At 35.5% G+C, this 144179-nt stretch overlaps 4 protein-coding genes and 3 long non-coding RNA genes across 9 annotated transcripts; 3 read left to right on the top strand and 4 right to left on the bottom strand.

Moving 5' to 3' along the window:
- Positions 1-249: 249 nt before the first annotated feature.
- LOC109178654 (receptor-interacting serine/threonine-protein kinase 4-like) lies at positions 250-3227 on the bottom strand. The gene is made up of 3 exons (XM_019328192.1): positions 2606-3227; positions 1144-1691; positions 250-813 (listed from the first exon to the last, which is right to left on the bottom strand). The coding sequence occupies exons 1-3, from the start codon at positions 3225-3227 to the stop codon at positions 397-399; spliced, it is 1587 nt and encodes a 528-aa protein (XP_019183737.1). The 3' UTR covers positions 250-396.
- An 8243-nt stretch (positions 3228-11470) lies between these two features.
- Positions 11471-17667, top strand: LOC109178653 (ankyrin repeat-containing protein ITN1-like). The gene is made up of 4 exons (XM_019328191.1): positions 11471-11760; positions 14653-15232; positions 16219-16662; positions 17062-17667. The coding sequence occupies exons 1-4, from the start codon at positions 11471-11473 to the stop codon at positions 17665-17667; spliced, it is 1920 nt and encodes a 639-aa protein (XP_019183736.1).
- Positions 17668-24281: 6614 nt separating this feature from the next.
- LOC109178708 lies at positions 24282-73042 on the bottom strand. Its single transcript, XR_002053757.1, has 3 exons — positions 73010-73042; positions 49080-49083; positions 24282-24506 (listed from the first exon to the last, which is right to left on the bottom strand). It is a non-coding gene; the product is annotated as an uncharacterized LOC109178708 (long non-coding RNA).
- LOC109178704 (protein ACCELERATED CELL DEATH 6-like) lies at positions 64390-71567 on the top strand. The gene is made up of 3 exons (XM_019328242.1): positions 64390-65058; positions 69363-69979; positions 70949-71567. The coding sequence occupies exons 1-3, from the start codon at positions 64800-64802 to the stop codon at positions 71468-71470; spliced, it is 1398 nt and encodes a 465-aa protein (XP_019183787.1). The 5' UTR covers positions 64390-64799; the 3' UTR covers positions 71471-71567.
- A 2596-nt stretch (positions 73043-75638) lies between the features above and the next one.
- Positions 75639-102460, top strand: LOC109178705 (ankyrin repeat-containing protein At5g02620-like). 3 transcript variants are annotated; one of them, XM_019328245.1, is made up of 4 exons: positions 99634-100447; positions 101301-101313; positions 101359-101969; positions 102083-102460. In XM_019328245.1, the coding sequence occupies exons 1-3, from the start codon at positions 99817-99819 to the stop codon at positions 101711-101713; spliced, it is 999 nt and encodes a 332-aa protein (XP_019183790.1). In that variant the 5' UTR covers positions 99634-99816; the 3' UTR covers positions 101714-101969; positions 102083-102460. The 3 variants fall into 3 exon arrangements, with proteins under 3 accessions (XP_019183789.1, XP_019183790.1, XP_019183788.1); XM_019328244.1 differs by lacking the exon at positions 99634-100447 and adding an exon at positions 75639-76254 and having other exon boundaries at positions 101301-101969; XM_019328243.1 differs by having other exon boundaries at positions 101301-101969.
- Positions 102461-121659: 19199 nt separating this feature from the next.
- Positions 121660-122731, bottom strand: LOC109178706. The gene is made up of 2 exons (XR_002053755.1): positions 121857-122731; positions 121660-121740 (listed from the first exon to the last, which is right to left on the bottom strand). It is a non-coding gene; the product is annotated as an uncharacterized LOC109178706 (long non-coding RNA).
- A 380-nt stretch (positions 122732-123111) lies between these two features.
- Positions 123112-124006, bottom strand: LOC109178707. Its single transcript, XR_002053756.1, has 2 exons — positions 123663-124006; positions 123112-123560 (listed from the first exon to the last, which is right to left on the bottom strand). It is a non-coding gene; the product is annotated as an uncharacterized LOC109178707 (long non-coding RNA).
- Between the last annotated feature and the right edge of the window lie 20173 nt (positions 124007-144179).

The raw sequence follows: 144179 nt of genomic DNA, 5'->3' as shown, positions 1-144179 counted from the left end.
ACATGATTTGTCTTTAACATAGTTTGTAGTTAATATGTTATGTGTCCGTAGTTTATTTACAGACACATAATTAAGCTCTTAATTGCAGGCAGAATATATATACAATTGCAAACATATAAAAAATTATGAACTCTGATTCGTGAATCGTGATACAACAATGGGTCCCATGCATAGTATTTTACATACTCTCTTATCTAAGAGGAGTAAAAGCTAGCTAGTATTTTTTATTTTTTTTGTTGGATAGGAAGTGTTGACCTCTAACTCCCAGAAGAAAGATGAGGATATAGCTCCACCCGCCCAAGGCTACAACAATATAGGAGACAATACGTAAAGTTGCTAAGATGGCGTACATCCCACTGCAGAATGCCAAGACGGCAGTAAAGGTAGCGCTAAAGATCATGTGCGCGCTAAGATCATAAAGTTACTTGATAAAGAAGTAGTTTGGGGCAGATGATGAGCTTCTGCAACAATCGCATTATGGAGCCATAATGACAAAATAGAGAAAATGAAAGCAAAAGCATTCGCAACAACAAATATCTTAAATGCTGTATTCTGTGCAAGTATTGGCATTCCTTGTGTTTTCCCAGAATTGCTGTCGAATCCTCCTGGGACTGCAAAACCGGCCGCGAAGGTTACCGTTAATAACAATGTAGCCACGATTATGTTTGCTTTACTTGTTTCTAGCATGAGAGTAATATCCTTTGCTTCTTTTGCATCTTTAATTTTCCTCTCATCATCATCTTTTGGTTTTTCTGTGAGATCACCTCGGCCTCCGCCACCAGTTTTACCACCCTTCCTAACAAGTTTCCAGCCCTGTGGCAACGTAATTCATAGAATATGCTTTAATTAATTAGTTTTACTTTCATATACGCTGTGTTATGATCAGCAGCAACTTCATTTCTTTGCAGGATATTGGACTTTGGCTCTTTAGGCCTACGCTCAACAATTCATTTTAGACACTTGGTCTTGGACTTGACTTTCAAGACAGGGTATTTGACTTGGTCTTCAGACTTCGGTCAACAATCTCAGCTACCTGGTGGTGCTGGATTTAACCCTTTAGACCCCGTCCAACAGTCCAACTATGATGGTAATTTGAATTAAATATGACATAAAATGATATGGTAGTAAAGTACGTGTACTTACTAAGAAATACTTAGAAAATGCCCACTTTCTGTTTTCCAAGGCGGTCATGGCAAAAGAAGTTTGTTGTTGTTTATTAAAGACCAAATGCTTCCACATAAGACCTTGCATAGCAACACGTTTCAAAGGGTTGCAACTAGAAACGGAAAGCAAGTCAAACGGTGTGTTCCCATCTTCGTCTTTCTCTTCAATAAGGTTGTCTGCTTGGGGATGCTTCAAAACATATTTTATCACATTCAATCTATGTTCCAAAACTGCTTGGTGAAGGACATTTTGGCATTTGCTATTAACCATCATCCAACTATCTGGGCAGATATTTGATATGTATTTCATTGTTGTAACCCTTCCAAGCATTGCTGCTATATGAAATACTGTTGTCCATTCATCACCTTTGCCTGCGTAAATGTAAGCTGCAGATTTTTTTTGATCAAGAATCATACGGGCAGTTCTTGAACTAATATTTTTTATGGCGTAGTGCAGTGGTGTCCAACCTGAATCATCAGTCATCTCGCACAGAGAAATCTCCCTCCTCAATAGTAATTTTGTGCATTCTGAAATATAATAGTAATATAGTATATAATACAAATTTGTGTATGAGGTGTGGCAAATAAAAAGAAAAATGTTTTTAATACCCCATGAATGTTATCATGCACCATAGTCTACCTTGTAAAATGACCACTGACATTATCATTTTTAGAAGATATATTATAATATTTGAATACTGACCTTCAGTACACAAATAATATACATATTAAAAATAAATATTTATAAATGGTTTACGTACATTGCAATATAATGTGGACCATGGTTCTATGTATATAAAGTAATATTGGCAAATTATACCATGCACCAGGGTCTACCTAGCTTGCATTGTGGATCCTGGTTCAAAAATAACATCAAGATTTTGTATGCACAAAACTATCTAAAGACTATGAACAGACTAAAGAGTATGAATTTTCACCAAATATTTATTTATTCATATTTAACCAAATATGGACAATAAGAACTAAAATCACAATTTAAAGAACTAAATGAATTATGGAATTAATTGCAATAGTCAATTTCCTAGCAAATATGTTTTTCTAAAATAACTAAATTGATTCAAAAAATCATTCTCCATAACCTAGTTAACGAAATCGTTTTTGGATGGTTTCTGTACATGTAAACAAATTTAAAGACAATTATAGACACATAATATGATAACTATATACACATAAATTCTTAACTGCAGAAACATAATATGTAAACGGTGGATGGTTTCTGTACATGTAAACAAATTTAAAGACAATTATAGACACATAATATGATAACTATATACACATAAATTCTTAAGTGCAGAAACATAATATGTTAACGGTAGACACACAGTAATATGTTAACTGCAGACATATAATAATATGTTAAATGCAGGCAGATAACATATTAGAGTGAGTAGAAATAGGGAGTACATGTAATAGAAGTGTACCTGTAGATCCAAATAATGTTGATGCATGAAGTGCATTTTGACCCAACGGCCCACCATAAGTAGGATGCTTGCATATCTGGAGGAGTTCCTCCAAACAGTCACGGAATTGTGATTTTGCTGCTATATAAATGGGTGTCTCCCCAACATCATTGGCAGGATACACAAATTCAGTATCCGCTTCAGCCAATAATTTGACCACATCCAAATGTCCCAGTCGCACGGCCTTGTGTAAGGCCGTGTCCGTGACATTATCTGCCATTTGTATCATCCTCCTCGTTGCTCCAGTACCAGATTCTACATCCTTGGACTTCTGGATGAGGATAGAGACTATATTGGCATTGCCTTTCTCCGCAGCACAATGTAACGCAGTTTGATTTTTCTTATTTTGGGCAAATAACAAAGACGAGGAGGTTGAGTGGTCTTTCCCTTCTAGTATCTTTTCCACAAAATGTTGTCGGCCGTGTAGCGCTGCAACATGTAGCACAGTATTCCCATTTGGCATGACCTGAAGGCCATCGTCTTCAACAGCTGTCGCGGTCTGCTGTAGAGCCTTATAATAATTTTGAGGTTTACCCTCCACTGCTGCATTGTATAAAGCCAGCGTCATCCGATCAATTCCCATAGCCGGTTCCATTTCACCACTCTAGCAAGTTAACAGGCCAGGTGATGTTGACCTGAGTGACTAGCTAGCTCAATTGATTCGATCGACCACCTAAGATCTCATTCCAGCGGCAATATTAAAATTTGAATACCACTTGAGAACGTTAATTGAAGACCTTGATTGATCAGGGGTGATGAAGATTTCTTGTGCCTAGAGTGTACAGGTACCAGCGGCTACAAGAGAGGTGATGTTGTAAGAGTGTTGCTCCTAGTCCTAGAAATGTGCAATTAATTGCAGAAGTACGTGAAGTGTGCAGAGGGTGCGGTGGTGGATATGATCGATGATCATAGATTCAGAGAGGAGAGAGGAAAGCTTGGAATTTTCAAGATTATATTGTTTCTACAATGGAAGTTTTGATTCAGTTTATATTAAGTATTTAGAGGGTAGGTATAGAGTTGGTGTCATCTTCTTCTTATTTCTTTTTTTTTTTTTTTAATATTAATGTTTCCATTGCTTTTTTTTTTTTTTTTGAAAAAATGTTTCCATTGCTTGGTTGTTGAGTAATTAAATAGTAATTTCTACCTGGCATTAAGATGTTAACAATTCATTAACTAATATGGGAACAATGCATTAGATCAGAATCTATCCTACATTTTATGCTTAGCTCGGTTCAGTAGAAAGTATTTAAAAGAAGATATCAAGGTTCAAACCTCGACAGCGGGTGTACAGATTCCTTATGCGCATTGGCATTTGACTAATGAATAGTAAATGAGATTTATAATCTATGGATTGGAGTACATATTTATTAGTGATTTAAAAAAAAAAATGTAAATGAGTTACATTAAGGTTTATTCACTACTTGCATTGACGTGCAGTATTTTGATTATTACACAAACTCTTTATAAACATATGATTGAATCATCAAGCAATCAAAATTTAATTAATAAAAAAATTATAATGAATTTTTCATTTTTTATTAAATTAATCACATGCAATAGTGAATATTGTGTAGTGATTTTAGTGGGATAAGAAACAATTATCATGAAATGCTACTCAATGCCAACATAATAAAGGTTTTTTTTTTTCCTTTTCAAAAGTAATCCAAAATTAAGAAAAATTGAATAGAAGCGACTGAATTCAAAACCTTAACAACAGTTGTTTTTCCCAAAAAAAAACAAAAACAAAAACAAGCGTTGTCTGATCCAGCGAGATAAGTTTACAAAACTTCTTTAACTGACACTAAGATATGATGCATGTTGGTCAACGTTTGAAGTGATTCTTTAAATAATGATTTTCACCAGTTGTTGCTTAGATGTCAACAATTTATTACTGGTATGATAAAATCTTTTATGAGACCGTCTTATGGATCATTATCTATTAAAAAAAATTATATCTGTAAAATGGGTTGTGTTCTTTATAAGTATTACATTTTTTATTGTTTTATACTTTTTTCTCATGAGTAACTCTTCATCCTCTAGTGTTACATTTTGATTTTAAACTAGAGTGAATTCCATTTTTGGTCCTACTGTTATAGGGGTCATTCCAATTTTAGTCCACTATAATTATTTTTGTCATATTACGTCCACTATTATTACAAGTGTTCCAATTTTAGTCCACGTTAAAATTTCTGTCAATTGGCCGTGAATTTAAGGGGTATTTTTGTCTTTCTCTCTTTGTCTTCTACTTTACCCTTTCTTCCATCTGTGATGATGTCTGACTAAGGAAAGCAGGAAATGAAACCTAAAACCTAAAATCGAAAGTGAATCAAGCATAATAGGAAGCATCTATTCGAATCGCGAGAGATCGTAGATGGTCGCCGATCTTCCGTCTGTTGTTGAGATGATCCCCAAACGGTTTGGCGAAGGCTTCTGACACTCGTGGGAGACAATTGATGGCCTAGGGTCGCTTGATCGCCGATCGGGAAAGAGTGTAGCCCCTGCGACGCAATTCTGCCAGTATGTTGCGAATTCCACGAACCAAGAACAACCTGCTCCACCGATTCTGGTGGTTCTGGAGGCGGACGACCTACCTCCACGAAAACCTACTCCACAGATGCTGGAAAAAGTGGCCGAAGGAATTTACGAAGGAACAAGAGGCGACACAATTTCGGCCTCGACAAGCTCGATTTCGTCTTCTCCACTCTCTGGGCTTAATTTAATTTAATCTTGGCAGGGAACCTTGGATGGCAACTCACACTTACAACCTTGGATTTCATAGCCATGGCGTGGTTGGTCTTCTTCTTACCCAAGTAGCTTCAAGATCCTAGCCACCCATTCTGGTATTGAACCCTATTATTTCAACTTTTGTTTGATAATTTGGTAAGCCCAAAGAGAAGTTGGTGGGAACCGCCATCTCCAACAGGCTGGTAAAGATGAGGAAGAAGATTCGCCGAACAAGCTGCCTCCTACGGTTCTCAACGCCGCTACCTACTTTTGGGCAATTCAGATGGGGATCAACAGTAATTTGAGCTACCAAGCATTAAACAGGGTCTAATTCTGGATGGCGAAGGCGCTTCCACCATTGGTATTTAGGAGCTCCCTGGTTATACAATTATAGTCAACAGAAGAAGAAGAACATAACATCAAATGACAAAAATACCCCTAGATTAGACAGTCAACAAACAGTCAATATAACGGAGGACTAAAAGTGGAACGATAATAATAACAGTGGGCGTAATATGGCAAAAATAATTACAGGGCGTTTGGTTGGAGGGATTTTAAATTCCCTTCCCACTTAATTCCCACCTAATTCCAAAGGCCATTAAATTCCGTAGTTTGGTTGGAGGGAATTGCAATTCCATGGAATTGCAATTCCCCAATTTTCATGGAATTAAAATCCCATGTCCCCCCTGGTATTTTAATTCCTGGGAAAAAAAGATAGTGATGAGTCAACATTACCCCTTCCTTTTTTAACTTAAAATTAATGTCTAACAACAATAATGGACATTTTTGACTTTATACTACTTATTCCCTTTCAATTCCCATGTATACCAAACATTGGAATTGAAATTCTCAGTAATTCTATTCCTGTCAACCAAACACTGGAATTTAAATTCCACTTTATTCCCAGTAATTCAACTCCCATGGAATTACAATTCCCTTCCCACATAATTCCCCCTCTCCAACCAAACGCCCTGTTATGGTGGACTAAAACTGGAATCACCCCTATAACAGTAGGACCAAAAATAGAATTCACTCTTTAAACTATTACCTTTTTCATCAATCAATTTATTTTTAATTAGCATTATAGTTTCTCTTAAGTAATAAACAATCAATTTATTCCTTATTAGCATTACACTTTTTTCTCATAATTAACTTTCAACCCCTAAATATTACATTTTGATTTCAAAGTATTAGATTTTTTTCAAAAGTATTATTACATTTTTCTTAATAAATAACAATCAATTTATTTGTGATTAATATTACATTTTTCATCATAAGTATTACATTTTTATCTTAATCTGACTCGTCTCACAAATAAGAATATGTAAAATATTTCACAAGAGAGTCACCCTTAATATGAATTAATGAATATATACTTTAACTTGTAATATTCTACCAATTAAAGGTCCAGTACACACATAGCTTAACCAGGCCCGGCCCTGGACAAGGGCACTTGAAAGGGGCCCATCACTTTAGCTCACTACCTTTTATATATAACTATATAGATTTTAGTATAAGTATATTCAATATACATTCAAATTAAATAAAGTTAATTTAGTTTAGTTGGTGGGACTTGTGAACCTCTAAGTAAAGGTTAGGGGGATCAAACTCCCGTGACCTTATATATTTATTTACTCTAAATTTTTTTCTCTCAAGACGAATTTAGGGATATTATATTATATATAGTATATTAAAATTATAAATTATGAAATTTAATTTCCCCCTACTCTTTAGAAGATGAATTTAGGAATCTTATATAGTATGTATATAATTGAGTTAATGCCACATGGGGTTCTCCGAGTATAGTGATTTTGCTACGTTTAGTCCTAAACTTTCAAATTGACCATTTATGGTCCTTCGATTTTTTAATTTAACCATTCGTGGTCCAAGTTAACCACCCATGGTCCTTCAACTTTCAAAATTTAACCACTTGTGGTCCTCTTGAAAGGATCATGGTTGGTTAAATTTTGAAAGTTGGAGGACCATGGGTGGTTAACTTGGACCACGAATGGTTAAATTTGAAAGTCGAAGGACCACAAATGATCAATTTGAAAGTTTAGGACTAAACGTGGCAAAACCACTATACTCGGAGGACCTCAGATGGTAATAACTCGTATATAATTTATTTCTATTTTTTGGGTTGTAACTATGTGATTTTTTTTTTCATTTCTATTAATTCTAGTGAGATTTATAATATAGATTGATTTATAATTCATATCAATTTTTTAATCTATTTCTAATTGAATAATTTACTAATATTTAGAACATGTCTTAATTTGTGAACTTTATAATGTTTTATGTATATATAATATATTTTGTGATCTAATTATGAAATTATTTTAAAGGATAATATTTTTTATTTTAAATTATCTAATCAATGAAGTTTAGAAGTTCTATTATGCGTCATTCTATTCAAATTAATCTAAAAAAGATTTGAAATTGATCTAACTAAAAGAAATATTATTTATAAATATGATATCAATAGAAAATATGGGTGATTTATAATGTGTTTTCTATTCGAACTATTTTATCTCATTAATCATGTTTCATATTTTCTTATGAATATCAATTCTCACGTTTTAAAGTGTTTTGATTTATTGCTTCAATAATTAAGATTCCATGCTCTGCTCTTATTTGTAAGTTGTATTTTATAATTTTTATTAATAATTGCTTTATTATTTTTTTTTTTGAAAATAATTGCTTTATTATTTATTATAATAACAATGTGATTGTTTATAAATTTATTTGGTTTTAAATTGTTTATCCGCTTTTATAAACTATAATTCTTTATTTATGAAGTCACATATGCAATTATTGAATATTTTGCAATTTATTTAAGCCAACAAAGACAAATTCATTTATAGCTAACGAAAACATCTAGAGTTGTTTTCATTATTATTACTGTGTATGTAAATTGTTAAAAACTTGTATATCTTATTTCAAGTTATTTGTAATTAACATATTTTTCATGTAGTTATGCAAATATATATTAATTTCATGTAGGGCCCATGTTTGATGCTACGCCCCGAGCCTATAAAATGGGCAATTTATATCCTGCACCAGGGCGCGCATTGCATTGTGCGCCCTGATGTAAAACGACGTCGTTTCAGTTTTTTTTTTTTTTTTTTTTAATTTCGCTACTCTGTGTGGGCGGTTAATTTTCTTTTTAAAAAAATCTCATGTTAAAAAATGTACATAATTTTATACAGGAATACACATAATTGTATACATGAGTGTACATAATTGTATAACAAAATACACATACTTTTTTTAAAAAAAGATAATACATATAATCTAACATAATACATAAACTTTTAACATAATAAACATCAACTCTTAACATAATACACATTTCGGATGTACATAATTGTATAAAAAAGATGTACATTCTTCCAAAAGGTTGAACCCCAACCCTAAGGGCCCCCCACACCCCGGCCCGACAAAACGGGACCGGTGCTCACTGCGCACAAGGAGCCCCCTCACTGCCGCTGGTGAGACTCGATCCCTGGTCATTCTTCCAAAGTTTCACCTCTATGACCAGTTGAGCTACCCATGCGAGCATAAAAAAGATGTACATAATTGTATAAAAAAATGTACATAATTGTATAAAAAATGTACATAATTCTATAATACACATAATTGTATAAACAAATACACATAATCACGTCAACTCCCTACATAACTTACCAAAACGATGTCGTTTTGGAAGGCGCGGAACGCACAGTGCTCCGCGCGCCGTAGTGCAGGGTATAACGATTGTATAAAATGATAGGATTGGCCCTAAGCTTACCAAGTGAGTATTAGATTTTTCATGGGTGAATATAATGTCCACAGTGATCTATCAGTTACTAAATAATGATTTCTATGATTGTAGGGATCAAAACACTCAAGTAATTAAAACAGTGTAAGATTTTAAGAAAATAATAGGCGTAATCGTTCTTCCAAAAGGTCCTGGCAATGGCAAAATGTCCCCCACACTACCACCACCAAGGTTCAAACCCTGGTCTCTTCTCCCAAATACTATCTACTAAACCTTTGAGTTAATTTAACTCGTGCGGGCAATAATAAGGGTAATATTATTTGTGTAAGATCTAACAACACATCTGAACACAGAGGCTAGACCTTTGCTTACTGTGTGCTCCCACACTGCCACTGATGAGACTCGATCCCGGATCATTGTTCCCAAACTTTACCACTATGACCAACTGAGCTGCCCATACAGGTTAAAATTTGTTTAAGTGACATTAAGATGTGAAGTTGGTCAATGTTGGAAGTGAGTCTTTAAATAATGATTTTCACCAGCTATTCACATGTCAACAATTCATTAATATGGGAATTATTCTCTAAAATACTACAATTGGTTGTTGAGACAATGTGCTCATTAATATGAGAAAATAATTAAACTAAGTTAGTAAAACTAGTTTAAGTAACATTAAGATATGATGTTGGTCAATGTTGGAAGTGAGTCTTTAAATAATAATTTTCACTAGCTATTCACATGTCAACAATTCATTAATATGGAATTATTCCCTAAAATACTACAATTGGTTGTTGAGACAATAATTATCCGTTAAAATACTAGAGAACTTGTAGTAGACGAAGTACATAGTTTAACAAGTGCCTAAGCTACTAGATTTTTCATTGGTCCATTTTCACACTGATATATCAATTATTAAATAATGATTTCCATGGTTGTTAGATTTTTAGAAAATAATTGTTTGTCTTGAACAAGCAAAAGAGAGTAGGGTCTTAAGAATAAATTATCAAAGCATGATTTAGAATTTTATTGCGTGTAGATGTGTGCTTCAGATTAGAATTTTGTGACTCCAATTATTATTATTATTATTTTTTTTTGGTTGTAAAATATGAATCAAAATAACAAAGTATCAATAATAGGTAAGAGTATCATCATCATAATTTTTTTTATTTTTTTTTTTTTTGTGGGCTCAAGGTTGAGGTGAAGGAAAAAGAGAAGAGGATAGAGAAATGTGAGGAGTTCCTGTGTTATTAAGGAATGTAATGTATTTATTTTAGCAAATATATTTTTTACCTTCATTTAGTCTTGTATTCTTGGCTCATTAGTATTCTCATTGATTTTGTTTCCTTTCTTTATCTTATAGTTTGTATACATAGGAGTATATCCTCTGTAATGAAAGGAGAGAGAAAGATACACAGTTAGAAAGATACACAGTTCATATTTTCCTAACATGGTATCAGAGCCCTGATCCTTGATTCTAGCCCCTTTGTTCGACATATGCCACCGCTACTTCTACTATTCTAACTGCCATCCTCCACCCTCGCAATCTGCCTATCTTGTGCCGCTGCCGCCATGACAGACAAGGAGGTCACCGACGCCGGCAAGAAGGACGCTCACCACGAAGACGACGATGTCACGGTGCCACGATGTCGTCGTATCTCTCCATATGATCTCTCTCCTAGTGATAACCCGGATATGCTTCTAACCCAAGTTGTTTTGAAGGGAGATAATTACGATGAGTGTAAAACCCCTGATTTTTAAAACATTTTTAAAGCTTAATTTCTCTCTAGCGAAATTTCTCTTTAGCGCTTGGTTTTTTGAGCGATACCGAAAAAAAAAACGTGTCCTTTTCCCTGCAATCACTGGTGTTCTAGGGCGTTTCTGATTAGAATTCTAGTCTCCCTAGGAGCGCTGCCGTGAATTGATACGCAGAAGATAGGTGCGCCCGTCGTTCCTCCCACGCGGCTTGCCTCATGAGCGGCAGGCTGCCGGACGCTGTCGTCAATCAGGCTCGACAGCTCTCGGCAGCGCTGCGACAAGAGGGGTATGGCCTCTCCCCAACGGCAGTCAAGTGTCTTCAGGCTGGAGATTCGCTTCCACGCTCCGCGTTTATAAAAATTGATAAAAAAAAAAAAACGTGATCGCCCAGCCACGATACGTGTTGGGACGGCTAGGGCCGCCATGCCAGGAGCGTGTGATGATGGGGGGTGTCTAGGAAGCCCGGTCCGCATCATTCGGCGGCACATGCGATATCCCAGCCCGTCTAGATCGCTGAAGCGAAGGTTGGCGCTGATGCGGTGCCTATTTCATCGAACGCTATCCCTCTGCCCCAGGTTTCTGCCGAGATGATAGCCGGCGAGGGTGGGGAGTTAGCGCCTTCGGTTGGCGCTGAAGCTGGAGGATCTGCTGCTGAGACCCCGACACAAAAAATCGGGCAGCCGACGACCGCGCCACCTCTGAAGACCACCCACACGGCCACAGACAAGCAAGCTGGCCAAGGTCCAACAACGGCCGGGCGGGAATCACTTGTGGCAGCCATGGCCAAGCTGGCCATGGTCGGAGGTGACCTGGAGGCTGCAAAGTGTCTCATAAAGCCGGAAGACCTTTTGGACCTTCTACGTGCTGATCACAAAGGGTTGGTTGCGATCAACTCCCCTCGTACCACGGTACTGAGGTAGGGTGCTGCGGGGGCCGTGTTAGTGCTATAAGCATTAACCCTCATGTTCGGGGCATGCGATTGGTCCCGTGGCGCCATCAACGATTATGTGATATGAATGATGATTGAATGATGATGTGTTTGAATTGAAAAGTGTTCTGTGACCTTAGATGCGTATTCCTTATGATGTTATCTCTACTTAACTGTTTATCATTGTTTGATGTGCTTGTCCCTACTTGCTGAGTCTATTCCCGGTTTTAAAACTAGTGTCTCTTAAGTATATATCTTCCTGCTTCAAAATGATTTTCGTATATCTATATATATCTATCTATAATGTATTTCAACGCGTTGGAGTGGGTTACCGACATCATTCGCTGAACAGATATATTTGGCTTTCAGGCACAACTGATTAGTTCCCAGAGCGCGCTAGAAGAGCTTGGAGTAGATAGATAGTTTTCCTTTTTGGCCTGCGTGCCTCAATGATGTATCGAGGATAATTAGTTAGTTTAGCCTGTGCATCTGAGTTCTTCAGCTCAGATGTGGCATAGCACCCCGCACCCTTATGTTTAATAATACTTTATTTTGGGATTTACTGAGAATTTACCTTTATTATATAAGTTTTAAAAGTTTCAAAATTTCGGGGTGTTACACTTCTTGTGAGTCGTTGTTCTTCCTTGTAGTCTTGGGATGTGTTCCAGTGTTCTTGTTTAGAGTGTTTGAGTCTTGTGTTGACTACTTCTCTTGGTTTTGAACTTATATATATGTATTCCGTTTCGAAAATGGCTTTACAAACGTATATCTTATCTATGTATGATATTTCACATGTATTGGTGGGTTACCAGCATTATTCGCTGACCGGGCGTCGTCCCATGTTTTATGTGTTTCTTTCAAGGATGTTTAGACGAGTGCGCGGTTTAGTGCCAGCTAGTGTAGCTCCTCCCTTATGTTTTGTGGCCTGTGAGCCAATTTAGACTTAGTACTTTGTGATGTTGTTTTTAGATATTGAACAATGTAGATGTTAGCCTGTGCGTTCACCCCTGGGTGAGCGTGGCATAGCACCCCTTTACTTCCAGTTTATATATTTCTCTTTTAGTCTTCCGCTGTGTTTGATGTTTGGGTTTAGATATCTGCATGTTTAAGGCTTTAAATACCATAGAAATTCGGGGGTGTTACAAACGAACCCCGAAATCCTGAAGATTATGCCTTGAAGGCTTATGGTTATACTCTTTTTCCCTTAACTAAGTTTTTCCCACAGGATTTTCTTAAGTTAAGGTTTTTAATGAGGCAACCAATACAATATATGATTTTTACAAATATTATGTACTCTTTTCTTCAACTAGGTTTTTCCCACGTAGTTTTCCTAGTAAAGTTTTTAATGAGGCATTAATATATTCAAATATTCTATCCATATACCTTGTACTTGTTTAGGTTTTTTTCCATAGGGTTTTCCTAACAAGTTTGCAAGTTTCTTTTTCTAATGAGGCAAGATCATGGTCAAATAATGTCCACGGGGGAGTGTTATAAATATTTATTGTGGTCATTATTTGTATTGATTATGTAACGAATAGTGATTAATGACTACATTATGTCTTCCGTTACATTTGTATATTATATATATGTATTGTGGTTGTATGCTATGTAAGACATGAATAAGAAAGAGCTTCCTTGTCTCTCCACTCTCTTTGTACTTATTTTTATGTGTATTCTGATCTACAACTTTGAGTATATCACTGCAAGTTCACGGGTTAGGAGTTGATAGGCTAACGGGTATAATTATATGTAACATCAACAACCAATTGTAGGATTTTAGAAAATAATTCTCATATTAATGAAATTGTTGAGATGTGGATAACCGGTGAAAATCATTATTTAAAGATTCATCATTTTGCATTGCAGGAACTCCCCACATTACTCTCTCAGCTCCTTTCTTCTTTTTCCTCCACCTCAAAGTTGACCCAAAAAAAACTCTAAAAAAAAACTTCTGATGGTGATGTTCTTAGCTTATGGATTCTTTGTTATTTTGAAGATGCTTTTTATTTTATATTTTCCAAAAAAAAAAAAAAAAATTGGAGTCAAAATTCTAATTTGAATTACACATCTACACACAATAAAATTCTAAATCATGCTTTAAAAATTTATTCCGACACCCTACTCACTTTTGCTTGTACAAGACAAACAATTATTTTCTAAAAATCTAACAAGCAATGGTTTACTTAAAGAATTTTGATCCTAACAACCATGGAAATCATTATTTAATAATTGATAGATCAGTGTGAAAATGGACCCATGAATAATTGATAGATCACTTCTTAAACTATTCGTATACTACAAGTTGTAGTATTTTAACGGATAATTATTTTGTTATATTAATGACCACATTGTCTCAACAACCAATTGTATTATTTTAGGGAATAATTCACATATTAATAAATTGTTGACATGTGAATAGCGGGTGAAAATCATTATTTAAACAGTCACTTCCAACATTGACCAGCATCTATCTTTTTTTTTTTGGGTTGCTTAAAGGTATCCCTTCCGCCACAAGACTAATCCTTCGTCCCAACGGTCAGCACACTAAGTGGTTGGGGACTAACCAAATGGACCAACATCATATCTTAATGTCACTAAAACAAATTTTGCTAATTATTTAATTACTCAACAATCAAAACATTAATATTAAAAATATAATTTACAAAAAAAAAAAAAAAAAAAAAAAAAGAGACGCCACCCACTCTATACTACCCTCTAAATACTTAATATAAACTGAATCAAAACTTCCATTGTAACAACAATCTTAAAAATTCCAAGCTTTCCTCTCTCCTCTATGAATTTCTATACACTCTGTCAACATCACCTGTTAACTTGCTACAGTGGTGAAATGGAAACCGCTATGAGAATGGATGGGATGAGGCTGGCTTTATACAATGCAGCATTGGAGGGTAAACCTCAAGATTATTATAAGGTTCTACAGCAGACCACGACAGCTATGAAAGACGATGGCATTCAGGTGATGCCAAATGGGAATACTGTGCTTCATGTTGCAGCGCTCCACGGCCGACAACATCTTGTGGAAAAGGTACTAGAAGGGAAAGACCACACAACCTCCTCGTCTTTGTTATTTGCCCAGAATAAGAAAAATCAAACTGCATTACATTGTGCTGCGGAGAATGGCTATGTCGACATAGTCTCTATGCTCATCCAGAAGTCCAACGATGTGGAATCTGGGACTGGAGCAGCGGCGAGGAGGATGATACAAATGACAGATAATGTCACGGACACGGCCTTACACAAGGCCGTGCGAATGGGGCATTTGGACGTGGTCAAATTATTGGCTGAAAAGGATACTGAATTTAAATATCCTGTCAATAATGCTGGGGAGACACCCATTTACATAGCAGCAAAATCACAATTGCCTGACTGTCTGGAGAATTGGAGAAACTCCTCCAAATATGTAAACATCCTACTTATGAGGGGCGTTGGGTCAAAATGCACTTCATGCATCAGTATTATTTGGATCTACAGGTAAATTTCTATTACATGTACTCCATATGTTACTCACTAACTTTTTACTCTATAATGTAACAATTGATGATTAGTTATTTTCATCATGTGGGTTCCAATGAAAATGGCAACGTCACAATTTTGTGAGAGTGAGTAAAGTTGACAGTTGGAGTAGTATTTTCCCTACAGGCTAGGTATTATCTACACTAGTATTACTCAATTGTTATATCATGGACTAATGTTCATATTACATTGTGAACCTGGTCCAAAAATCATGTGTATACAATTAATATATTATGTACCTACAGTTAACAATTTTTGCACCTTAAAACAAATCAATGTTGAAAAAATCGTTAGGCGCCTGAGGACCGTCTAGGGCGTCTAGACCGCCTAGGCCGCCTAGGAGGCCGGACGCCCAGCGCCTAGGCGCCAATTAATCGGTGCCTAGGCGCGATTTTTGTAACATTGAAACAAATGGAAGACACATAATATGGTAATGACAATCACATAATATGATAAGTACAAACACATAAATTGTTAACTTCAAGTAGAAAATATGTTAACTGCAAACACATCAGATGTTGGTTAACATGTTATGTGTCTGTAGTTAACATATTTATGTACCCGCAGTTAACAATTTATATGTCTGTAGTTATCATGTGTGTAATTGAAATTAATTTGTTTACATATATAGAAACAATTAACTGCAGGTACAAAATATGAAAGTTATTTTTGAAGTAGGGTCCACAATACAAGATAGACCATTATTTTAGTTGTAATTTTATAAGGTGGACCACGGTCTATGATATACAGAACCTAACATTATTCTTGATTTTTGTTTGCCACACCTCATGCATACACAAATTTGTATATATTATATATATTATATTATATTACTTGTTGTATATTTCAGAATGCGCAGAATTACTATTGAAGAGGGAGATTTCTCTGTGCGAGATGACTGATGATTCAGGTTGGACGGCACTGCACTACGGCATAAAAAAACTCAATTCAAGAACTGTCCGTATGATTCTCGCTCAAAATAAGTCTGCAGCTTACATTTCGGTAGGCAAAGGTGATGAATGGACGACAGCATTTCATTTAGCAGCAATGCATGGAGACGTTACCAGGATGGAATACATATCAAATAGCTGCCCAGATAGTTGGATGATGGTTAATAGCAAATGCCAAAATGTCCTTCACAAAACCGTACTAGAACATAAATTGAATGTGGTAAAATATGTTCTGAAGCATCCCCAAGCCAACAGCCTTATTGAAGGGAAAGATGAGGATGGGAACACACCGTTTGACTTGCTTTCCGTTTCTAGTTGCAACCCTTTGAAACGTTTTGCTATGCAGTGTCTTATGTGGAAGCAGTTGGTCTTTAATAAACAACAACACCAAACTCTATTTGCCAAGACTGCCTTGGAAAACAGAAAGTGGGCATTTTCTAAGTATTCCTTAGTAAGTATACTTTACTACCATATTATTTTATGTCATATTTAATTCAAATTACCATCATAGTGTTTGACTGTTGTACGGGGTCTAAAAGGCCAAGTCCAGCGCCACCAGGTGGCTGAGATTGTTGACGGAAGTCTGAAGTACTAAGTCAAGCACACTGCCCTGAAACTTGAAACTAGGCTAAGTCCGACACCAGGTGAATGGTCGTAGGCCTAATTAGAGAGCCAAAGTTCAGTACCCATAATCGTAATACAGCGTATATGAAAGTAAAATAAACTAATTAAAGCATATTATATTCTATGAATTACTTCGCCACAGGGCTGGAAACTTGTTAGGAAGGGTGGTAAAACTGGTGGCAGAGGCCGAGGTTATCTCACAGAAAAACCAAAAGTTGATGATGAGAAGAAAATTAAAGATGCAGAAGAAGCAAAGGAGGATATTAAACTTATGCTAGAAACAAGTAAAGCAAACATAATCGTGTCTACATTGTTATTAACGGTAACCTTTGCGGCCGGTTTTGCAGTCCCAGGAGGATTCGACAGCAATTCTGGGAAAACACAAGGAATGCCAATACTGGCACAGAATACAGCATTTAAGATATTTGTTATTGCGAATGCTATTTCTTTCATTTTCTCTATTTCGTCGATATGGAACCATAATATGTTGGTTGCAGAAGCCTCATCATCTGCCCCAAACTACATCACTGTCAAGGAACTTTATGGTCTTAGTGGGTGCATGATCTATGGCGCTACCTTGGCTGCAATCATGGCATTCTGCAGTGGGATGTACGCCATCTTAGCAACTTTACGTACTGTCTCCTATATTGTTGTAGGCTTAGGCGGGTGGAGCTATATCGTCATCATTCTTATCAGAGTTAGAGCTTACACCCCGGATCCGTACCCAAAAAAAAAGAAAGAAAATTAACTAGCTAGCTTTTACTCCTCTTAGTACCAACTTTCAGTTTTTTTTTTTTTTTTTCCTCCTTTCTCAATAAGTGTGTTTTGATTGTTAATTTGTTTGTTAGATTAGATAAGAGAGTATGTAAAATACTATGCATTGGAGCAATTGTTGTATCACAGTCCAGGGTTCATAATCGTCTGAAAATTATATCTTTGCAGTTGCATATTCTACCTGGCCTGCAGTTAATTAAGAGCTTATATGTCCTACAAACAATGTTAATGTCAGTCTACAGACACATAATATAGTAACAACATAATATGTGTCATTAGTTACAATGTTATGTATATTGTAGTTTATTTATAGGCACATAAACCGTTAACTGCACATACAAAATACGTTAACTAGAGACATATAATTTGAAGGTTATTTTGGACCAGGATCCACAATACAAAAAAAACCTAGACCATGGTATATTTTACATTATTGTTCAATTCTTATACCATGGACCAAGGTTCATATTGCATTGTGAACATGATCCAAAAATTATGTGTATGCCGTTAACATATTCTGTACATGGAGTTAACAATTGTTGCACATGTTAAAAGATTGAAGGCATATAACATGGTAATTATAAACACTTAACATGATAAATACAGACACATAATAAATTGTTAATTACATGTACAAAATATGTTAACTGCAAATATAAGATATTGGTTAACATTTTATGTGTCTGCAATTAACATATTATGTGCATAGCAGTTAATAGTTTATGTTTATGTAGTTATCGTGCTGTCTATGTAATTACCATGTGATTTGCCTTCAATTTGTTTACATGTATAGAAATGGATAACTGCAGTTACAGAATCTGAATGTTATTTTTGAACCATGGTCCACAATAGAAGGTAGACCTTGGTGCATGGTACTCGTATAATTTGTCAATATTACTTTACATGAGTCGATTCTATATTTTTGTTCTAAATTTATAGGCGGTAGTCCACTTTTAGTATTTCTTTGCAATGGATCTTATAAGCTTAGAATTAAACTGGGGTAATTAGGATTCATTTGTCTATAGTACAGTGAGGCCGAGTGGGTTGTCTCCTACAAAAAATCTGGATCGGAGTGAAAAAGGTCTAGAGGTTTGGAGGTCTCATCCGATGGGAGATGTTTTTTTATCCTCTCTGTTTTGTTCATCTGTTCTTTTATATTTAATTATTCTGTTGTTTTTCTATTTTTTTAGTTTTTCCATGTACCTTATGTCTTTCTTTCTTTGTAGTTTGTACTGTGTATGTTCTCTGTTCTGAGTTTGCATTTTCACGAGTATTATTTATTATGAAATAAAATCTCTATTCAAGACATGAATCAAGTTCACTTTTTTACATTTTTTTTATTAATCCTTTATAAAAAGGATAATTAAGAAATTAAGAAATAGAAAATAATAAATTATTTCATATTCATGAAACGAAGAAATGGTTTTATGAATGGATATTTAGGCTTGATTTTTTGAAGAGGTTCAATATTTCAATTTGCAAAAGAGACTTGCATTTTGATTCATGAGTATAATATTTCAATGCATAACAGCATAACCCAACTATATAATCCCAACATATAGATCTACTTCTGTATGAAAAGAACTTAACAATTACACAAGATAAACTCCAAATACAAACCACATAACTATAAACAAACATCAAAATAAAGTGGTTCCACGACGTCCAAAAGCTCAATAAAGGCACTGGATAGCGAGGGGGTGTAAATATTAAATTCATAATGTGGAATGGACAGAGGTTTTGCTTGGGATAATTTTGGGAGGAGATTTCCCAAAGGAATTGGGTGGAGGTTTGCTTAAGGGACTTGGATGGAGATTTGCCTAAGGGACTTCGGTGGAGGTTTGCCTAAGGGACTTGGGTGGAGATTTGCCTAAGGGACTTGGGAGGAGGTTTCCTAAGGGGCTAGATTTGCTTTGGGGAAATTTGCAGGAGAAGTTTTTCTTGCATACAAGTTCTAGGCATTTAATATTATATTAAATGCTTAAGAATTCTCTAGACCTTCCTGGTGTTATAAATAGGCAGCATCCTTCATCAGATTATCCCATCCCATTCTTTCTCATCTCATACGAAATATACAGAGAGTATAGCAAAATTCTGTAGAGAAAAATAGAGAGTTATATTTGTAATTCCTATTGTTTTATCCTTTTGCCAATACAGAAAAAATTCTTCTTCAATTTTCTTTGCTCTGTGTATGATTTATTTTAAATCTTACACTAGAATTTATTCTCAATATTTCCGGTTCAAGTTGCTATTATAAATTTGGTGTTGTGAACCAGTTTCGATCCTAACAAGTGGTATCAGAGCCTCAGGTTGGTTCATAGATATATCTTTTTGTATTGTTTATGTTAGAATAAATACTGGTAAATTCTCAAGGCCGGTATTATTCTATTATACAATACTATTTAGATATATTGTTAAGGATTTGAATCAAGAACACCACTTACAATGGTGGCCAAGTACGAGATTGAAAAGTTCAAAGGGAACAATTTCTCTTTGTGGAAAATGAGAATGAAAGCAGTTCTCAGGATAGATAACTGCGTAGCAGCAATTGAAGAAAGACCGGCCGATTTCACTAACGATGCGAAGTGGACAGAAATGGATAGCAACGCTATTGCCAATCTGCACTTAGCACTTGCTGATGAAGTTTTGTCAAGTGTGGTGGAAAAAGGTACGGCAAAAGAGGTATGGGATACTCTCGTAAATTTGTATGAGGCCAAATCACTGCACAACAAGATCTTCTTGAAGAGAAAATTATACACTCTTCGGATGATGGAGACATCCTCAGTAACTGAGCACATCAACACTCTCAACACTCTATTTTCACAACTCTCGGCTTTGAGTTATAAAATAGAAGTGACTGAATGTGCTGAAATCTTGCTCCAAAGTCTACCGGATTCATATGATCAACTCATTATCAATTTGGTCAACAACAAGGAGGTACTTGTCTTCGATGGTATTGCAGCTGCGGTTCTTGAAGAGGAAAGTCGACGCAAAAACAAAGAAGACAAAGTTGGAATTTCACAACAATCTCAAGCGTTGACAGTGATGAGAGGAAGATCAATGGAGTCTGGCTCTAGTGGGAGTCACAACCGAGGTAGATCAAAGTCAAGGGGCAAGAAGAATGTCAAGTGTTTTCACTGTGGCAAAAAGTGGCACTACAAGAATGAGTGTTGGCAACTCAAGAAGGATGAGACCAAAGGCAAAAATCCCGAGACATCAAATGCTCAGGGATGTGTTGTGAGTACATCGGATGAATGCGAAGTTTTATTTGGTGAAGCAGCAACAATTGTTGAAGGCAGGAAAAGTCTAGCTGATGTTTGGCTAATGGACTCGGGAGCAACATGGCATATGACCTCACGGAAAGAATGGTTTCATGAATATGAACCTGTCTCTGGAGGATCTGTGTTCATGGGAGACGACCATGCCTTAGAGATTGCTGGCTTAGGTACTATTAAACTAAAAATGTTTGATGGTACGGTTCGCACTATCCAAGAGGTACGACATGTGAAGGGCCTGAAGAAAAATCTATTGTCTCTAGGACAATTAGATAGCCGTGAATGTAAAATTCACATTCAGGATGGGATCATCAAAGTAATCAAGGGCGCGCTTGTTGTGATGAAAGCTGAGAAGATAGCAGCCAATCTATACATGCTTAAAGGAGAAACACAACTACAAGGAGAAGCAGCCGTTGCAGCAGACAATCTTATAGAGGAATCAACGATGATGTGGCATCAGAAACTTGGCCACATGTCGGAACGAGGTCTAAAGATTCTTGCTGATCAACATCTTCTTCCGGGGCTAACAAAGGTATCATTACCCTTTTGTGAGCATTGTGTTACAAGTAAGCAGCATAGATTGAAGTTCGAGAGCTCTAAAGCAAGGAGCAAGGCTATCTTGGAGCTGATCCACTCTGATGTTTGGCAAGCACCAGTTATATCCCTGGGAGGTGCAAAATATTTTGTATCCTTCATCGACGACTACTCGAGGAGATGTTGGGTGTATCCAATCAAACAGAAGGCGGATGTATTTGAAGTTTTCAAATTCTTCAAAGCGTGTGTGGAACTTGAATCCGAGAAACGGATCAAGTGTTTGAGGTCGGACAATGGAGGAGAATATACTAGTGATGAATTTGGTAAATTCTGTTTGCAAGAAGGTATCAAACGACAGTTCACGGTGGCGTATACTCCACAACAAAATGGAGTGGCAGAGCGGATGAACAGAACCTTGTTGGAAAGAACAAGAGCAATGTTGAGGACTGAAAATTTGGCAAATTCATTTTGGGCTGAAGTAGTCAAGACCGCCTGTTATGTGATCAATCGGTCACCATCAACCGCAATTGATCTGAAAACGCCAATGGAGATGTGGACGGGTAAGCCATCTAGTTATTCTCACTTACATACATTTGGGAGTCCGGCATATGTGATATACAACGCCCAAGAAACATCAAAACTTGATCCAAAATCAAGAAGATGTGTTTTCTTGGGGTATGCTGATGGAGTGAAGGGATATCGCCTGTGGGATCCCACTACCCACAAGGTTATCATCAGCAGGGATGTTCTATTTGTAGAAGACAGGGTATAAGAAAGGGAAAGCACTGGGAAGGAGAAACCAATGACAATTACAGTACAAGTTGAGGGAAGGAAGGAAGAAGAAATTCTAGTTTCCCCTGAGTGTGCTGTGTATGACTTGTATCTTGAGCAGTTGGATGTGAAAACTGCATCACTACATGGAGAACTTGAAGAAGAAATTTGTATGCTCCAACCGGGAGGTTTTGAAGAGAGAAAAGGGAACTTGGTTTGCAGGTTGACCAAATCTCTATACGGTCTCAAACAGGCGCCGAGATGTTGGTATAAGAGATTTGATTCATTCATTCTGAGCCTTGTATACAACAGGTTTAATTCCGATCCTTGCGCGTATTGCAAGAGATTTGATGATAATCAGTTTATCATCTTGCTGTTGTATGTTGACGACATGTTGGTAGTAGGCCCCAACAATGATCGTATCACGGAGATGAAGGCTCAACTGGCTAGGGAATTTGAAATGAAGGACTTGGGACCAGCAAACAAGATTCTAGGGATGCAAATTCACCGAGACAGAAATAATAGGAAGATTTGGCTTTCTCAGCAGAATTATCTGAAGAAAATCTTGCGGCGCTTCAACATGCAAGATTGTAAGCCAATTTCTACCCCTCATTCTATTAATTTCAAGTTATCCTCAAGTATGAGTCCTAGCAACGAAGCAGAGAGGATGGAGATGTCTCGAGTACCGTATGCATCAGCAGTGGGGAGTTTAATGTTTGTTATGATCTGCACTAGGCCAGACATTGCACAGGCAGTGGGAGCGGTCAGTCGATACATGGCGAATCCTGGTAGAGAGCATTGGAGTGCTGTGAAGAGGATCCTTAGATATGTCAAGGGTACCTCAGATATTGCATTGTGTTATGGAGGATCAGACTTTGTCATTGAAGGCTATGTTGATTCAGATTATGCAGGTAATCTTGATTGTAGTAAATCCACCACGGGTTATGTGTTTACTCTTGCTGGCGGAGCAGTAAGCTGGGTCTCGAAGTTGCAGTCGGTTGTTGCAACTTCAACGACGGAAGCAGAATATATTGCGGCTACTCAAGCTAGTAAAGAGGCAATATGGTTGCAAATGTTATTGGAGGAGCTCGGGCACAAATTAGAGAAAATGACTCTATTTTGTGACAGTCAGAGCGCTTTGTACCTGACAAAGAATCCAGCATTTCATTCCAAGACGAAACACATACGAGTTCAGTATCACTTTGTTCGTGAAAAGGTGGAAGAGGGAAGTGTGGATATACAGAAAATCCATACTAAAGATAACCTAGCAGATATGTTAACAACGCCTGTTACCAACGATAAATTCGTATGGTGTAGATCCTCAATTGGCCTAACAGGAATGCAAGCAGCAGGGGATTGGCAAAAAGGATGAAGACCCACATTATGAATTTAAGTGGGAGATTTGTAAATATTAAATTCATAATGTGGAATGGGCAGAGGTTTTGCTTGGGATAATTTTGGGAGGAGATTTCCCAAAGGAATTGGGTGGAGGTTTGCCTAAGGGACTTGGGTGGATATTTGCCTAAGGGACTTGGGTGGAGGTTTGCCTAAGGGACTTGGGTGGAGATTTGCCTAAGGGACTTGGGAGGAGGTTTCCTAAGGGGCTAGATTTGCTTTGGGGAAATTTGCAGGAGAAGTTTTCTTGTATGACAAGTTCTAGGCATTTAATATTATATTAAATGCTTAAGAATTCTCTAGATCTTCCTGGTGTTATAAATAGGCAGCATCCTCCATCAGATTATCCCATCCCATTCTTTCTCATCTCATACGAAATATACAGAGAGTATAGCAAAATTCTGTAGAGAAAAATAGAGAGTTATATTTGTAATTCCTATTGTTTTATCCTTTTGCCAATACAGAAAAAATTCTTCTTCAATTTTCTTTGCTCTGTGTATGATTTATTTTAAATCTTACACTAGAATTTATTCTCAATATTTCCGGTTCAAGTTGCTATTATAAATTTGGTGTTGTGAACCAGTTTCGATCCTAACAGGGGGAACATCATCTAGCTTTGCTCAGTGCAGTTTTGCAATAAACAACAAAGCGCAAACTGTGAAAACAACAGATTCAAAGCCAGCCATGATAAGAAACATTAATTTGCAATTAACAAAACTCCATAAAAAATATCGAGTGTGAAGAACTCAGTCCCTTAGATGTTCATAAAGTGGTGCGATCATCCTCACAAATCATTACAGGTCTGTAGAGATCATCAATGTTCGACACATCCACCATTCTCACAAAGAATAATCACATCATGCATGTGAAACAATCTAAATCGATTCAGACAAATTAAATCATCAAGAGAAAGTAATGTAGATGCACCAGTGTAGTCCAACACTTGGAGAAGCAATGAAGGACTGGAAGTAGAAAGAACATCACACCCATTTTCGCTTCAAGGGAACGAGTTGCGCAAAAACTTGAAAAATTTCACCAACCAGATAACAAAGCTTCAATTAACTATACAAAAATTAATTGAACATCTTGTAAGATTTTCCCTTTATATATTAGGGCCTTAATTAAGTGGTGCAAGTTCACTAGGCTTATTAGGTGGTCTGGTTGGATTGAATAACTAGAAGTTGTTATTCAATCGGACTCTGTGTCTAATATAAACCTGGATAAACAATGGTCGTATAAAATTTTGAAAACTTAATAAAATTTAAAGTCCGAAAAACATTAATGTCAAAAAAATTATTTTTTGTACTAGAATATTGTCACATAAATTTATTTCGAACATATGAGTTTTAAGTTTGATTTTATGCATACTTGTCCCGCGCATAATATTACGTTTTTTAAATTATGCAATTTTAATATGCCTTTAGCAATGTATACTGAAAAAGTGCCGTGAATCTTGAATGCAAGAATTAACTTAAAACTTCTACATGATTTTTAATTTCAAACAAATTTCGACCGATTAATTTTTGTTATTTAGTAATAATAAAGAGTTAATCAACGATTTTGTCCCTCAATTATTAGCAAACTGTCAATGTAGTCCCTCAATTGCTTATGTTAGGAAATAATAATTTGTGGCTCAAAATCCATGAGACACTTCCTTCCACATTGCATGCATCATGGTCCCTCTTCTTGCATGTTCACCTAGCTTTGTGGAGGTTCATGCATTTCCCTTATTTCTCTCTAAATTTCATTGTATAAATAGATTAGGTTTGCTAGTTTGTAAATCACTCATCATTACATCAATTTAGAATTGATTATTCTTCTTTCTTTTGTCTTCACGTAGCATACGTGTGTATATATATATATATATATATATATATATATATATATATATATATTTTATATTTCTCACTTTATTAATTCTTTTTGTCATTTATATAATTTTCTTCGTTTACATATTTTTCCTATTATTTAACTTCTATAATTCTCAATTTTCGATTCTTCGCTTCCGCATTATTCCGCTATATTCCTAACAAGTGGTATCAGAGCGGTTTAATTGAGAGTTATTTTCAAAGATGTCAACTGTTACCAAGTTCGATATCGAGAAGTTCGACGGGAAAATTAGCTTTTCTATCTGGAAGGTTCAGATGGAAGACGTTCTAACCCAGAACGGTTTGAAGAAAGCGCTAGCTGGGAAGAAGAAGAAACCGGCTACAATGACAGATGTAGATTGGGAAGATCTGGATGACAAGGCATGTTCAACCATTCTTTTGTGCCTGTCTAAAGAGGTTCTACGTGAGTTATTAAGTGAGACGACTGCGTCAGATTTATGGTCCAAGCTGGATACGCTTTACATGGCCAAAACTCTGGCGAACACGCTACGCCTGAAAGAGCGTCTGTACACAATCCGTATGACGGAAGGTACTTCTATTAAATCTCACTTAGATGAATTCAATTCTATTTTATTGGACTTGGAAAATATTGATGTCATAATTGAAGATGAGGATCGTGCTGTTTTATTGCTTGTCTCTCTCCCTAATTCATACAAGCATTTCAAAGAAATTATGCTGGTAATAGAAGTGATATCCTTACTTTCGACAATGTTAAGTCGAACCTATTGTCCAAAGAAAAGTTTGACTTTGAAATTAAGTCTGAGGACAAAGGTGAAGGCTTGACTGTAAGGGGTCGTTCACTTGAATCAGGGAGTAGCACTAAAAATTCTAGATCCAAGTCCAAAGGACATAAGTCCAACAAATCCTGCAAGTACTGCAAGAAGCATGGTCATGATGTGACTGAATGCTTCAAGTTGAAAAACAAGCAAGAGAGAGAAAAGAAGTCCGCCGAAGCTAGTGTTGTTGAAAGTGATTCAGAAGGCGATGTTTTGTTATCTGTTAGCTCCGGTTGCAAACGGAGCGAAACTGAGTGGATTCTGGACTCTGGTTGTACATTCCACATGTGTCCTCACAAAGACTGGTTCGTCTCTCTGGAACCGGTTGATGGTGGAGTTGTCTTGATGGGTAATGATACCCAATGCAAGGTTAGTGGAATTGGAAGTGTGCAGATTAAAACTCATGATAACGTTATCAGGGCTCTTACCTATGTTCGGTATATTCCTAATTTGAAACGCAATCTGATATCGTTGGGCACCTTGGAATCTCTGGGGTACAAGTACATAGCTGAAGGTGGAGTTTTGAAGGTCATAAAAGGCTATGTTGTTCTCATGAAAGCTTCTCGTTCTGGAAGCGTGTACGTCTTGCATGGCAGTACTGCGACGGGTTCAGTAGCGGTATCCTCATCGATGTCTGATGCGGATCTCACTCAATTATGGCATATGCGTCTGGGGCATATGAGTGAGAAAGGCATGCATCTCCTGAGCGAAAAAAGGCCTCCTTGGTGGTTCAGGTATGGGTAAATTACAATTTTGTGACCATTGTATTTTTGGGAAACAAAAGAGGGTTAGTTTCTCTACTGCTACACACCGTACCAAAGATGTATTGGAATATATACATTCCGATTTATGGGGACTGACTAAATTCCAGTCTATGGGAGGTTGTAGATATTTTATGTCTATTATTGATGACTTTTCTCGTAAAGTCTGGGTCTATTTCCTGAAACATAAAAATTAGGCATTTTCTATTTTCAAGAAGTGGAAAATACTTGTTGAGACTCAGACAGGTAAAAAAGTCAAGATGCTCAGGACAGACAATGGCTTGGAGTTCTGTGAGTTAAATTTCAATGACTTTTGTGCGGCAAATGGAATTGCTAGGCACAAGACCTTGCCTGGTAAACCCCAGCAGAATGGTGTTGCCGAACGTTTGAACAGGACTCTATTGGAAAGAGCTCGTTGTATGCTCTCTAATGCTGGGTTATGGAAACGGCGTGATTTTTGGGCCGGGGCCGTTTCTACTACTTGCTATTTGGTAAATAGATCTCCACATTCATCCCTTGATTTCAAAATTCCAGAGGAAGTTTGGTCAGGTAATCCTGTTGATTACTCTATCTTAAGAGTTTTTGGATGTCCTGCTTATGCTCATTCCAGTACGGGTAAATTAAACCCGAGAGCTGTCAGATGCATTTTCCTTGGTTATGCCTTTGAGTCAAAAGGGTATCGTCTATGGTCTCCTGATTTTCAAAAAATCATTCTGAGTCGAGATATCACTTTTGACGAAAATGCACTACTTTCTTCTTGAAAAGTTCCCAGTACAAGTGAGACGCAGAGTACTGGTGAAAAGGTGGAGTTTGAGTTCAGGCTTATTGATAGTGTTACTACTGCTGATAGTAATACTAAAGATGATGCATCTACTAGCACAACATCTCTCGTCGAGCCACAACGAGAGTATTCCATTGCTATGGATCGTCTTAGGAGGACAATTAAAAAACCTGCTTGGTATGCTAGTGATGATGAAACCAACATGGTTGCTTATGCTCTTTCAGTCACAAAGGAAGTTGATAGTGATCCATCCTGCTATTCTAAGGTTCTTCCTGTTGCTAAGTTCAAGCAGTGCTTGAGTTTAGTCGGCTGTTCCAGTTGTTAATTCCACAATGGATTTGATCCAAGGTGGAGATTGTTAGGAAATAATAATTTGTGGCTCAAAATCCATGAGACCACTTCCTTCCACATTGCATGCATCATGGTCCCTCTTCTTGCATGTTCAACTAGCTTTGTGGAGGTTCATGCATTTCCCTTATTTCTCTCTAAATTTCATTGTATAAATAGATTAGGTTTGCTACTTTGTAAATCACTCATCATTACATCAATATAGAATTGATTATTCTTCTTTCTTTTGTCTTCACGTAGCATACGTGTATATATATATATATATATATATATATATATATATATATATATATATATATATAATATTCATCCTTGATAGTAATATATATATATATTTTATATTTCTCACTTTATTAATTCTTTTTGTCATTTATATAATTTTCTTCGTTTACATATTTTCCCTATTATTTAACTTCTATAATTCTCAATTTTCGATTCTTTGCTTCCCCATTATTCTGCTATATTCCTAACAGCTTATTCATTGATTTGGTCCCCAAAAACAATTATTTTTAGTCAATTTAGTTCCTTCGATCGTCGATTTGGTCCCGAAAACAATTATTTTTTGTCGGTTTAGTCCCTCCGGCCATGTACGGAAGACGGTCTGAGGGACTAAATCGACTAAAAATAATTGTTTTCGGGGATCAAATCGATGAATATGCAATTGAGGGACTATATTGACAGTTCGCTAATAATTGAGGGACCAAATCGTTGATTAACTCAATAATAAATAACAAAAATAAATGCAGTAATTAAATCAAGTACATAGTAATTTGTTACGCAGTTCGGAGCGCTTCTCCTACGTCTGCCCAATCCACTATAGATGTTCACCCAGGAGTTTTACAATAGAACAGTACCTTAGGCTCACAGCCTTAGTTACCACACTACAAACAACCTTCCTAACATCTAACTTGGACCGAGACGTGCATGCCGTGATGACCTTCGAGCGATACTTCAGCTGACTCAGGTGCAGACGTGTAACTCAGCAGAATTCTGAAATATAATAAGAATAATTTTCAAATTAATATTATAGCAGCAATTTGGATTTCTCTTCTCAATTAATATTGTGATCAAATCGGCAAGTTTCCACAATGAGCAATCTTCCCTTTTATAGTAATAATCCCTTCACCAAATTAAGCCACGTGAATAGCTTCATCAAATGCTCAAATCATTCCCTGCCACTCATTTATAAACTAAATCCTTATAATTAGCTTGAACCACAATTTGATGCCACAACTCAGACTCATTTATGTTAGACCTGCAACAAAGGATATCGTTTGTTAGAATATAGTCGTTATCTGTTGGTCGCTTACCTTCCATAACACATTGCTTTTCATTATCCATAATTCTGCAGTTGTCTTTGGTGAAGCTGACATTCTAGTTTTGGTCGCAAAGCTGACAGATACTTATAAGATTGGCATGAAGGCCGTTCACAAATAACACTTTCTCTAGCTTGGGTAAGCCATTCACGTTTAGAGTACCTACTCTAGTGAGTTGACCTTTAACACCATCACCAAAGGTGACTTCACCTTTGCTAGCATTCACGTTACTTAGGAATTTTGCATTTCCTGTCATGTGATGTGAACACCCGCTATCGAAATACCACTTTGAATATTAAGTTTATACTTTGAAATCTCATATTGTAAATTGCTTTAAGTTATGCAATTTATTTGGAATATACGATTTTAATGTTTAATTTTATGCATACTTGTCCAGCGCATAATATTATGTTTTTTAAATTATGCAATTTTATTATGCCTTTAGCAATGCATACTTTGGGATGGAATTATATTAGTTCCGCATTAAGTTGGACTTATACATAAACTTTAGTTGCGGTAGTGCTTGAATTTAAGCACGTTTAAGCCGTTAGTTTAGTTCACCAATTTAATCTTTAATCATAGGTGAACCATACAGTTTTTTGGATTATACCCTACAGTTTTTTTTTTTTTTTTTAGTTTATAGCCCAGACAGTTATACATTAAGTGTATATGAATCGATGAGGCATACTAGTTTTAATGGCCATGACTTAAGAACATCTTGTGACTAGTCTCCTTAAATTGATACTCTATCTAAGGAATTGGTTTTCACTGAGACTTAGTCTCTAACCGTTTTTCTAGGAGTATATTTAGTTTTTCCCATCACAATTTGGTATAATTTGCCAAAGCATCTTTAATTTACTGAAGTCTCTTAAGTTTTCAATCTTGGTTAATTAAGGAATAGCTACATCATATTCAACAACCTAAGATTATTAATTTACGATTTTATAATTTTTTAATATTGTTAGGGGGTAGCCACATCATCCTTAATCGGTTAAAATTATATAGGTTATGCAAGGAATTGATAATTGTCCAGTGATCTTATAATTTTAATTTGGTTTTAGAGTAGCCACAACATCCTTAATCTGTTAAAATTATATATTAAGCGGTTTATTTTGATCACACAAAGTTTTGGACATATCATTTGTGATTAATTGTATGTAATATGAAGGAATTTAGCCTACAGGTGTGAGCATATAGCCATCAATGTGCAATTCAACTATCAGCTTAGGCTTTTAGTTTAGATGGAGCGCATGCATGCTTCAATTTGATATCAGAGCCAGACCAAAGGTCATGGGTTCGAATCTCAGCGCCACTCGTAAGTGACTACGATTTACCGATCCACGTGTTGCTTGGAACTCACCGCACACGTGAGAGGGCGTGTGAGTATATAGCCATCAATGTGCAATTCAACTATCAGATTTAGCTCACATGCAATTATGTATCGGAATCTAGTTTAGAAGTTTTATCAGTGATGATAGAAATAGATCAATTTTATGATGTAAACTTTAGATCATATTTCTTAATTTGCCCACAGGGATTAAGAAAATGCACATAATTTCTTAAGTTTTATCATAATGGTTGTAATGAATCTTATCAAATAAAACTTTAGCCCACACGCAAGTTTTATATATGTCACTTGATTCTTCAATTCATTTGATAATTGTTTCATCATAAATAAATTTTTTCAGTTGGATCTAATTGAGTACAACTTTAGCCCACATGCAAGTTTTATGTCACTGGATTCTTCTGTCTATTTAGTAATTGTGAAAAATATTATCATAAGGGATTAATTGGATTTAATAGAATTAAAACTTTAGCCCACATGCAAGTTTTATGTCAATAAATTCCTCAACCCGTTAGATAATAATTTTATCACAATTCATAGAATTTATAAATTTAGCTCATAATTCTAAGTTTCATGGTTTGCATGGGCAAAACATGTATTCAGTCACTTCCCAAAATTTAGCACTTTTATTAATTGATTCACGAATCTTGCTCGGTTCTTCGGACTAACTGTAGTAAGTTATGTGGTTTGACATACATCTCTTGGATTCCATTAATAATAAAATGTATCTTTTGAGCCAAATTCTAACTTGGTTTTGGAAGGTGTATTTTGTTTTTTTAGTATGTCCAATTATAGTGGGGAATTATATCTTCATTATTTAGTCGGACTTTAATTAGAACCAAAAATTGATTATTTAGTATGCCCAACTAATGGTGGGAATTATATCTTCATTATTTAGTTGGTAAAATCAATTATGAGTGTGTATATTATTAAGTTCATTTTATTAATTTCGCTGAAGAATATCTTAACCAATGGGAGTGATCATTTAGAAAAAGATCATTAAGATGCCCCACTAGAGATTATGGATTTAAATGGCTTCATACATCTTAAATTGGATTGTATGTCAAACAATAAGTCCAAATAATTCTGCCAGTATTAATATTGTATTTGTTCTTATAAATTCATAAGTTCGAATTAATTGAACATTTGGTTGTGCAACATATTTATGAAAATGTTGCAACAATATTAAGCAATTTATTAGAACAAAACATTTAACTTGTGGTGCACTGTCATTTAATAAATTCTTCAGTGAGTAATAGTCTTTAGTTTCTTCAAAATTGATCCTGGACCATTTTGGTTTGTAAGGCTCAAGACAATTTTGCGAGACATATAAGTAAGACTCATTATTTTTAGTTCATTTATAGTGGATATCGGAGTTATTTAGAAAGTTATGCTGTATGATTAAGATTCCAAATTTATGGACTTAGACTTTTGGTTTGTTGTCTAAGTTATTAGAATGCTTCTGTGACTTGACTATCTTTTGGCTATTTTGATAAGTGGGAGTAACAGACGTATTAACTCCAAGCTCTTAGCCGTTAGAGGTAGTACTTATGTTAACTTATTAAGAAGTCATAGAATATAGTTAGCATTATGCTAATATATTAAGAGATCTCCACTTAAGGCATGCTTCTAAAGTTTTAGAGATCATAGAGTGTACTCTTTTGTACAGTTTGGATGTGTTTCTCCTTAAGTTGCGCATATATGTTTTATTTTGAGAAACATCCCTTAAGGTAGCGAGAATAAACGTTGGGTTTGTTCATAAAGGACCTACGTTGGAGAATTAAAATGCAGAGTTAATGCCATTTTTGGTCCTAGACTTATTGGGGTGTGGACAGTTTTCATCCTCCATAATAGAAATTGCCAATTTGTAGCCACACTTATTAGTCGTTGGACACTTTTAGTTATCCATCAATGAAGCCGTCAGTTGATCATGAAATAGAAGGGCAAAGCTGTCTTTTTATGTGTTCTTCTTCGTTTCTTTGTATTTCACCATTTCAGTTTACAAATTAACACATTCAAATTGTAGTCCCCAAAGTGATGGGACCCCATTTCAAAAACAACATGTGTGGTGTGTTCTAAACAACAACCCACATGAGGAATTTTGAAGAAGATGTATGGTGTGATTAAGAACTTCAACTTAGATGCGGCAAAGGAAGAAGCAGTGGAGGCGGTGATGACGCCACAGTTGCCGCCAGCGAAGAAGCCTAAAAAGGGCATAGGGTCGATTCTGGGGTCAGATTCCGATCACAGAAGCACTGAGAACAATTCTTCCAAGTTTCTTCCTCCCCCTTATGTTCATCCTCTGGTCTCAAAATACTGAGGCACTTGAGGCATTACTCTAGCTGAAAAAAGTGTAAATTGCCATCTTTCTCCAACGTAACTGTGTTCTTTATGGATCTTCAGCTGCCTCTGCTCTGTGGTCTTCCTTTGTTGGAGAAAGGAGCATCTCAAACTGCACATTGGATTGTTTGGAGATCAGGGAAGCATCTCTTCCTCACTGATAATGATGATGGAAAGCCTCCTCCTCTTCTTGCTTGATTCTAATTAATCTGGAGCTAACTTCAACATAATCACATAACATTTACTTTTCATGGTATTAGCAAAATTTCTCCCATTACCAATCTTTAAGATGTCGTTGGATGGAGTACATCATCAATGCGTCTCAAAACACTGAGGACGATTCTTCGCCGCCCAGATCTTTCCCTCCTCCTCTGCCTTCTCTGGCTAAGAAAAAGGCTTCCCTTCAAGTGCTCTCTCGCCGGCAGAATGGTCTCCTGATTCTTGAAGCTGTTTCCGTCCCCCAGCATGACTATCTCTTCTCCTCACCCTTGTCAATGACAGCTCTGCCTCATAAGAAGCCAGCCGTAAAGAGGCAGGGGACACAACTCAAGTGTTTGACGATTTTGAAGAAACCGATGATACTGTTCTTATCGATGATGATGAGAAAGAATTAACAAAAGAAATGGGAATAAATTCAAATTTGCCAAATATGTCAACTCCACCATTTATGAAGCAATTCAAGAAAAACACATTGTGGTTTAACAACAAGGTAGTGGATTTCGAAGAGGAGGAGGAGGATCTCATCATTACTCCATTTCCACCACCGGCGGCGGGAGTTGCAGGTCTAAGTCTGGCGGCGCCGCCACACGCCACCGCCGCCTTCGTCAACACCTACGACTACTTCTGGAAGAAGAAACCCACAGTTGCAATCTTACAAAGAAGAACACAATTTGCAATGCATGGCTGAGCTTCGGGTGGGTTGCTGTTTAGAAGTAAAAAACATTAGACTAATACAACAAAGAAGAAGAACACATAAAAAGACAGTTTTACCCATCTATTTCACGGTCAACTGACAGTTTCATTGACGGAGGACTAAAAGTGTCCAACGATCAATAAGTGTGGCTAAAAATTGGTAATTTTTATTATGGAGGATGAAAATTGTCTACACCCTAATAAGTCTAGGACCAAAAATGGCATTAACTCTAAAATGCATGTGACCATAATGGATACTACTCTGATTAAATAGAGGACATGTCACTATGATTCTTGTGTTTTGTTCTTTGGCGAGGGTTGTGCTAGTACTTGCACCAAGTGGGAGAATGTAAGATTTTCCCTAATAATATATATTATATATTATATATTAAGGCCTTAATTAAGTGGTGCAAGTTGACTACGTTTATTAAGTGGTCTAGTTGGATTGAATAACTAGAAATTGTTATTCAACTGGACTCTGTGCCTAATATAAATGTGGATCGATGGGCTTCAGGATATTCGTTATATAGCACATTCAGTTACGGTACTCAAACTGCTCAGTAGACACCAATACACCATCTAGGGTTCTGAGTCAAGTATGGGACAAATATGGCTAACGGTCTACCGTTCAAGAGGCAACACAACAAGAACATCAACTGTGGCTGGAGATCAACACGACTATTGCTTTCACTTGTACGAGGTCAGGTTACTCGTATACTATTATTCAGTGTAGTTAGATTATTTATGTCTAACACATCTAACATGCAGATTCACACAGAAAAGAGAAATAGTAAAAGACCTTCAATGATCCCTTCTTTTCAAGATATAAATACACCTTTATAAACTTGTTATTGTATGGCACGTGTGATATTGACAGCACAAAATTATACACAACCCAAACAACCAAAGTATAAATTGGGATAGGATAAAACTCAAAATCATAAAGAAATATGTTTTCACATTGCATCTAATCCTAGTTGAGGGAGGATTCTAGTAGTAGCCATGAGAACCAGGTAAAACATGAAGCAAACCTTTACTTATATATATATATATATATATATATATATATATATATATATATATGCTTAGGATCAGGTGCGCACAACACTTCTTGTGCGAAAATGTGTTGAGATAGGATTCATAATATGATTAATGACTCTCTTAAAATCAATTGTATACGAAATGTGCACTTGAAAGCTCAAAACCATGCACTTGAAGGGACAAAACTGTGCACTTGAAGGCAAAAAAATTACACTTCAAGGCAAATAATGTGCAATTGATGCATTTTATGGTACCAAAAAGGGATGTTATTCAATTAACTTAAGTGTTATTAAATTAATTACCCATACAAATTGTTTGTAAATCTCACAAATTTCATTAGAAATTTAGTTATATGTTATTGGAAAGAATACACAATATATGACAAATACGGCCCAGAATTGTGCACTTGAAGGCAAAAATTCTGCACCAAAAGAAAAAAAGGGTTCACTTGAATGCTAAGTATTTTTTGTTTACACAATAATAAGACATACATACACTTGTAGGCATTAAATTGAGTACTTGAAGGCATAAAGAGGATCACTAGAAAGCAAAGGAGAAAAAAAAAAGGACACTAAAAGGGAAAATTCGCAGAAAATTAATTATGCACTCTTAGAATGGAAAGCATGCACTTGAAGGCTACAAAACGTGCACTTGAAGGCCAAAGATTTGCACTCAAAAGGCACAAATAATATGTCACATTTTGAAAATTGAGGGACAACATTTACAACATTTTTTGATGTATTATTTATTATTTATTGGTCATTAACTCTTATTTCTTAATTTATTTTCTTTAGCCTATTTTATTGTTTTGAAAAGTAGTTTCTTGTGTTTAATAATATTATTTTTAATATAATTTCAAAATATTTAAATGTTATATACTATTTTTCTTCTTCGAGTGCATCATTTTTATTTTAATACTTAGTTTTTCCTTTGAGTGCACATACTTGTGCCTTTGAGTGCAAATCTCTGGCCTTCAAGTGCACGTTTTGTAGCTTAATCTAAAAAATACAATGTTTGGTTTCAAATTTTCTAAGTATTCTTAATTCTCTTTTGAGCATCATTGTCATTGTCTTCATTATCTTCACTATTTGCCCTCTTCTTTTTTGTTGGTAAAAGTGGCAAAACTAAGGGGAGCCAGACGTTCGGCTCCTCATATGTTTTTATTTTTTAAATTTGTTTTATTTTATTAAATTAATAATAATAATAATAATAATAATATTATTATTATTATTATTTTTTTATTATTATTATTACTAGTTTTAAAAGCGTGAATGGGATATTGCCCAATAATTATTTTTAAATAAGTATTTCAAAGTATATCAATACAATATTATATAGGAGATGTTCATACATAGGTAAATAAATGTTGAATTGGTTTATTTAAACGGTAATTTAAAGTATATAAATGCAAGATAATATATGAGAGATTCATTATAATGCTCACTAAAATAAATGTTTGCAACTTTCTAATGATGCTAATCTAAATATCTAAATAATTAGTCTAAAAGCAATAGTCTAAATAAATACTACTTTTGATTTAAGTTTCTCTAATTCTCTGTTGGGTAGCATTATCATTATCTTCATCATGAGTACATGTCCTCTTTTTTGTTTTTGTTTTTTTAATCATAGTGTGTCATGTGCAATTGGGTTACTGGTGGTAGCATAGAGGGATACATCGTGCAATGAGATTATAGTGTAGGAAGCTTTAGCTTTGTTTTGTAGTGCATATGACTGTGATCTTAGTTGTACTATGAACTCTATAAGCACCTATTGATATTAGGTAGTGATAGTTTTCCCCCTACATGTTTCATGTGTTGTGAGATGTGTATCGTAGGTTATCATGTGAAAGTATTGAACAATATATTAATATTATATTTGTATAAAATACTTGGTAAATAAATAAATAAATAAATAAATAAATATATATATATATATATATATATATATATATATATATATATATATATATATATATATATAACATATTTTGTATTATAACTTTGAAATTTAATTACAAGATGATGTAAAAAGAAGACAGTGGACAATGTAGTAAATATAATAAATTAATAAATTTGAAGGTAAAGAATCTTTGAATTTTAGAAAATAAATATAATATAAATAATGAAATTCTATCTCTTTTTAAATGTTTTATAATGAATAATTTTTTTTTATAATAAAGGCATTATAGACATTTAATTCTAAATTAATTAAATGGATATGTATTATTTTTTGTTATAGCTACTAATTTATTTAATTTAATAAGAGTAATAAAGTGGTGTACATACTTTTCATCAACAATAATGAAATCATTAATTTTTTTTTTCTCTCGTGTGCAGATTAAGTCTTAAGGCTAAGTAGTCATAAAAGCTATCTTGAATTCACATTTTAAAAGCCAAGTATTCAGGCCTTATTAGTTTCTTATCTATCCACCTTCTCTTTATCTTGAATTCCCTAAGGATGATGTTTGTTTTGATATTATTGTGCATATATCTTTTTGAACATTAATTATCCATTCTAGTTTATATATATACGTGTATCTCTGGATTCATTAAATCATCAGGTATTTTTAATCTTTCATATTCTTTATCTTTACTTGTTCGCTTTCTTTTTAAGTGTTCGTTTAATTTGCTTGGGTTATTCTTTATGTTTTGTTATTGGCTGTTTCTGTGTGTTCACTAAATGTCCTATCTACGTTGTGTTGGCTGCTTTTGATATGATAATTCTTTGATTATGCCTTTTTGTTGGTGTTTCCTGTGTTAAAATATGTTTGCTTGAATGATAAATTTGGTGCAATTTGATTAATGTGTTTATTTCTCTGTGTTATTTGTTTGGTCCAGTCATGACCGTGTGTGTTTTTGTTTGGTTGTGTGTTTTTCATGCTATCTGTTGTGATTCTGTGCCTGAATCATCTTCCTGTCTTGTTTGACCAAAATGGAAAATTTCTTGAATTTTTGTGCTTCTTTGTTATTTGCTAAGTCATTTTCAAGATTGCATGTACCTTGTTCTGTGTTTCTCTTTTCTATTTTCACTTGTGCAGGTTCATGTGGCAAAAGATTTCGTAAAAAGCAAAAAAAAACTATTATGGATCTGTTCTCTCTATTTCATCGTCAATCAAAAGCTATCTGGTATTAGTTATTGGATTCTCTTTATATGGTTTCTCTTATTGGCTTTAGTGGATATTATTGGATATCGGCTTTGGTTGAAAATCTTCTTCGGATTATTAGATTATCCAGGTTACCATATTATTTGGGTTATCATATCTTTTGGATTATCATGTTATTCAGACTTTCGTGTTGTTGGTTGTGTGATAGCTTTTTATAAAGAATATCTGAATGGTTTTTCTACTATTGCGAACATCGAATGAATATGACAACACTACATTCTTGGTGTATGGTAATTAATATTGATCAATATGGATGAATGTTGGATACGTTTCTTGCTATTTTACGGGAAAGAAGGTCGGGCACCCCGTCAACTCACTAGTATAATCCACTAATTTGATGTTCACCGATCTTTTTTTTCACTTATTTGGCAAAAAAGGAGGAGTAATAGAAAGGAGGAGTTTTTGAAGAAAGGGGGAGTTTTATTTGGCTGACTATTTTGGAATGTGAAATAAGGGAAGATACAAGAAAGGGGGAGTAGTAGGAAAGCATGATGACTGCGACATATGATATTTTTTTTTAGTATGGCTTGTCTATTACTCTATTATGCTACACTTTTTTTTTGGTAATCTCTTACTTGTATATCTCTTCAGTTTATGGCTATTTTTATTAGTTACTGGTTATTATTATCTAAACACTGAACTTATTGTTATTAGATGATCAGCTTTTATTTAGCTAATCTATCTATTGGTGATCAGTTATTCTATCTGAATATTGAGGTTTCTCGGGGTTCATAAACAGCACACATATTCTTTGAAAATTAATACTATGAGTTCATGGATACATGGTCTACAAGAGCTTTTTGTTGTTTTTTTTTTCTTACCTTAGGTAATTGTATGGCACTTATTCTAAGGGCTTTTTCTAATAAAAATTATTTAATTGTTGTTTGCCCAAAGTATTAAAGTGCTACTAGTTTTTGCCAAATAAATTGGCAAAGGGGGAGATTGTAAGTGTACATATTTTGTACACATTAAAAACCTATGTTGCCTAATTTATTTTTATAAAAATAGACTTAGGTTAGCCAAAGCTCTTGGACCATTTTTATCCATCAGTTATCAGATATGAAGAGGAAAACAGCTATCAGATTATGGTTCAAGCAAAATGTGTGGTTGTTAAACGAGTGGCTGAGAATGATTTGCGATGTTAGGAAAGCTACTTTTGTGCCTTGGGAAATTGGAAGCTTCATCACTATAAAAGGAAAGGAAGATCATTGTGGAAGTTGCCAATTTGAGATTTAATATTATTTTGAGAAGTGAACATTATATTACTGCTAACGAATTGAATTAAATATATTATTATTCTGCTGAGCTACGGTCTGCTCCTGAGTCAGTCGAAGTCTACTGAGCTACGGTCTGCGCCTGAGTCAGTTGAAGTACTGTTCGGAAGTTATCATGGCATACACGTCACAGTCCAGGTTGGATGTTAGGAAGGTTGTTTGTAGTATGGTAGCTAAGACTGTGATAGTCTAATGTACTGTTCTACTGTAAAACTCCTTGGTGAACATCTATTGTGGATTGGGCAGACGTGGGTTGCCCCGCAGACGTAGGAGAAGCGCTCCGAACTGCGTAACAAATCACTGTGTACTTGATTTAATTACTGCTTTTATTTTCTGTTATTTACTATCACTAAATAACAAAAATTATTCGGTCAAAATTTAATATAAATTTAAAAATCAAGTAGAAGTTTTAGGTTCGGTTAGTTTCAGGTTCACGTCATTATTTCAAGGGAAAATACTTACAATATATATATATATATATATATATATATATATATATATATATATATATATATATATATATATATATATATATATATATATTAAAACTTAGGTTTTTAAATTTTAAAATTAAAACTTACACTAATTTAAGATTTTGACTAAGAGTTGATTGAGAACTGGGAACCCGTCTCTACCTAATTCCCTGCGCAGGGCCGGTCCTAGCAGGGTGACCGCACAGGGCCCCCAAATTTTTGGGCACAATTTAAAAAAAAAATATTCTAGATATAATTTATTATTTTTATATGGAGTACTTGATAATTATTTGTTTTTGAATTCATAGATTGATCTTAATTGTAATTGAAAATAAAATTTGTAGATTGCATTTCGGAACAAAAACAATAAAGATCCAAATTAAATTATTATATAGGGTCCTATTTTTAATGGAACGGCTCAATCCCCGCGGAGACGGGGATGGAGACTATTTTTAATTCACCGTTGGGGATAGGTGCGGAAATGGGACGGTGTCGGGGTTTTGGAGATGGGGACGGGGAAGGAGAATATACTCCCCAACCCCGCCCCGCCCCCTTGCCTCAATAGTTACTTCACACATTTCAACATTACACATTACAAAAATTAACAATCCAAACATAATTTAAAATTTCAACGAAAATTAATGTTATATAATCTTACAGTATTATCAACCTTAACTACATAGTGTTTCTTGTCAAGATCAAATGATTACCCCTATGCCAAAAGTTATATATAACTAATAGTAAACGTTTAACTTCTTGACGGGCTCACCTCTTGTCAAAATTAAAGCAAAACAATAGGAGCAAAAAAATCCCGCCCAAACCGAACGTCGACGTTTTGGACTAAGCCGCTAAATTTATTGTTTTTGCTTCGGAAAACCAAAGGTCTATGCAGTATAATACCTAAAGTATATAGGAAACCTAATTTTTTCAAAATATCTACGACAGATCATTCTCCCATCCAATGGGATTAGAGAATGTATTTAAGGCAATCAGTTTTTCATATGGGACATTGAGCCCACGAACCCATACCTATTCTCTAGGTACTTATTGATGAGGATGATGATGATCAATAACGAAAGGTCATCAGACCTTATATATACAACACATATACAACTACTGAATACATTCGCAATCTCCCTCTACAACAGCCTCTCTGATTCTTCTTCAATAACAAAAAATGTTTGTCCTTGCTAGCCAGATATCTCCGATGAATACCAGGCAAGCTCTTAGGCTACAGGTGGTGCGAGCATATCAGATTCCTGAGAGAAGTGATCCATCGAAGTTTCGATCAAAAGAGGTTGTTTTTCATGATGAAGAGGTAAGTACTCTTTAAAAATAGATAGACAGTCGTTTTAGTTATACAGTTCGTATTTTTGTCCGATATTCAAACAGTCCCTATTTTTGTCCATATTCCGAGATTTTACCGTCCCTATTTTTGTTATTTACACATACACAGGGTCCTTCTTGCGTGCTCATATACCCAAAGAGTACGTGGAAGTACCTTTGCAGTTTTGCTGAAGGTTCAGTATATGCTATAAAAAATTTTTGTGTTATCACCAATTTTTACTCATACAAAACCAGCCCACAGAAGTACATGATAAAATTTGACTATCAGACTATGGTTAAGGATTTAAAGCATGTGAAATTTCCTATGAAAATGTATCGGCTGAAGACCTTTAGAGAGATCAAGTCTAATGAAGGCCTTGATGAGAAAATCTTATTTGGTAATCAGTACTCTCATTCAATCTATGGTTTCTAATTATTTACTATTTTGTCTACTATTCTATATTCTAAAGCATTATTTTGTAGATGTTATTGGTCGAGTGATTGAAATACACTGCCCACAGGAGAAACTAATCAATGGCAAGAACTCCAGGCTGATTGACTTAACCATTGAAGATACTAAGTACTACTGAATTCCAGTACCTATGGTTTATTTTCTATTTTAGAGATTTCTGAGTTTCTAATATATTTTCTAAAAATTTTTAGTGGAATACAACTAATGTGTACTTTGTGGGATGAACACGTAAGCAAGATTGAGGCATTCTACAATTCTACTACACAAGAGCCATTATTGGTGTTGATACAGTTTTGTAGGGCTAGGGTGTGTCTAAAAAGTAAGTAGATTAAATCCTATAACTGCTCCTAACTTATTCACCAATAAGCCTTTCTAATGTGTATTATAACATTATTTCCTAAAGGTGGTGATGTCAAGATTTGTAGCTCCTATGATGTAACACAGCTGCTTTTCAACCAAGAATCTCCCCCATTTGAGGAGTTCAGGAAAAGGTACTTGCATTCTTTTTTTTTTTTGCAGCTGCAATTTTACATCTAATATGGATTTTGATTTTATGTTATCATTTTACAGTATTAGCCAAGAACAGACTCCAATGCGCAGTATAATTTCCCAGTCAAGTTTTAAGGAATGTAGCTCCTATTCAGTTTCCCTATCTGCTGATACGGAAGTTCGTACTATCAATGACATCTACAGAGACAAGGAGGTAAGACTGTTTTAATGTAGCTCCTATTCAGTTTCCCTAAGACTGTTAAAACAACAAATGATTACTTCAACCTAAACATTATACCAAACAATTCCTTTAATGTTTAGATTTTATAGATGGCGTTATCCACTTAAAAATATACCTCTATGTCTTTACTTTGTTGCAATCCATGTCTTTACTTTGTTGCAATCCATGTTAGTGTAGAGTTCTGGCATGTTTAACATGCAATTAATGTACAGCATGAGCTACATAAATAATATCACAACTCTGCAACCCTCTATAGTATACATTAGACCAAACACCTTTAAAATGTTTAGAGGTTATATATAGAGATTCTGCCACTTAATAATATACCTCTATGGAGTGGAGTTTGTTGCAATCCATGTTTTTAATTTGTTCCAATCCATGTTAGTACAAACTTCTGGCAGTTTTAACCTGCAATTAATGTAAAGCATCAGCTACATAGATAAAGACACAACTCTGCAGCCCTCTATAGTATACAGTTGTGTTATTAACTCAATCAGTTAATTAAAAATATACCTCTTTGATATTACTTGATTGCAATCCATGCTTTCAGTTCTGCTCAAAGCTGCACACTAGATCCAATTTCTTGGCTGTTTAACCTGTATTAGCTAATAAGCATGAGATGGAAAAATATTAACACAAATGTGGTGTCCTATATAACTTATTCAGATTAATCAGTCCACCAGTGTGTACTTATCTCTTTCAGGTCCGGTGTTAATTGTTTTGGTAGCAAATACCACATGTTCACCCACAAACCTGCACAATCAAACACATATTGATGGTTTAATTAATGTTAGAGAAAAAATTATGTGGATATTTGTACTAAATATCCACACATATACTGATTTGGGCCATGTTATAAACTCTGTTAACAGTCTAACATATTATGCAGTTTGGCGATTTTTGGGTGGCAGCAAGGATTGTATTCATTGATGATCCAGAGTGGTACTATGCTTCGTGTAGAACAAAGGGTTGCAACAAAAAACTGAAACTCAAAGGAAAGTGGCTATGGTGTAGTACATGTGACAGAAATTGGGGTGACGGGACACTCAGGTACAGTATTAAGGTTAGGGTTGTGGACTTGGATGGCAATGCTCCTTTCCTTCTATGGGACATGGAGTGCCTCGATCTACTTGGAATTACCGCGGATGATCTAAAGGATACCCATACTAAGGTACAAAACTATATTTCAATCTTAGCTAGACAATTAACTTATTAGTACCTGAACCAGATAAGTTGTGTTTTCAAATACTGTTTCACATATGGTATATAGGAAAATTAAAATCTATAGTAACTTTTTATGTAGGGAAGGAAGGGTCTACCTAAGGAGCTCAAGACTCTAATTGGACTGAATCTCCTATTTCGAATTGCCGTTCGCAAAGAACAGTTCCAGAATTATCTCAATGCTTTCCCTATTATGAGGATCATCACTGATGAAAAGATTGTAGAAAAGCATTGCCCAGAACTAATAGGAGTAAGGGACAGGGATCTCAGTTCAAAGTTGGAGTTGGAGCTTACAGATGAGGACCTATGGGATCTAGAGGTATACTTGGGATACCGAGTAACATGTTCTACCAATTAGTTTATAGTTTATTATTATTGGTCACTTAATAATTTTGAACTTCTGATTTTGTAGGAAGCAGACCAAGCAAATGAAGCTGAAAGTCCACTCCAAGTTATTGCATAGAGACTCAATGCAGAGAATAGTGTTGAGAATGGAACAGTCAAGTGATCACTAATCGATGAATTTTCAAGCACACAAAGTTAAAAAAAAAGCAAGGAATGTGTGGTCAAGATTGAGAAGGAAGCAGATGTGTAATGATTTAATGATTGACAATGTGCTCTATTGGTGTCTTTTTTGTAACAATGGTTTTTATGGTGACATTTTGGTGACTCACTCAAACAGCTAGACTGAAACTTTCAATCATTTGGGATTGTATTAGTAGATCATTATTTTTTGTTGAATTCTCAGAATTTGTTCCTAGGAGCTGTTATGGGTACTGGATTTGTTATATTCCTTTTGCAAGTTTTTTTTTCTCAGGTAGTGTGGCACAATGATGGAAAATGAATGCACATGTATGGTAAAAGAGGTCAAGAGATGGCTGACATGGCAGAAAAAAATGAAGAAGATGGCAGAGATATCACTAAATATGGAAACTGATGGCACAGTAATAAGTTGAAGATACAGATAACATCTAGCAAACAGTTCATCAAATTGTATTTGTAGTGAAATGTAATACAGGCAAAGGACTACTTTTTAGATGCACAACATTATTGTAGATTAGTGTAATGTCATTTTTAATTGTAAAATATTATTCTAACTTTGATGGAATCAGCTAATAATTCAAATCCTCCATTTTGTGCCATAATTAACAACTGCCTTACATTAAATACTAACAGCAAATCAACTCATTGTCATCCAAAATTAACTCCACTAATAATGTAAACAGAATATCAAATTTTAATAGTGTATAGAAACCATCCAAAGTAATATTGTACTCTAACTTGAAAATTTGAATGTAGTATTCAAACATTACAGTTGCAACCCTTGCTGACTATGCAACACCCTTACAAGTTTTAGAAAGTAAAAGTAATTAAAATAGTTTTAAAACTAAATAATGCAACACCCTTTGATAATGAATATATAGAGTTTATTCCAAGTAGGCATGATTAGACCTGATTATGCACTTACCAGCCTCTGTCATCTTAAAACTCACTTCAAAGTCCTTTTAAGTGAACTTCCAGGTCCTTTATGCATGTCCTTTTAAGTGAACTGCCAGGTCCTTTGAACTGAACTTCCAGGTCCTTTATGCAACATTTGCTTTATAGCATCCTACCTGCAGTTTAACCAAAAAGTTATTGATTACAAATATTAATGGAAGCCACATCGTAGTCAATTTCTAACACATGGATTAAGTTCACAAAGTTCATTATGGACTTAGTGATGAATAGTGAATTAAACCTTGAATTCACCAACTTTAGGATTAGGAAGCCTCCTAAATTAATGTTAGTAGAGGACCGTTTGTGTAGCAGCTTACCTGCAGTGGACAAATAGTGAATTAAAGAGATAACTCAATATATACACCATCTAATTTAGTAACAATGAAAGGATATTATTGTTGTTAATCACATTATATTGAGCATTTCTAAGTCTATTAAAACTTATCTTTGAGCCGTGCTTAGTAACTGTTTGGCCAATAGTCTTGACAGCCTCTTTGTTATTAGGAAGACTACCGAAAGAATTAGAGTTGAATACAGATTGTGTATATCAGACCTGCAATTGGAGAATTACAATTCACCGAATTAAATCTTATAAATATCACCTAATGTAAGAACACTGAAAGAACATTATACTCAACCTAAAGAACATTATATTAGAGGATTTGATAAATGTAAAACTTATCTTTTTTGCCCAAGCGTAACAACCTCTTTAGTACAATTCCCATTATGTGCTAAAAACATATCACAGCATCTATTAAGTTTGTGCTCTATTCCACTCAGGGTCATCCAGTTAATAGTTGCTTTTGATGTGAAACCCAAAGCAACTTATTGGCATCAAAATTTAACTCCCTGACATTAGAGCACCAAACTGTTTGTTACCTAGAAAACAACATATATTAAACAACATATATAAAAATTTAAGTCCCTGACATTAGGGATAATAAACATTATTAGCATCCAAACAAAGTTGTGAATTCCACTTGGACAATGGAAAAAAAAAGTAGTCAGAATATCAATGAGCTAATATATTGATGGCACATTGCATTAAGTAGCTGATCAAAACCTTTTAGTATTCCAAAATCAATTAGGATTGCCATTTTCCAATGTTGTCTCCAAATATTAATTAACCAGTTTAGACCTATATATTCAACAATTAGATATTATTAACCTCCGTTGAGCACCACAACTACACAAATCCTATACTGGGCAATTCATCTCTCCTAGAGTACATGAGGAAACTTACATCTTCAACCACAATTGGGTCGAAGCGCAATTATCCCAACAACAACCAAGGTAAATCTATTGACTTCTATCTTTATTATACTATTCGGTCTTAGTTTATACAACTATTATACAATTTTTTTTTTAACTCTACTAAAAAGACTAAAAACGATCCCAACCAATATTAACGGATTGTACAAAAAATATCGAAACACAAGATTAATCTATCAAAATAAAACTCATTAGATACATTTCCAAGTTACCAAAATCGAGATGCATGTCTACCATATTAAGTTGAGATTTACAAATATAGTATATAAACGAGACTTAGATCTGAAAACTTAGAACAGTTAGGGTTAGAAATCAATACCCAATTTTTGTTGTGATTGTCCACATCGTGTGTTTGAACAGCCGCTTCTCCAAAATGGTTGACCGCCTGATAACATCGCACACATTTCTGTTCACCTGGGAGATCCCTAGCTACGCATGCACTCTGGCGAACATTAGGTTCACCGGATTCAACTCTATGCCACGATTGACACTAGGAAATATCCGATTTACTCCTTTGACACTACTATGAACACTCAGAGTGGTAGTAATTTTGAAAGGTTTGGGTGAATGAATGCTTCACAGTACCATCTTCTTCATTGTCAATCCATATCCAAGAGATAGGAAACGACCGTCGAGAAATGATTAATACCTTAATCGAGTCTCACAATCGAACCTTAAACCCTTTATCATTTGCAGTTTTAGTGAGAGAAACCACTGTACTTCACCGGCGATGTAGGCTCACAATGGAGCCTTCTAGGAGATTAGTAAAGTGACTCTGCTGCCTACATCACGGTGTGATTGCCAAAAGAGTCGAATAATAATAATAATAACAATAATAATAATAATAATAATAATAATAATAATAATAATAATTATTATTATTATTATTATTATTATTATTATTATTATTATTATTATTATTATTATCATTATTATTATTATAAAATAGTGTTAAAACAACCCAGAAATTGTTAATATATCTTATATATTATTAATAATCTTAATAATAATATTATTATTAATAATATGATTAACATTTTTATTTTTATTCTTCTTATAATAATTATTATAATTGTTTGAATAACATTAATCCTCATCATTAATATTATTATACTAATTTGTTATTATTGCGATTTGTTAACATCAAATGTTTATAACATTACACGTTTAAAGGATATTATATTATATAATATTAAGATATATTATATTTGTATAATAAAATAGTATTATTGTGAAATAGTAAAGTATTAATATTAGTTTAATATTAATACTTTAATTATAATTAGGAATAGAATCATTCCGTATGTATCCAAAAAATTTAGGTACCAAACATATCATGTATGGGTATATATTATTGTTTTTTTCCTTTACAGAGAATGAGAATCGTACTGCCATGGATGCATCGTACATGTCATCCATTGAATGCAACAATAATACACACAATCGTACACCCCTACGTGCTGTTTTCCAAAGTTCGTTAAGTACGCCTTTAAGTATTGTGACAAATGGTAAGTGTGTTCTATATGATAGTGAAATTATCTAATCAATTGTTGCTAACCATATTTTGGTTATGAAATTCACAACTTCGACCGCAATTCGTACGACAATTCGGAATTCGCCTTTGCAAGATTTGGGTAGCAGAATACCATTAAGCAACATATCCAATAGTACGAAATTAAACAATCATTTTTAACGTCTACAAAAAAATTTTAAGATGTGATAATTAACAATCTAACAAGTTTTTTTTACGGCTCTTATATAATTAAAGAAAATATCGCGCGGGTTGACGGGGACCGTGAAAAAGAACCTATTACGAAGCGCCACAATCATTCGATCGACTTAAATAGAACCCCAGATTCACAACTAGGTATCAAAATTTCCACTCCATCGATATATTTATTCCTTATAGCAAACTACACATTCTAATTACGAATTCTGTAGCCATTTATAATTTTATATTGGTTAATAACAATCGTGGTTGTTGAAATGCACAGTATCTTCTCCTTTACGGATGACCTTAAATACTACACCAACGCAAGAATTGAGTAGCAGGATCCCATTTAGCAACATATCGAATGGTATGAACTTCAACAAATATATTGTAATTATATATATAGTCAAATTTAATATTTATTGTTCTAACGAATCTTATTAAAAAATATGTATTATTAAAGCAAATTGCGGTCAAGTCAATTTGATCCGCAACAATCCACCTAAAGCTGACCGTCCAAGTTTCTGCTTCAACTTAAATCTATCGCCAGAGTCGCAGATAGGTATAAACATATATTCAAGAAGAGGTTTTTAATTGTCACACATTTATAATTATTCCTTTAATATATAACCAAATTAATTACAATTGGATATTGTTCTTTTAGGGATGGAAAGTAATTGTTGCATTACAAATGACAATAATATGAAAAGTAGCCTGGTAGAGCCAGAGAGTGAAACCATACCGCAGTACCGCAATTTGTTACCAGACTTTCAGGAAGTTGTTGAACCGTTACATGACAATATGCCCTCAGTTAATGGTGAGTTCATATGAAATGTGGCAGGACAAAAACGTATTATATTTGGACTACAGTAAAATACATTATCATGCTAACTAATATATTTTTTTTTTAGATTTTTATTTCGATCTTGGTGATCCAGAGTATCTTTGCGAGCATTGTAATTCAATTTTTTGGTACAATGAACGGTCAAGCAATTCAAAGTCATGTGAAAGTCCAAAATACTCTGCGTGTTGTGTAAATGGTAAAATAAAGTTGTCATTTATGACAAAGCCTCCTCAAAAGCTGTATGAGCTATTCTTTACATCAAACGATAAAAACAAATATTTTTTAAAGAATATAAGTTCATATAACAGCATGTTTTGCTTTACGTCGATGGGTGGAAAAATAGATAGAACTATTAACAACGGAACATAGCCGTCGATATTCCGTATCAATGGTCAAAATTTTCATCGGATTGGAAGCTTATTACCTTCACATGGCATTCAATCGAAATTTGCCCAATTATACATTCACGATACAGAGAATGAGATAGAAAATCGCTTAAACTCTTTGAGGTATACTCTTTTGTGTTACTGCAATATTTTTGGTATATCATGGCTTAATACAGAGTATCTTATATTATTTATTCTTCCTTTTTTAGTGCCGAAAGCAATGGTTCTGCGTTGCATAGTGAGGTAGTACATGACATTAAGCAAGTTCTAGATGAACACAATGTGTTGGTTAAGTCATTCCGAATGGCCAAGTCGTTTCTGCAGTCTAATCCTCAAAGTCAAATCAGAATAAGATTAATAGGAAAGAGGACTAAAGATGCCAGGACTTATGCGTTACCAACTACTTCCGAGGTTGCTGCACTCATTGTTGGAGATATAGACCCTTACATGGGTCAACGGGATATTGTTGTCGAGTGTAGGTCTAGAGCACTGAAACGAATAAATGAATTAAACCCAGCCTATTTACCATTGCAATACCCAATCTTATTTCCATTGGGGAGGATAGTTTTCGAGAAGATATACATTTTGCAACACTTGGTACAAAACGAGATTTTTCAAGAAAGAGTGTTTCACAAAGAGAGTACTTCGCGTTCCGTATACACGAAAGATCAAATGAGATCTCAACAATAATGTATGCCAGAAGGTTATTCCAACAATTCTTGGTTGATGCGTATACTATGGTTGAATCTTCGAGGTTGCTCTATATTAGGTCAAATCAAAAAGCTCTGAGATGTGAGGCGTACAAAGGTTTGTCTGATGCGTTAACTCGCGGTGAAGTTCAACCCAGCTCTCAAGGGAAAAGAATAATATTACCATCAAGTTTCACTGGAGGAGCAAGATACATGATACAGAACTATCAAGACGCCATGGCAATTTGCAGATTCATAGGTTATCCAAATCTGTTAATTACTTTTACATGTAATCTTAAATGGCCCGAGATACAACGATTCTTGGAGAAAAGAAACTTGAAAGCTGAAGATCGTCCCGACATTGTCTGCCGTGTTTTCAAACTGAAGCTAGACTGTTTAATTAAAGAAATAAAGAATGGAAAACTATTTGGTCGTGTAAAGGTAGGTGCGTACTGCATGAGCTTATAATTGTCATTTTTTAGAATAATAATTATTGTTATTATAATACTTCTATCTTACAATATGAATGCTTTTCTGACAGTAATATACTCAATTGAATTTCAAAAACGTGGTCTTCCGCATGCCCACATATTACTGTTCCTACAAGCGACCAACGACTTTGCCAACCCGGCTTTTATGGACACGATCATTTCAGCTGAGATTCCCGACAAGCGTTCAGACATTGAGTATTACAAAGCTGTCGAAGAATTCATGCTGCACGGCCCATGCGGTGCTGCAAGGACTAAATCCCCGTGCATGGCAAATGGCAAGTGTTCAAAGCATTTTCCAAAAAGATACATTGATGCATCACATTTTGACCAAGATGATTACCCGTTGTATCGAAGAAAGGATGATAAGAGGACAATAAAAAAGAATGGAATAGAGTTGGATAATAGATATGTTGTACCACATAATCGGTACTTGCTTTTGAAATACAAATCTCACATTAATGTAGAGTGGTGTAACCAATCTAGGTCAATCAAGTACCTCTTCAAGTACGTAAACAAGGGCAACGACCGTGTAACTGCTGAGTTTTATAAGACTTCGATGGATGAAGCGGGTAATGAGATTGTGGATGAGATAAACATGTACTATGATTGCAGATACGTATCTGCATGCGAAGCAGCATGGAGATTGTTTAGTTTTGAAGTCCAGTATAGGACTCCCCCGGTTGAGCGATTAAGCTTCCACTTGCCGGATTGCCAATCAGTTGTTTTCCAAGACGATGATAGTATTGATAATGTACTCAATAGAGAAACCGTTGGTCAAAGTATGTTTAATGCATGGTTTTTAGCCAACCAGAATTTCAAAGAAGCGAGTTTGTTGACTTACATTGAGATGCCTACCAAATTTGTTTGGAAAAAAGACATCCGTGAATGGCATCCAAGAAAGACCAATAGATCCTCAATTGGTCGAATATTCTATGTACCTCCAGCTTCAGGTGAAATATATTATTTGAGATGCCTATTGAACATAGTCCGTGGTGGTCCAAAAAGTTTCAAAGATATTAGGACAGTTAACGGTGTTGAGTACTTGACCTTTAGAGATGCGTGTTATGCGCATGGATTGCTAGACGACGATAAAGAGTACGTTGATGCTATAAATGAGGCAAGCTACTGGTCAACTGCACATTCATTGAGGAAGCTATTTGTTGTTTTACTAACATCATCCTCAATTATTAGACCCGAAAATGTTTGGAATCAAGTTTGGCAACATCTGTGTGAAGATGCTCAACACTATCAAAGAAGAATATTAAAACAACAAGGTAAAATAACTTTTTTTTATAATATAATTTTCAACAATTTTGTTATGTTATAAGTATAACAATTTGGATGTTGCTATTGTAACAGATTTGGTCTTAACAGAGGAAGAGAAAAAGAACTTTGGATTATTGGAATTGGAAAACCTGTTGGGGCAACAGAACAAGTCTTTAAAAGACTTTCCTCCGATGCCCACACCAAGTACTGATAATACAAGGTTGTTTCAAAATCGATTGGTTTTTGAAGAACTGAATTACAATTCGGAACAATTGAAGGCAGATTCTGAACTGATGTGTGCCAAACTAACAGAAGAACAAAGTCTCATTTTTTATATTGTTATGCAAGATATTGCAACCAATAAAGGTGGATTATTTTTTGTATATGGATACGGTGGGACAGGAAAGACTTTTTTATGGAGAGCGTTATCCGCTTCAGTCCGGTGCAAAGGCCAGATCGTTTTAAATTTCGCATCAAGTGGCATAGCTTCTTTGTTGTTACCAGGTGGCCGAACAGCTCACTCGAGATTTGCAATACCTATTGCAATAAATGATGACTCTACATGTAACATTAAACAAGGTAGCGACTTGGCTGAATTGTTGATAAAAATGAGTTTGATAATTTTGGATGAAGCTCCCATGATGCACAAACATTTCTTTGAAGCGTTAGATCGAACCATGCGAGATTTGTTGCGTTTTGTAGACCCTAACAGTGAAATGAAGACGTTTGGTGGGAAAACAGTGGTCCTGGGTGGAGATTTTCGCCAAATTCTTCCAGTAATTCCAAAAGGTACACGTCAAGACATTGTTTCGTCCGCTATAAATTCATCATATTTATGGGATAGTTGCAAAGTTTTAAGATTGACTAAAAACCTAAGGCTAAGTTCGGTACACAATGGTGGGAACCGGCAGGCATTACAAGAGTTTTCTAACTGGATTGCCAATATCGGCGACGAAAAGCTTGGTGGGAGGAATGACGGATTCGCAGAGGTTCAAATACCGAATCACATGTTAGTATCATCCGGGGGGGACGACATTAAAGCAATTGTGGAAAGTACATTTCCAATGTTTGCAGTTGGAAACACTGACCCCGAGCATCTAATAGGTCGTGCTATACTTGCACCAACGCTGGACGTTGTCAACGCAGTTAATGAATATATGACTGAGTTGCATGATGCCGAAAGCAGGTCCTACTATAGTTCAGACGCAGTATGCAAAGCCGACGGTGATAATGGTATACTTGGAGATGTACACACCCCGGAATTCCTAAACAGCATTTGTATGTCGGGTCTACCAAATCATACACTGAATTTGAAAATTGGCTCACCAGTAATGTTAATGAGAAATATTGACCATTCTCTTGGGTTGTGCAATGGAACTCGGTTGATAATCACAAAGTTAGCAGACCATGTTATTGAAGGCGAGCTTCTCACTGGCCCCAACAAAGGTACAAAAGTGTTAATACCCCGAATGTCAATGTCACCCTCGGATCCAAGATTGCCGTTCAAGTTTCAACGAAGGCAATTCCCATTGATGCTCTCATATGCGATGACCATAAACAAAAGTCAAGGCCAAACGTTGAGTCATGTAGGGTTAATACTAAAGAAACCGGTTTTTGTTCACGATTAGTTGTACGTAGCTGCATCTCGGGTTAATAATTCAGGCGGTCTGAAAATACTGATTGTAAAAGACTCAAGTGCAACTACTACATCAACCACTAATGTTGTATATCATGAAGTTTTCAATAATTTGTAATTTTGTAATGTATTGTTTTTATATTACCAACACCTTGCAACTATTAGTAAGACACAATTTTCCTACGTTTTGGCACTGTATTCCCCAATATATCACACAAATATTAACATAAAATACACACAACTAAAAATGTTTAAATAGCATCCCGTACATCGCACGGGTCAAATACTAGTTTAGTATATATGGGTTAATAATGTATTAATTTGCACATCCAAGCATGCTACGTATATTTATAAATTATTGTTATAATTATATATTCATAATAGCATGCATTAAGGTTGGATTTAGCATATTATTAACTCATAAATTCATTATTAAATATCATTCAATTTTGGATCCTTAAGTCAATTTTATGTATTATGACCTACTAAATCAGCTTGTTTGGTTTCCCCTAATTTTGAGAACATTTTAGTTTTATGTGTCTCTGGGACTTTAGAACCTATTTTGAATAAGCTATTTGGAACCTATCTTGGGTCATATTAGAGTATGGATCCCACCATTTTGATTGATATTTTAATAATAATTATAGCCCCTTATAACATGTTTATTAAGTTTTAATTATTACTAACTACCATATTTTGGTATTCATCGTTGGTAATAATATTAAGTTTTGGGTCTATTTCAATACTAGACCCTTTATCATTCATGTTATAATTTACTTGGGCCATTGAGGTTTATGAGCCTAATTTGAGTAATTAAGTGCTATAATTATTGTCTCGGCCTGTTTAGAGACATTAAGGATTTGGGGATTTAATTGTTATTTTGGCCATTAAGAATTACAAACTATTATTTAAGTTGATTAATTTTTAATCTATCAATAGTTTTTCAGGGCCTTAATAATAATATTAAGTTCTTAATTTTATGGCAAAAGCAATATAGTTGGTATATTGTCTGTATAATGTGGTTATTTCTTTAACTTCAGTCTCCCTTAGTATCATAATAGTCATGGTTAATTATTATGTGGTAAATTGGGATTAGTATTTGGCATCCCTTAATTACAGTTTTGCCTTTATTGTAATTATTATTAATTAGCATATTAATTACTGTTATTAAGTTTAGGGGCTAATCTCATTTTATTACTTTTCATAATAATAATAATTATTTCATGGTAATCTGCTATATTTGGTTCATTGTCATGATTACCACTTCATTTTACATGACTATTAATGTTGGTAATTAAGTCCTACCAATAAATTTTTTAACGTACCATTGGATGCTGCATCGAGTTTATTGACACCGATAGTGAAGATTGGGAGAATTCTGGAGTCTTTTCTTCTCTTGTGGATCGTCATCGTTGTTAGCGCAATGGGCAGATGCAATTTGCATCATTAAGGTTAGCCATTAATTATCTTTTATGATTATTATTGATGACTAGTGCTACAGTTACAGTTAACCGCTAATTTGGACTAGTCACATATTTTATCTTTAGAAAAATGAAAACATTAAAAGTGCATTACCATACTTTAGTTTGTCATTACTATTGTTAATAGTGATTATAATGTTACTTATTACTATTAATAATTAATTAATGATTAATGATGACATTAATATTCGTATGGTATTCAGTTATGCACCTTGAACTGTTTCCAAATAAATTTATGTGACAATAATCCAGTTAAGAAAATATTTTTCTTGACATTAATATTTTTCGGACTACAAATTTTATTAAGTTTTCAAAATTTTATCCGAAAACGTTTATAAATGTTAGCGGTTTTAACCACTGTTTTTTCATATTTAGTCTCCTACTTAATGTGATAATATTATTATGGATATTTATTGCTATTTTGGTTATTTGCAATTTTGCCATTAATAATAATAATATTATTATTAACTGAGTTATGGAGAGTGATTTTGAATCAATTTAGTAATCTTGGAAAAACATATTTTCTAGGCAATTGACTATTGCCATTACTTCCATAATTCATCTAGTTCTTTGAATTATGATTGTCCATATTTGGTGAAGTATGAATAGATGAATATTTGGTTTAAATTCATATTTTTTAGTTGGTTCATACTCTTTAGATTGTTTTATGCATTCGATCATATTAAATGCATAATATTAAGTTTAATTATGCAATTAGGGTTCATGAGAATTTGATTTACGAATGATAGCATATCCTTTTGGTTTGATATTGTTTGAATTTGTAAATTCAGTTATTTCTCATATATTTGATCTTTATGCATTAAAACATTTTCCCATGGGCTTACAATTTAAAAAAATTTTAAAGTATATATTCAGTACATTATTATTCAAAATGTTGGGTCTCTTTTGGTTTGGACTCATCGATATTTGAATATTAAGTTTATACTTTAAAATCTCATATTGTAAATTGCTTTAAGTTATGCAATTTATTTGGAATATATGAGTTTAATGCTTAATTTTATGCATATTTGTCCACCGCATAATATTATGTTTTAAATTATGCAATTTTATTATGCCTTTAGCAATGCATACTTTGAGATGGAATTATATTAGTTCCTATTTAAGTTGGACTTACGCATAAACTTTAGTCGCGGTAGTGCCTGAATTTAAGCATGTTTAGTCCGCTACTTTTAGTTCACCATTTAAGCTTTAATCATAGGTGAACCCTACAGTTTTCTGGTATATACCCTACAGTTTTAGGTTCATACCCCCAAACAGTTATACATTAAGTATATATGAATCGGGGAGACATACTAGTTTTAATGGCCATGAGTTAAAGACTTCTTGAGCCACTAGTCTCCTTAAATTGATACTCTATTTAAGGAATTGGTTTTCAGTGAGACTTAGTCTCTAACCACCTTTCCTTGGAGTATATTTAGATTTTCCCATCACAATCTGGTATAATCTGTTTGTCAAAATTTTAAGTATTTCTTGCCAATGTGATTTTATTTCGGTTTATTAGAGAATAGCCAAAGCATCTTTAATTTACTGAAATATATTGAGTTTTCAATCTTGGTTAATTAAGGAAATGCTACAGCATATTCGGCTGCCTAAGATTGTTAAGTTTCAATCACATAAAGTTTAGGCAAAGAATTGATAATTGTCTAGTGATCTTATAATTTTAATTTGATTTTGGAGTAGCCACAGCATCCTTAATCTGTTAAAATTATATATTAAGTGGTTTATTTTGATCACATAAAGTTTTGGACATATCATTTATGATTAATTGTATGTAATATGATGAAATTTAACCCACAGGCAATTTCGTTATATTTGTATACTTAATCAGGATGAAATACTTGACTACAGTCATAATTTAGCCCACAGGCAAATTATGCATCGGAATGTAGTTTAGTAGTTTTATCAGTGAAGATAGAAATAAATAAATTTATTTACTTTATGGTTATTTGTAAATAATTTCCAATTCTATCGTGAAGTTTAATTTTATGATGTAAACTTTAGATCATATTTCTTAATTTGCCCACAGGGATTAAGAAAAGGAACATGATCTCTTAAGTTTTTTATCATAATGATAGCAATGAATCTTATTGACTAAAACTTTAGCCTACAGGCAAGTTTTATGTCATTTGATTCTTCAACTCATTTGATAATGGTTTCATCATAAATAAATTTTTCAGTTGGATCTAATTGAATAAACTTTAGCCCACGGGCAAGTTTTATGTCTCTAGATTCTTCTGGCTCTTTAGCAATTGTGAAGAATTTTATCATAAGGGTTTCTTAATTGGATTTGATAGAATTAAAACTTTAGCCCACAGGGCAAGTTTTATGTCAATAAATTCCTTAACCCATTAGATAATAATTTTATCGCAATTTTTAGAATTTATAAATTTAGTTCAATTATAATTCTATGTTTCATGATTTGCATTGGCAAAACATGTATTCAGTCACTTCCCAAAATTTAGTCACTTCTATTAATTAATCCACGAATCTTGCTCGGTTCTTCGGACTAACTGTAGTAAGTTATGTGATTTGACATACCTCTTGGATTCCAATAATGTTAAAATGTATCTTTTGAGCCAAATTCTAACTTGGTTTTGAAAGATGTATTTAGTTTTTTTTTTTTTAGTATGTCCAACTATGGTGGGGAAATATATCTTCATTATTTAGTTGGACTTTAATTGGAACCAAAAATTGATTATTTAGTATGTCCAACTAATGGTGGGGAATTATGTCTTCATTTGTTAGTTGGTCAATAAATCAATTATGAGTATGTATATTATTAAGTTCACTTTATTACTTTCGCTAAAGAATGTTTTAATCAGTGGGAGTGATCATTTAGAAAAAAGATCATTAAATTCCTCCACTAAAGATTTTGGATTTAATTATTGTATTCATACATTCCAAATTGGATTATATGTCAAACAATAAGTCCAAAATATTCCACAAGTATTAATCTTGTATTCGTTCATATAAATTCATAAGTTCAAATTATTGAACATTTGGTTGTGCAACATATTTATGAAAATGTTGCAACAATATTAAGGAATTTATTAGAACAAAAACATTTAATTTGTGGTGCACTGTCATTTAATAAATTCTTCAGTAATTAATAGAGTCTTTAGTTTCTTCAAAATTAATCCTGGGCCATTTTGGTTTGTAGGGCTCAAAACAATTTTGTGGGACATATAAGTAAGACTCATTATGTTCAGTTCATTTAAAATGAACATTGAAGTTATTTGGGAAGTTATGGTGTATGTTTAAGATTCCAAATTTATGGACTTAGACGTTTGGTTTATTGTCTAAGTTATTGGAATGCTTCTATGACTTGACTATCTTTTGGCTATTTTTGATGAGTGGGAGTGACAGACGTGTCAACTTCAAGCTCTTAGCTGTTAGAGATAGTACTTAAAGTTAACTTATAAAGAAGTCATGGAATATAGTTAGCATTATACTAACATTAAGAGATCTCTACTTAAGGCATGCTTATAAAGTTTTAGAGATCATACAGTGTACTCTTTTGTACAATTTGGATGCGTTTTCTCCTTCAGTTGTGCACATAATGTATTTTGAGAAACATCCCTTAAGGTACCGAGAATAAACATAAGGTTTGTTCATTAAGGACCTAAGTTGGAGAATTGAAATGCATGTGATCATAATGGACACTACTCTGATTAAATATAGGACATGTCACTATGATTCGTGTGTTTTGTTCTTTGATGAAGGTTGTGCTAGTACTTGCACCAAGTGGGAGAATGTAAGATTTTCCCTTATAATATATATTGTATATTATATATTATGGCCTTAATTAAGTGGTGCAAGTTGACTAGGCTTATTAAGTGGTCTGGTTAGACTTAATAACTAGTAGTTGTTAGTCAACCAAACTCTGTGCCTAATATAATCCTGGATTGATGTGATACAGGATGATGGATGTTAGCACATTCAGTTACGGTACTCAGACTGCTCAGTAGACACCAATACACCATCTAGGGTTCTGAGTCAGGTCTGAGGCAAAACATGGCTAACGGTCTACCGTTAAGAGACAACACAACAGGAACATCAACTATGGCTGGAGATCTACATGGCTACGCTTCCGCTCTCATACGAGGTCAGGTTTCTCGTATACTATGGTTTATTATAGTTAGATTATTTATATCTAACATATTATTCATGCATTTTTATTTGTATTCATCATTATAAAAGGGGTTAATGCCGCTCCTGCCAAGTTAGTATCTTATGTACGAAGGCATTTTCAGTTGACTCAAAGTGTTTTGTGAAAGTTATGTGCAAAAGGAATTCCAAATCTATAAAGGAATACCAAGCCTAAGAGGAGTAGTTATTGAAGAGTACTAGTTCTAAAAGGAAGTGTTATTGAAGTTTTTAGTTCTAGTCTGATTAGGAATAGCTTTATTATTCACGAATCTGTTAGGAATAACTACTATAAATAGGGGTTGTCCTTTCTTGTAGAATTCAAGCATTCAACATTAATCTTGTGAGGTACGAGAGTCTTTGAGAATAGGATACTAAATTCCCCTAGAAAGTAGTACATGTGTTTAGGTTTCAATAGTTTGGTAGGAAAGATCATTCTATTGTGTAATCTCAGGTTCCAAACAGTGTACTTTAAATATTGAGCTTTTAGTGGATTTAGGCAAGTTCTCAAATGGAGAAGTGCCTCGCAGATTAGGGTTGTTTGCCCGAACTGCGTTACAAATTATTTGTGTTACAACTTCAGTTTCGGTACTGCGCTTTACAAATTTTCAATTGGTATCAGAGCCAAACTGCTTAAGTTATTAGCAGGATCCTAATGGAGTTTCCCAGAGAAGGACTGTCAAGCACTAGGCCACCTGCCCTCAATGGCACGAATTTTTCCTACTGGAAAGCCAGAATGCAAATATACATCTTGGCACAAGGAGAAGGTGTTTGGAATGCTATAGAAAACGAATGCAAAACTCCCAGTTGATGATAAAGGGAACATAAAACCTAAAATTGACTGGAGTGAAGAAGAAAAAACAGAATATAACTTCAGCTCGAAGGCAATGAATGCAATCTATGGAGCTGTGAGCGAAGATACCTTCAAACTGATTGCCTCCACTCGCATAGCCAAAATTGCGTGGAGTATATTGCGCGATCATCATGAGGGAAACACAACTGTAAGACAATCTAAGCTTCAGATGATACAAACTGAATTTGAAAACCTGAAAATGGAAGAGGAAGAAAGCATCACCCAATTCAGTGCCAGAGTTTTAAGTATATCCGGAGATGCATTCAACTTAGGCGAACCTATACCCAAACATAGGATCGTCAAAAAGGTACTACGCTCACTACCCGGAAGATTCCAAATGAAAGTCACCGCTATTCAAGAACATAAAGATCTAAACACCTACAAACTGAGTGATCTAATGGGAAATCTTCAAACATATGAGCTTGAGATACTGCAAAAAGGAAAAGATAATGACAAAGGAATTGCGTTCCAATCAAAGCAGAAAGGAAGTCCAGAAATTGATACTGAAACCATAGAACAATCAATCGCTCTCCTAACAAAGAATTTCAACAGAGTTCTCAAACAATTCAACAAATTTAGAAACAAAAGTGCTTCAATCAATCAAGGGGACTTCCCAACTGGACAAAATCAATCTATTTCAAAAAGAAGAGACAGTTCAAATACAGAAGGAATACAGTGCTATGAATGCAAAGGTTTTGGACACATCCAATCAGAATGTGCCACATACTTGAAAAGGAAAAATAAAACATATATAACAACCATAAGCGATGACTCAGATAGTGAAGAAGATGACAGCAACACAAATTTCGTAGCCTTCACCGCTAGCCATGAAAGCAACAATAGCGATGACATGCAAGAGTTACTAGAGGCATACACTCAACTAAATGCCAAGTGGGAGCAAATAATCAAGAAAAATTTGGAACTCATGGAAGATAATCACTATTTGAAGAATGAAAAAGAACGAATAGAGAAACAATACAAAGAAGCTCAAAACGAACTATTAGACTTCAAAAACAAAGAAGCTAAACTACTACAAGAAATCAAGGAGCTTACCGAAAGACCCAGGACTCCAAGCACAGACACTAGTGAGAATCATCAAACCGAGACACAGGAAGTGTCACAACAGCACTTCCGACACCGAAGAAGAATAAGGTGCTACTATTGCCACAAACTAGGACACATCAAAGCTCACTGCTACAAGAGACAGAATGATCTTTACTACAGACAAAACAATAGAGTATGGCCAACACAGAACAGAAATAATAGTAAGAAAATCTGGGTAAGAAAAGACCAAAATGTTGCATATACCTCCAAAACAAACAAAGAGCAAGATATATGGTACTTTGACAGCGGATGTTCAAGGCATATGACTGGAAATTCAAAAAATCTTGAGAACATCCAGTACAAAAATGAAGGGCATGTCACTTTTGGAGACGGTGGAAAAGGACAAATTATTGCAAATGGTACCTTGAATGTCCATGGGCTGCCTAAGTTGTCAAAAGTCCTTTTAGTACAAAGCCTAAAAGCAAATCTAATCAGCATAAGTCAGCTTTGTGAAGATGAACTCAAAGTAGAGTTCTCTAGTGACAGTTGCAATATGTTTAATCAGAATCATGATTGTGTCATGATGGGAAAAAGGTCTACAAACAAATGCTACACATGGGATAGTGATCTATCCGGTTTACAGACAACCATCAGTCAAACACAATTATCGCACCAACGTATGGGACACATAAATTTTCATGACCAATGAGCATCCCCAGGCTATTCATCAAACAGTGTGATCATTGATGATGTAACTCCAACAATAACCACTGATGATGACAAAAGTCCAAGAGTTGTTGAAACAACTGTTCCAACACCTCTAACTAATGATATGCAGAATTGCAGAACAGAAACAGAGCCAAATGAAGAAAAGGATAAAAGTCATTCTACTCAGAAAAATCATCCTTTGGAAAATATCATGGGAGATCTCAATCAAACAATAAAGACTAGAGGAAAGAAACAAGATTTCCACAAAATAAAAGGAGTATACTGCCACACCTCCAAGTTTGATCCAAAAAAAAAACATTGATGAAGCCTTAAAACTGTAACAGATATACATGATTGGGGTATAAAGTTGAGCTATGACATATGTGAACAAAATATGAAGTTTGGATTGCACTTACAATGACTCCGAAATTCTGTCGAACAGTTGGGGCGCACCCAAATGCGAGAGGGGTTTGTATAAATGAATACAAGTACGAGACTGATTTCCAATCAAAACCCGTTACTGTCCGGTTATTATAATAATCTCCATGGAAGCCAATGACATGAGTCTTCGGGTGACTTCATTTTCTTGCTACCACAACAACCCAGAAGAGAGCCTGGTGCGAAGGATCACCGGAAAATCAAGAAAAGAATACGGGGAAATCAGCATCTTCGATGTATCTACCATGGATGAACACGTCAGAACGGCTCCTCCACCGTTTGATGACGGCAGTTACGGCGGATACGCGCCACCATACCAATCAGCCGGGGGATTTCCGGGAGAGTACGATGAAGTGACAGTTGAGCACTTTCCTCAATCCGTCCACAGTCCCGATCCCTATGGATTCGGGTCGGATCCGCACCCAACTTTCGGATCCTCTACCGTTCCGGTTTCAAACGGCAATGGAAATCCATATGATCTTGGAGAAGATTCCACCGGAATATTCATCTCTGATGGCCCGGTGCTTCCTCCTCCAAATGAAATGCATGAGGCGGGCTTTGCCCTGCGTGAATGGCGAAGTTTGATTTACAGATCCAAAACTTTAATTTGTTGGTCCGACTTGAGCTTTTAAAGAAGCTGGGGAATCAAGAGAAGTTCCATAAAGAAGCTGATAAACAGTATTGGAAAGCCATAGCTGAACTGATTCCTAACGAGGTGCTCTAAACAGCTGATTTATGTACGACTAATTTTGAGATACAATCAATAGGCATCTGAGATTCCGTGGCTGTCGGATGGATTTTTGTTGTTTCCACAGAGAATATTCAGGCAATAAAAATGGGCTTCAACCATGTAATGGGTCACCAGCTTCAGCCTTGGCCCATTGTTTTTCAGTACAAATCTTCACACAATTCCCAATTTGTGGAAAGCTTGATTCCAAAATGATCATTTGATGACAAATGAACAAAATTATTAGGTCTCTTCTTTGAACCGACCAATGCCTAATAGTCTGTGAAATATATATAAATGATGTTCCCAATGGTTATATATATATATATATATATATATATATATATATATATATATATATATATATATATATATATATATATATATATATATATATAATGGGTTGCATTTTTTCTGCCTCTTTAAGAGATTGGGTATGTCTTAGGGCCCATATAAGATCCAAAACCACTTGAACTTATCTATGATCAAATCCTCAACTTTTGTGACTGTGTGGATCTACTTTACCACACATTGGTAAAATGTACAGAGACAGTGAAGAATTCTCTTCACTCACACATTCAAATACAAGTTTCAAAGTTTTTTTTTTCCAAGAACTCCAGGAATCAAGTTTAGGGAGAGAAGAATCAACTAAGGGGGAGAAGAATAGGAAATCAAGCCACTATGAGATCAAGGTTTTTGCCAAAAATTTGACAAAGGGGGAGATTGTTGACTCAAAGTGTTTTGTCAAAGTTATGTGCAAAAGGAATTCCAAATCTATAAAGGAATACCAAGCCTAAGAGGAGTAGTTATTGAAGAGTACTAGTTCTAAAAGGAAGTGTTATTGAAGTTTTTAGTTCTAGTCTGATTAGGAATAGCTTTATTATTCACGAATCTGTTAGGAATAACTACTATAAATAGGGGTTGTCCTTTCTTGTAGAATTCAAGCATTCAACATTAATCTTGTGAGGTACGAGAGTCTTTGAGAATAGGATACTAAATTCCCCTAGAAAGTAGTACATGTGTTTAGGTTTCAATAGTTTGGTAGGAAAGATCATTCTATTGTGTAATCTCAGGTTCCAAACAGTGTACTTTAAATATTGAGCTTTTAGTGGATTTAGGCAAGTTCTCAAATTGAGAAGTGCCTCGCAGATTAGGGTTGTTTTCCCGAACTGCGTTACAAATTATTTGTGTTACAACTTCAGTTTCGGTGCTGCGCTTTACAAATTTTCAGAAACGTTTGGCATAGATGCCCCAAGTAGCGTATTATTTGTGCATTTTCTTTTGTAACCACCATGCATGGATCTATAAGTATATATGGAGGCCAAACTACAAATCAACAATCATTAAATTGCTACGTATATAGAAAGCTAATTAAGTAGCTCCATTGCAATATAATGGCGGCCAGTCATCAGATGACGTCGGCTTTATACAGAGCAGCCGTGGCTGGTAAATATGAAGATTATAAGGCTCTCCGGCAGACTACGGCTGCAGATAATGGAGTTGGCCGCATTCAAGTTACGGCTGGCAATACTGTGCTGCACGTTGCGGCGCTCCACTACCACAAACAATGTGGAAAACATCCTAGAAGAAGAAGAGGATCGTGTAGCCTCGTCTTTGTTACTTGCTAGAAACAACAAAGGTGAACTGTGCTCCACTGTGCAGCGGAGAAAGGCAATGCCGACATAGTCTTTGTCGTTATCAGTGCCGCCAAGAAATACAAGGATGTAGAGAGCTTGGTGTGGGAGTGAGGGAGATGATAGAGATGTGTGATGAAGTCAAAGACACGGCTTTGCACAAGGCCGTGCGAATGGGACATTTGAAGGTGGTGGAGTTATTGGTGAAAGAGGATCCTGAATTTAAGTACCTTGCCAATGATGCCGGAGAGACGCCCATTTACATAGCAGCAGAGATGCAATTTCATGACTGTTTGGTGGAAATGCTTAGCACATGTACAAAGCCTACCTATGATGGACCATTGGGTAGAAATGCTCTCCATGCATCAGTATTATCAGGTATAGTCGTATGTTCTAAATTTAACGGTTCACTAAGAAATCTGAAAAATGTTTTTTTGAAAAATGATTGTTAAAAAATGACTATTTTTTGTATTTGGTTGAATGTTAGAAAAATATCTTTTTCTATTTGACTGAAAGTTGATATTGTTTTTTTTTTTGTTTTGTTCATTTTCCTAAAAATGAACATATTATTTTTTATAATAATTTTTGTGTTTGGTTGAATGTTAGAAAAATATCTTTTTATATTTGAGTGAAAGTTAAGATATTGTTTTTTTTGTTTGGTTCATTTTCTTAAAAATGAACATATTATTTGTTATAATAATAATAATAATAATAATAATAATAATAATAATAATAATAATAATAATAATAATAATAATAATAATAATAGTATTAATATTAATAATAATAATATTAATAATAATAATAATAATAAGTGGTGTGGTGGTGGTTGTCTTGATGGTAATAATAATTATTAGAAAACTAGCTTAAACTAGAACGTCATTTTCCATTGAATTGTGCCTTTTTCCCCCAAAAGCTAATAAATATGCATGCCGCCACAACTAAAAGTTACCTAAAGGCTTAAACTCATAACCTCTCATTTAGGAGAATGAATTCATGCCACTTGACCATAAGGTCTTTGGCATTATGTTATTACTTTATTCTTTGGAAAATGTGTATTATATTTATGTTCTAAAGTATTTATGCTATAAAGTATTATATTTAAGGCTTCTAATATTTATGATATATCTAATTTTGTTATGTTACTCCGTATTACTTTATTTCTACAAACTATGTATAACAGTTTTGCTATAAAGTACCAAATTTATGCTATACAATACTTTTTTTTGTTTCATTTTACATTTCAATTCGGTTAACGGGGCATGACTGAAGTTATTTATAATTTAATTTTTTATAATATTATATTTATAATTAGTATGTAAAATTTAAATATTTAAAAACTACATTAAAGTACTATTAAACCCAAAAAAAAATTAAAATTAAAAATTATAAGAAAATAATAATAAAAATAAGAGTAAAAGACATTTTTGGTCCTAGACTTATAGTGGCACCAGACAATTTTAGTCCTCTTTAAAAAAATCAGACAATTTGTGGACAATCTTATTGTGACTAGAACAATTTTGGTCCTCCGTCAATATTTCCGTTAGATGGTCTGTTAGATAGGGGTAATTTCGTCTTTTCAGACCTCCTTTTCATTCCCGTTCTCAGCCAGACTTAAAATTGGAAGACCTAATTTTGACTCTAATCTTACTAGTTGAAGACCATCAGATTGAAGAACAAATTCGCAGTGAACATAGCAATAGATTTATGTGCCTGAGGGTGCTGATGATGGATAATTCCGACAGAAACTCTGCTTTCCCTTCGCTGCCGTGACTACACTTCTTGACTGCCACTCCAACGACTGCGCCGGGGACTTCCTTGCACAGCTGGCTACGACATTTTTCAGGTGGTGCTGGTGTGGCGTTGGACGCCGGAGATTAAGGAATGGTATCATTATGAAGGAAAATGAATGAACCTACCTGATCATCAGAGAATCTCTCGGAATGCGATGAAATCGAACCAGAGCTTTCGATTTCACCACTGGGACTCTTGTCAGACGATTTCCTCCGCCACAGTCAGCTCCTCTGGTTCATCTCCGCGACTAGCTAACTATCCTTCTTTGCCACTCAGGCACTCACTTCATATTGAACATTTTCTGTTTTCAAAGTACACCACCACTCACCCCTGAAATTACAATGATATTTGATTCAGATCCAAATGAAGATCCAGGGACATAGACCAAAACCAACACTTAACTGAAATCTCCCTTCTCTATCATGGAATTGGAATGAACATTAAAAAAGAAAAGGGCAGACAACACATGACTTGATTTAGAAGTCTGATGAAAGTAATAGCAAAAAAGGCAGAATATTTGAAAGTGGTTAGTGACTATTGAACTCAAGCTGGAGTACGGAGAAGTTCACATTTTGGGGTGAGGAAATGTGTGTCCGATAGCAGGGCGAGGACGACGGGGATAAGGATTTCTGGTAATTCCAGAATCCCTAGTTTTCTTAGAAAGTAAAGCTGAATCCATCAAATCACTCAACACTGTGGACAATTGCTAAATCCCCACCGCCAACCACCGGTCCTCCGGCGCCCAACACCACACCCGCACCACCTGAGAAATGTCGTAGCCAGTTGTGCAAGGAAAGCCCCGGCGCAATCGTTGGAGTGGCAGTCAAGAAGTGCAGTCACGGCGGCGAAGGGAAAGCAGAGTTTCTATCGAAATTATCCATCATCGGCACCCCTCAGGCACAGAAATCTATTGCTATGTTTACTGCGAATTTGGTCTTCAATCTGATGGTCTTCAACTAGTAAGATTAGAGTCGAAATTAGGTCTTCCAATGTTAAGTCTGGTTGAGATCATGAATGAAAAGGGGAAGAAGGAAGGAGGTCTGAAAAGACGAAATTACCCCTATCTAACAGACCGTATAACAAAAATATTGACGGAGGAACAAAATTGTCCTCGTCACAATAAGAGTGTCCCCAAATTGTCTGATTTTTTTTAAAGATGACTAAAATTGTCTGTGTCACTATAAGTCTAGGACTAAAAATGTCTTTTACTCTAAAAATAAGCAAAAAAAAATAAAAATAAAAATAAAAAATAAAAAGGCTGCTTTGACCAATGGGCCATATGGAGTATTATATATAAGACTTAAAGTATGGATTATATATGTAATTATGTTATGTTATTACTTTATTTCATGCAAATTGTCTATTATGGTTTTGGTATAAAGTACTATACTTATGCTATAAAGTACGGAATATTATATTATATATAAGGCTTAATTAAAGTATTAATGATATATGCAATTCAATTATATTATTACTTTATTTCTTATAAATTGTCTATTACAGTTTTGCTATAAAATACGATATTATGATTTAAAATGTTATATATATAAGGTTTAAAGTATTGATTATTTATGCAATTATGTTATAAATCGTTTTTATTACAAAAACTTTTTTAAAAAACGTGATGATATTTTTGTAAATAATTTAAACTTTGAAGTGCAAGTAAATTGTGTTAAAAGTGCAAGTAATAGTTTCATAGAATGCATCTAAGTGTATGTAAAATTAGACCTGGCAATTATCGACACGACCCGTTAACACGACACGAAACCGGACACGAAAATAACGGGTTAGTGTTTAGCCTTAATGTGTCCCGGGTCGTTAACGGGTTGACCCGTTAATGACCCGTTCTGTTTCGTGTCTTAACGGGTTAACCCGTTAAACCTATTAAGAACACGTTTAACCCGTTAATATTATCGTGTTAACCCATTAACACGAACCCGTTTACCCAACCTGTTTATAACCCGCTAAGAACCATTGTCATGAATGTGATTACAAAAGATATTATGAACATGACTAAGGATGAATTTACTACGTTAGGCCAAGATCCTACACACCAATTATTGATGTTCAACAATTTAAATTTTGAATTTTTATTATGTTCAATTTTATTCTAAAAACTAGTGTGGACTCCTTTAATTATAATTTTTGGATGTTATTTTATCATTTTATGAACGTTATGAATTGAATATTTTTAAATTTCTTTAATAGATTGAACTTTAGGTTTTATTTTTTTTATAGAACTTAACTTTAAATTTTAGTTTTTTTAAATATATTAATAGAAATAGCGGGTTTAAACGAGTTTCGTGTCATATCGTGTCGACACGATTTGAAACCTGTTAACGAAACGTGTCTATCGTGTCAACCCGTTTAACCCGTTAACAAATTGTGTTCGTGTTCGTGTTAAGAATTTGAACCTGTTAACCTTAACGTGTCGTGTTCGTGTTTAGCCTTATCGTGTTCGTGTCGTTATCGTGTCGACCCGTTAATGGACCCATATACACGAATTGCCAGGTCTATGTAAAATGTATTAGAAGTGCAATAAAATAATATACACTGAGCAACATTATTAAGTGCACCTAACGTCATCATTAGGTGCACCAATGTGAAAATGTAAATTACTTGCATTATTAAGTGAAAAAATTGTTGTACTTTTAAGCGATTTTACTTGCACATTTTACTTACACACTTTCACCCGTTAATTATACTTTTAACACATGTTACTTGCACCAAAGTTTGAGTTATTTGCAAAAATACCACTGCATTTTTTTAAAAAAAAAATTACATATGATTCGTTAGATCTGGACAAATAGATGTGTGTGATTAGTTCTCATTCCTCTCCTGGACAACCATTCTCACCTAAGTACACTTTGGTATATGATGACGGACAGGTTTAGGCTACACTAAAATATCAGTAAAGATTCCGTTTTTGGAGTATCGTGGAGAGTTTGCCACAGAATGCACGCAATCATTGTTGAAAAATAATATCTGTTTGTGGGAGGGAACTGATAAGTCTGGGTGGACACCACTACACTATGCCATAAAAATTGAGAATGATAAAGCTGCTCGAATGATAATTGAGAGAGAAGCATCTGCAGCTTACACTCCTGCGGGGGGTAGTGACAAGTGGACAACAACATTCCACATAGCAGCAAGGCATGACAATGTTGAAATGATGAAGGAGATATCAAATAGGTGCCCAGATTGTTGGGAGATGGTGAATAGCAAAGGGCAAAATGTATTGCATGAAGCAATGTTGAGTAAGAAAGTGAATGTGATACAACATATAGAAAAAAGCTGTGAACAACTGGACAACCTTGTTCATCACAAAGATGAGGATGGTAACACACCACTGCACCTGCTTGCCGTTTATGACTGTGATATTATACGGCAATTTATAAAAGACCATCCTATGCTGAATTATTTTGCATTTAATAAGGAAAACCAAACTCTGTTTGACATGGCAAGCAGTTCTAAGGCGGTTGGATACAAGAAGCTAATTGAAAAGGTGAGTGTACACACTTAATTTACATCATTATATTGTTTTTTTATGTCACACTAATTAAATTAAATTTATCTCTATATTATACATACATACAGCATTATATATCCTCCACCACAATATTAAGGACCGGCTCCCAAAAGATTAATATATATTTTTTTGAATGCTAATGACCAAAGAGCCAATAACGACCTTTACTGAGGCTCAAACTCACACCCTCCCACATAGGAGTCCAACCCAGATGCCATTTATGCACAAGGTGCTTGGCATATATATATATATATATATATATATATATATATATATATATATATATATATATATATATATATATTTCTCTTGCAACAAATTATTCTGTAAACAAGAGTCTACCTTTCAAAGTGGACCGAAATCTAAAAATACAAAATTTACACACTGAATGTTCATAATTAAAGTTATGAACATTTAGTATGTAAATTGTATATTTTAGAACTGGATGTGATCTATAGTATAACTTTTGATCTGTCGCCAAAGCCAAGCGGCAAGCTAATTGAAGGCTCAAATTGGGGTTTGGCCCAATTGTTTAACTTGAAAGTTATATATATATATATATATATATATATATATATATATATATATATAACCTGTTCACTATTGACTTATTTTTAAATTTAATTTTTATGTCTATTAGTACTTTTAGTGTAATTTTTAAATATATAAATTTTGTATACTAATACTAAATTTAATATTATAAAAATTTGAATTAAAAATAAATTTAACCTAGAAGATACATAAAATGGGAAGGAGGGAGTTATATTTCTTAGGATTTTATAATTATGCTTTCTAAAAAAAATTAAATCTTAAAAATGAGCATCTAATTTTTTTATGAGGATATGAGCATCTGATTCTTTAAGTGAAATTATATATATATATATATATATATATATATATATATATATATATATATATATATATATATATATATATGCGCTACAGGGCAAGAGAAAACTTCTAAAGAAAAGAAAATTTGCTGACCGCTTGATAGAAAATCCAAATGAAGAAGATAAAAGGCTAAATGAAGCTATTGAAGCTAAGATAAAAAGCGGTGAAACAAGCATCCTTGTGGCAACATTGATAGTAACGATGACCTTTGCAACGGGTCTTGCAGTGCCAGGAGGATACCACCAAGAAAAAGGGTACCCATTATTGCAACAAAACGCAGCTTTTAAGGCCTTTGTTATAACCAATACTCTTGCTTTCCTATCCTCTATTTGCTCCATTGCCGTTTACGTCAAGATGGTTACAAAGGCCTCACAGCCCAGGAAGAGCTATGAAGCTGTGGATAAGTTGTATGATTGGCAGGACAAATTGCTTCGTTTGACATATTTAGGAGTAATAATTGCATTCCTGTGTGGAGTATATGCCACTTTAGAACCTGATCGTCCTCTTGCTATTACTGATTTAGTCTTAGGCGTCAAAGAAGTTGGCTTTACAGCAGTTTCCTGTCGCCGGATCTAACCCATTCCGGGAATCCATCCGAGTCTTGATTCGCCGCTAGTAGTTTCCGGTGGATCGGAATGTTGAAGTCGCCGAGAATCGAGAAAATGTGAGCCACGATTGCTCTTTCAACATTATTGCCTAAACATTCTTTCGACATTATTGCCTTCACATTGCTCTTACTTTGAATTGTAGGTGTGTCGAAAGTGTGGCTTGTTGGGATATTATAACTACAAACTGAAGACTGGCATTTGTTCAACATGTAAAAATGGGGATAATACATCTACCATGAAGTTGCCATATGCATGAGAAGTGATCCATGTTGCTAGTCGAAAGAAGTCAAGAAGAATGTGATAGGAGGCTTATATATAACCTTTGCCTTTTGGTCCAAACTTGAAACACCATTCAATAATTTCTTCTTGGTCCAAACCTGAGATTTAGGTTTGTAGCCCAGAAAGGAAGAAAGGAGCGACATAGGTGGGATTTTTTTAAAAGGGCGGTTGCCTCTCTCTGTTTTGCAATGATTCCTCTATTTTCAACTTTCAACAACCCTTTCGATTTGTTTTTGTTTTTTTGTTTTCCCCGGAAATAGATACAGAGAGACAGAGATTGAGATATGTTGTTCATCGCAATGCATTCACTTTATGAACATAAGTCGTCGAGAATCGAGAAAATGTGTGCAACACTTTCTTGATCTGTTATGGCGGAGCTCAGCCATGTTTTCAGATCGGCGATTATTGCAGAAAAAAACCGCTTGCCGTCTCCGGTCAAATCCCCGGCATTTTTATCGTGAAAGCTATGAGGTTGAAGGTTTAATAAATAAGATATATGAAATTACATTTTTGTCCTTCAATTTAACCGCTTAAGGATGGAAATTTAACGGAGGACCAAATTGGTTAACATTTTCAAAATCGAGGACTTAATTGGACAAAAAAAAATCATCGAGGATCAAATTGGTAATTTCGTAATAGTCGAGGGACCATTTCGGTAATAAACTCTATTTATTATGTTGATTGTCTTTTTGGTTTTTCCAATTTCTTATTTATTATGTTGATTGTCTTTTTGGTTTTTCCAATTTCTTATTTATTATGTTGATTGTCTTTTTGGTTTTTCCAGTTTCTTATTTATTATGTTGATTGTCTTTTTAGTTTTTCCATGTCCCTTATGTCTTTCTTTGTACTGTGTAAGTTCTCTGTTCTCTAAGTTTAATTTTAATTTACATTGGTTTATTTAGGGAAAATAATTTTCTTCTGAATTCATGAATTATTAATGTATCTATATTAGCTCTCAATTATTTTAAAATTAGAGATTTTCTTCCCTTTTTTGTTAAATAAACAAGCATGTGAAACAATCTAAATTGATTCAAACAAAATAAATCAGAAAAAAGTAATGTAGATGCACCAGTGTAGTCCATCAAAATAGAGAAGCAATGAATACCGGAAGTAGAAAGAACATCAAACTCACTTTCGCTTCAAGGGAACGAGTTAGGCAAAAACATGAAAAATTTCGCCAACCAGATAGCAAAGCTTCAATTAAGTGTACAAAAATTGAACATCTAACATGCAGATTCACAGAGAGAAGATAGAGTTGAAGAAAATGATGGTCGGAGAAGCCACCGCAGGAACTACAATAGCTTAGGCACTTGTTAAACTATGTACTTCGTATACTACAAGTTGTAGTATTTTAACGGATAATTATTTTCTCATATTAATGAGCGCATTGTCTCAACAACCAATTGTAGTATTTTAGAGAATAGTTCCCATATTAATGAATTGTTGACATGTGAATAGCTGAAAATCATATTAATGAATTGTTGACATGTGAATAGCTGAAAATCATTATTTAAAGACTCATCACTTCCAACATTGGCCAACATCATATCTTAATGTCACTTAAACAAATTTTGGCCAGCATGGACAGCTCAGTTGGTTATTACGGAGATGAAGTTTGAGAACAATAATCTCTGATCGAGTCTCACCAGTGACAGTGTGAAATCAACATGACAAACTGAGGAGGGTCTTTGTCTAGTTAGTGTTGCGGATTAGAGGTTCAATCTTAAACAAGTTTTGCTAACTTCTAGATCTGACGCAATCTCAACCTACTGAAACACAAAGAACCAATAACGCCTGAGGGGGTCTTTGTCTAGTTAGTGTTGCGGATTAGAGGTTCGAGTCTCACCAGTGACAGTGTGAGATCAACATGACAAACTGAGGAGGGTCTTTGTCTAGTTAGTGTTGCGGATTAGAGGTTCAATCGCCTCTGTGTGGATTAGAGGTTCAATCTTAAACAATCTCAACCTACTGAAACACAAAAAACCAATAACGCCTGAGGGGGTGGTTCAATCTTAAACAAGTTTTGCTAACTTCTAGATCTGAAGTAATCTCAACCTACTGAAACACAAAGAACCAATAACGCCTGAGGGGGTGGGGTCTTTGTCTAGTTAGGTTCAATCTTAAACAAGTTTTAATCTGACGCAACCAAGTTTTGCTAACTTCTAGATCTGACGCAATCTCAACCTACTGAAACACAAAGAACCAATAACGCCTCCACCATGGCTCAAACTCACAAGCTTCCAGATGGAAGTCCAACACGGATACCATTAGACCACATAGTCTTGGTTGACGCAAATAATATATTACATAGAAATACGCTTATTATTTTCTTAAAATCTTACCATGATTTAATTAATTACTTCAGAGTTTTGATCCTTACAATCGTAGAAATCATTATATAGTAACTGATAGATCACTGTGGAGTGTGGACATTATATTCACCCATCAAAAATCTAATAGTCACTTGTTAAGCTATGTGTGTACCTGGACCTTGAATTGGTAGAACATTACAAGTCGCAGTAATCTAACGGATAATTATATTCTCACATGCAAGGAGGCGTTATCCTTACTAAGGAGGGGTCGTGGAGAACAGGTGTTGGAGCTCCGCACAGATTATTCCACTCTTCAACATTATTTATTCGTGCCCACAGGCTCCGTTCGTTCCTACACTTGCTTCGCTGAGTGCAGATCCGTATTACATCTTTTTCACATTGCTAAATTAAGTTTGTTCCTAGATCAGCTAATTTAATAACTTATACACTTGCTTCTCTAGCATTTGCTCAGTCTACTGCATTGTACTGGAATTCTATCCCATGACCCTATTGTTGGTTATCTTTAATATATGCCGTTGATGGTTGCTTTCAAAAAATATTCTCATATTGTGAAAGTATTGTTGACTCTCTTGTGAAAGTATTTCACATATCTTTATTCGTGAGATGGGTCAGATCAAGATAAAAATATAGTACTTATGATGAAAAATTTAATATTAGTCACCAATAAATTGATTTTTTACTTATAAAGAAAGAAAAACTTTGCGAGTTCTTTTTCATAAAGCGTGAAACGCTAAAACATGTGATGACGTATGTAAATATCATCCTAGGTGACAAACATGACAATGAAAAATAGACTCCTCTAGACTATGATATGCAGTTCAGCACGATAGAGATATCGTCAATAGATGTATAGAAGAATGGAAATAGATACTCAGATGGTGTGTAAGACTATTCAACTAGTGTGGTACATTTGACCAAATCATTAAAAAGAGCTTTAAGTTCCTCCAAAGAATCCAGTTTCAAATTTGTGAAATAGTTTGCGAATCAAGTTTTATTTAGCATCCGTACGGAAGTTGTTTCTATGTCTGACCGTAAGGAATGTTTAACCATTCCATCTATCTTTATTGTAAACGTTTCAGCTAATGATTAATGAATTAGCTTCTTTATTTAAAAAAAAAAAAATGAGAAGAAGAAGAAGAATAGACGCCACCCACCCTACCATCTAAATACTAAATACTTAATGTATATATGAACACAATTTGGGGTGTATTTGTTTTAGATTTAATTTTGTTTTAGATTCATATTAGATATAGAATTATACAAGTTGTAGAGTTGTAGTATTTTAGTGGATTGGCGGCCCCCCATACTAAATAATGAATTTTATACATCTCAACGTACAACCTGTGCATGGAAATCTTTACTTAATGAGTGATTAGCATTGTGGTTGGAGTGTTTAAAAATAGTATTAGGTAGTGTTTTAAATTGTCAACGGAAAGGTATCAATCAACAAGCTAAGCATAAAAGGGTACATACGGTTAAGATTGAAGGCAAGTGGCGCTGTGCCAAAGTACCCATTTAACAATGGTCATTGATCATATGAACCCGGTTCTATACAAAGCAGTTGTGAAAGGCAATGTTAAAGATTACCATGAGGCCTTACGGCAGATGCCGGAAGAAGCTCGCCGGTGTCAAGTTACGCCCAGGGGCAACACTGTGCTGCACGTTGCGGCAATCCATGGTCACAAAGATTTGGTGGAAGAGATCCTAGATGAAGTACAGGATAATGATGCAGCCATGTCCCTGTTGTTTGCCAAGAACAAAAGAAAGGAAAGTGTGGTACACTGTGCAGCAGAGAAGGGCTATGGCGGTGTAGTCTCTGTCATCTTCAGCGCCATTAAGAAGCATGAAGATGTGGAATCTGCAGGTGGTAGAGTGAGGGAGATGATAGAGATGACGGATTATGTGAAAGACACGGCTTTGCACAAGGCGGTGCGAATGGGACATTTGCAAGTGGTCAAGTTACTGGTTCAAGAGGATCCTGAATTTGAGTACCTTGCCAACGATGATGGAGAGACGCCGATTTACATAGCAGCAGAGTTGCAATTTCATGGCTGCTTGGAGGAAATGCTCAACACATGCAGAAATCCTACCTATGGTGGACCACTGGGTCGCAATGCACTCCATGCAGCTATCTTATCAGGTTTGATAAAAAGTTTTAGTCAGTATCCTTGTGGTTTAGATGTACGAGTCAAAGTAAAATTTTAATACTTATACTTTAAAAATATAATACTACTAAACAATTCTTTTATTTTATGGGCAAGGTATAATATGTTCTAAATTAAAAGTTAATTATGCGGCCAGAACTAAAACTTAAGTTAGAACTTACTATCTAACATAATTTGGGTATGGCTGGATGTATACCAAATTAAATAATAGTTAGTGTTTTGTTTTTCACTAGAAAAGTTAATTAAATTGATAATTGCATGTATGGATCGGATCGGAGCTAGTAATAATATTGAAATGAAGCAATAAATCGATCTTTTAAATATTACTATATTAAGTTCAACAACATTGCATGTGTGGATCGGATCAGATCGGAGCTAGTAATATTGGAATGAAGGAAGAACCAGATCGGATCAATCGTCTTACCATTTAACAATTTTTTTAAATGTTTAAATTCAAGTTACTATTTAATTTGTACACAAGTTCTCTCTCTCTCTCTCTCTCTCTCTCTCTCTCTCTCTATATATATATATATATATATATATATATATATATATATATATATATATATATATAATTAGGTTCAAATGCGGTTGGTGCGCCCAAGTGCAATTGTGCGATTAAATTTGAGTCATTGATCTTGCTTAAATCAACGTCCAGGATTAGAAAAATTTTTAAAAAGAAAAAAAAAAAAAGCGGTGGCAATTTGGTAATTTTTTACATCTAGGTCAAATGTAAGGTGAGTGATTTTCCTTCTTAAGGTGCGTGGGTTTGTGTTTAAGGTGCGTGGATTTTGTGCTTAAGGTGCGTGGATTTTATGCTTAAGGTGCGTGGGTTGTGGGTTTATTGTGCATATTTGTTGTAACTTACGGTGCGTGGTTTTCCTTCTTAAGGTGTGTGGTTTTGTGCTTAAGGTGCGTGAGTTTTGTGCTTAAGGTGCGTGGGTTTGTGCTTAATGTGAGTAGTTGTTGAAACTTAAGGTGCATGATTTTCCTTCTTAAGGTACGTTGTTTCATTCTTAAGGTGCGTGATTTGCATGCTTAAGATGCGTCAGTTGTGTGGAACTTAAGGTGAGCCATTTTAAAACCTTAGGCGTGTGGTTTGTGTTCTTAAGGTGCTTTGTTGTGTGTGCTTAAGGTGCGTGATTCGTTTGTGTACTTAAGGTGCGTTAACCGCACAACAGCAGGGGAAGCTATACCCACGCTTCCCCATATATATATATATATATATATATATATATATATATATATATATATATATATATATATATATATATATATATATATATATATATATATAATGGTCATATGTGGTCATGTTGTTAGGTGTGGTCGTGTGGCGGAATTTCAGAAAACACCAATAGTGTAAAAAACATGCACCAACAGTGTAAGGGAAACACACCACAATGAAATGCAAAAAAACACCAAAAATACACAACAGACCTAAAACATACACCATATAACTCACCAACCCCAATGGTGTATTTCCGAACACTGTATGGTGTTTTTACTCACACCTAATGGTGTGTTGTTGGTGATGCGTAGCTAATTTGTGTGCGTTTTTTGTGGTGCATTTCCTGACGTTGATGGTGTATATCTTACTTAACTATTGGTGTATTCTGAAAATCGCCACATGACCACACGGGAAGGGGTCGCCACACCTGAGTGCGACCCTATATATATATATATATATATATATATATATATATATATATATATATATATATATATATACAATTTAGTTCCTGTGCGGTTGGGTGTCTCCTGTGCGGTTAATCAACGTCCAGGAGTACCAAAATTAAAAATAAAAATAAAAAACAAAAACAAAAACAAAAACAAAAAACAAAAAAACATGGTGGAAATTTGGTAATTTTTGCGTCTATGTCAAATTTAAGGTGCGTGGTTTTTATACTTAAGGTGCGTGATTTGTGTGCTTAAGGTGAGTAGTTGTTGAAATTTAAGGTGCGTCAACCTGAAGCTTAAGGTGCGTCGTTTTCTTCTTAAGCTACAATTTTTTTCCTTCTTAAGGTGCGTGAGTTGTTGAAACTTAAGGTGTGTCATTTTAAAACTTTAGGTGCGTAGTATGTGTTTTTAAGATGCGTGGTTTGTGTACTTAAGGTGCGTGGTTTGTATACTTAAGGTGCGTCATCCTAAAGTTTTAGATACGTGTGGTTTGTGTTCTTAAGGTGGACCATTTTAATACTTAAGGTGCATCAACCGCACGGGAAATCATCCCCACACTTGAACCCTTCCGTGTATATATATATATATATATATATTCACGCATAGTATAGTAGTTTAATAAAAATTAAAGCATAACTCTTAATCTGCGAATCGTGTTGCCCATGCTGTTGCTCGGGAAGCCGTTTCTGTGTCAAGTTGTGAGATGTGGTTGATGATCCTCCTCCTTATCTTGTAAATTGTCTTCTTTCAGATTTAATGCATTAAGTTCTTGTTTCCAAAAAAAAAAAAAAAAAAAACTCTTAATTAGCTAGGTATCCAATGAACATTATTAATTAATTTGAAAATTACGTCATAATCATAGTATAATTAATTTTGATGAAATGTATAGTAACTGGGATTGTATATGACAGGTCTTCGTGAAATCGAAGTAAAAAGTTTGATCGCGATTCCAATATTTATTCTGCTTCCGCCCACTCAAGAATTTAGCTCAGAATGCACGCAATCACTATTGAATAAGAAGATCTGTTTGTGCGAGGAAACTGATAAGTCTGGTTGGACACCACTACACTATGCCATGAAAATTGAGAATGATAAAGCTGCTCGCATGATACTTGAGAGAAAAACATCTGCAGCTTACATTTGTGCGGGGGACAATGACGAGTGGACAACAACATTCCACATAGCAGCAAGGTATGGAAAAGTTGAAATGATGAATGAGATATCAAATAGGTGCCCAGATTGTTGGGAGATGGTGAATAGCAAAGGGCAAAATGTATTGCACGAAGCAATACTGAGTAAGAAAGTGAATGTGATACGACATATAGAAGAAAGCTCCGACCAATTTGAAAATCTTGTGACTCGCAAAGATGAGGATGGCAACACCCCATTGCACCTGCTTGCCGTTACTGATCGCAGCATTATGCACCAATTTATAATAAAGCGTCCTACACTGAATTACTTTGCATTCAATAAGAAACACCAAACTCTGTTAGACATGGCATTTTTGGAACAACGTAATTGGCTAATGGAGATGGCTACAATAGAGGTGAGTACACTTTAATTTTTTTTTTTGAGTAATATTGATTTTGTTGAAGCACAAAGAGTCAATGTCCCCATTAGGGTTCTAACCTGTGACTTCCCATTTGGAAGAGTCAGTTATGCCGCTTGACCACAAGGTCTTTGACAGGTGAGTACACTTTTTTTTTTTAATCTAACGGGAAATGGGACACCCAAGACATGCTACTAATCTTCAACATCCATTTGACGCCAAGCTGGAACTCCCAATTTATCTTCTGCAAGGACTTCTATGATTTTTTCCAGCGGGCTCTCGAGGACATGAGTGTCTCTTGGTAGGCTGCACATGCGTTTTGTTCCCCGACAATGCCGACTACCTTCCGTTCTGCGATCTTCCTCAGTTCTCGTCTACACGCATGGAGCAAGTTATCTGCCAAGTGATCCATCTTCTTGTTGTGCTTGATACTGTCTACTACATTGCTGGAATCACTTTCAAAGATCACATGATTGTGCCCTTGAGCCTGCGCATATTGGACCCTTGTCAGTAACGCCCATGCTTCAGCTCTTATCACAGAAAAAGTCCCAATATTGTGGGAAAAACCTCCAAGCAAATTGCCTTTCCCATTCCTTGCAATCCCTTCACATCCAGCTTTGTTGGTGCTAGAGTTTGAGCCGCCGTCGACATTAATTTTCACCCAGCCAATAGGAGGTTTATTCCATTTCACCTGCTTCTACGCTCTGGTTCCAGAGGATGCATTCGAGTTACTAGCCTTTGAAAACGCTTCATTTATTTCACTAACTTGATCCTTAATTAATCCAACGGACCTTGTACCAGGCATCTTTGTCCAAATTTGAAAAGACCAAATCATTTATCCATTTCAATAGCCACCAAACTGTGACTGCAAACGTAATGTTGTCGGTGTGGTATCAACCGCAGTTGATTAAATTTCCAATGCCTAGCTCAAACCATTTGGGAAATGCGATGTCTCGTGTCTTCGCATGAATGGTTAGAAGCTGTGTTTCCCAGATTGCCACTGCCTTTTGGCATGTGCGAATGATATGCTCTGTATCTCCAATAATGTTCACACATGCAATGCATTTACCATTGGCCGTAAATCCTCATTTTACTCTGTTTGCATTAGACATAATTTTGTCATGCTTGGCTAACCACAGGAAGGTTCAGATCCGGCTAGAGATCTTTAGTTTCCATATTCTGCTCCACGTTTTGTCCACATGTGTTGCAGTAGTACCTAATTACCTATAGCCATTTCATATGCCGAACTGACAGTGAATTTTCCAGCACCCTCATCGCCCCATCCAAGTTCATCCTCTAAATGATCTTCTTCACAAATAGCAACAACAGCTAGATTACTCAACGTATCATCTGCCAGCAGTGTATTAAGCTTATGCCACATCCATCCTGAGCTAGGTCCTAGTAGTCGGCCATTGTAGAGTACAGTTCTAGTAGGGGAATCGTTGCCAACGCTTCATTGCACAGCGGTTGGTGTCTGATCCATGAATCTAGCTAGAACAGTGTTTTTCTACCATTCATGACCCCTTTCTTTGCTCCTTTATCCAGAATGGCACAACTCTAGGATTCCCCTCCACGCATTAGACAGGTTGTTCCTTGCTGCCCATGTGGACGGATCGCAGCTACCCCTATATACTTTGCTTTCATAATATCCACCCACAAGCTGTTATCAATTCTTAACATTTTCCAACCAATTAAGTTTGGCTAATAAAGCATGGTTCATTACTCTAGTTTTTGGATGCCAAGGCCGCCCTATTCCTTGATCCTGGTTATTGTATCCCATTTAACAAGGCTACATTTCCTCTGACCAACAGCAGCCCCCATAGGAAACTACGGGAAGATTTCTCTAGGCTTGATAATACTCCATTTGGGATGAGAGTCGTTTCCATCATGTAGTTTAGCATAGCCAATAAGACAGACTGCAGAAGTACATGCCTTCATGCCAATGAAAGTGTTTTCATTTTCCAACCAGCTAGTCTATTCTGGACTCTTTCAATCACCCCTATAAATGATTCCCTTTTCAATCTTCCATGGATCGACGGGATACCAAGGTATTTGCCCATGTCCTCCACTCTAGGGATTTTTAGAATAATCGTGATGGCTTGTTGTACTTCCTCCTTTGTGTTTTTGGAAAAGAATAAAGAAGATTCCTGGCAGTTCACTCGTTGGCCCGAACACTTACAAAATTTCTCTATGGACTTCTTGATCACAACTGCCTATTGCATTGAGGCTTCCCCAAAGAGAACCATATCGTCCGCGAAGAATAATTGGGTAATATTTGGCCCCTTTCGAGTGATGTTGATTCCTTTCCAAGCTCCTGCCTCGACAACAAGGTTAATAATATGGCTAAGGTGTTCAACGCAGATGACAAACAATAGTGGGGAGATGGTTGTAAAGATTATGAACAAGTGATTTATTGATGAAACCACAGGCAGCTATAAATAGCTTTACAAATGAGAAAAGATAGCTATCAGTTACAACGACTAGCCTAATAACTATTATCCAGGAGCTAGACTCGGACTAAATATAATAACAGAAGATATCAGCCACACATATCTTTAACACACCCCCGCAAGATTGAAGATCCGTCGGAGGCTCCAATCTTGGAACGAAACTGAAGAAACAAGGACCGGGCCCAAGGGTTTGGTAAGGAAGTCAGCTAGCTGATCTTTGGAAGGGATGTGCCGAACAACTAGTGAACCATTAGCAACCAAGTCACGAACGAAGAAGTAATCAAGTGTCAGATGCTTCATACGCGAATGGAACACCGGGTTTTTGCACACATAGGTTTCGCTAAGATTATCGCAAAACAAAAAAGGAGGCCTCACCAGCTGCAACCGAAGCTCACCGAGCAAATTCCTTACCTATAAGACTTCTGCAGCAGCATTTGCCAAGGCTCGGTACTCAGACTCCGTGGACGAGCGCGACACGGACTTTTGGCGAGCGGAGTTCCAAGATATGAGATTGGAACCGAGATACACTAAGTATGCGGTGGTGGAACGGCCATCAGTAGTGCAACCTCCCCAATCAGCATCCGTATACACAGTCAGCGAAAGTGGTTGCCCAGCCCGGAGAAACAAGCCATGACAGACTATGCCCTTCAAATACCGAAGCAATCGTTTAGGCCAGTGCAGCTCTGTAGGTGAGTGCATGAACTGTGAAAGACGATTGAGCGCATAGGATACATCTGGCCTAGTTATGACCAGGTACTGCAACAAGCCGAGGAGATGCCGAAACTGAGTGATATCAACCGGTGTAGAACCAGACGGTGCAGGTAACAACTTGTCCGAGGTAGCTAGCGGTGTTGAAACAGCCTTTGCACCATCCATCTTAAACCGAACTAGAATATTAGTCATGTACTGACTTTGAGTCAGAAACAGTCCAGTTGACGATGGAATAACCTCAATGCCGAAAAGATGATGTAAGGAGCCAAGGTCTTTGAGAGCAAAACGAGCTGACAGAGTGTCCACAAAGCGATTAAGCCAAGCAACATCATTACCTGTTAAGATAATATCATCCACATACACCAGGAAATAAACGACGACATTATTAGCAGAGTAAACAAATAAAGAAGCATCTGCTTGTGACTTCACAAAGGCACACCGTAACAAGAACTGCGATAGTTCCAAGTACCAAGCCCTCGGTGCCTGCTTAAGATCATATAGAGCTTTAGTAAGCTTGCAAACATGGGATGGAAACGAAGGATCCACAAACCCCTGTAGCTGCTCCATGAACACCTCTTCATGCAATGTCCCATGAAGAAACGCATTATTGATATCTAATTGGCGCAACGTCCAGCGGTTACTCAGGGCAACCATCAAAACCACACGAATGGTCACCGGTTTCATAACCGGGCAATACGTCTCAAAATAATCCCGACCAGCAGTCTGGAGGAACCCTTTGGCAACCAGCCGCGCCTTATACCTGTCAACCGACCCATCTGGCTTGCACTTGACACGATAAACCCACTTGCAGCCAATTGGGACAGTTGCTCTGTGGGGAACCAATTGCCACGTTTTGTTACGCTTGAGCGCTTCAAACTCCTCATCCATCGCTTTCCTCCACTGAGCATCTTTAAGAGCCTAGGCGACGGTAGTAGGTTCTAAAGTGGGAGGCAAGGGATGTGACGTAACTTGGTTAATGACATAATCGGAATACCTAGGATTAGGGCGACGCTCCCGGGTGGAACGGCGAACATTACTCAATGGTTGAGACGTGTCGGAGGTGGAAATAGGTTGTGAGTCAGACACGGACTGAGCTGCATGTTGGCCATTTTCTGAAATAGTGGGAGATGACGAATTGGACGCAACTAACGGTGACGGAGTTGGAACGGGTGTTGGAAATGGTGTTGGAACAGGTGTTGGAACTGGAGATGGAACCGGAGTTGGAACTGGAGTTGGAACTGGAGATGGAACCGGAGTTGGAACTGGTGTCGGAACGGGTGTTGGAACGGGTGTTGGAACTGGTGTTAGAACTGGTGTTGGAACTGGTGTTGGAACTGGTGTTGGAATGGGTGTTGGAACTGGTGTTGGAACTGGTGTTGGAACGGGTTTTGAAACTGGAGCTGGAAGACCCATGATCTCTGCCTGTATAGACAAAGGAGACGACTTGTACAAAATATTGCGTGATTCTGAACCATGGGAATCATAAGGTAAGCTGTTAGACGAGTTTTGCAAATTGTTATAAGGAAACACATGGGGCACAAATCTAACATGCCTAGATACATAAATACGGTTAAAACCAGGATCCAGACATTTATAACCAGACTGAGTGCTGGAGTAACCAAGAAAGACACACGGTCGTGATTTTGGTTGAATTTTCTTAGTGTTGTAGGGGCATAACCACGGAAAACACAGGCAGTCAAAGGGCTGCAACTTATCATAGTTAGGGAACTGATGGAACAAAACATAAAGTGGAGATTTATTACCTAAGACCGGTGTTGGAAGCCGGTTAATAAGATAGACAGCCGTCTGAAAAGAAAAGGTCCGGTACGAGGACGGGAGGGACGCAGTTTGAAGAAGAGACAAGCCAGTTTCGACGACATGCCTATGTCAGCGCTCTGCAACACCATTATGCTCAGGAGTATGTGGTGGGGTGGTAAAATGAGAAATACCATGACCATTTAGAAACGGTACAAGTTTTATAAACTCTCTCCCATTATCTGAGTAAACAAAAATAATCGAAAGGCTAAAAAAATTTTCCACAAATCTTTTGAACTGAGTAAAAATGGAAAACACATTTGACTTACGCTTCATAGGGTATAGCCAAATGTATTTTGAAAAATGATCGACAAAGATTACATAATAGTGGAATTCATCAATAAATTTTTCAGTTGGCCCCCACACATCAGTATAGATTAATTGTAGCGGTTTAGTACTAACTAGAGTATTTCTTGTGAAGGGCAATTTATGACTTTTATGCATATTGCAGGACAAACAATAAAATTGTCGAAGAGATGACATAGAAACTGGAACATTACAGCGTTGTAACACAAGTTGCAACACCTTATTAGACGGATGGCCAAGCTGTTGGTGCCACTGAGACAAACGCAACATTTGTGTAGTGTGTACTGATGGGTGAGAAGCAACTGGACCATAATAAACACCATCATTGTTCACTCCCCGTAGTAGAGAAATCCCCATTCGAATATCCTTGATAATAAAGTGGGAATCAAAAAATTCAACAGACACACGATTAGTCTTGCATAGTTGGGATATAGACACTAAGTTAGTGTGTAACTGAGGAACACGCAAGACATTTTCTAAGGTAAGAACAGAACACGAAGTAGAAATTACATACCGACCAATATGAGATATTTGTAGGGAATTACCGTCACCCAGGCGCACTTCATCAGGACCACTATACTCGGAGAGTGTCAGCAACGACTTAATACTAGGGGTGGCGTGATGCGATGCTCCACTGTCAAACAGCCAGGGTGGAGACGCTTGCGCAGAATGGGCTGTAGGCGATGTAGAGGTCTGGGTAGTGACAACGTTGTGTTCCCTTAGGAACCTAGCCAGCTTGCGACATGCCTTTATTTCATGACCTGCAAAGTTACAAAATTTGCATATAACCGGAGTTACAAAATTTGCATATAACCGTAGGGCGATTAGTCCCCCATTGTTGCCAAGACGTATGGTTGGTTCCGAAATTAGCAGTATTGTTGTGATATTTCCGACCATAGTTCGATTGCTGGTTATTCCGGGAGGACGAGGTCCGTTGAGTGGCATTAGCTGTTGCCAATAGTGATTGGCGTGTATCATCAGCAACCTTCAACTGGCGTTCATGGTCAGTTAAAATATCCGCCAACTCACCCCACGAGATGGGTGTTTCACGAACGCGGACTACAGAGATAATGGAGTTGTACTCCTCTCCAAGCTGCGTCAACAAATACACGACCAAATCTTCATCAGTGACTGGACACTGAGCAAGAGCAAGGTCATCAACGATAGCCCGCATGTCAGTGAGGTACGCCGTAATGGACCGAGAACCTCTGGGGTTTGTGGTGAGCTTTGCCTTGAGGGAAATGATGCGTCCTCGAGAGGCACTAGCGTAACAGGCAATGAGACGTTGCATCGCTGGCTGTTGTGGCCGAGGAGATGACCGGCTGGATTGTGTCAGTACAGCTCCCCAGAAGTGCACTGACAATAGTTTGGTCTTGGTGATACCAAACGAAATGACTTGGGTTAGCGACGGTGTTCGCGGAATCGATGAACTTGTCTGGTTCCTTGATGGAACCGTCAACATATCCCAGGAGATCAAGTCCAACAAGAGTAGCGTGGACTTGCCGGCGCCATACTGGGAAATTCGCAGGTGTGAGTTTGATAGGGAAGTGTGTAGTAGTGTGAAGCTGGATGACTTCAGTGGTGGCTGGAGCAGTAGTTTGGGTGGTAGACGCCATTGAGTAGGAAGGAAGCAAGGGAGAGAGAAAAAAAAAATAGTTTCTTTCGTAGGAGATTTTAGGCTCTGGGTACCATGTAAAGATTATGAACAAGTGATTTATTGATGAAACCACAAGCAGCTATAAATAGTTTTACAAATGAGAAAAGATAGCTATCAGTTACAACAACTAGCCTAATAACTATTATACTGGAGCTAGACTAGGACTAAATATAATAACAGAAGATATCAGCCACACATATCTTTAACAATGGTGTCTCCATGGCGTATTCCACGTATCGACTTAAACCAACTTGAGGTTCTGCCATTACAAGATATGGCCATTTTGGACGTACCAATACATGCCATGACATTTATAACCCATGTAGCAGTGAACCCAATATCCTGCAGCATTGCTTGAAATAAACCTCTCCAAATCTATTTTCAGCATCTTCTAGCCAACAATGCTCCTTCTAGTCTTCATGGAGTTTAGCACCTCCTGGTAAACAAGTATATTATCTGTGATTTGCCTTCCCGGTACAAAGCTTGTTTGATGAGGCCCTACTAACTTTCGCATGGTATCTTTCAACCTTATTGTCATAGTCTTTGAAATGAGTTTATATAAGACATTGCATAATCCAATGGGGCAAAACTGTTTGACAAAGTTTGGGTTAGGGACTTTCGGGATAAGAGAAATTATTGTGTCATTATACCCTTCCGAAATACAACCAATAGAGAAGAAGTCCAAAGAAAATATGGTTACACAGCTTCGGACTGTATGCCAAGAACTTTGGAAAAAACCGGCATGGAAACCATCCAGCCCTGGTGCTTTAAATGGTGACATATCAAACAATGCCTGCTCAATTTTAGTCGTTTTGAAAAGGCTTGTATGTTGATCTTTATCCAGTCAGATCTTTGCAATCCTGGAAAAAGGCCTGTGAGAGGTTCCTGTGACACCATGTGTTCTTCATCTGAGTATAGAGTACAAAAGTAGCTACGTATATGGTCGAGCATCCACATGTCATCCGATATCCATTCACCATTTTCATTTCTAAGTCTCTTGATTGAAGATGATGACTTCCTAACAGCTATTGTTGTGCGATAAAACTGTGTGTTGCAATCCCTAGACAGGATCCACTCCTCTGGTGAGCCCTGAAACCATAACAATTCTTCTTGGTATAGGATTTCCTCTAGTTCCTTTTATAGCTTTCTGTCTAGTTTAATGAGACCAAACCTGTGATTTACTACTAAGCTGTGTTGCACCCCACTAATTCCTGCAAGGAGTCGCCTCTTCTTGTGGAATATATTGCCAAAGATGTTTCTATTCCAATTGTTTAGCTCCTTTACTAGATGCTGCAAGCTATTGTCTAAGCTCCCCCTACTCTCCAGTTCTAGCATATGAAATCTTGACAACTCGGATGTATACTCCATAGTGCATTATATCTAAATCTCTTGCTCAATTGTGTTGTCGGAGCATCCTTGGTGGTCCGTATAATAGCAGTGTGTGATCTGAGCACACCATAGGGAGGTGTACTACTTCTGCCTCCGGGAATCGAGTCTTCCACTCAATATTGCAGAGGGCTCGATCCAATCGCACACCCTTGAATGTCGATTGGTTTGTGCCCTGCATCCAAGTATAATTAACTCCTGTGAAGCCAAGGTCAGTGAAGCCTTCCCTAAAGATCCAGTCCCTGAATCCTGCACAACGAGAGATGGAGAAACTATTAGTATTGCTTGTTTCTTGCTATTTTAAAACTAAATTGTAGTCACCCACAGAAACCCAAGGTCCATGGATGCTGAGTTTCTGTTGTGACAACTCTTCAAACAATTTCCTCCTAAGAGTATAATCTGGGCTTCTATAAACAAATGATAATGTCCAAGGCTCTGCGTTTCCAACATTAATTTGCAGCACTGCAAACTCTGGGTTTGTGTGTTGGATAGCAATGGGTATGGAAGCTTTCCAAAATACCCATATACAACCAGATAATCGTACTACCTCAATTCTAAGCCATTCATCAAAGCCAATATTGGCACATATTCAATTAGCATGGTCTCCTGAAACTTTAGGTTCCAAAAAACACACAATCTCCGAGTCATGATCATGGATAAATTGTTTCAAGGTGTGACAAAATGTTCTAGATTCTGCCCAAGACTTTGATTATGAGTGATCGCCGACATGGTCTTCGCAATCTTGCCTTCTCAGCTCATGTAACTTTGATCGTGGGGTAGTCAGTAGTGTTCTTATCCTCTTCCATTTCCTCATCATCAGATATGGCTTCTTCGTCTAGGCGAGGTTCTACTGTTTTGCACGGCCGGTCTCCTCGTAACGATTGCTTGCAAGATGTCGGAGAGAAATTCTCTCTCTCATGTAGGGGCTGGTTCAGCCGCGTCTAGCAAGGGATCAGAGTTTCTGGAATGACGTCCCACATAGGTGACAAACTGCCAAGGTCTTGCGGATCCTCACCGCGTTTCGTTTTCGTCGTACTTCTATCTAACAAATCTCGATCCTCCAGTGAGCGTTCGCTGTTCGCCGGCGACTTAGTTCTAGAGAGCATTGTTTCACTTATTTTTTAATATCATTGAGAGTAAATGGTGAGTACACTTTAATTAATTAGCTTCTATATTATTTTATGCAACTGCCCACTAATAATTAAATTAAATACAATTTTTCTTCATATTATTCATACAACACTATATATCCTCCCAGTTACAAAATTCATAGATCATAGTTAATTGTTACATGTAGTGTGGTGTCAACTCTGTTACATACTATTCCAAATGGGTGGTCATAAGATCGACTCACGATGGTGGACATTGATTTTTTGGGCTTAAAATTTTGAGAAAGTATAAAAAAAAAAATTAATATTTGAATTAATTAATATTTTAACCTCACATAAAATTAAATATTCACATATTTAAAATTAAAGCAACTTAACTATATAAAAAACTATTAAACTATGGTACAGGGCAGTAGTAGAAGACATCTTCTATATAGTAGAAAATTTGCTGACCGCATGATACAAAATCCGGAACATGGAGTAAATATTCCTACCGAGGAAAAGAGACTTGAAGGAATGATAGGAATGGGTAAAACAAGCATCGTTGTGGCAACATTGATATTAACGATGACCTTTGCAGCCGGTATTACAGTGCCAGGAGGATACCACCAAGAAAAAGGGTACTCATTATTGTTACGAAATGCAGCTTTTAAGGCCTTTATTATTACTAATACTCTTTCTTTCTTATGCTCTTTTTGCTCCATTGCCATTCACATTGCCATGGTGAGTGAAGCCTCCCTCACTCCACTCGAGGAGCTTTGAAACTTTGGCAAGGTTGCTTTTTTGGCAGGGTACATTGCTTCTTTATTCATGTTACGGAGTAGTAATTGCGTTCCTGTGTGCAATGTATGCCACTTTAGCACCTTTACGTCCTCTTGCTATTTTTGATTTAATGTTAGGCTTCTTTATTGTTATTTTGGGTTATGGGTTATATAGAATGTCTATGCAACAAAATTAGAGTATATTCGGCAGACACGTTTAATTTGCCTATAGTGAGGCCGAGTGGGTTGTCTCCTCCAAAAAATCTGGATCGGAGTTGAAGAGGTCAAAAGGTTTGGAGTTCTCATCTGGATGATATGTTTTTTATCCTCTCTGTTTTGTTGATCTATTCTTCCTTATTTAATTATTCTATTATTTTTCTTTTTTGGTTTTTCCATGTTCCTTATGTCTTTCTTTCTTTGAATGGCATGCAAATAAATATATAATTTTTACTTTGAATTCTAATATATGTAAAATTTCAATATTTAATATCCGGACCAAAATTGTATTACGATATATCATAATTAACTTAAAATATCTGAACCAATAATCAATTGAGTTCAATCTAAACCTAAAAATTGATAAATAGTTAAATTTTTAATTTTGATAATGTCAATGTCTAACTTTAAACGTAAGTAAATAAGTTATGTTTAAATAAATAATGCAAGTAGAAAAGATAGAATATGGTGATAAGTTAAAGAAGATGATAATAGTAATCAATAGATAATGGTGAGAATGTTGTTATAGTGACATATAACCAAATATATGATACATGATTCTGTTATCTATTTTAAAAACATATTTTAAAAGTTTTTCCATTTTTCAGAAAATTGGAAAATTGTTTCGCGTTTTTGAAATGGGAAACTGTGCTAGTAAACATATATTCTGTTTTTTGTTCTCTAATTCTCCAATTTTTCAGAAAATTAGAGAAATATTCCAGTTAGTAAAATATTTTCATAACTCTATTTCAGACAATTAGAGAAATAATTAAAAATGGTTTATATTTTTCCGGCAACATATGGTCGTGAGGATCAAATGTGTTAAAAATTGCATAGTTACGGGACTAAATTGTTAGTTTTTAAAGTCCAGGACCAAAAGTGTAATTTTCTCCCAAAAACAATAATAAGCGGAAAGATGAGGCCGTAGAATAAAACGCCATTGACGAAAATTGAAAGTTCTAAAGTCGCGTAAATTCCAGAGAGGATGGCTTCCGTTGTTTTGAGTTATATCCACTTGGGACGTAAAACCAGCTACAAAGGTTATGGTTAATATCAATGTAGCAGAGATATCATGGTCATTGTTTTGCTTAATCGTAACATACCTGAAATTTGTAAAAACGCAGCACACAGTGATGTCGATACTGAAGTTGTAACACAAACAATCTGTAACGCAGTTCGAACAAACAACCCTAATCTTCGAGGCACTTCTCAATATGAGAATTTGCCTAAATTCACTAAAAGCTCAATATTTAAAGTACATTGTTTGGAACCTCAGATTACACAATAGAATGATCTTTCCTACCAAACTATTGAAACCTAAACACATGTATCACTTTCTAGGGAAATTTAGTATCATATTCTCAAAGACTCTCATACCTCACTAGATTAATGTTGAATGCTTGAGTTCTACAATAAAGGACAACTCCTATTTATAGTAGCTACTCCTAACAGATTCGTGAATAACAAAGCTATTCCTAATCAAACTAGAACTAGAAAATATTCAGCAACAAATCCTTTTAGAATTAGTATTCTTCAATAACTATTCCTCTTAGGACTAGTATTCCTTTATAGAACTGTAATTCTTTTTGCACATAACTTTGACAAAACACTTTGAGTCAACATTCTCCCCCTTTGTCAAATTTTTGGCAAAAACCTTGATCTCTATCTTTCTCCCCCATAGTTGATGCCACAGTGGTGTTTGATTGATGGTAGATTAATGACAGGTTAGATCATCATCCCATGTGTAGCTTTTATCAGATGATCTTTTCCCCATCATAACACATTCATGTTTTTGGTTGTAGACTTTACAATTCTCTTTGGAAAATTCTACTTTGAGTTCATCATCACACAGTTGACTTATACTGATAAGGTTTGCTTTGAGTCCTTGTACCAAAAAGACTTTTGGTAATCTGGGCAGTCCATGGACATTCAAGGTACCGCTTGCGATAATCTGTCATTTTCTTCCATCTCCAAAAGTGACATGCCCTTCATTTTTGTATTGGATGTTCTCAAGATAATGTGAATTTCCTGTCATATGTCTTGAACATCCCCTGTCAAAATACCAAACACTTTGTTATTGGCTTGTTTTTGAGGTATACGCGACAGCTTGTGTTTGTTCCTTTCTTACCCATACTTTCTTGTTAACATGTTTATTCTGGTCTTCCAAAGCTTTGCAGTTTTGCCTATACTGAAGATCATTTTGCCTCTTATAACAGCATGCTTTTATATGACCCAGCATGTGACAGTAGTAGCATCTGATTCTCCTTCGATGTCGAAAGTGATGTTGTGACACTTCAAGATTTTCAGTTGTATAACTTTCATCCGATGCTATGACTGGTGAATTAGGCCTTTCTGTGAGCACTTTAACTTCCTGTATTAACTTGGCCTCTCGTTTTTGTGTTTCTATTAGTTCTTCTTGAGCCTCTTTGAGGAATTTTTCATTTCTCTCGTACACTGTTTGGAACCTGAGATGACACAATAGAATGATCTTTCCTACCAAACTATTGAAACCTAAACACATGTACGTACTACTTTCTAGGTGAAATTTAGTATCCTATTCTCAAATACTCTCATACCTTACCAGATTAATGTTGAATGCTTGAGTAGTAGAGTTCTACAATAAAGAACAGCCCCTATTTATAGTAGCTACTCCTAACATATTCGTGACTAGCAAAGCTATTCCTAATCAAACTAGAACTAGAAAATCTTCAACAACAAATCCTTTTAGAACTAGTATTCTTAAATAACTATTCCTCTTAGGAGTGGTATTCCTTTATAGAACTTTAATTCTTTTTGCACATAACTTTGACAAAACACTTTGAGTCAACAATACCATTAATTTCCTCTTCTAAATTATCAGTATCATCCCTGCTTGTCTCCTGATTTTCTTGCAGGTCAGCACGAGGTCTACTTCTCCTATCACTCAGGCTCCGCTGAGGTATTCCGCCCTATTGACCATTTAATAGTATTAGTGGTTCGTAAATGAATATTTAGTAAAATTATCTTTAATTTAATTTTAGCGGTTCAGTGATAACATATAAAATGATCATATTTTTAAGAATATAGAAGTGAAGTTAGTATACTTACAGAGATATGCTTAAAAGCAGTGTTGTAAAAATCGCGCCTAGGCATTGATGGACTCCGGTCGCCGCGAGGAAAGCCGGAATCGGCCTCCTCCGCGGCCGACCGGCTAGGCGGTCTAGGCGGCCCGCCTAGTCGGCCAATTTTTTTTTTGGTTTAGGTTTAAAACTTTGTCGAGGTATAACTTTTGACTCGATTGTCCATTTTGGACAAAAAAAAATTTCAAATTGCGTATTTTTTCGAGATCTATACACCGAAAATGGCCAAAGGCAGTTTGGCCCACTAATTTCTCAAAAAATGCTTCTTTAGCTATTAATTTTAGTTTTTCATGTATTTAGATGATTTAAACAATCTTTTGAACAATTTTACAACCACTTACGTAAATAGTTTGTAAGAAATAATTATGGAAACCTTATGTTTTATTGGTAATTTTTGATAATTTTTAATTTTTAATTTTTTTAATTAAAAAAAAAAAAAGAAATCGGCGCTAGGCGCCTAAGGGCGCCTAACATGTTTTGCAACATTACTTAAAAGCATTGTTAGGTTGGCTGAACAAGTCATCTGGAGTTTGGTGCCGTTTATTGAACACCAAATGCATCCGCTTAAGTCGGGTCACTATATGATTATAATCAACATAGCTCCAATAACTAGAAAAGGAAAGCAGGTGAAGCCACTGTCTTTTTGATCAACAAAGTTGTACAGAATCAGAATCTTAATCACCGTGTTTTACGGTATAGTGTAGTGGCGTCCAACAAAAGTTGTCAATCATCTCATACAAAGTCATGGGATTCCAACCCACAATCTCAAGTATAATAACACAAGTCCAGACCACCAAGTCACTCAAGATCTTTTATACTCAAGTGCAAGAAACTCCACTTATGCATGGGAGTGCGATAAAAACAAAGTAGTTGGGGGACACATGTGTGGCCAAGAATGAAGGTTATCCGATGTTGTCCATTTGTCAACCATCTGTGAGTCCTTCAACAATATAAATAGAGTGCTTTTCCTCGCCTTAAAAATCATCCCTTAGCTCACCAAACCCCTTCTGGTTGGGTGGTCTGAGTCTTCTCGCTCCTACTGGCATACCAGTAACATTGTGATTTATTTCTGATTTATTTCTATTTCATTATTAAGGTTATAGCTTGTATTATTTATTTATTATTTGGGCGACCGTTTTGAGCCGGTGTCTCAGACTTTGACGTATTCTTTCAAAATCATCAAGACTCAACGATTTCACAACAAAGCTCGTTGTCTATTCAATCTTCGCAATCGTCTCTATTGCTTTCGGTATTAGCGGAGGATTTGACCACGCATATCAAACACCAATTAACATGATGAAATCGATCAATTTCTCCGAGCTCAGGTGAAATGTCGATGTTTTTGTGTGAAAAATATGGTGGTGTTTTGTAGGGATTTTCTCCCGCGTGTATTGATTTTCATTTTTGTGTGTATAGGGAAATCAATTGAGTCGGACATTGGATGAGAAGTGACAGAGGCACTAGCAAGATGGGCAACATTACAGGGTCTCAATTTTTAGAGAGCCTAATATTTACACTGTTCATACTTATTTGAAATAAAAATCATATAACTTAATTTAGAGTATTGGTTTTAAAGGTTCATACTTATTTGAAATAAAAACCATATATTTTACAATATTGGTTTTAAAGATTGTGCTTATACTTATAGTAGGGTCTCATTTATTTATAAGAACGGGGCCACAAAAATTATTATTAAAAAAAAAAATAATGGCCCTACCAGTTAAGGGACTCCCGCACCCACCCCGTTTATTTATAAGAACGGGGCCGCAAATCGCAATAGTTAAGGGACTCCCGCTGGTGTAATCTCTAGTTTAAATCCACATCTTAAAAAGAGATAATATTCTAAAATCAATAAGAATGTGTGTAATTACAACTTTTTAAAATTCTAGAGGCTTAATTGTTTTCGGAATATAGTTTGATTATCAGATTATCTATCTTTGAGTATTCTATTTTGACTCTTTAATATAAATATTATATTTGAGTTAATTTCAGAAAAGGTCTTCTGAGTATAGCGATTTTTCACATTTAGTGATCGTCTTTTAATTTAGATAAATGTGACAATTGACTATCAAAATCTTTCCGCCATTAGTCTTTCCGTCATCTTAGTGTTAGTTAGATGTGAAATTCAAGAGTAAAATCGTCCTTTCGTTGCATGAGTCTATTCTTCCTCTTCGTTCTCCATAGTGATATTGAACACAAATTCTGTAAATTGAAAAAGCTTCATATCATTGCAGCAATGGCTTGGATATGGACAACTGTAGCAGTAGCCATCGTTGTCTATCTTCTCCGTGAGCTACGGAACATCAAGAAAAAACTCCCTCCTAGCCCAAAGGATATTCCCCTTTTCGAGCATCTTCATTTGCTGGACAAAACTCCCCCACCAAGATCTTCAATTCATAACATAGCTAAGAAACATGGTGTTATTATGTATATGCGTTGGGGTTTGGTTCATGCCATCATTGTTTCTACCACGGAGATAGCTGAACTGGTTCTCAAGACATGCGATCATGTAGCTTGATTCATAAGACATTTGTCCAGTAGACAATTGGCATACTCATTTATGGTTTAAAAATGTCCAGAAAATAGTTTCCGTTTCCCCCCAATGATGGTCTCATAAGTTATATGTTATCCTACAATCAGAGATGTCTAACCTATGGACGGCTTCTACCACATCATGATTATCGAGTCCTGCAAGTGATTGAATACCATGAAAGGCTCTGATGCTATTGGATAAAGTTTGTTTTGTTTGTTAATTCAATTATTGCTGCTAAGTAGAACTTTCGTTGATTATTATTATTATTTGTTTTTGAGATTTTAGAGCCTTTGGTGTTCCTGTCCATGCATCATCAACTACCAAAATGGAGAAAGAAGAGGAAAAAGAAACACAGCTTCACACACGTAGCAGCCTCTGCGATTTCTCGTACCTTAAGAAAAATCACGCCATGTTCTTCTACCTCTGGCTCTATTTCTTTCCATATCAGAACAAAAAAAAAAAAAAAAAAAAAAAAAAAAAAAAAAAGAGGAAAAAGAAACTTAGGCAATGAAATGACAATTTTACCCCTAATTTAACAGCTAACTAACGCTAAGATGACAGAAGGACTAATAGTGGAAAGATTTTGATTGTCAAGTGTCATATTTGTCCAAATTAAAAGACGAGGACCAAATGTGAAAAATCACTATATTCAGAGGACATTTACTAGAATTAAATCTATTATATATTTATTTTATATTTGTTCAGGCCCAACAACCCTCTTTGGGGGAGGACTAATCTCAATCGCTCATCCAGGTTTATCAACGGTTGAAAATTTTATTAAAAAAATTATGGAGTCAATTTTTTAATCATTGTAAACTTTCAAGTTTGTAATATTTATAAAATTGACAATGTCTCTTTTTCAGTTTCAGTTTTTTCATTAACTTTTCTTCATCAAATAAAATTTAAACAGTTATATATTGTCATCGTGGAGTTCCGCGACGTGCAGCACAGTATTTCCATTTGGCCCAACTTGACAGTCCTCAGCTCCTTCAGCCGTCATCTGCCAGGGGGCCTCGAAATAATCTTCAAGTGTACCTGCCTGCCGCTCTATACAAAGCCGGCTTCATATGAGGAATAATGCGCATAGCTGGTTCCATTATATGTCACCACTACTATAGCAAGCTAACTGTGTATCAAATTAAAGATGGTTGATGTTGAATTGGGATAAGCCCAATTAAGTTTGTCATGCTGTTAATTTGATAACTACAAGTTAAGGTTACAAGTTTGACTTTCGTTAGGAGCTGCCTAGTTGGTCTTGTGAAATGACAGACCACTCTCCAATTGGAACTGAGGCTAACCCCATCCCAGAAATTTTACCCCTTTCTAAATGACATGGAAGAGAGATTTATTCTTTTTTTATGCTGATGTGTATTGAAATTGGAGAGAGAATTGCTAAAATATAAATAGGAGAGAGAATTTGCCAATGAAAGAAAAAGCTGCAAAAGGACAACTGCACAACTTTTTATGTCTTTTTGTATTTTTATTATTTCTTTTAATATTATTTTATTATATACAAAATTGATGATGTGGAAGTGGGACTCATTTTAAAAAAGAAGAGAAAACAAAATTGATGATGTGGAAGTGGAATTCATTTTAAAAAGTGAGAAATTTTTGGAAAAAGGATATTCTGATAGACCATATGAAATGACAGACCACTCTGTCATTTCACACTGTCTGTCATTAAATTGCATTTCTATTATGGGAGATGTGAAATGACAGACCACTGGAGATGTGTTTCTACTATGACCAGGATGGCAACATATACCGCTTCACATTTCTTACTCCTACACCAAACATTGATTCTTATATATATGGGGGGTGTTTGGTAATTGGCTGGTAACTGATAACTGATAGCTGATTCATTTAGCTGGTAGTTGATAGCTGATTATATTAGCTAGTTTGACCAACTGGTAGTATTAGCTGATTATAGAAAAGTGTTTGGTAAATTAATTGTTAGCTGATAGCTGATTACATGTAAAATGACCTTTAAGGATATGTGTTTATTATGTTATTTTAACATATAATAATAATAATAATAATAATAATAATAATAATAATAATAATAATAATTTTATTAGGGAAAATGGCACTTTTTCCCCTAAGTTATATATTTATAGCACTTTTTCCCCCTCAATTATTTATGTAAGCACATTAGCCCCCTCAATTATTTTAAAAGTGGTGGTTTTTTTCCCTGATATATTAAATTGACATTTCTACCCTTAAAGTAAACATTTTATTTATTTTACTTCTCCAACAAATTATTGTGTATATGTAGCAATGACCACGGTTTGGTTCGAACTGAACCGGACACTATAGTAATCGAATTAAAAGTTTTCGGTTATGATTCAGATCTAAAACCCAATATTTAGATTTCTATTTATTAAATTTATGAATAAAAAAAACTGGACCCTGAATCGTGAACCGGTGGTTCCGGATCCGGTTCACGATTTTGAACCGTCTTTATTTTAAAATTTTATTTTTTATTTTAAAATAGTCTACATTCAACAAAAAATTTATTTTATTTTTTCAGTTCGAAACATGAGCCGGTCATTCCGGCTCGCGATTTTAATAAACTCTAAGTATCGCGTTTGATTCTAAATTGTAATTGGAATATTTTGGTTTGGTTGCTATAGTATCTCTTTGGTTTGAACCAAATTATAGTAATAATTTGTTAGAGAAGAAAAATAAATGAAATATTTATTTTTAAGGGTAAATATGTCCATTTAATATTTCAAGTGGAAAAAGAGCCACTTAAATAATTCAGGGAGAAAAAGTGCTATAAGTATATAACTTAGGGGGAAAAAGTGTCATTTTCCCATTTTATTATTTATAAATGATTCTAAAATTTGAGTCACCAATTATATTTGCAAGCAAAGTGTGTGTTTTTCATAAGTGTATTATTTTTATTTATTTCACTATAATAATAATAATTATATTATTATTATTATTATTATTATTATTATTATTATTATTATTATTATTATTATTATAACTAAATGCCTAAACCCATGCCAGCACGCCCTATAATAATAATAATAATAATAATATTATTATTATTATTATTATTATTATTATTATTAATTATTATTATTAAACTAAATGCCTAAACCCACACGATATTGTTATTATCCCAAAATCCCTACCCACAAGACCACAAGCTGGGTAAACCCAGTCAAAATCCCTACCCACAGCAGCGATGGCAAGATGAGAAAGGCATCTATGCCAAGAAGATGAAGAAGACGGCCATGGCGAAGAAGATGGGGAGAACGTCGATCGCGAAGAGAATGAAGCACCCGGCGATGGCAATTGAGATGAAAAAGACCGCAATAATGGCGAAGGAGAGATGAAGAAGACGGTGATGGGAAATTTTTGTGAGTTCTGAATTTAGTTGTTGTTGCTGTTTTTTTTTTTTTTTTTTTTTTTTTTTTAATTAGTGATTTAAAAAATTTGTGAGTTTTGAGGATGAAGATGAACCTGAAAAACTTGAGGTCTGATCTATTAGAAATGCTGCTCTGTTTGTCTGTGTAAAAAGCAAATTTAGGAAACGTTGAAGCAGTAGAAAGGGATATGGTGAAAGGAATTGATATTCTAAGGCTAAAATTGCCATTTAATAAATAAAACCCATCAGCTCCTCCAAAACGCTGCCTACCCTAGCGTTTAAATTTTTGGCTGATTGGCCCAATCAGCCAAAGCCAATCAGCCATTTACCAAACACTTCTAAACAGCTTATTGACCAGTCAATCAGCTAATTTTGGTCAAATCAGCTAATTTTTGGCTGATAAGCCAATAACCAAACACCCCCATGGTCTTTAATAAGAAACATCAAACGCTGTTTGACATGGTGGGCCTGGAACTCCATATGCATTCACAGTAAAAGCATTCCCAATAGTCTTTAATAAATAACACTAATACAATTTTGCTCAGTTTCTATAAAATGAACTATACACACCATTGATAGTTTTTTGAAATTCAATCAGGTCAAACACTAGAAAGGAAATCAATATTTTTGAAAAATGACTCATTTTCTATAATTCATTTTTCTAATTTTCAAATACACCTAAATTCATTGTGAGCAACTTTCTTTCTAATTAGTGGGGTCAACGTACTAAATGAGCATAAAATGGATAAGATTGAAGGCAGTGGCCAGTGCTAGCTGTCCCAAAGTACCAATTCATTTACAATCTTTGATACATATATAACTAGCTAGCAAGCAGCAGTGCATACGTACTGGTGAAATATTTCATTATGGAACCCGCTATGGTCATTGATCAGATGAACCCTTTTCTATACAAAGCAGTGGTGAAAGGCAAAGTTGAAGATTACCATGAGGCCTTACGGCAGATGCCGGAAGATGCTCGCCGGCGTCAAGTTACGCCGAAGGGCAATACTGTACTGCACATTGCAGCAATCCATGGTCACAAAGATTTGGTGAAAGAGATCCTAAAAGAAGTAAAGGATGATGATGCAGCCATGTCCCTGTTGTTTGCCAAGAACAACAGAAATGAAAGTGTGCTACACTGTGCAGCAGAGAAGGGCTATGATGACGTAGTGTCTGTCATCTTCAGCGCCATTAAGAAGCATGAAGATGTGGAATCTGCAGGTGGTCGAGTGAGGGAGATGATAGAGATGAGGGATGATGTGAAAGACACTGCTTTGCACAAGGCCGTGCGAATGGGGCATTTGGAGGTGGTCAAGTTACTGATTCAAGAGGATCCTCAATTTGAATACCTTGCCAACGATGACGGAGAGACACCGATTTACATAGCAGCAGAGTTGCAATTTCATGGCTGCTTGGAGGAAATGCTCAACACATGCAAAAATCCTACTTATGGTGGACCGCTGGGTCGCAATGCTCTCCACGCAGCTATCTTATCAGGTTTGATAAAAATTTTAAGAGACTGTCTTAGTATCTTTGTGGTTTAGACATTCGAGTCGAGTCAAAATTAAAATTTAATACTTATACTTCAAAATATAATGTTAATCAACCGTTCTTTTATTATTTCATGGACAAGGTATAATATGTTCTAAGTTAGATCTATACCAAATTAAATAACAGTTAGTGTTTTGTTTTCACTAAAAAAAAGTTAATTAAATTGATAATTGAATAATATATATATATATATATTTCAACAACATTGCATGTAAGGATAATAAGATCGGAGCTAGTAATATTAAAATGAAGGAAATAAATTGCCTATTAGAGTTTTGCTATAAAGTATACCAAACGCCTGTTATTCCTACAAATTAAATTGTCTATTACAATTTTGTATGGTTCACACACTGCAGTTTCATAAGAATGAGAGTGCATGGCCACTCACGCTAACCAAGCTAGTTTGTTATTATTGATAATGACTAATATTGTAATACTAGCTTACAAGTGAAATTGTGATATATATACTTACAAAGTTTAATTTTTAGTGTAAATATTGTAATACTTATCCCAAAATGCTGAATCCCCAACCCTAAATATTGTAATACTTATATGTATGTAAATTGTTTCTTATGAAAGAAATTGTAATACTTTTTGTAAAATAAAATTAATACTAATTTGAATTAAAAATAAATCATTACTTTTATATATGTATGTAATCAAAATCGTACCTTTTAAATTAGCTTGGTATGGAATATTTTATATTATTAATTTGAAAACATCTATGATCTATCTATCATAATCATGGTGCAATTAATTAATTAATTTTACTGAGTATGTTATGGTATATGACGGACAGGTTTTGGCTACACTAAAATATCTAAGTCAGTAAAGATTCTATTTTGGGAGTATCACATTGAAAGTAGTTGTGAAGAGTTTGTCACAGAATGCACAAAATCACTGTTGGAAAAAAAGATTTGTTTATGCGAGGAAATTGATATTTTTGGTTGGATTCCACTACACTATGCCGCAAAAAATAACAATGATAAAGCTGCTCGCATGATACTTGAGAGAAAAACATCTGCAGCTTACATTCCTGCAAGGGGCAGTGACGACGACAAAACTATGTGGACAACAACATTCCACATAGCAGCAAGGCATAGTAATGTTGAAATGATGAACGAGATATCAAATAGGTGCCCAGATTGCTGGGAGATGCTGAATAGCAAAGGGCAAAATGTATTGCATGAAGCAATGGGAGATGCTGAATAGCAAAGGGCAAAATGTATTGCATGAAGCAATACTGAGCAAGAAAGTGAATGTGATAGAACATATAGAAGAAAGCTCCGGCCAATTTGAAAACCTTGTGACTCACAAAGATGAGGATGGCAACACACCGCTGCACCTGCTTGACATTACTGACAGCAGAACTATGGACTATTTTATATTTGGGCGCCCTATGCTGAATTACTTTGCATTCAATAAGAAACACCAATCCATATTTGGCATGGCTTTTGCGTTTTTGACAGTGAGTACACTTTAATTTCTTTTTTTGAGTACTACTGATTCTGTTATATTTGTCCATACATACTTTCTCTACTCTCAACTCCTATTGAAGCACAAAGAGTCACTGCCCCACAGGACATGAGTAGAAAACGACTTCTACATAGTAGAAAATTTGCTTACCGCATGATACAAGATCCAGAACACGGAGTAAATATTCCTACTGAGGAAAAGATACTTGAAGCTATGATAGGAAAGGGTAAAACAAGCATCGTTGTGGCAACATTGATATTAACCATGACCTTTGCGGCTGCTATTGCAATGCCAGGAGGATACCACGAAGAAAAAGGGTACCCATTATTGTTACAAAATGCAGCTTTTAAGGCCTTTATTATTACTAATACTCTTTCTTTCCTATGCTCTTTTTGCTCCATTGCCGTTCACATTGCGATGATGAGTGAAGCCTCACGTTACTCTAGGTGCTTTGAAACTGTGGCAAGGCTGAAATATTGGCAGGCTCAATTGCTTATTCTTTCATGTTTCGGAGTAGTAATTGCATTCCTGTGTGCGATGTATGCTACTTTAGCACCTTCACGTCCTCTTGCTATTGCTGATTTAATCTTAGGCTTCTTCATTGTCTTTATCGTTTATTGTGCTTATTTTAGAGCCGTTTTTCTGTGACTCATAATTTACATCAGCAATGGCTCTAGGAGCGGGGTCTTATGAGCTTAGGATTAATCTGGCATAAATAGGATCACCTATTTATAATTTATAATAAATAAAAGCCTGTTTACTAACGGGAACTGACTGTTTTCTATTTTCTGTTTTCTAATTTTTCAATTTTCATTCTCTATTTCTCATTCTTTGTTTAGAAAACATGTTTAATAACACTTATTTTTTTCAAATTCATTTTTGTAAATTAACGTTATAAAATTAACACAAGCTTAATTTTGGGTGATTTTTAGACCTTATATTTTAAGATATGTTTGGTTTAAATTCAATAAATATAAATTTTATTTTAAATCCAATATATGTAAGATTTTTACATTTGATATCCTAACTAAATTTATATATGTATATAACATAACTAAAAATATATCCAAATCAATAACCTATTAAGTTTACCTAAAGTTTAATTTAGATAATATTTAAAATAAAATTAGCTAATATTTAAAATATTTTTGTTTATATTCATTTGAATGAAATGAAAATAAAAATATAATTTTTACTTTCAATTCTAATATATGTGAAATTTCAATATCCGATATTCGGATCAAACTTATATTACGATATAACATAACTAAAAATATCCTAACCAATAATCAATTGAGTTTAATCCAAACTTAAAAATTGATAAAGATTAAATTTTTAATTTTAATAATGTGAATAATCTCTAACTTTAAACGTACGCAAATAAGTTATGTTTAATTGTAGCGTTTTGCACATGTATGTATGTTTGTTGAATCTTTTTTTATTTTATTTTTTTTGAAAGGTACGTTTGTTGAATCTATTTACCCAAACCTAAAGGAAAAGTTTGGCATATATGCATAAGTAGCGTATTCTTTGTGCATTTTCTTTTGTATCCACAATGGATCTATCCGTATATATAAAAGCTAGGGTTATGATGGAGGCCAAATTAAAGTACAAAACAACAATCTTTAAATTGATACATATATAGAATTTAAGCTAGATGACAATGAAATATATTATAATGAAGCTTTCTGTTATAAATATTATGTAATAATATTATTGGACACGTACAATACTTGTTCTGAATCAAGGTTATTATCAAACTTGATCAAACTTATAAATCTAATTTAAAACTTAAAATGTCAATTATATTCAATAATCATAATTTGAAGTCCAACTTCATTAGACTCTGATTTGACCAGAGATTTTTGTTGTGAGATTATTGTATAGACTAGAACAACCTTGTTACCTCTATGCAGTGGATCCTTTATTGAACGTGCACATGTCTTTATACAAAACTAAACTAGGTCACCAAATATACTTATATATAGTCTCATAAGAGAACAAATAGCGTATATTGGCAAACAATAGTCCACTATATGTATGAGACAATCATTCATGTCATCTCAAGTAAAAAGACTATTGCATACTTGTGTAACATTCAATATACCGATGTCACGTAGGCAAACACCATGTGATATTTTGTAATCAGTCATTGTTCAATGACTTGTTCTCTAACAAGCATCTACATGTCTACATGTCTAGTGTTCTGAGTCAAGTATGAGACAAAACTATTAACACTTTGCAGTCCTAAGCAACACAACAAGATCCATCAACTATGGCTGGAGATCTGCGTCTGCTTCTGCTACTATGAAGTTAGGTTTCTCGTAGATTCTATTTAGTATCGTTAGACTGTATTTAAATCTAATATTTCACGTAATATATGGTGATAATATAATAATAAGATATTAAAATGGGGTCATGAGTTAGACCTCTGATCTCTACTTGTAAAACAACAAAGTAGGTTAGTTTCCATTTGATTTTTCCCAAAAAAAAAAAGTTCCCCATTTAATAGCTTACTACAAACGCCGAAGAAGGGAATCAATATCAGAGTAGCCAAGTGCCAAGCTACATGTATCAACCATGCAATCAATTGACACTCTAATTAATATTCATGGTTGCAAAACTCGGCCGCCTAAGCGCCTGCCTAGGTGCTAGGCGGCACCGAGCCTTGCCGTTTTGGCTTAAAGGCGGCCAAAACTCGGCTGGCCGCTGGGCGGCCAAACTCGGCCTGGGCGGTCAAACTTGGCCGAGTCGATCAACTCGGCCGAGTCAGTCAACTCGGCCGAGTTGACCGATTTTGACCGTTTTTTACCGATTTTGTTTGATTTTGACCGATTTTGTTCGATTTTGACCAATGTCGTCTTTCATTAATTATTGATTTTAATATTATTATGATGTTATGACTTATAAATTATCATTATTTCATTTGTTTAGATGTGTTATTTGATTGAATGTTGAAAACAACCTCATTAAAATTGTCAAACTACAAATCTGTCACTATTTTTTTTAATTTTTTTGGTGCCCGCCTAGCGCCGCCTAGATTCTGCCTAGGCGCTAGGCGCTACCCGGCCGCCCGACTAGCGCCTAGCGCCTACTGCAACCATGTTAATATTTAACACAAATTTCATGCAAATAAATATTGAATTGAATCAAAATTTTGATGAATATTTAAGTGTTAAATCACACACACCTATAATGACGTGGAAACTATAACCTTAGAGCAGAGAACTGCATAGGTATTGCATAGGTATTGACAAGTATCTTGGGCTTCCTTTGGGAATTGGGCGCAATAAAAAGGAAGTATTTTCCTTTATTGAAACAAAGTTGATTCAACGTGTTGGAGGGTGGCATAAGAAGATCTTGTCAAGGGCAGGGAAAGAGGTACTTTTTAAGAGTATTGTCCAAGCACTACCAATGTATACAATGAGCATCTATTTCTTACCGGTTACATTCTATGATCGTCTGGAGAAAATAATGAATAAGTATTGTTGGGAATCTGGCAATAATCGTGGAGGGCGCATAAGGTGGATGTCATGGAGTCGTATGTGTGAGAGGAAGGTCGATGGCGGGTTGGGATTTAAAAAGCTTAGCAGATTCAATATTGCACTTCTGGCCAAACAAGGCTAGCGTCTTTTGACAAATCCTAACTCTTGGGTGGCACAATTGTATAAGGCTCGTTACTATCCAAATACTGACTTTATGAATGCTAAACTGGGTGTGAATCCCAGTTACTGCTGGCGATCAATTCATGCTGGTCAGGACATTCTACGTCGCGGTTGCTATCGTAGGATTGGTAATGGAACTTCTACGAAGGTATGGACGCAACATTGGTTACCAAATGACGAAAATCGTTATATTAGCACTGCTCTCCATTCCCATAACGGTGATATGTTGGTTAGTGATTTAATTCACAATGATACTCATGAGTGGGATGTTGATATACTGTCCATATTATTTGATAGCCGTGATGTGGAACTCATTCAGAACCTATTGCTTATCATTATGAGGATGAATGGTGTTGGAGGGGAGACTCACGTGGTGTTTACTCTGTGAGACAGGGATATCGCCTCTTATCTGGAGAGTCGCATGGTGTTAATAACTCTAGAGCTTGGCACGCAATCTGAAAAATAAAAATTCCCCCAAACGTGCAGAATTTTCTTTGGCGATGTCTGCATGAAGCGCTGCCCACGTTACTTGCTCTAGGTGGAAGAAGAGTTGAGGTAGATACATCTTGCCCTCTTTGTCAGCAACACCCTAAGTCTATTAAGCATATTTTTTGCGATTGTTTGCATGTTTCCCTCCTCTGGCAGAACGTACCAAATTGCTCTTTGCCTTATGCGACTGAAGATTTCGGTGCTTGGTTGGCTAACCGTCTGTTGGAAGATGATGGTTTGTCTGTTATTTCTTGTGTGGCAAGGCTATGGTGCATATGGCGTGCTCGTAATTCTCTGATATGGAATCAAAAGAGTTGGCACCCAAAGGCTATCTCTACGGAAGTGGCGAGGACTATTCATGAATGGCTGGAATTCTGAGAGGCTACTGCTTCAAGCATGGTTCCTTTGCCTGGTAACATAGAGTCTCCTATCGATATTCCACGTGATTGTGTTGTGGTGTTTGTGGACGCCGCTATACTCAACATGCGAGCTTTGGTGTTGTTATCCAGGATAGTACAGGAAGCTTCATGGCAACGAAGAATGGTCATCTACGATGTCTCAATGACGCACATTTGGCGGAGGCTCTTGCTATTAAGGAAGCACTGTGGTGGGTTATGGATAGAGGCTTTCATAAAGTGAATATTTATACACTGTCAAGTGGTATGTAATTTGCTCAACCATTCTTCAATGGATTTATCTTATGCGGGTTGTGTTATTAAGGATTGTCGTAATCTCAAACGACACTTTGATTCAGTGTCTATTCTCTATATCCCGAGATCAGATAACAAGCTAGCTCATGCTATGGCTAGGACTGCTCGTTCTAGTACTTGGTTCTATCTGTTGGTTGGATTCTATTCCTTATTGTATTGCTTCAATGATTTAATAAAATTGCTGAGTTTTTCCTTTCAAAAAAAAAAAAGTGTAATCAATTAACACTATCGAATATTTAAGATTTTAAGCCATGTTCTAACCAAGACAATGTAAGTAATATTTAACATATATATATATATATATATATATATATATATATATATATATATATATATATATATATATATATATATATATATATATAGAGAGAGAGAGAGGCGGGTTCAGGTGCGGCAGTGTCTTACGGTGCGGCAACACCAATAGTTCAACAAATATGCACCATCAACGTTAGGAAAATACACCACACAAAACAGAGTAAACAGAGCCCTGCATCACCAAACACACACCATTAGGTGTGAGTAAAAACACCATACACTGTTCGGAAATACACCATTGGGGTTGTGAGTTATATGGTGTATTTTTTTTTGAGTCTGTTGTGTATTTTGTGATGTTTTATTGCATTTCATTGTGGTGTGTTTTTATTACAATGTTGGTGCATATTGTTAACACTGTTGGTGTATTCTGGAATTTGACCGCACCGCCGCACGGTAAGACCCCGCCGCATATGAGCGCTCTTCTATATATATATATATATATATATATATATATATATATATATATATATATATATATATATATATATATACACATATTACACACATAAATATTTATATGAAACAAAAAGTATTAAGTTCAGCCATAAGTCACATACTCACATACCTATTGTGGAGTTTTCATATCAAATTATGAGCTTATATCACAATTACAAGGTATACAATTTGTACTCCTAAAGGGCATAATTTTATAGGATTCAAATTTAATTTAATAATAATGAATCATTATTTATTATTTATATTTTTTTTACATTCATTTTTAACTTTGTAAATATATATTGTTCATTTCTAATATATTTTAATATAAAAAATTGAAATATTAAAACAAAAATATATATATATATATAATAATTTATATAAATTATTATAAAATATTTTTTTATTCCTTTACAGGTTTATTCACCCCGTGCATCGCACGGGTGGAGTACTAGTTGAAATCTATGTGCAGGAATGCAGCATAGGTAGTCTTCCTCAGTATGAAACAAAAAGTATTAAATTCACACTGCAGTATTAGAAAAATGACCAAAGGTAAGATTATGCAAACCTAATGGACAAAAATGAAAAGGGAAACAGTCTTCAGTCTCAGATTGGAATTAGGGTTTAGAAAGGCCTACACAAAGACATGTCCCTCATTTAGGGTTTAGATTTTGGAGAATTACAACCAGATACAAGACTGTGATCATACATAAGCAACTAATTAATTAATGTATATGTGTAATAAGAATATGGTGGTATTTTAGAGTGTAATGAAATCGAGATAAATGTCTGTGCAATGAGATCAATTGAAGTAACCTAGGACTATTCATTCAAGGCAAAAGTCCAACATATGCCTAAATTAATAGCTAAAAATGTGGCAAAGTATCAAACTAACTCTAACCAAAACGACAAAACTCAAATATTATTCATGAACAGCTTAACTAAAACTATATGCACACCATGAAGGCAAAATACAAAGTGCATATTTACAAAGGCATTAAGAACTTTAATACAATTGCCAATTACATCAAAGAAACTATATATTTCTATGGTCAACATCCTCTAAAAAAAAAAAAAAAAATAGTGAAGTCATTAAATATCTCTTTCCAACTATATGCAAACTTTAACAAAATTCAAAAACCATAGGCAACTAAAAGCAAAGACAAGAGACAAATATCTCTTTCCAACTATATGCTAACTCTAACAAAATTTAAAAACCATAGGCAACTAAAAGCAAAGACAAGAGACAAATATCTCTTTCCAACTATATGCTAACTCTAACAAAATTCAAAAACCATAGGCAACTAAAAGCAAAGACAAGAGACTTTTTTTTTTAGAGTTGCAGTTCCTGTCACTTGGAGAGCCATAACAGATACGGGGATGGGTTGTAGCTGTGATTTGGTGGTCTGAATGGTAAACCTAGCTAAGAGAACAAGCGACGAATAATACTATGGTTAAAAAACCGGGTATAGGGAATGGGATCTTGGGCTAAGTTAGAAGTAAAAAAACATGTTGTTGTGCTGACAGTTAACCCTTTCCTTCTTTTTTTTTTTTTTTTTAGATAACCCTTATACATATATGTTTGTGTATAGATATTTAAGTTCATAGTTGTTTTATAGTTGCTCTTTAACATGTTAATATATGTTGTCCATATATTTGCTCTTTATTAATATTTGTTTTACATATTCAAATTTTTTAATAGTGATACTGTAACCTTTGTTAATTTGTTTGCTTATTTTTAATTGTTTGAGTGCATATTTTGGTGTTTGAGTGCATATTTTGGTTATTTTTTAGTGCATACAACTAGGAATGTCAATCGGGCTAGCCTTGTTGGATTATCGGGCTAATCGGTTTGCAAATTATGCTGTGGACTCGTGTCCACTATACAATGTGGACACGAGTCTAAAACGACGTCGTTTCAATTTTTTTTAAAAAAAAATTGATTTTGTCTCGCCGTTAACGGTGTTATTCATTTGTGGACTTATGAATGTACAGTTATGAAATTATGAATGTACAATTATGGAATTATGAATGTACAGTTATGGAATTATGAACACAGAGCTCTGACATTATGAACTTACAATTATGAACATATAGTGATAAAATTATGAACATAGAGCTTCAAAAATTATGAATTTACAGTTATTGAATTATGAATGTACAGTTATTGAATTATGAATGTACAGTTTACGGAATTATGAATGTACAGTTATGAAATTATGAATGTACAATTATGGAATTATGAACACAGAGCTCTAACATTATGAACTTACAATTATGAACATATGTTCCTATAATTATGAAAATGGGAGAATGAGCGTTGAAGAGAGCTTTTGTGTGAAGAAGAAATGGAAGCTTGATCGACAGGAAACTCGCGAAAATGGATGCTTTATCATAAGGAAAGAAGCGGTCTGAAATTTTTTTAAAAAAAATGGTGGAAGATAACGATGCCACTTACGGCACCGTTACTGCATTACCCGCCGTTTCAATCCGTGTCCACAATGTATGTTGGACACAGGTCCATAGGATAACGATTGAATCGGTTTATTAATATTTTATTCTCTGATTCGATTTGGCCCTAAACCTAAACTTCGGATTGTCAGGCTAATCAGACGGGTTGAACCATCTGAACTAAAATTAAAAACGGAAAGTGAGTACCCATATTTAGAGTAGAGATGACAACAGGGCGGGGGCGGGAAGTCTACTCCCCGTCTCCATCCTCGGCGAGAAATTGAAAATAGTTACCATCCTCGTCCCCACGGAAAATTTGGCTGGGACGGAGAATGTAAAAAACTAAAAAACTTTAATTTAAATTTAAATTATATATATATATATATATATATATATATATTTATTTATTTATTTATTTATTTATTTATTTATTTTATCGGGCTAGCCCATTCGGGTCATAGCCCTGTCAGTATACTGCTGGAAATTCGCGTTTTTCCGACCTCATTTCCGACCACCCAAAAATTTGGTCGTAAAAGGTGATTTTTTTCATTTTTTCGACGAAATATTATAGTGGTCGGAAATTGGTCGGATTTCCAACTACTATTAACAAGTGGTCGGTATTTCCGACCACCATTTACATTGTGGTCGGAAACATTTTGCCAAATTTAATTTTTTAAATTAGAGTGTACTTGCAACCACATAAGTGGTCGGAAATTCCGACCATTAAGTAAAGGTGGTCGGAAATCTTTTTTTTTTTTTTTTTAAATTTTTATTGTTTGTGGTTCAATGTTATGAAAATCGCATGATTTCTTTTATCATTGATTATTTCACTCATGCTCTTTGTTTTGTTTTTTTTTTTTTTCTATTTTAACCGACCATGACGTAGAGAGTTTACTAGTAGATACCATTTCACCATTCTTGCTATGTAAAATAAGACCATGCTCCCCTTCCCATGTAGATACATATATGAAATCATTTCTAATTTCAACTCTTTAAAACCTTTATTCTTGTTAAGACTCTACAATCATAGTTTTATCAGTTCCATATTCCTACATAATGTATTGTATATTGTGACAACTCAAAAATAATTTTTCTAAATTCTGTTTTACAAAATTCCAAAATATCTATTTTCACTCTTGCAAAATTTTTATTTCGAGAACGGTGTTCAAATTAAATATTTTAAATCGAATTTTTAAATAAACGGTGTTGTTGATGATCTATGATTGATTTATTGAGGTTTGAAAGTGTTTTTGTTGATCTGAGAATGCTACAGGTGAAGAAAAAGGGGTCTGGTACACATAGATGGTGCACCAGTAAACCCAACGGACCTAGTCGGATCTAGGCATGATCCGTTGGCTATCTCCGTAGTGAGGTGGACCAAGGCAACGGATCACAGCTAGATCCGTTGCCAAGGACCGTTGCTTGGTGGAGCTAAGCGCCGGGGCTTCACAAGCCCCGTCACCAAGCTCCGCCAGGCCAAAGATAGTTCTGGTCGGGCCCTCTGTGGCTCAGCTACATGTCGTTTGGACCGGGACTCGTGGGTCCTTGAGGCTTGTTATTTATCTTATTTTAAGTTAAATTTGAGTTTTAGATTTAAGAAAAGTGGGGTGTTACATATATCATCGTGTATTGTACTGCATATTATTTTTATCTCATAATACAAACATTCATATGATATCAGTAGTCTAGGTTTCTCATGACGTCCATTCCTGATGGCTATGCCCCTGTTTCGTTTGAAGGAACCATCTTTAGCGCGGCAACGGTGTCTCCTACATCAATGGTCATGATTGCCCTTTCAATGGCACATCAATATGTTTCTATCAAACTGCCGTAATGAATTGTATATCATCGTATATTGTACTGTGTATTATTTTTATCCCATAATATAAACATTCATCATTATAACTTAACAAAAGTTCATACTATATCACCCATAATTTATTAAATATGCTAGAGAAATATATTATTAATTGTAAACCTTTTCTCTAGCATATTTAATAAATTGTGGGTAATATTATAAATTGTGAGTGATATAGTATGAATTTTTGTTAATTTAGAATAAAATTTTTAAGGAATTGAAATTATAATATTTTTATAGCAATTATAAATTATGAAAAAAAATATTATAATTATAATATTGTAAATGATACATTTCACTACATCACGAAATGCATATTATTATTCCATAATAATGAAAAGGAATTAATCATTATTATATTTTATTATAATTAGTTAAAGTTTTTAATTTTCATAATTTGTACTTATATAAAATATATTATGCATAGATAACTGTATAAACAATTATATTCTACTCTATTTTAGACAAAAAAAAAAAAAAAAAAAAAAAAAAAAAAAAAAAAAACCACGAAAATAAAGGCGCCATTCCCAAATTTTCGCCCAAAATTTCATGCCTTCTCCCTTAATCCCTCCTCCCTCCATACTCACACTGCCCCAAATCTTCCTCCCTCATCCAGTTCTCGCTCCTTACTCCTTCACTCTGCACCAGCAACAACGCAGCTCCTCATTTCGCACTCACTCGACGACGTACCGCAAGGCACACTCGGCAATATAACAACAACATGACATTGATGTAAGTTCTTCACACTCCTTCCTCCTTCCGCCTTCACTTGGCTTTTTGCTAATTTCTTGGTGATTTATGAATAAGTGTTGATTATGTATTAGGAGTACAAAGTAATAGCATAACATGTGGCAACACGTGGCAGCAATCCACCACACCATGTGGCAGTAGACAGAAGAAGATAGCATGACCGTTATGGCCGGTTTTTCCTTTTTCTGTTTTGGTTCTTCTTGTTCTGGTAGAACCGTTTTCCTCCCCCCTTCTCTTTGTATATATAACCAGTGTATAGCATTCTTGTTAGTTGTTGAATAAAACTCTTTCTTTCCCTCTTAAACTCTTTGTCAAACTTCGCAATATGGTATCAGAGCCATTGTGAAAACTCATCCGTCTGCTTCAATGGCGACTTCAGCGTGGCCTTCAATCAGCGTTAACTCGATTCCAGTCAACAGTGCAGCAGGAAATGCAGCAGCTAGTCAGACCGGAAATTCAACCAGAAATGCAGGGCCCTCCTCTGCAAATGCGAGTGGATCTAACCCTAGAGAGGTAATATACGATCCCCAATCGCAAACAAATCCATATTTTCTGCATATCAATGAGAATCCAGCTTTGGAACTTGTCTCATTCCCGTTGGATGGATCCAATTACCACGCGTGGGCTAGGGCCATGACCATGGCACTGTCCTACAAGAATAAAATTGCCTTCATTAATGGAGCAATCAAAAAACCTTCCCAAGATGGCTTAGAACGTTATTATGTCTGGGAAAGGTGCAATAACATTGTGTGCGCTTGGATAGTGCGTACTCTTTCTCCAACCATTGGCAGGAGTGTCTTGTGGATAGACACAGCCTATGGGATATGGGAAGACCTGAAAAGAAGGTTCAGTCAACAAGATTTGTTCAGAGTTGCAGAAATCTTGTGTGAAATTTATCAAACTAAGCAGGGTGATGATTCATTGAATGAATATTTTACCAAGCAAAAGCTGTTGTGGGATGAATTGGTTATACTCAGACCACCAATGTCTTGTGACTGCCTTGTTAGATGCAATTGTGGAAAGAAGCTAGCTGAAATTGGTGAACAGAAGGAAAAGGACAAGCTATCCATTTTCCTAATAGGCCTTCATGAGAAGTACACTGCAGCCAGGAATCAGATTATGCTTATGCGACCTCTACCTGATGTTAATGATGCTTATTCTATGATTGCACAGCAGGAAAGACAATTCCATATGGTGGCTGTTGGTTATGGGAACCAGATTCATCAAGCTGGTGAGAATACTAATCTCACAGCAAATGCAGGAAGTGTGTTCTTGGCAAATGGAGGTTTCCAGCAAGGTTATAAGAAAACACAAGCATCCAACAAGAAGCCTACATGCACCTACTGTGGCTACACAGGCCACACTCAAGACAAGTGCTATAAAAAGCATGGCTATCCCCCTGGTTGGAAGCCAAGATCAAGAAATCAGAGTTCAGTTAATCAGGTCCAAGGAGAATCTGTTACACAACAGCCTAGATGTGATGAGGGACTGTCTTTCACCCATCATGATTTCAAGAAGTTCATGGAATTTATGCAAATGCAGAAATCAGCCACTAACACACCACTTGATCAGACCCCACAAGCTTCAATTAACACTGTGGCTACTGATCTCCAGAGTGAAGGTATAAGCTTACTCAATTCTGTTAGTCATGGCAAAATTAACTGGATAGTGGATAGTGGTGCTACTCACCATATTGTGAGTAACTTGGACTTACTCAATAATAAGAAGGAGGTTCAAAACCTGCATGTGAGTTTGCCAAATGGGCAGCAGGTTGCTATCACTCTTGTTGGAACAGTGAATATCTCAGATGAATTCATTTTACATGATGTGTTGTATGTACCTGGCTTCCATTACAATTTGATCTCTGTAGGAGCTTTTATTCAGAACTCTAAAGGTGCTATTGAAATGTATTCTAATCAGTGCATTATACAGGATGCTATCCATGGCAAAGTGATTGGAAGAGCTGAGCTGAAAAATGGGTTGTACTATCTAGTTTTCCCTAGTGCCTCTGTATGCAATTCTGTTTCTGTGTATGATAAAAGTGTCCTATAGCATAGTAGATTAGGGCATGCTTCTTTTGCTAAATTCAGTTCTTAAAGAACTTGGAACCTACAATTCAAAGCAATAAAAGTTTGATCTGTGACTGCTGTTATTTTGCCAACAAAGAAGATTGTCTTTTCTGCCAAGTAACTCTATAACTGCTAACTGCTTTGATTTGTTACATATGGATATATGTGGACCTTACAGAGTGGCAACCCTACATGGACATCATTTCTTTCTAACCATACTGGATGATCATAGTAGGTCAGTGTGGGTCTATATGATGAAGTTGAAGTCTGAGGTCAGAAACTTAGTCATAAACTTCTGCAACCTAGTTGAGAACCAGTTTGGAGCTAAGGTGAAATGCATAAGATCTGATAATGGCATGGAATTTGACATGAGAGATTTTTTTGCAAAGAAGGGAATCACACACCAGACTTCTTGTGTATACACTCCCCAACAAAACAGTAGGGTGGAGAGGAAGCATGGTCACCTTGTATCAACAACAAGAGCACTCAGATTCCAAGCTAATCTTCCTGAGTTTTTTTGGGGTGAATGCATATTACATGCAGCATACATCATTAATAGGCTACCATCAGCAGCTATAAACAATCAGGTTCCTTATCAGGTCTTGCTCAAGAGAGTTCCTCAGTATCAGGATTTAAGAGTTCTTGGTTGCCTAGCCTATGCCACCACTGTAGGTCCAAGAACAAAATTCAGTCCTAGAGCCAGAAAGTGTGTCTTTATTGGATATTCTAGCCATACAAAGGGGTATAAACTCTATGACCTTGAGTCTAAGGAATTTTTCTTGTCCAGGGATGTTGTGTTCCATGAAGGGATTTTCCCTTTTCAACTAGATAAGCAGATGCAGAAAGAAAATCATTTGATTTTGCCCACAATGGGAAGTGATGCAGATGGCATGGCTCAACTTCAAGAGTCTCAGTCTCTTGATACTGATGATACTGAGCAAAACACAAGCCAGAGTGAGCCTGGGCACATGGATCAGAATTCCCCTTCATCACCTGAGAATACACAGGCTCAGGCTAATCCACAGCAGGACCATCCTCAACAGGCCACCAGGAGATCATCCAGACAGGTTCATACTCCTGCCTATCTGCAAGATTACATATGCCACAACAGTATAGTAAGAACTTCTCCCCACTCCATGGACAAGGCCTTGGACTACACCAAACTTGGTTCATCTTTCCAGTCCTTTGTCATGAACATCTCAGGACATACTGAACCAAGAGATTATAAAGAAGCTGCACAACATGAATGCTGGAAAGAAGCCATGACAGAAGAACTCAAAGCTTTAGAAAGGAATAACACTTGGCAGTTGGTAGATTTACCCCCTTGCAAGAAGCCTATTGGTTGCAAATGGGTATACAAAATCAAACATAAAGCTGATGGCACTATTGACAGATACAAGGCAAGACTTGTTGCAAAGGGTTACAATCAAACTCTAGGGATTGATTACCTTGATACTTTTAGCCCTGTAGCCAAGATGACAACCATCAGAACCTTACTTGCAGTGGCAGCAGCTAAGGACTGGCATCTCCACCAAATGGATGTTAATAATGCTTTTCTTCATGGTGATCTGAAAGAGGAAGTATACATGCAATTACCCCTTGGCTACACAGAAGGAAAAACTGGTCAGGTGTGTAAACTTATCAAGTCCTTATATGGCTTGAAGCAGGCCAGCAGACAGTGGAATACCAAGTTGAACACTGCCCTTCATGATATGGGATTCAGACAATCCATCCCTGATAATTCTCTGTTCACCAAAGGAGAGGGCTCCACATTCATAGCCCTATTAGTCTATGTAGATGACATAGTTGTTGCAAGTGCCAACTTGGAAGCTATTCAGGACATAAAAAGACAGCTCAATACCAGGTTCAAAATAAAAGACCTAGGGCCTCTAAAGTATTTTTTGGGTCTGGAAGTTGCTAGGCAAAAAAAGGGCATAGCAGTGTGTCAAAGGAAATATGCTATTGAGCTATTAGCTGACACAAGTTTCACCAACTCCAAGCCTGTTCATAGCCCCACTGTTCCTTCTCATAAGCTGAGCAGACATGAAGGAGCACCTATTAAGGATGATACTCAGTACAGAAGAATAGTTGGCAAACTGTTATATCTGACAATCACAAGGCCTGATATCAGCTTTGCCACACAACAATTGTCATAGTTCCTTGACAAGCCCACTGATCTCCATTTACAAGCTGCACATAGAGTTCTAAGGTATATCAAAGCTGATCCAGGTCAAGGACTGTTATTCCCATCCTCATCTGATTTACAGTTGAAGGCCTTCTCAGATTCAGACTGGGGTGCATGCATTGATACTAGAAGGTCTGTGACAGGCTTCTGTGTGTTTTTGGGGGATGCATTGATCTCTTGGAAGTCTAAGAAACAGCCCACAATCTCTAAGTCATCCTCAGAAGCTGAATATAGAGCATTAGCAGCAACCTCTTGTGAACTTCAGTGGCTAATCTATCTGCTTACTGATTTTGGAATCCCTTATAACAGTCCAGCAACCATATATTGTGACAGCAAATCCGCTATTGCCATTGCTGAAAACCCAGTGTTCCATGAACGCACTAAGCATATAGAACTGGATTGTCACTTAGTCAGAGAAAAATTGAGCAAAGGCACCATAAAACTCCTTCACATTGCTTCTGGAAATCAATTGGCAGACATATTCACCAAGGTTCATTGTCCTGCTTCATTCAATCATTACATATCCAAGCTTGGATTATTCAGTCTATATAATCCAGTTTGCGGGGGGCTATTAGGAGTACAAAGTAATAGCATAACATGTGGCAACACGTGGCAGCAATCCACCACACCATGTGGCAGTAGACAGAAGAAGATAGCATGACCGTTATGGCCGGTTTTTCCTTTTTCTGTTTTGGTTCTTCTTGTTCTGGTAGAACCATTTTCCTCCCCCCTTCTCTTTGTATATATAACCAGTGTATAGCATTCTTGTTAGTTGTTGAATAAAACTCTTTCTTTCCCTCTTAAACTCTCTGTCAAACTTCGCAATATTATGAAGTTCTGTGCTTCTGATTGTTATGTTGGCTGTTGATTATGAAGTTGTGTGCATCTGGTTTCATTGGTTTGATTATAACTTACAGAGGATGCTGAAAGTTAGGGTTTTAAAATTTTTGATTAATGTAGAGGGCTTCTGGTTCATTGAATGTGTTTTTGCTTTTGAATATATGGCCATGTTCTATATTAATTAAAGATTGATAAGCTAGGTCTGAACTTCATTGATTCTAGTCGGAGTTCAATTTCTCTGTATATTGAGGTATCTTTTGAGCAATTTGAAAGGAATGCTAAGAATTTTGTGTGACTCATTTGATTAATTTTTCCTGGGGTTGTGAAATTTTGCAGTCTCTTCCAGCAATGAATCTAATGCCATATAATTTTTCTTGTGTGCCATCTAACTTGTTTTGTCTTTCTTTCGTCATCATATTTTTTATATTATATATGGTTGTATTTTGAATATCAATGGTATGATGCTGATATTTCAGTTTATTAACCACAGCTGCAAAAGGTTCAGATTTTGACTCTAAATATTGGAGTTGTATACAGGTACTGTACTTGATGTTTATATGCACTGATATCATTTACTTATGTTGATTGGTGTCCATCTTTAATCTTCCTAGTTCTTCTTCTTGTATTCGTAGTTAGTTGTGTTTCTATCCAATGTTCACTGTATGAGATAAGTGATAAAATTAATTGATTAGAAATTAATATGTTTCTGGTTTCATGAATCATGCTTAAGAAGTTGGTCCTTGGCATGGTAGTATATAATTTGAAAGTTCTTTTAGTATATCTATTTCCTATTCTCAAAAATAACTTTTTTTTTCATTTGTTAACTTTGCATAAATAATATTTGTTTCTTGTTTGCAGTGGTATGGGACCTGATTCTAGAGTTTTGGTTTAGAAAAGTATGAAGCAAGCTCAATGATATCACCGCCTCTATAAAATATGAATTCTTTCTGTACAAGCTCTGCAAGTTGCATTTTATTACCATCCTTTTGCTTTGTGTGCAAGAACCTTTTATGTTCTTCAAACCAAACAAACAAAAAAAAAAAAAACTTGTTACATTAAGAATCCCTATCAAGACAAGTGGCTATGATTATTTTCAAACTCTTAGGTGTCAGCAACAATGCAACATTTGTTGATTTTGTCTAACAAATATGTGAAATATGGAATCTCATTTTGTATATTCTGTTAATGGTTAAACACAGGAACCAATCCCTGCCACACAACTTGTGAGGGGAACTGCAGCAGTGATGTAGGAATTCACTTAATCAGGGTAATTGTTATTCTATGATATTCTGTCTTGAAATATGCGCCACAAGGCATTCTAATATATAATCATGATATGGGGATTAAATTTGAATATAATCATTGATCTAGGGGTAGAAATTTAGGTTGGGGGAACATGTTCTTCCTCTAAGTATAAGAAGAGTAAATGAGAGGAATTACTTTGAGAAAAATCTTATCTTGGAGAAACAATTTATTTTCATCAAATCAATTGATGATTTTCGCTTTTAAGAGCATGCCATATTTTTTCACCTTTTCTACAATGACATTTCCTTTTTATCCCTTCTCATTTACCTTTCGCTTGACTGGTATAGTTCAAACTTAGACATCCTTGCCGTCATTTGACAAACAAAATTCAACTCAAAGTCTGATGTTTTAATATATGATGTATGTATATTTAAAAAAGAGCTAACTTGATGTACTCTTGTTGAACCCCTTTTGATTCTGTTTCATTGTTTCTTTCATATAGTGGTGTAAGGTCATTTGGTGTTTCTCTCTTAGTTGCTGGGATTGATGACAAGGGTCCCCAGTTGTATCAGGTATATTATCCATGGCTAGTTATTGTGTAATTTTTCCGACTAATTAAATTGGATATCATATATACTTCTTGACTTTGTTTGGTTTATTCCTCCAATCAAGCTGGAGGAAGTCTGTTGTTGTTTGTTACATGTTTTGTGTTTCAAAAATATGTAAAGTTCTTGCCTTGTTACATATATACTGATTTGCCAAAAAGAACTAAGTTGATATTGCATTTTATCTGTTGGATCTTGAAATCACCTAATAGTTCAAGCTTAGACACCCTTGCTTAGTGCTTACTGTTCGATATTGTTTTATGCTTTATTGATCATTTGTTTGACATTGAAATTAGGTGTTTGATGAATTCTCTTTGGGCAATGATGAAGCAACTTGTGGATTTCATATATTCAGCTGAAGAATGCAGATCCCCTATGTTCAAATGCAGCCAATGAAACAGCCTGTGGATATCAAAAGATTTTTTTTCTTTTACTTGACAACTTTCCGACCACCAAAAGTGGTCGGAAAACATTTTTTTAATTACACAGAATATAATTTCATCCCGGCAGCCAACTTTCCCATGCAACGAAAAGTTTCTGACACCCCTATTTTTGTGGACGGTATTTCCGACCACTGCACGGAGTGGTCGGAAGTACCGACGGGGGTTTTCCGAACCCCAAGAGTGGTCAGAAATGTGGTCGGAACAGTGATTTCCGACCGGATTTTGGCGATTTCCGACCACTTTTCTGTGGTCGGAAAATCGCTGATTTCCAACAATGAGTTTTGGTTTTATCGGGTTGACCCATCGAGTTCGGGCTAAATTGATATCCCTATACAACAAAGATAATTTCTGTGAGACTAGGGTGATGATACCAAAGATGTCAATGACAATAAGATTGCCTTTCAAATTCCAAAAAAGACAATTCCCACTTTATGCTGTCATATGCAATGACCATTAATAAAAGCCCATTAATAAAAGCCAATAACATACACTATCTCACGTATGATGCTAAAGAAACATGTTTTTGTACACAATCAATTGTATGTTGCCAACACAAACAGTTTAAAGATCTGGATTGACAACAAAGGCGATACGAGTTGTACTAACTACAAATTTTGTTTCACATGAAGTGTTCAATAATATGTAATTTCAATTCAAGTTTAAAACTTTTCCTTCATATTCTCTTATTATGTGAAAATTTCCACAATCATTAACAATATAAAAAAAAAAATAAAACGACCATTTAGTAACAAAAAACTATTTTCTATATTTTAGTACAAAACTATATAAAACTTTTATACCATACACCAGGTGAGGGTGTAAACGAATCGAATCGAGTCAAATATCTCAATATTCGATTCGAATTCGACTATATATTCAAATATTCGTATTCGTATAATATTCGAATCTCAAATTTGATTCGTATTTGATTCGACCAGTTTATTCAAATATATTCGATTCGACTCGAATATTCGAATTCGAAATGCCTAACATAATTTTTTATAAAATTCTCCAATAAATTAAGATAAAATGTAATAAAATTTATATTTAAATAGTATAAAATATTCGAATATATTCAAATACTATTCGAATCGAATACACTCTAATTCGTATTCGTATTCGAAAAATATTCGAATCGAAAAAAGTATTCGAATTCAGATTCATATTCAAAATATTCAAATTCGGATCAACATATTCAAATTCGAATCACAAATCAAATTTTTTTTAATTTGATTTGTTTACACCCCTAACATCGCAAAATGCATTGTGCATCCTAACTCAAAACAACATCATTTTTATAAGTTATGTGGGAAAATTAACACCACAGACACCATCCCGTCAGTCCAATCCTTTTACAATTTTTTTTAACACTTGTGTCCAATCCTTTTACAGTTTTTTTTAACACTTGGGTCTATATGTATTAGGTTAAGAGTACAAAAAGAAAAAAGGTCTCTAATGAATCATTTAAGCCCTTCAACTCACTTATTTGGGATTTATGAAGGCCAGGCCATGTTCACAAATATTTTAATTTGTAACTATTATAACCCGATTAAAAAAACATCAATGTATAGCTCAAGGAAATGATCCACCATGCTTCAAATATGCATATTTATACAGTGTGGTTTCTAGCAATGAGTTGTTTCATAAAAGGATATTTAGGTTTGATTTTTGAAGAGGTTCAATATTTCAATTTGCAAAAGAGACTTGCATTTGATTCATGAGTATAATATTTCAAAGCATAACAGCATAACCCACCTAGATTATCTCAACATATAGATCTACTTTTGTATGAAAAGAATTTAACAATTACAAGTTAGACTGCTAATACAAAAATCATAACTATAAACAAAGATTAAAATAATGTGGTTCCTCAACGTCCAAAAGCTCAACGTCCAAAAGCTCAACAATCATCCAGCGAACACAGTACTGCACTAAACAACAAAGCTCGAACTGTGAAAACAGCAACATCAAAACATTAATTTGCAATTAACAAAACTCTGTAAAAATCAAATACTCCATATCTAATGTGTGAAGAACTCAGTCCCTTAGATGTTCATAAAGAGTTACGATCATCTTCGCAAATCATTACAGGTCTGTAGAGATCATCAATGTTCAACACATACACCATTCACATTAAAAATAGTAATCATTTCACTCAAGTACACAAGCATGCAAAACAATCTAAATCAATTCAAACAAAATAAATCAAAAGAAAGTAATGTAGATGCACCAGTGTAGTCCCGCAATGTAGAGATAATGAAGGACTGGAAGTAGAAAGAACATCACACTCATTTTTGCTTCAAGGGAACGAGTTGGGCAAAAACTTGAAAAATTTCACCAACCAGATAGTGAAGCTTCAAAACACTACACAAAAACTGAACATCTGACATGCAGATTCTTACCGAGCAGAGAAACAGTAAAACACCTTCAATAATCCCTTAGTTTCAAGAGATCAATACACCTTTTACCTTTATAAACTTGTTATTGTATGGCACATTTGATATTGACACCACAAAATTATACACAATCCAAATAACCAAAGTATAAATTGGGACAGGATAAAACTCAAAATCATAAAGAAACATTTTCTCATGTTGTTGCATCCAATCCTTGTTGAGGATTGTAGTAGTAGCCATGAGAACAAGGCAAAACATGAACACACACAAACATATATATATATATATATATATATATATATATATATATATATATATACACACACACACAAACATATATAGCATGTCTATTATCTATTATTGGAAACAAATGTATGGTAAAGGCCACTAGTAAACACCACCTTGCAAAAAATAGAGGGATGTTATCAGCGAAACCCCCACAAGCTTGATTTGGGCCTCCCATGAATCATTTAAGCACCTTAACTCAGCTTATTTGGGATTATGAAGGCCATCTCATGTTCACAAATAATTTAATTTGTATTTACAATGACCACAAAAAAAAAAACCAAGTATAGCTGGATGAAATGATCCAACATGGCTTCAAATATGCATATTCATACAGTGAGGTTTCTAGCAACAAAAGGTTTTACTGTGATTTTTGAAGAGAACTTGATTTTTGAAGAGGTTTAATACTATTCCAATTAGTAAAAGAGTCTTGCATTTTGATTCATCAGTATGATACTTAACATTTATGTATCAAGAGAACTTAATAACACTTATACAAGTTGAACTCCTAATTCAAACCTCATAACTACAATGAAACATTAAAATAATGTGGTTCCCCGACGTCCAAAAGCTCAACAAAAGCTCTGGATAGCGAGGGGAACATCATCTAGCTTTGATCAACGCAGCTCTGCACTATACAACGAAGCACGAACTGTGAAAACAACAGATTCAAAGCCATAGTACGAAACATTAATTTACAATTAACAAAACTCCGTAAAAAATGGAATATCTCAAGTGTGAAGAACTCAGTCCCTTAGATGTTCATAAAGAGTTGCGATCATTCTCGCAAATCATTACAGGTCTGTAGAGATCATCAACGTTCAACACATCCATGATTCACACTAAGAATAAACAGATCATCATTTCATTCAAGTACACAAGCATGTGAAACAATCTAAATCGATTCAAACAAAATAACTCAAGAGAAAGTAATATAGATGCACCAGTGTAGTCCAACAATGTAGAGAAGCAATGAAGGACAGAAAGTAGAAAGAACATCACACTCACTTTCGCTTCTAGGGAACGAGTTGGGCAAAAACTAGAAGAATTTCGCCAACCAGATAGCGAAGCTTCAATTAAATATATACAAATTGAACATCTACCGCACCAAGGTAGCAAATCGTCGGCCGGCGAAATATTGCTTCCACTAATTCATCTCAAAATTCGATGCTAATTTGCTTACCAGTTGCTTTTCTCAATTACTATATACTAGAAGAGCACCGTTGAAGAAGAAAATGTAAACAGAGATAGATCAATAGAAGCTGCGCAAGAATGAGTGTTTGATAGGGTTATATATAGATACTGGAGTTGGGTTTAGGGTTAGATAATTGGGTTGGGTTTGGTTTTTCTTTTTGGGCTGAATTTTTGTTAGTAATTGCTTAGGTTTAGAGGAGAGGAGTTGTTATACCATGAACCAGGGTCCATCTTGTAATGTGGATTCAAGTTTAAATACACAATTTATCTACTAAATGTTTATAATTTATCTTTTTGCAAAAGGCAAATTATATCGTGCATCAGAGTATACAATATGTGACATAAAAGTTTATGTGTATTATGTTAAGAGTTCATGTGTATTATGTTAAGAGTTTATTTATATTATGTATTAAGTTAAGATTATGTGTATTATGTTAGGAGTTTATGTGTATTCTACTCTACAATTATGTACATACGAAACAGGAGATTTTTAGGACGCACAATGCATTGTACGGCCTGATGCACGATATAGCAATTGTTTGCAAAATTATGAATATTATTAATTGTGTATTTTAGATTCGGGTCCATCTTGCAAAGTGGACTCAAGTCAACATAATAATTTGTCAGTTTGGAGAGTTATATAATGGGGCTAGTTGTTGTGTTACAAAAATGGGCTGGGTTTGATTTTTTTTTTTTTTTAAGATTGAATTTCATTTATATTTATAATAATTTATAATTTATGCAATTATTTCTTTTGATTTTTTTTTTAGTTTTATATTTATAACAAGTTATAATTATTTTTTTTTTTGTTTTATGCATGTTGGACTTTTCTTGAAGAATTCGGTGTTTAATCATCGCTACTTATATGTAGTTATCTTTAGGATTAGTAGTTCACATTGACTTGAAATTTCGGCATGTTGTGATTCCAATGAATGTTGTTCTCCTATTACAAATATTGTTTATCATGTTTATTAATCTGTAATATATTTGGATTATAAATACTAATATTTTTTGTTTGTGTAATTTCTATAATTATATTTATATTGTAAGTACATTTAATTATTTCAATTTATATTTTCTAAATCTTATGTGGTGTTGAATAACACAATACTTTATAATGGCCTTGTTTGGTAAAAAATTGGCCTATAGGTCAAATTTGACTTATTTGATCACACTATTAATTGTTTGATTTAGTTAAAATATCAATATAAGTGTTTGGTTAATTAGTTTTTTTGCAACTTCAAAATGTTAAATTTCAAAAAGCTACTCCAAGTAACTTTTTCAATTAACTTTTTTCAGAAAATAAATTATATCAAATAATTATCAACTAACAACTAATTTACCAAACATTTTCCTACAACAACTAATGTTATCAACTAGCTATATCCTCTAATTAACACAATCAGCTATCAGCTAACAGCCATTTACCAAACAAGGCTATATCTATTGGTGGTATGTTGTGACATTTAATATAAACAAATATAAAGAAAAAAATTACAATGTCACACACACACACACGAAATATTATTCTAAGTACTATATTTAAAATTACTATTTCATTCAAAATTAGATATTTAAATGAGGTGTTGGGTTACATCAAGGATAAGATTCTTAGCAGGATAAAAAATTGGAACAATAGATTCCTGTCTCAGGCTGGGAGAGAAGTGCTAATTAAGAATGTTCTCCAAGCTGTTCCAACGTATGCAATGAGTACCTTCTTGTTACCTAAGGACCTCTGTAGGAACATTGAAACTGCTCTTAACAGGTTTTGGTGGAAAGGGAACATTGAGACAAGTGGTGGCATAAAATGGAGACGGTGGAAGGATCTATGTAAACCCAAATCCTGTGAGGGCATGGGATTTCGGAGGACGAGAGAGTTTAACTTAGCCTTGTTAGGCAAACAAGGTTGGAGGTTTATTCATCACCCAGATTCCCTTGTCACGAGAGTTTTTAAAGCAAAATACTTCAGGCAGTGTTCCTTCCTTGAAGTCAAATTGGGGTCCAATCCTTCCTTCGTTTGGAGAAGTATTATGGAATCTCAAAGTGTATTAAAAGATAACTGCAAATGGAGAGTGGGAGATGGATGCTCAATAAATGTATGGACAGACCCTTGGTTAGCAGATTCCCAGTCACCCTTCATCAAGATTGCCATGCCAGCCTACCTCAGCGATGCAAAAGTTTCGTCCCTTATGACCGTCAATGGCACCGGTTGGGATGAAGAGCTAATTGATGATATTTTCAATGAGGAAGACAGAGACAATATTATGAACATCCCCCTACCGGTTTCTAGTCACCATGATAAGCTAATTTGGTGCAAGGAAGAGAAAGGCATTTTTTCAGTCAAGAGTTGTTATAGGGCATTAAATGGAGATGTCATCTTGGACCCTTACAAAAAATGGACTAGCATCTGGAAGCTATCTCTGCCACCTAAAGTAAAAATTCGTGTATGGCAGGCCTGTGAGAACGTTCTTCCTACAGCTGATAACTTACGTAGCAGAAGGGTGGATTGCTCTCTGATTTGTTGCCTTTGCAGCCAAGATGTGGAGACTACGGATCACGTGTTCATGCATTGTGGAGTGGCTAGAGCTTGCTGGAACAGTTTTTCAGGAGTTGCTGATCCTAATGATGGTCATTTTAATACATGGGTGTGCAAGAAGATGGACCAGCTGAGTACAGATGATTTGTGTTTGTTTTTGACAACTTGTTGGATGCTGTGGAACGCAAGAAACCAGAAGCTATGGCATAACATCCAAGCTAACCACAGTTCTATTCTCAGAGATGCTAGATCTTATCTCAATGCTTGGAAAGGGATCCACTGTAAGCCAGCAACCACTTCAGTACCCACGCACCACCCCACCTGGACGAAACCACCTGAAGGCATTCTTAAGCTCAACGTTGACGCAGCCATGGACACTAACTCAAGAGCTACAGGCTTTGGTTTTATTCTTAGGGACTCCGATGGTTGCTTTGTGGCGGCTATGGAGACACGTTGGAAAGGTTTCTATCAACCACGAATGGCAGAGACTATTGGCATTAGAGAGGCTCTAAATTGGATAAAGTCCCTGGGAGTTTGTATGGTTCAGGTGGAGTCTGATGCTCTCATAGTTATTGAAAATATTACAACTCCAGCAAACTGGACCTCTTTTGACCTCATCCTTGAGGATATTAGACAACTAGCTAAGAACTTTATGAATGTTAGCTTTGTTTTTGTGAAACGTTCTGCGAATAGAGCAGCCCATAGACTTGCTAGGGAAGTTGTATTCTCGGCTGAGCGTAGAGAATGGAGGCTGATTCCTCCTCCTTTCCTTTGTGATGTTTTAAGTGATGATTTGAATTAATGAAGTTATTTGTTTGTTTTCAAAAAAAACTAAAAACTTTAAAAATACTAAGGTTAATATAGGGCAAGCATGTGACTAACGGGTCACAATGCTATTGACGGTATATGAGGACAATCGTTATATCGTGGACCGCGGTTTACGTACACCGCAGTTAAAACGGTGTTATTTCTTTGAGTAAAGAAACGGCGTGCCGTTACTATTAACGGAGCGCGCATTTTTTGGTGTGTTAATTACAAACTGAAAGTACAGTGTATCTAAACTGACACTACAGTGTATCTAAAAACCGACACTGCCCCACGTATTATTTAATATATTATCAAATGAAACTACAGTTATATCAAAATGATACTGTAGTTGTGGTGATCGAAATGAAACTGCAGTTTATATAAAACGAAACTAAATAACATTTCACATATTTGAGTGTATATTGTGCAATGAAGCTGTAGTTATATCGAAATGATCATGTAGTCGTGTTTTAATGAAACTATAGTGTATATAAAATTAAATTAAATAATATTTTTATATATTTGAGTGTATAAATATCGAACGAAACTGTAGTTATATCGAAATGAAACTGTAGTTGTGTTGAACTGAAACTGCAGTATATACAAAATGAAACTGAATAACAGAGTTACTTTTTGCGGAACGACACGAAACGGATATCGTTTCTTTTTATTAAACAAAACGACATCGTTTTAAAGCTCAGTGTATAATCAATTATTCACCGCAATGCACGATATAATTTGCCATATGAGGAACCTACTCTTGTTGCGCTTGACGTTGTAGGGACTTAAAGCCAAAGTCTCGTGGGGTCTCATTGATGTACCCATAAAAAAAATATAAAATAAATAAATAAATAAAAATCAAACAATAATGCATTGCGCTAATTATATTCAAACCTCTCAAACTTGATGAAAAAAAAATCTAAATCTTTATATTTTGTGATAATTATATCGAATTATAGTGTCTAACTCAAAAAATAATTTACTTATCTTGATTTATGTATTATTGATAGCTATAATATTTCAACATGCTTTTATGTATGTAAACTATTTTTATAGGAGTTAAAATTTTTAATTTTAATTATATTGTATATAGTACATTCTGTTATATACATTGTGTTCTTAAAGAAAATGATCTTATACTATAATTTAAAAAATAATAATTTGTTGGGCGAACTCAATAAAATCGCGTTAGATTGAGTATATCTTTTCTTAAATTGAAAATTGTAATTGTTACAAAATATAAATGTTTGTTATTAATTTGTCAATTTTTTAAAGTTTAAATATAATTGTTATAAATGATTAAACATACTCTTTTACAAAACACAAAAGTTTGAGTTTTTCACCTAGTTTTAAACGTTTTGATATAATTGTCACAAGATATAAAGATTTGAGTTTTTTTTTTTTTTTTTTTGGCCAATAAACCAGTACTTTTTGTAAGTGTACAAATTAGTACACGTTAGATTGACTAATTTATTAGTTTATTTTATTAGTATGTAATGCTAATTAGTATGAGTTGAAATTAGTATTATTGGACCAAGCTAAAATGTGTGGTGGGGATTTCTCTTTAATGAGTTGAACCAAGAGCAAGTATGAAGATCTCAAATTAAGGAATATGTGGTTGAGAAGAATTCAAGCCACATGAAAGCTACAATCAAGGCGTGGGAAAATGGAATTTGCGTACAGTATATAAGGAAGGGAAAACGAAAGAGGAAGTTGTCAATTCTGAAATTCTGATCACATACGCAAGCTTCCTATATTACTGCTTTAATATTGATTATGTTATATTTGTGATTTAATTCTGTACTTCAAGTCAGTACCTTTGACAGCTAAAGAGATACACCAAAGGTGGTTATGGCATGCACGGTTCAGTCCTGAATAGGTGTTTAAGAAGAGTTGTAGTGGTAAAGGTTGTGAGTCGTTTGTAGTTACCTCTTGTAATACTCCGTTGTGAACATCTGTAGTGAATTGGGCAGACGTGGGTTGCCCCGCAGACGTAGGAGAAGCACTCCGAACTGCGTAACAATTCTAATGTGTCTTTACTTTATTTATGCTTTCAATTTCGTTATTTATTCTTTGATCAAATTGATTTAATTAAACAACGAAATTGTCTCGTAACATAAAATCAAGTAGAATCCTTAGTGTTAAATTGATTTCAAGATACATGGGCATTTTCAATTGGTATCAGAGCCACCAGACTTAAGTTATTAGTCTGTCGATCTGGCTACTCCGTGCCCTTTGAACTCAATTCTTCAGCGGCTATTATTATTATTTTTGATTTTGTTAAATTGTTCGATCTCACGGGTTGTTGAGTGTTACAGAATGGAGCATACTAAGGCTCTTCCCAGCTAGTCGGTGACAACTATGCATATTGGAAGGTGCGCACGCGTACTCATCTCAAAGCACAAGGTGAAGCAGTATGGTGTATCGTTGTAACAGGCTGGGATCATCCAACCAAAGCCAGTACCAGTGAGGATGAAACTCGAGTGACGAAACCTGAAAATGAATGGACCCAAGCTGAAAAAACGAGTGCTGGACACAACGATAAGGCACTAGATATTATTTATGGGCTAATTCATTGATAAACATTATTTTTAGTGTTATTTTTAATGATATTTTTATAGTTAATATTCAATAATTGATTCATTTTATATCTATATTATTTATTATTTTATTAAGTATCTTTGTTAATATTATTCATTTTTAGGTTGTTTTTATTAATTTTATTTTATTATTTGAATTCTATCAGTCTAATAATTCCTTGGTTCTAATTTAATATTAATAGTAATAGTCTTAGTAGTATAATAGGAATTTTAGTAAACATAGACTAATTATAATTGGTCTCTAATTTATTTAAGGTTTTAAATGTGTTTTATTTTAAGTGAAAAGTTATTATTGGGTCGAAGCTGGTTGCGGCAATTCAGCAGGAGACAGTCAAAAGTCAAAACAACCGAACGAGAGAAAGGCGTTAAGCTCAGCGAACTAGAATTGGTCTTCAATGGCGTTCCTCGGTCCTCGTTTCTCTACGAAATCGACACCATGAGTTGCAATTGCATAACCGGAGGAGCAATTGGGGTTGAAGCGCTATAAATAGAATTCATTAGAAGGTCGTTCTTCATCATCAGTTTTGCCCCGGACCAATTCCGGTGGCGGTGTTTGAGAATTCGGATCGTCGGCAGATTTCTGGTTAATTATTCTTTCTTTTTGGGTGACAACAAGTCTTGATCGGCTTCTGCGATCTTTCGGCGGCTAAGCTCATCAATGTCTTTCGACAACTTTGATTTCAACGTGGGCAGTAGCAAGCTTTAGTTTCCTGGTTTTGATTTCTTTCTCTTCAATTTGTATTGCTGTTTAAATTCTTTAATTCACTATTTTAATACTTCAATGCCCAAATATCTAGTTTGATTTTAATATTGATTTTAATTATTGACTTTAGAATGCATTTTCAAACCTTTTTAATTTGATTATTTAATTAATATTTTGGTTCGGGGTAATTTACTTGTTCACCGTCTTAAGTTTTGATTCAATTGTTTGTTCGTTTAGCTTCCAATTTCAATTATTTCGCATTTGATTCTTAATTAGCTTTGAACCTTCAAATTGTTTAATTAGTTATTTTTAAGTTATTAAATTGTCCATCTGGTTTATGTTCCTTGAATTTATTTGATCTCTGGCTATTTCATTTTGAGATTATTCAATTATTTTTTATGTTGTCATTTTCTACTAGTAATTTAATTAATCCATGATGATTGTCAATTCTATGTTCTACTGTTGATTAGTATATTTTCCTAAGTTGTTCTCATTCGATTTAATTTCACTGCAATTCAACTTTATTTTCTCTTTCCACTCTTTCAACTTATTAAATTGCGTAGTATCAATTCCCTGTGGGTTCGACCCTTGCCTTTGCACACTACCACTACACTGACTCGTGCACTTGCGAGGACATATATTAAAATTGTCCATCATTCATGAAAGTCAATTTCCTATTGTTGCAGGCCATGATTCAGCTAAAGGCGCATGGGAAATTCTAGAGGCTACCTATGAAGGCACAACATCGGTGAAACAATCAAAACTGCAACTGGTACAGTTAGATTTCGAGGAGCACCGGATAAATGAAGATGAAACCATCGTGACCTTTCACACTCGTGTGCAAGAGCTAGCGAATCGAGCTATGGTCCTCGGAGAACCGTTCACTCAAGAAAAGTTGGTAAAAAAAATTCTACGATCTCTACCACCTCGGTTCCGGATGAAAGTTACAGCTATCCAGGAACATGACAACTGGGAGAAAAAGACCGTAACACAACTAATGGGCAATCTAAGAACTTATGAGATGGAAATCTTAACAGATCACACGAAAAAACAAAAAACTGTAGCTTTTACCGCTGAAGAAAATAATTGTATACCTGATTTAGATGAAATAGGTGATGATCCAGTTGTATTTCTGACTAAACAGTTTTCTAAAATTTTGAAACAGGTATCAAAAGGTTCACGAAACAAGAATATGCAAAAGGGAGCGTCATTATCTAAAGCGAGTCCTAAATCTGGATCATCAACCTTCAAGCCTTCTGGTTGACGTCCAGGACAGTCCAAAGAGAAACCCAACAGTAAAGGGATCAGATGCTATGAATGTGAGGGCTTCAGACATGTACAAGCAGAGTGCCCCACCTATCTTCGACGCAAGAAATCTATGTCAGCAGTTACTTGGAGTGATGATGACTCGAACGGTGAAACAGGAGGATCTGATCCAAACGAAATTTCAGGTAATTTTGTTGCCTTTACTGCACATATGGCTGCTGGATCGTGTCATGAAGATGTTGCTGACTTAGAGGGAGACGAGTATATCTTTGCAGAAGATTTAGAGTCAAGTGAATCATCTTTTGAAATTGAGTTTAATAAGTTGTATCCCAAATGGGCAGCACTAAGGAAAGAAAATCGTAGATTAACTAGTGAAATAGGAATTGTAACAAATGCAAAGAAAGTGTATCAAATTCAAATAGCCGATAGGGATCTGCTTCTTAAAGAGGCATTGGCCCGAGAAGAAAAACTGAAACAAGAGGTACAGACTCTGAAGCAGGAGCTGAACACCTACAAACGCCAAATCCAAATGATGGATACCACGTCTACAATTGACGAGATCCTTGAGTCTGGAAGAAAGACTTCTGCAAAATTTGGTATAGGTTTCACAGGAAACAGCTCAAAGGATAAAACGGTGTTTGTCAAAGCGTCAGGCCCTGGTCGAGGAGATGTTCCAGAATCTAGCACAGCGACACATCGCGTTGGTATAGTAAGATCACTCAAGTCATATTATAAATCCTATAACCCGGTATGTCATTATTGCAGGTTACGGGGTCATACCAGACCTGAATGCTACTACTTCTACAAGGATCAAAGAATCGAGAAGTTCAAACACAAGAACATCTAACCCTTTACAAGACAAATCTGGGTTAAAAAGACAGATTATGTCTCATTTGTCTCTTTCGATTCTAAAAGTACAGGTCGAGAAGAAAAATGGTACTTCGATAGCGGTGTTCGCGTCACATGACAGGAAATGCCAAATTTCTGAGTAACGTAAATACAAGCAAAGGTGAAGTTACCTTTGGTGACGGTATAAAAGGACAAGTCACTGGTATAGGCACGCTAAACGTAGTTGGTCTGCCAAAACTAGAGAAAGTACTACTAGTCAAGGGACTTCATGTAAATCTTATAAGTATAAGTCAACTATGTGACCAGAACTAGAACATGAGCTTCACCAGGAATAACTACAGTGTGCTAGACATAACAAACCGATGTGTTATGGAAGGTACAAGGTCAACTGATAATTGCTATATTCTCACTAACAATGTTTTGTGTTGCAGGATCAATGTAGATGAAACTGAGCTTTGGCACCAAAAGCTAGGACATCTAAGTTACAAACTTCTTGACAAACTTGTGAAGATTGAAGGTGTTCGTGGATTACCCAAGCTAAAAGTCAAACCAACCATATGTGGTGCATGTCAAGCAGGAAAGCAAACCAAATCCTCTCATCCAGCTCAGCACACCATAAACACAAGTCACTGCTTGGAACTGATCCACATGGATCTCATTGGTCCAACTCAAACAGAAAGTGTTGGAGGTAAGAAATACATACTAGTTTGCGTTGATGATTATTTTCGTTTTTCTTGGGTTACCTTTCTCAGGGACAAGTCTGAAACCCTCGAAGCCTTCAAAACTCTGGCATTAAAACTCCAAAAAGAAAGAAATGAACCCATCATTCGACTCCGAAGTGATTACGGACGAGAATTCGACAACAATCTGTTCGATACCTTCTGCAACCAAACAGGAATCACACATGAATACTCAGCACCGAAAACACCGCAACAAAACAGAGTTGTTGAACGGAAGAACCGCACAATTCAAGAAATGGGACGAGTTCTGCTCAATGCCAAAGGACTACCTCAAAAATTTTGGGCAGAAGCTGTGAACACTGCATGTCACATCATCAATCGGGTCTATCTACGTCCAGGCACGAATCAGACCCCGTATACATTATGGAAAGGTAAGAAACCAAACATTAAATATTTTCATGTTTTCGGATCACGCTGTTTTATCTTGAAGGATCGAAACCCTGTCGCAATGTTTGAACCAAAAAGCGATGAAACTACAAGAAATCTTTCATTTCCCGACGAAAATTTTAACGACGCTCTAAAAAACGTCGCTAAATATAACAGTTAGTGACGTTATATTAAATAAAGTCACTATATATTTGGGTAAAGACAGTAAATTCTTTTTGTAATATTTGCTGACGAAATATAATTTTTTTGTCAGTAAAGATATAGATTCAATGACGTTTTATAATAAGTGTCCCTAAATATTTTGTTTTAAAAATCAATTTTAGCATAAAACGTCGGGAAAAGTGAAAATATTTGGTGGGAAATTTTTTTATCAATTGGCGCCATTAAGAAAGAATATCTTCAGAATTTTTTTTTGAAAAAATTGTGTAAAAATCTTCCAACTTCGCCTCTGTACACTACCCTAGCAGCAGTACGCAGTACAAAACACACCATCGCCATTCGCCACGCCGTGACACCATCGCCATTCGCCTTCATCAGCATCGCTCCGTGACACCATCTCCATTTCCACTGCGAGAAGAGTGTTGTCGTTTCCGCAGCGGCATCACACTATAGAAGGAAGAGAGGTGACACTAAAGATCCTTTAGAATGGACCATTTCCATTTCCACTGACCTCTAAGCCAGTGAATTCACTAATTTCTTTCCGCCTGCAGGTTAGTTATTTAGAATGGATTAGATCCTTTTAACTTTGATAATTTGATGTGTATTTTGCTATTCTCATAGACGAAAGAGGCCTAAGAACCTGTGTCTATGGTTTTCCCCTAATCTCACTGCAGTATAATGAAATTTTCTCTGCTTTTAATTTCAATATTTTCCCCTCATCTCATCACTATTTTCTCTGCCTTCATCTCTGCAAACCCCAGTGGAAGTCTTCCAAAAGGACCCAAGCTTACAAGAGAAGATTCATGTGCAGGTAAATACAAACCCTAATCAACTAATTTCCATCAAGCATCCATGTATAAACTCTATTTTTGGTATCATTTGGGTAATTTTTTGCTCTCATTAGTTAGAATAGGATAGCTTTCTCTGTAGTTTTTTTAAAAACTTTGTTGTGATTTGTTTTTTATTATATATATATTTAAATTCATTATAAATTACTCATATGTAGGTTAGGAGTTTAGAAATTTAAGAGTTCCCTTTTCTCATGATTTGGCGTTTAATATGCAAAATCTGAGCTAGCTAGGGTCTTGTTTGGGTGGAATTATTGTGATCTAGGGCTTGGATGCTTGTTTAAGTTGAATCCTACTTAATTATGGGTTCACAGTAAAAATGTATCAAGGATTATTAGCTTGATGCCTAATGACTTGCATCATATAGCTTTGCTGACCCTAGTACATACACAGGATTAACCATAGCATGATCCCAACCTCCAGTTACAACACATATTTATTAATAAGCTTTGTCATTGAATAGAACAATTACTGAGATTGTGACCTAACCAATTTTTGTTTAAGGTAAATTTCTTAGGAATTCACTTCTCTGTGGAGGGTTACCATTACACCATTACCGCCTTACAGGGTTCCAGCTCAGCCACAAAATCTGAAAAACCAACAAAAATTACTGTAAACGCTGATTTGTTTCTTTCATTTTGGAATTAACATTTTTAGATTTTTGTTTCTAGATAATCAGGCTAGCTAAACAAAATTTCTACAGAAAAGGTCCATACTTTGATGTATCATTTATTGTTTGTATTCGTTTCGCTGAGCATTTACATTAAGAAGGATGTTAGTACTTCTTGCTAAGATCTCTTTTCGTTTTCAGGCAATTGACCCGAGAACTCGCATGGTTTTGTTTAAAATGTTGAACCGTGGTGTGTTTCATGATATCATCAATGGCTGCATTTCAACTGGTAAAGAAGTATGTCAATGTGATTTTGTTTGCCAAGTTTGCTTCTTAGTTATATTTTCCTGTAAGATGTCCACTTGAATTAATGTCACCTATTTTTTCAAACAGGCCAATGTTACCATGCTACAAAATCAGATGGGCAGGAATTTGCAATCAAAGTTTACAAGACTTCAATCCTTGTATTTAAGTATAAAATTGTTCTAAGCATTTAATTCCTTTCTACTAATCTTATCTTTCTGTTGATTTCATAATTATGATTGATTTTGTCTTCTACTAAGCATAAAACTAGTGAAAGTGTGCATAATTATGATTGATTTTATCTTCTAGATCTAAGCTTATGAAACTAAACAGTGCACACTTTTACTAGTTTTATGATGCTCTGTTGATCTCATTTTCTCTTAGATTTTCTACAAAAATGCTGTTTTATTTTGTTGCCTTAATCATAAACATCTGTTTGCTTCATGTTGTGCTTTTTGAAATTAGTTTTTTATAAGGCTGTTAGTTGCTAATTATATGGGCCATAGTGATTGGTATAGTAGTATTACTTTCAGGAAGTAGTGTCATTCCCCTATTATATCATAATACAACACTATTAATTTCCTTACATGATTCATTTACTGAAAGTGCTTCTGCAACTGCAGGCTCAAGGCAGCTGGAATAAGGTGCCCAACTCCACTTCTTTTGAGGTTGCATGTTCTGGTTATGGAATTCATAGGTACAAACTGACTATAATGATTCATGAGGCTCATTATGATTTATAATGTGTTTGTTTATTTTGAACTTATATTATACTTAATATTTTGTTAAAATTTAAAACTTATATATATATATATATATATATATATATATATATATATATATATATATATATATATATATATATATTATAAAAATTGAGGCATTAAGATTGCTTTTGTAAAATTAATGCAATGATTAATTTAGGATATTATGGTCCGGTTAATCCCTCCATGGGTACCTGTGTCTTTGTGGGCTTTGAGGCTGAAATATCCTTGAATATTGCTGCTCGTATTCGAGGACTAAATGTGAGCTTTTCTCCCACATTTACCTCCCCATTTTCTTTTTGGATACCTGTATACACGAACATGCATGCATAGACGCATACATACATTTATTATTATTGGCTGTTGGTTTGGGTGGTGAAATAGAAAGGGAAAAGATCACTTCTATTAGAGTTGCCAATTGCAATTTCTATTTTCTTTATTAATTGAATTCATCACAGTGAAGGTGCAGTAGCCATCTTTTAAGTAATTTTTGTGATTTTATTTCTATGTTGATGTATTTGCTTCACATGCATGTTTCTTGATGAATTTCTTTGAAATTTTTATTTTGCTCATAAGAGAAAGACAAGGGATTCTAAAGAGATGTCAGAGAGAAGCTACAGATCTTTTTACAATCATTTGACTTGTATGATCCAAAAGAGATCCTTGACTTAATTGAAGGTTCTGAGTTATGGATGGAGAAGGTACTGAGTTTCTTCATTTATGCGTGCTCAGATCATATTTTTTAGTATGCTTATTTTCACTATTTTTCTAACTTGATTGTTTTTTGACAGGCTATTCTTTACCGAAAGCTTGATTAGGAAGCACTAGTCCTTCAAATTTTGGCATTGTAAGTATGTAGGCATAATTCCTTTTCTGTGTAATGGTATTACCTTTTGATTATCAGTGATCAAGAATTAATGCCAAGCTTGATTATGATGAAAGGAATATTTTCAGTTCATTAATGGTAAGTATAATATCATACTATGAAGTTCATTTTGTTACTGTTTCCTGATAGAAGGCTAGAGGACTGTGAAGCTGCAGAACAATATTGTGCAGAGATTGGTAGACCAGATGCATATATGCAGTGAGTACATCCTACAACCATTTGCTTTCTCAGTGTTCTCTGCTAGATAAATCTTTGCTTATTTTTCATTGATTTATTTTCTTAGGTTGCTTGATATGTATTTGGATCCCATGAATGACAAAGAGCCCATGTTTGCAGCTGTCTACACAACCATGGAGAAATGCTGGACCCATTATATACACATTATTACATCCTTGTAATTCAATATTATACTATAAAACGTATTCTCCTATTTTGAACATTTAATTGATGCTAAAATATTTTATTTTCAATTACATGAAACTGTTGTGTAAACCTTTTTATATACAAGTATATGTAAATATCACCAATTATTAAAAAAATTGTAAATATCTTTAAATATAAAATTTTGCGATCACAACGAATATGGAAAATATGTCAGTAAATGTCTTTTTACGGACAAATTGTTATTTTGTTATTAATTAATTTTTTTTAGTGACAACATAATAATGTACACAGTTGTCAATAAATGTTATTTTATTGACGCATTTCATTTTTTGTCACCAATTAAATTTATTCATGACAAGAATAATTGTATATAAAATGTCAGTAAAAACACATTTGCTGACGAAATATTTTACTTCGTCACAAACTATTACCGACGTTTTTGTTAATATTTCGTTTCAAAAAGTATGTATTCCACGACATTATCAAGACCATGCAAAAACGTCAGTAATCGTAATATTTTATGACGAAAAATTAATTTCGTCAGTAATACCTTTCCATACGCCGCTAACCCGACGGTCCGGGTGACATTTTTATTTCGTCAGTAAAGACATTTGGCGACGTATTTTTATTTTTACCGACGTTTTTTAAACGTCGCTAAATGTTAACATTCTTGTAGTGAAGGCATCTTCCTCGGCTATTCAACGAACAGCAGGGCATACCGTGTATACAACAAAGTTACCAAAACCATCATGGAGTCCACAAATGTTGTAATCGATGATCAACCGAGCGATATTATCACAACGTCTCAGCCTGGACCAGTGACAGAACCTGACACAAGTTGTCCTGAAACTTCTGATTCCAGAACCCCTGAACCTAATCCAGAGTCCTCTATGCCATCTCCCACATCAACTCAACCTGAGCAAGGAACTGAGTCTGAGTCTAAATCTGACACTGATCACTATAACATTAATATCCCTACTCGCATCCAGAAAGCTCATCCAATACAAAACATAATTGGAGACCCCAGTTCCGGTGTAAAATCCAGAGGTAAACCGAAACGTGATTGCCTTCAATTAGCAGGATATTCTTGTTATACTTCGCAGATCGAACCGAAGAATATCAAAGAAGCTCTAACAGGCGAACACTGGATCAAGGCCATGCAAGAAGAACTGGGGCAGTTCGAACGAAATAAGGTATGGTCTCTAATTCCTAAACCTAACAATGTTAATGTTGTAGGTACCAAATGGATCTTTTGCAACAAAACCGATGCAGCTGGCAACATCGCTAGAAATAAAGCGCGGCTTGTAGCCCAAGGCTACTCTCAAATTGAAGGAATCGACTACGACGAAACATTTGCCCCTGTTGCATGGCTAGAGTCAATCTGACTCCTTCTATCGATTGCCTGTGCCTTAAAATTCAAGCTGTTTCAGATGGACGTTAAAACAGCCTTCTTAAACGGTTATCTCTCGGAAGATATATACGTTGCTCAGCCTAAAGGGTTTGTAGATCCACATCATCCAGACTACGTTTACAAATTACAAAAAGCTCTCTATGGTTTAAAACAGGCCCCAAGAGCCTGGTATGAGAGACTTACTCAATATCTTCTTCAGAACAACTACAAAAGAGGAGGATCAGACAAAACGTTATTTATAAAACGATAAGGTAAACACATAACAATTGCTCAAGTGTATGTTGATGATATCGTTTTTGGATCCACACAACCAGGAGAGACAGATCAGCTAGTCAAGGTAATGCAGCAAGAGTTTGAAATGAGTATGATAGGTGAACTAACCTATTTTCTTGGATTACGAGTAAGTCAAACTAAAGAAGGGATTTTCATTTCACAAGAAAAATATGCGAAAAATCTTCTATCAAAATTTGGGCTTGAATCTGCAGAAGATGCTCGTACTCCTATCTCCACGACTACAAAATTGTTCAAAGATGAAAAAGGAACGTCTGTAGACTCTACTATGTACAGAAGTATGATAGGCAGTCTACTATACTTAACAGCCAGTCGACCAGATATTATGGTAAGTGTTGGGATGTGTGCACGCTATCAAGCCGATCCAAAAGAATCACACTTAAAGGCGGTAAAGCGTATTATAAAATATGTTAAAGGTACGATAAATTATGGTATTTGGTACTCGAACGATACTAATCTGAATCTTGCAGGATACAGTGATGCTGACTGGGCAGGAAACGTTGACGATAGAAAAAGTACATCAGGCGGATGTTTCTTTATCAGAAAAAATCTAGTCGCCTGGCTAAGTAAAAAGCAGAACTCGATTTCACTCAGCACAGCAGAAGCTGAGTATATAGCGGCGTGTAGTTGTTGTACACAATTACTCTGGATGCGTCAGATGTTAATAGACTATGGTATAGAACAACAGAGTATGACATTGTTCTGTGACAACACCAGCGCAATCAACATCTCCAAAAATCTAGTCCAACACTCCAGGACGAAACCCATAGACATTCGACACCACTTTATTCGCGAACTAGTTGAAGAGAAAGAAATTATCTTGGAATATACTCCAACAGATAAAAATCTTGCAGACTTATTCACCAAGCCGTTAGACAAATCGAGATTTGAACTACTTAGAGCTGCCCTTGGGGTTTGCAATCCCACAGCTTAATCTTCCACACCAGGTACAACAAATCATCTCTAGTTAATTTTTTTTTGCTAACGTGGTTGTTGTTTATTTGTTGCAGGAAAATAAAATTCTAAAACCTCTTCTTCTTATTTTTAATATTCTCGCTTTTTACCGTTCTAATTATGCCAAGCGTCATTAAGAACCCTATACCTACACGTTTCCTTACACGGCTTACCTACCTTATATATCTATATATTAGTTTACACCACTACAAAATTAAATGTGTCTTGAAATAATAATTCCAAACAACTTCCACCACTCTCTCCTAGTATGACTCTACTACTACCCCTACAAACTAGTCACATCACTCGTCCCATCCATCACAACTTTTGAGAAGCCCATTAATTAAATGTCTCCTTGTCTTTCTTACTCTTACACGCCAAACCCACACCCTTCATCTTCATCTCTACCACGCTCAATCACCAAACCTCCAACAATGGAAGAAGACAACCCTTTCGCCATTTTCACTACCAAATCCGAAAGATTGGAGTTATTCCGCCACATCATCAACGATGAATCTCCTCTTACATCTGATGATACGGATCGAGTTCTCGCCACAATCAAGCACCATGCAAGCCTTCTTGAAGGACTCTCAGACAAGGAAATTAGACAAATCCAAGCTCTAGCTCGGTTCATATCAGTGGAGCCGTGGGCTTTTCCGGCCGAATCAACCGAGCCACCTCTGCCAAAATCCGAGTTCGTGCATGCCTCATCCCCAAAAACTATGGTAGTATCCTCACCTTTAGATGAAACTGTTTCTGCTTCTAGAAAATTAAATTTCAACATCTCTTTGCCGAATCAGTTTGTGTCTACCTCTAGTGATATGTGTGCCCCTTCCTTTCCTTTACAAGGTGATCCATATGATTCTTCTTCACATAAATTGCCTGAAAATCTTGTGCCATTATCTGATTCTGTGCATGCTGTGTCAACTCCCTTCACCATTCGAAATATTAACCAATTTGTGTCTCCCATGACTTGTGCGGCATTCTCTATTCCCATAACCACCCCAATCTCTAAATTAGTAGAGGTTCCCATCCCAGTACCCACCTCACATGACTCTGTTCCTATCATCTCTGTGACCGTGGGCAAAGCTTCCCGAAAAGGGAAAGAAAAAATTACTGTTTCAGGTACAACCGAGAAAAGAAAAATTGGAGCATTGGATAATGTTGTCTGCTTGTCTGATTCCAAGCAACAAAAAAGAGGGTCCACACTGCCACCCAGGATGACAAGGTCCAGATCAGTTTCAGGCCCAGTACCAAGTCCAACCCCTGCACAAGCGACTGTCATTGTTCCTTCTGGCTCAAAGATGAAGAAACCCAAGACGAAATACCATCCGATTTTACTGTTTCCCGCCTTGATGTCTGACTGGCGAGTTCATGCTACTAGGGAATTTATTTTGGAGAAGTCCATCAATGTGGAAGACTTGATAGAAAAATGCAACATTATCCCTATCTTGCGAGATCAATGCCTGCTTGCATCCCTTGTTCATGTTGGACCATATTCACATGGCTCACTGCCGAGTTCTATACCAATTTGTCCTTGGATACTTTTTTGGAGGGGTCACCTCGGTTTCAACAGGTTTTCATCCGGGATAAGTAGTATCCCTTAAGTCCAGCTGTGATCAATTCCTATTTGGGCACTCCAAATCCTCAAGCTGCCCCTGACCCGAGTCCTAATCTCCTAGCCGCTGCTTTAACTCACAACAAAGAAGTCATTTGGCCAAGCACCGGACTCGAAAGCCTAAAGCTCACCACGGTCTACTCTGTTATTTTACGGCTTGCCTCAACAAATTGGATGCTGGTTGTTCGTCATCATTTTGTGTCTGACCAGCTTGCTGCCCTCCTTTACAAGATCAGGAATCGACTTCCCTTCAACCTTGGAGAAATCATCGTTGGGCATCTCGCGCAATTTGTGAGACGAAGGGAACCTAAGGTACATCTTCCGTTTCCTAGTCTAATTTTCGGGATTCTACAGGAACATGGGTCCAAGCCCTACAAAGATGAGGTGGTGACTGCTCATGACTCGGTCTACAAATATGATGATCGTTTAACTCATAAGGAACACTATGATGATAGAGCTACACTCATGATCACTCCCGGCGCACCAACTGTCACGCCCCCTGTGTCTGCCCCTGCATCATCCGCTGACACTGCTTCAGCTCCAAATCCACGTCCTACGGCAGTGCTCAAGGAACCTCAGACGCTCATGGATCGACGTCAAATTGTCCTCACTCTTCAAGCATCGATCGCTCAGCATCGTACATAGGTTGCTTCTCAACAAATTACTATTGCTGGCTTAGAAAATTTAAGAGATGCTCAGTTGGAAGAAATAGCCCGAATAGAGGCCATCTATTCTCGAATTCGGTCTAATACTGGCGCTGGCACAGGTTCTGTTTCTGAAAGCGATGACTCTGAGTCGGGCACCCGATTTGCAAGTTAATCCAATCCACTAATATGATGTTCACCGTTTTTGTTTGTCATTTATTTGGCAAAAAGGGGGAGTATTGGAGAAAGGGGGAGTATGAGAATATTTGGTTGGGATTATTTGGTAAGTTTTTGGTATATTTTGATATGGATGTTAATTCTTGGTTTGGATGCTATTAATAATTTTGGTATGACTTAAGTATGAATGTCTTGGTATATTTGGTATGTTGACTGCATGGTATGAATTGGTTTTAATTGGAATGCATATGAAGAAAGGAAAGCCCCAAATTAGGGGGAGTAATTCAAATTACAGTATGGAAAGCGTGACATATATGGTATGTTTGATACAACACTATTTCGTGCATGATTCACTATTTGTTAATTGGATGAAGTATGTGAGTCAACATCAACTAAGGTCCAAAATAAAATCCCACACACAAATAAGCTTTGGTCTGGTCCTAAAAGAATTTAATTGCACGTTTGTTTTTCTTTATATGTTCAGTACGTATACTATGGGATGTTAATAAAATATTTGTTCTTTTTCCCAAAGTATAATGATACTATTGTTTTACCAAATAAATTGCCAAAGGGGGAGATTGTAAGTGTACAAATTAGTACACGTTAGATTGGCTAATTTATTATTTTATTTTATTAGTATGTAATGCTAATTAGTATGAGTTGTAATTAGTATTATTGGACCAAGCTAAAATGTGTGGTGGAGATTTCTCTTTAATGAGTTGAACCAAGAGCAAGTATGAAGATCTCAAATTAAGGAATATGTGGTTGAGAAGAATTCAAGCCACATGAAAGCTACAATCAAGGCGACCATCAAACAACGATTCATCAACGATAGACTTTAATCCAAAGACTACCCTGATTGGCAACACACATAACGGTAACAAGATACACTTCCTTTCTAGCCCCTAGACCTCTTCTTGAAGATCCTCCTCAACCAAGTCTTCTCATCAAAACCAAATTCACACAAGAAGAACCATAACTTAGATAAAGACCATGCAAAACTACTCAAAAACAACAACTAAACTAAGATCTTACCCTTCCTAGTGCCTTAGTGGTGGAAAGGTGAAATCTTGGAGAGATCCCTTGCAAGGAAGAAGGTGGTCTTTTCTTGGCTTAGGAAGAAAGCTACTATTCTAGTGAGAGGGTGGAGAGTTTAGAGTATCTTGCCAAATGAAAGAATGAAATGTGATCTTACTAGGGAAAGGCTTGAATGCCAAGCAAGTGTGAAAAGACAAGCATACCCTTACTAAAAGGCTAGGAAGACAAAAATGCCATATACAACTCATAAAGCTCAAAGTCCTTTTTATTGACTAAACCAATTGGCCAATGG

The sequence above is a fragment of the Ipomoea nil genome, unplaced genomic scaffold, assembly GCF_001879475.1.
Source record: "Ipomoea nil cultivar Tokyo-kokei standard unplaced genomic scaffold, Asagao_1.1 scaffold0865, whole genome shotgun sequence".
NCBI lineage: Eukaryota > Viridiplantae > Streptophyta > Magnoliopsida > Solanales > Convolvulaceae > Ipomoea > Ipomoea nil.
The sequence above is the reverse complement of the archived record's forward strand: the minus strand, read 5'-3'. Positions and strand labels throughout refer to the sequence as shown.

What these genes read in the sequence shown, in the direction of transcription:
- LOC109178653 (XM_019328191.1), top strand. Translation starts at nt 11,471, where the DNA reads ATGATAGCCGGCGAGGGTGGGGAGTTAGCGCCTTCGGTTGGCGCTGAA. An exon ending in CTACGTGCTGATCACAAAGG is followed by an intron (nt 11,761 to 14,652) that starts GTTGGTTGCGAT and finishes AACTTGCTACAG; the next exon opens with TGGTGAAATGGAAACCGCTA. An exon ending in GGAGAAACTCCTCCAAATAT is followed by an intron (nt 15,233 to 16,218) that starts GTAAACATCCTA and finishes TTACTATTGAAG; the next exon opens with AGGGAGATTTCTCTGTGCGA.
- LOC109178704 (XM_019328242.1), top strand. Translation starts at nt 64,800, where the DNA reads ATGATAGAGATGTGTGATGAAGTCAAAGACACGGCTTTGCACAAGGCC. An exon ending in CCATGCATCAGTATTATCAG is followed by an intron (nt 65,059 to 69,362) that starts GTATAGTCGTAT and finishes GATGACGGACAG; the next exon opens with GTTTAGGCTACACTAAAATA. An exon ending in ACAAGAAGCTAATTGAAAAG is followed by an intron (nt 69,980 to 70,948) that starts GTGAGTGTACAC and finishes TATGCGCTACAG; the next exon opens with GGCAAGAGAAAACTTCTAAA.
- LOC109178705 (XM_019328243.1), top strand. Translation starts at nt 99,817, where the DNA reads ATGGAACCCGCTATGGTCATTGATCAGATGAACCCTTTTCTATACAAA. An exon ending in CCACGCAGCTATCTTATCAG is followed by an intron (nt 100,448 to 101,300) that starts GTTTGATAAAAA and finishes TATGACGGACAG; the next exon opens with GTTTTGGCTACACTAAAATA.
- LOC109178654 (XM_019328192.1), bottom strand. Translation starts at nt 3,227, where the DNA reads ATGGGAATTGATCGGATGACGCTGGCTTTATACAATGCAGCAGTGGAG. An exon ending in AACATTATTTGGATCTACAG is followed by an intron (nt 1,692 to 2,605) that starts GTACACTTCTAT and finishes ATTATATTTCAG; the next exon opens with AATGCACAAAATTACTATTG. An exon ending in CATTTTCTAAGTATTTCTTA is followed by an intron (nt 814 to 1,143) that starts GTAAGTACACGT and finishes ACGTTGCCACAG; the next exon opens with GGCTGGAAACTTGTTAGGAA.